The 122,665-nt window shown below is 39.5% G+C and overlaps 2 protein-coding genes across 2 annotated transcripts; one reads left to right on the top strand and one right to left on the bottom strand.

Moving 5' to 3' along the window:
- Nucleotides 1-14,472: 14,472 nt before the first annotated feature.
- GUCY2C (guanylate cyclase 2C) lies at nt 14,473-87,620 on the bottom strand. The gene is made up of 27 exons (XM_021690455.1): nt 87,410-87,620; nt 81,266-81,378; nt 79,534-79,598; nt 76,335-76,550; nt 75,143-75,264; nt 73,587-73,683; nt 71,077-71,194; nt 69,122-69,257; nt 63,189-63,274; nt 60,736-60,847; nt 51,553-51,634; nt 48,153-48,258; nt 45,022-45,084; nt 44,396-44,467; nt 43,832-43,936; nt 38,181-38,267; nt 36,916-37,048; nt 34,220-34,357; nt 33,342-33,430; nt 31,629-31,720; nt 28,415-28,573; nt 24,052-24,244; nt 22,188-22,362; nt 19,590-19,688; nt 18,257-18,351; nt 16,185-16,261; nt 14,473-15,066 (listed from the first exon to the last, which is right to left on the bottom strand). The coding sequence occupies exons 1-27, from the start codon at nt 87,618-87,620 to the stop codon at nt 14,889-14,891; spliced, it is 3,219 nt and encodes a 1,072-aa protein (XP_021546130.1). The 3' UTR covers nt 14,473-14,888.
- LOC110580825 (28S ribosomal protein S28, mitochondrial-like) lies at nt 59,635-60,399 on the top strand. The gene has a single exon (XM_044914919.1). The coding sequence runs from the start codon at nt 59,635-59,637 to the stop codon at nt 60,196-60,198; it is 564 nt and encodes a 187-aa protein (XP_044770854.1). The 3' UTR covers nt 60,199-60,399.
- Nucleotides 87,621-122,665: the final 35,045 nt, after the last annotated feature.

Here is a 122,665-nt window from a genome sequence, read left to right as displayed (position 1 = left end):
CTTTCTTTCTTTCTTTCTTTCTTTCTTTCTTTCTTTCTTTCTTTCTTCTTTTTTCTTTCTTTCTTCCTTTCCTTCTTTTTCTTTCTTCTTTCCTTCTTTCTTTCAAGATTTATTTATTTATTTATTTATTTATTTATTAAAGATTTTTATTTATTTGTTTGTCAGAGAGAGAGAGAGAGCGAGCACAAGCAGGGGGAGCAGCAGAGGGAGATGGAGAAGCAGACTCCCCGCTGAGCAGGGAGCCCGATGTGGGACTCGATCCCAGGACCCTGGGATCATGACCTGAGCCAAAGGCAGATGCTTAACGACTGAGCCACCCAGGCGTCCCGCAAGATTTATTTATTTTAAAGAGACAGCGAGTGCACAGAGGAAGGGCAGAGGGAGAGAATCTCAAACTGACTCCCTGCTAAGCACGGAGCCTGACATGGGGTCCGATCCCAGGACCTTGAGATCATGACCTGAGCTGAAACCAAGAGCTGGATACTTAACCGACTACGCCACTCAGGCTTTCCTCCCTGCTTAATTTTCTCGACAGTACTTAGCACCATCTGATAGATCATTTATGTAGGCATGTATGTATTTTTTGTCTCTTTCACCTTTCCCTCCAGCATATAAACTCCTACAGAGCAGAAGAGCTGTCTTGTTCATTTGTTTGTTTTGTGCTTTATTTCCTCTGCTATATCTCCAGAGCCTGTAACAGTGCTTTACTTGGAATGAGTGCTCAGCAAATAATGAATATACAAAAGAATGTATTTTTCTCTTTATTGTCAGGGGGGTCTGGCTGGAAAGTGCTAGTACAGGCAAATCAGTCAAAGAGATTACTAAAGGTGTGGGCATGGTGTAGGGCAAGTGCAAGGTAAAGGAACCCAGGATTAGTCATAGCAGAGGCTCCATGATCACCCCAGACCTGAAGGAGTGAGAGGAGAAAGCTGTGTGGAGAAGAGACAGAAGCTGCAGTCTTGGCACTCCAAACTCCTCCCTCTAGGACTGGCTACATAATTTCGGGACCTAATATGAAGTGAAAATGCAGGGCTCCTTAACCCACAATGGGATTGTATTTAGAAACAGAGCTTTTATGGGGCACCTGGGTGGCTCAGTCGTTAGGCGTCTGCCTTTGGCTCGGGTCATGGTCCCAGGGTCCTGGGATGGAGCCCCACGTCAGGCTCCCTGCTCCGCGGGAAGCCTGCTTCTCCCTCTCCCACTCCCCCTGCTTATGTTCCTGCTCTCACTGTCTCTCTCTCTCTGTCAAATAAATAAATAAAATCTTAAAAAAAAAATAAAGAGGGAAATTAAGGTTAAATGAGGTCATAAGCTCTTAAACTATATAGAACAAACTGATAGTTACCAGAGGGAAGGTGGGGGGGGATGGGTTAAATAGGTGATGGTGATTAAGGAGAGCACTTGCTGTGATGAGAATGGGGTGTTTTATGTAGGTGTTGAATCACTAAATTCCACACCCAAAACTAATATTACACTGTATGTTAACTAGCTGGAATTTAAGTAAGAATTTGGGGGAAAAAAAAAAAAGAAAGAAAGAAAGAAAGAAAATGCAGGGCTCCTTGTTCAAAAATTATTAAAGATTTCAAGATAGTAACAGTGGAACATTAAGCCAAGCATGAGGTCCTGCTAACAGGGGATCCTGTGTGGTAACACGGGTCACATGGCAATGAAGTTGCCTCTACTCTCCTCCTTCCTTCCAATCTTCCATTGGCCAAATCCGATTCCAAATCCAGAACTCAAAGAAGCCCATTTGCTGAATGCCTGATTCCTGGGGACACAGAGCTGAGTAAAGAAGGTGAAGTTTGGATCTGGGGAGCAGGAAAAAGATATTAAGCCCAGATAAGTGTAGAAAATATGTATCTCTATAACCTTCTATGTGTGTGCGACAGAGGGTGAAGAAGGTATAAGACACTTTGGGATTAGTCACTGATGATTAAGTATAGGCACATTTGCAATATGACTAAAGAATAAATACAAATACTAAATAAGTAGTATTGAGAAGGAAAAGTAAATAATAACCCCAAGGTTTCACATGCATCATTGGCTTTGGGGTCTGGCCAACCTCTGTCCCAATACTGGGCTTGACTTTTAGTAGCTGTGTAATGGTAAGAAAATCGCTCATTTTTATTGCTCCAGAGTCTGTAAAGCAGAGATAACAGTTACTTCAGAATTTGTTGTGGGCTAAATTAAAGGATGTCCCTAGCACCCAGTAGGTATTTAATAAACGTCGGAGAATAGAAGAATATTGAGGTCACAGACAGAAATGGATGAGTTGGGGAAAGGTCTTTCTAGTTCTGTGGATTTCTGGAAAAAGGGAAGAGTTTGAGAACTCTGATGGTTAAGAGGTTTTCTCTAAAGGCATCATAAATGGCCACTTCTGCAGAGTATAGCCATTTTTCAGAGAATGCTATTTTATTTCCCTGCTGGGCTTGACAGAAAGGATAGAGACTTTATAGACAGGCAGATGTGGTTTCAAATTCCGTCTCCACCAATGATTAGTGGCAAGTTGTGTTAAGTCCTCTGAGCCAGAGTTTTCTGTTACAAAATGCAGTATCACTGTAAGAATTTATGAGATAATGTTGATAGTGTGCCAAAGAAATGCTTAAATATCTATCTGATCTGCCACTCTTTTTTAGTTGAGCTAGACTTAGGAATCAATTTCTTTTTCCCTTCTTCCCTAAAGCTTAAAGCAGTCCCCATCTCTAGCAGCCAGCTCTGTGGTTCTTTTCTGTGGGTTTTACCCTTGTCCCCTGGGCCTTCCTCGTCACGGAAGTCTCAGCAGGAGAGTGGAGAGAGGAAGAAAAGAACAAGAACCTGCATTCACTTCTGCAGGAAAGCTCTAGTTCCTCATTGGCTTTCACTCAGACCTGTGTTTAAACTTCTCCACCTTGGGAATGAAGAAAGCAAAAGAGGAAGCTTTGTGCTTCCCTTCAGAGAGTGTATGAGGTGAGCAGAATGTGTCTAGTAGGTTGAATAATGCCCACCCCCCACCCAAGATATCCCCAAGGCCTGCAAATGTGATCTTATTTGGCAAATGAATCTTTGCAGAGATAATTAAATTAAAGATCTCCAGATCTAGAGCTCCTTCTAGATACTCTGGGTGAGCCCTAAATCCAATAGCAAGTGTTTTTATAAGAGACACAGAGAGGATAGACATGGAGAGAAGGCCATGGACATATGGAGGCAGGGATTAGAGCCATGGTGTCCACCAGCAGCTGGAAGAGATAAGGAAGGATTTGGAGGGGGCATGACCTGACACCACCTTGATTCCATACTTCTGGACTCCAGAACTGTGAGAGAACAGATTTCTATTATTTTAAGCCATCGAGTTTGTGGATATTTGTTACAAGCAGCTCTAGGTATCAATACAGTATCCAATCAACAGCAATCATTAAGAGTATACATACTACTAAGAACAATAGCTGCTCTGTGTTGAGCATGAATGGAAGTTTCTGGAAGCTGCAAGTGAGGAGCTGGCTTCTTATGCTATTCCCAACATGTCCGCCTGACTGTGGTATGATAAAACACATATTTGGTCTTTGGCCCTGTTCCCGGCCTGAGAATTTCCTGACGAAACCCTGAGAATTTCCTGAGTGGTAAGAGTATTTTTTTGTGCTAATGAGTTCGCCCCTAAATAGTGTTGGGATGAGGGCCAGATGCCAGAAAAACTGGCCATGGGATTAGGGGGTTAGAACTTTCAGACCTGCCACCCACCCACTGCTGAGAGATTGGTCCAATGGCTAAGGATTTAATCAACCATGTCTGTATAATGGAACTTCCACAAAAATCCCTAAACAAGGGGGCGGGGGTTGAGGAGTTTCTGAGTTGGTGAACTCATCAAAGTGCTGTGGGGGTGACACATCTGGAGATCCAGGGAAACTCTGCATGTGCACCACCCCCACCCCCACCCCCACCCCTTGCTCTATGCTTCTCTTCATGGGCTGTTCCTGAGTTGTAGCCTGTGCAATAAACTGGTAGTCATTCAGTAAAGTGTCTTCCTGAGTTCTGCAAGTTATTCTAGCAAATCATGGAACCTGAGGAAGGGTTTGTGGGAGCCCCGATTTATGGTGTGTCTGTCAGAAGGATGGGTGGTCCTCGGGGACATGTGACCGGTGCCCGGAGTGGGGACAGTCCTGTGGGACTGAGCCCTTACCCTCTTGGGTCCATGCTAACTCTGGGTAGCTAGGGCAAGAAGCTAGGGCAATTGAATTGTTGGTCACCTAGTCGGTGTCAGAGGGTTGGTTGTTGGTGTTGGAAAGGACATTACATATTTGGTGTGGGGAAGACCAAAGTCCCACACTGACTTTTGTTTTATTTTTCTTTTTTGCTTTTAACAAAAGCACTGCACCAATTTTTCAAAGATATAGATAACTGCTAGGTCATAGTTTTGTTGGCCTTTCCTAATTTACTAGAAGAGTGGGCATTCCTGCTTCACTTTAGCTGATCCCCAGGTTTGGACCCTTCTCTTAGGAATTTGTCATGGACGTATGTCAGCTCTCTGTGCCTCCCTTGGAAAACCCAGCTTTGCTGCCCCTTCTAGTTCATTGTTTCTGTGTTTTGGCCTTAATATTTAATATTGCGGAGGTCGGCTCCTGGTGAATCACCTATATGTGCTTTTTTTCAGGCCTGACCAGAGGCCATTACAAAGGCTCATGGGGAAAGCTGCCCTCTCCACACCAGCCTGGGTGCCCGGCCCGTGCACTGCGTCTCTGGAGGGAGGTATAGGCAAGGACCCGGGCAGTCCTGCTCTTTGCCTACTATCATTCCTAGCCCTGGTGCCTTTATTCCCAGGTCTCTCTATGTGAGGCCTTGGCCAGAGGTCCTCTTCCGGTGCCTCTGGAGGAGGCCTCCTTACCTGCAGGAGGAGGAGAAAGAAGCCCTCAAGATACTTTCCTCCACTCTAATTCAGTACCGAGTACTTTCCCACTCCTGGCCCTTCTCTCTCACCTCGTACTTTTCCACTCCTGGCCCTTCTCCCTCACCTCCACTTGACCCCAGAGTCCATAGGACGGCCAGAGCCTTTTGTCTGGGGCTCCTCCAGCAGTGAGAAACTCCACATCTGTGCTGATCCACCTGACTCTCAACTGGTGTGCTGTTCCATGGGGGGAAATGGACAGGGGGAGGCAGAGTTTTCTCTGGTTTGGGACTCTTGCTCATATCATCACTGTAAGTGGTCAGAGCCTTGATTCTTTCACTTTTGGCTTATTGCTTTAATCAGCCACCCTGGCAACAGGCAGCTCAGCTGTTTTTTTTCAGCCCAGCCCAGTTCCTGACAAATTTCAAGTCACTGTAAACCAAACGGTAGTTAAAAATGAAATCTACTAAACCATGGTTTCCTTTCATCAACATATGTGAAGTGCCTACTGTTTTCCAGGCACTGTGCTAGGCTCTGTGATGCAGAGATGATGGGACCAAAGTCTCTGCCTTTGAGGAGTTCATGGTCCAAAGGGGCCTAGAAGGTAAACAGTTCATTTCAACAGTGTGGTAAGTGCTTTAGGGGCACAGAGGATGGGCACTAAGGCAGATGTTGGGGGAGGGAATTTCCTTCTACCCCTAGTAATTAAATAGGCACAAATCAGGTTAACAGGAGAAAAAATAAATTTAATTTAATTTTGTATATATGGGGGTCTCAAAGATATGACACCCAAGGTGTTTATATACCTTTTAGACAAAGAAACACTAAATTTGTTAAGTCAGTCAGAGAAAGATGATTATCATATGATCTCACTCATATATGAAATTTAAGAAACAAAACAGATGAACATAGGGGAAGGGAGTGAAAAATAAAATAAGACAAAATTAGAGAGGGAGACAAACCATAAGAGACTCTTAAGCATAGGAAACAAACTAGGGTTGCTGGAGGGGAAGGGGTGGGGGGATGGAGTAACTGGGTGATGGGCATTAAGGAGGGCACGTGGGTGTTATATGCAACTGATGAATCACTGAACTCTACCTCCGAAACTAATAATACACTATATGTTAGCTAACTTGAATTTAAATTAAAAAAAAAAAAGAAAAAAGAAACAATAAATTTGTGAAGAACTGTAAGACAGAAACGTCAGCTTGGGTAATAATTAATGAAGAAACCAAGGAGATTTTGTTTACACAACCTTCTCCGCCCTCAACTCCCTATCTCTGGTGATAAAAAGGTCTCTTTACCTTCCCCGGGCAGGGAGGCTACCTTTCTCAGGAGAGATTTATTTCCTGCTTTTAGGGGGACAGAGGGGGAGTCAGAGTGTCCTTCTTGCACTGGCTGTTTCTCAAATAACTTTCATTCAAAAGAATCAATATGCCAAAGTGGCATATTCTGGGGTGGCCCGCCCTGAACCCCAAAACACGGAAGGGAAGGGCACGCTTCAAGGAGTCCTGCAAGAGAAGGTCGTATCTGAGGTGAATCTCAAAATGTAAGTGAAGAATGTGGGAGAGATGTGAGAACAGAAGACCCCACTGATTAGACAGCAACAGCTAACAGACCAGAGGGGTGCCCTCATGTCAAGAGAGAAAAACTAAAATTTTAATCAGACTGAATGACCGTGGGGAACAAAGCCAGTCAGCACAGCTTGAGATGACAAATTTCACCAAATTCAGCAAAATTCCTGGAAAGACCCCTACAACACATCTTATCACGCTCCCTAGTGGCTGCCACATCCTGAGACCGCCACCAGAGATAGTGGGCTGTATCCTGCTTGTCACTGCACACCTGCAGTTTGGCACCTGAGTCTGACCAACCCCGATAAAGGGCACAGACTTTGTGGATTTTTCCTGTTTAACCCCGACCCTAACCCTTCCCCTTTGGAGGGTACGTTTCAGTTTGTAGCCAAAGGCTGTGTCTCCCCACATTGGCAGACTCCGTGGCAAAAAAAACTTGCCTTTGCTTCTGACCCACTCTGCATTTCAGGAATCTTTGTTGACCGAGTCCTAGGCAGTGGAATCAGCACAAAAAAAGTCATTATCCATATCAGCAGTGAAATCATCAACCTATGTTATTGATTGCCTCCTACATATCATTCATGGGATGGGTTTTCTGCTTGGGTTTAGTTTTTTGTTTTTGTTCATTTTTCTCAGAACACCATAGCTTCCTTCTCACTGGGACGCTCACAGCCCAGTGGGTGGTGGCGTAGGGCACGTACACAGGAAAATGAAGCGGATCATCCTGGAGAACTTGGAGCAGTGTGAGGAGGCCGCCGTGTTTGTGAGGTGCACGCGACAGAGGCCTCTGGTGGGGCTTCTGGCAAACAGGGCACTGTTTTGCTGTGGTGTTTTGCTGAAACAGGTCTCTGTTGTGACAATCCAGGTATCATTCTGCAGTATCCTGGTTTTGTGGCCTGTAAGCCCATTTCTTGGGCTTTTCCAGAGACGGGGGAAGTCCATCACGTGAGGAACCCTGCTCTCTACCCGTTTTGTTCCCGAGCTGAACGGGTGACTGGGGAGTCTAGGGTCCCTCTAGAAGCTGCGGAAGCCTTTGTGCAATCCTACTCTTACAAAACATCCCTTTTTTCACAAACGACAAGATCTGATTTATTTGTTTTCAAAGAAATATAGAACTCACAGTGATAAATCATGTTTTTTGGTAACCAATGTAAATAGTGAAGTCATGCATCTGCCCAACAATAAGCCAGGAGCTCTATCTTAATACATCAAATAATTTGATATTGGAATAATCTCCACAAGGTTAAATTGCAATTATTTATAGGTATAGGATAAAATGTATTTTCACTGGGATTGCATTGTATGGTATATGTGTATGTGTAAGCACATGCATAAAGCCTTATATTCTGTAAAAGTACAGAAGAAAGATAATGGCATCTTTAGCAAACGTGAAAATGTGCCGTGACTGCAGATACAAAGTCTTTCTCCGTGGGTTCTAGACCGGAAATTCTTCTCTTTCTGGAATGGTTAACTTATCACCACTTGATGGAACAAGGTCATTTTCAGAACACATCATCCAACATCTGGCTTATCATCTGCGGGCTGGATAAAAATGCGTGGGAGTCAGGCACAAAGGGCACAATTTCCCACATTACTTTTGTTATTGTTCTTTTTTTTTTCAGTTACCAAAATAAAGCTATATGGTCATTAAGCAGATGCTCTCAGACAGGAATGTATTAGTACTATAACAGCTTTTTTCATAAAAGCGAAAATCCTCTTTGAATTTCCTTTGGTTGGTGAAAACAGGTATGAATATAGGAGGTCTTTTGTAAAAGCAAGCAGCATTAGCTCGAACTTTTGGAAAGCAGGGGATACTCTTGTTACTTGTTTTATCAACTCAGACGTTATCTGACTTCCTACTAAGACAGATGGAAAGTCAGCTCACCTGTAACACTGTCTTGTTCTCTTGCCTCCTTCTATTACCAAGGGGATCAGTGCCTGTATTGGTTACCACTGTAACTTCAAACAGATGTCACTTCTGAGTCCTTCAACTTATAAGCTAATTTTCTTAGGGTTTCACTCTTTCCTCTGACTTTCTTTCAAGAACTGATTAAATATTTTGTAAAATGCCCCTCGATTTGAATTTGTCTGATATTTTCTTATGATTAGATTGAGGTTATATTTTAGGGAAGAATATCACATGTGTGATGGGACCCTCTCTGTGCATCATATCATGGGGTATATAATGTTAATGTATCTTAATACTGGTGAAGTTAGTCTTAATCATCTGATTGAGGTGGTGTCTGAGTTCCGCTTTAGATCACTAGTTTTTCCTTTGTACCAAATATCTGAGGGGAGATAATTTGCAACTATGCAAGTACTGTTTTTCTTTAAATTTTCACCCATCAATTTTAGCAGTAATTTCAGATGTTGCCTGAAACAATTATTACTCTGGTGTTCTCCAGGTCATTCTCATTTTTCTTCATTTCTTTTTTTTTTTTTTTAAAGATTTTATTTATTTATTTGACAGAGAGAGACATAGCGAGAGAGGGAACACAAGCAGGGGGAGTGGGAGAGGGAGAAGCAGGCTTCCTGCTGAGCAGGGAGCCCGATGCGGGGCTCGATCCCAGGACCCTGGGATCATGACCTGAGCCGAAGGCAAACGCGTAACAACTGAGCCACCCAGGTGCCCCATTTTTCATTTCTTCTACATTTATTAATTGGATTCCCCTCTAAGGAAGAACTGTCTCTTCTCCATAGTTTATATATTTAATCAGCTATTTATAGCAGTATGGAATCATGGATATTTACTTTATTCTTTAAGTTATAATCGAAAACTTCACTATTTTTTAGTTGCTAAATTTCTTCCAGGTTTGACTCTTGGGAGTTCCTTCAGATTGGTTGCTGTGTCATTTTGACATGACCACAACTTCTTCTTTTTTTTGTCCTCTGAGCACTTCATTACAACACAAAATCCTCTAGGCTTACTTTGTATTTTTCCTGCCCTCACCTTGAAATCAATCACTTCTCCAAGGAGCTCCGATTGCTTTTGTGAATGGGGTTTACAACCCATAATCTGGACACTAGTTATGTTCATTGCTATTGGGTATCACCACTTCTAGGTCCTAGCAGTGGGTTAGTATATAGACACATATACATCTATCTATCTATCTATCATCTATCTATCTATCTATCTATCTATCTATCTATCTATCTATCTACCTATCTCTATCTTAAAAATCAACATGATTATTCATAGTGATACCTCTGATCCAGTCTAGCTCTTCAAGGTTAATTCTAACATTACCTCTTTATTTATAACTTCTTTCTCTGAATGTGAAACCGGTTGTTCATATCTAAAATCTATTTCCTTATATACCCAAATTTAGTATCTGTTCAAAGGAGTTTCAAAATTTCTAACCCATCCATGCTTTTCTAAAGAACAAACCAATCAACTAGACCACAGTGTTTTGTACAGTTGTTTTGTTTTTAGCCTTACAACATCTCAAAACACTGTTTTCCAAAGTTACTTCTGTTAGCTCCTTTCTTTACCACCTTCTTTAGTGAGATGATGCCATTCTGTAGAACACATTTGTTTGTCACAGTCTGCATTCCATCTTGGGTTCAATCTACATCTGGTTGCATTTTTAAAAAACTGCTCACAGTAAAAGTCTTTCCTTTGTGCAACACAGTCTTGGCGTTTTGACAAATGCACAGAATCATGTATTTACCATCACAGTATCAAATAGGACAGTTACAAGCCCGCCCACCTCACCCCAGTTCATTTGTTCTATCCTTTTGTAGTCAACCCCCCCCCCACACACAATTGGCAACCATTTTCCCTTTGCCAGAATATCATATGTATGAAATCATACAGTATAGAGTCTTTTGGGTCTGGCTTCTTTCACTTAAGATGTTGCATTTAAGATTCATCCATGTTGTCATGTGAAACAGTAGTTCATTATTTTTTATTACTGGGTAGTATTTCATTGAATGGCTTTCCTATTCCTTGATCAGTCCACCTATTGAAAAAAATCTCTGTTTCCAGTTTGGGTGGTTATGAATGAAGCTAATATGAACATTCAGAAACATGTATTTGTGTGAATGTAGTTCTCATTTCATTTGTATAATTACAGATTAGGAGTGGGATTGTTGGGCCCTATGGTAAATGTTTAACTTTATAAAACCTGCCAAACTATTTTCCAAAGTTTCTGTACCATTTTACATTGTTGCCAACAATGTGTGAGTTTCATTTGTTCTGCATCCTTGTCAGCACTTGATATTGTCAGATTTTTAATTTCAGCCATTTTAATATATGTGGTGTTATCTCATTGTGACTTTAATAAACTTTTACTAATGACTAATGATGTTTTACATCTTTTCATATACTTTTTTCATTTTTATATCTCCTTTGGTGCAAAGTCAAAAAGCAAATCAAAATAAAGCTGCAATTTTTCTAAATCTGTGCTGTCCAACAGGAAACTGAAATCAAGAAGGTAAACACAAGAGTGGTTTTAAAACAAAAATAGGAAAAAATTTTTTGACTTTTTTATATTGCATTTCCAGTACTCCTCGTTTCTTTTTAAAGAGCCAAGTTTCTATCTGGTATCATATTCATTTAACATGCATTGTAGAGTAGGTCTACTGGCAATAAATTCTCATATTCTTTTTTTGAGAAAGTATTTTTTATTCACTTTTGATTTTTTTTTTTTTTTTTGGCTGGGTATAGAATTCTATTTTTCTTTCTTCAGCCCTTTAAAGATGTCCTTTTATTGTCTTTTAGTTTGCATAGTTTCAGAAGAGAAGTTGGCTGTAATTTTTAACTTTGTTCTTCTGTGTGTAATGTGTGTCTCTCTCCTCATCCCCTCACCCCCACCAACCCCACACTACCTTTACAATTTTTTCTTTGTTCTCAGCAGTTTGAATGTAAGTGTAGTTTGGGGCATTTATCCTGTTTGGTGTTCTTTGTTATCTTGGATCTGTGATTTGGTGTCTGTCATTACATTTGGTCAATTTTCAGTCATTATTTTTTCAAATGTTTCTTCTGCATTGTTGTATATTTAGGATTCCATTTACACACCTGAGGCCATTTGATATTGTCCCACAGTTCTTAGTAGTTCTGTTTTGATTTATTTACTTTTTCTCTTTGGCTAGTTTGCAGAATTTCTTTAATGCTACATTCACGTACATAGATTCTTTCCTCAGCTAGTCTAGTAATGAGCCATTAAAGACATCCTTTCTCTCTGTCACTATGCTTCTTATTTGTAGTATTTCCATTTGATTCTTTCCTGTTGCTTCCAGCTGTGTGCTGAATTGCCCATCTGAACTTACATGTTGCTCATGTTTTCCTTCAGAGCTTTTTACATACTAATTATAGTTGTCTAAAATTCCCCATTAGATAGTTTCAACACCTATGTCATGTGTGTATCTGGGTATCTCTTGAGAGAGTGAATAAATCCTCTTGCTCTCTCACTTAATCTATAATTTCCTCTCGTTTCCCTGAAAAAGTATGTCCCCAAGTTTTTGGCATTCTAAAGTGATGCTGTTGAATTAGTAATGACTAGTGATATGTGATTATTAAGTACTCTAAATATGATTAGGTTGAATTGAGATGTTCTGTAACTAAAATATACACTGCTTTCAAAGGCTTACCACAAAAAAAGAAAAATATCTAAATAATTTTATATTGATTTCATGCAGAAATAACACTTTGAATATACTGACTTAATTAAAGATATTATTAAAGTAAGTTACCTGTTTCTTTTTTAAAATGTGACTATTAGAATATTTAAATTACATATGTAAAAGGAGATCTAAATAAATGGCAAGACATACCATGTTCATAGATTGGAAGACTCAACATAGCCTAGATGTCAGTTCTCCCGAAACTGACATATTGGTTTGATGCAAATGATATCAAAACCCTCACAAGTTTTATTAGAGCTGTATATAAGCTTATTCTAAAAGTTATATGCTAAGGCAAAAAAACTGTAATAGCTGAAACAATTTTGCAAAAGGATAAAGTGGGATGAAGTACTCCACCTGATTTTAAGATTTATTACACAGCTACAATAATCAAGACTATGTGGCATGGGATGAGGGATAAGATGAAGCATAGATCAATGGCATAAAATAGAAAACCCAGAAACAGAATCACCCAAGTATGGACAGTTGATTTTGACAAAGTTGCAAAGCAGTTTTGTTGACTGGTTCAAAGTTAAAAAATGCTGGGTCTGACTTGCCTTCTTTTGTTGAGTGGAGGAGAGTAAGACACTCTGTTGCAATGTTGTTCTGGCAGTCTTGGGGTCCCTAAAAAGTCTGTTTTCCTCTTCCCATCCTCCTTGGTTCTACTTTACTTGTGTCTTGCATTGTATCATGGATTTACAGTTGTACTGAGAGAGGAAGATCAGGGAGAAATGAGTCTATGCCATCTTATCTGGACCAGATGCTCTCTTGTTCTTTTTTTGCAACTTGCTATGAATGTGTTATTTTTTCAAAATAAAAAGCTAAGAAATGTCCATATGAGGCTGACATATTTCTATTGGGCTGCATTGAGTGGTTCCATTGAATGGTTAATGTAACTCATAGCTGAGCCCTTTAAAATTGCAATGGAAATTATTGGTTTCCTCTCTACTCCTTCCTCTGCTTTACTTCTGGCATCTCTTTTCAATGGGATATTATGTTGAAGACTTTATATCAACATAGTTTCTATTTTCTCTGCCATTCTGAGGCTTTCAAAATATTTACAAGGTCATTTCCTGCTTGATCATCGCCTCGATCTGGTCACCTAATCAGCAGCCAGGCTTTTAGGATATGATATTAACTTGGAGGGAAATCTCTTTCCTGCTTGAGGTCTGAGGAAGTAAGAGCTGCTCAAGGTTTCTCCTTTATTTTATCCCAGATATCAGTTTTAGAACAGGTATGCTGTTCTACATGTTGTATATTTAAAAATCACTCATCTTTAATTGAAATTGAAGTTTAAAATCTTGAGTATTTGTTTCTTTAGTTGTCTCCTCTATAATTTGTTATTTTCATTGTTTTCTAGGGGAATTATAAAAAAAGAATAAGGTAAAATTGCCTTTCTCATTTAAATTCTAATTCCTTTTTTGATACTGGATATCTGGGACTAAACAGACAAAACACATAGCTTTGATTTAGTTGTATTACTACTAAAATATTTTTAAGTCAGATCATGCATGTTTCAAGAGGAGTATATATCAAAGGTATAAAATAACTGATTCTAGGATTTCCTGTATTCCTCTTGAATTTATTTCTTGTTTCCACACAGTACTTCCTCTTGTACTTTTTTCACATAGAATTCATGGGTTACAAACTTTCTAAGCTATCTTGCATGTATGCAAATAATTCTTGCTTTATAAGCATATTTCTTTGGAATTGTGAAGCCATTGCCGCAGAGACGCTGAGGCACAAATTACAAACCTCCAGATTCCAGGTAAGGACTCTTGCTGCATATGAAGGCCTAAACCTATAAATCAGGAGAGACTTTATTATTTTTGATTTTACGCTTTTCCAGGTGATGGAAAAAACATAACGTGTTTTCTGATCTCTGGAGTGGTTTTTGTGGTGGGGTGGGGGTGGAGGGTGGGAAGAGTAATGTGGTCGAAGCAGTTTAGTTCAGATTAGTGCCAGGAGTGTTACATTCTTGCCTTTCTGATTCTAATCTACTCCACACTGCCTTTTGTCATTTCCCCCGAGATCTCAAGCAAATGATTTATTCTGGGGTACCATAAGAAGGGGGGCAGAAGATGACTGCTGGATGGCAGGAAGGGGATGTTTGCAGAGTTTCAAGTACTTTGTCTTTACCAGTAAATAAGATCTGACCTTTATCTCAGACTGGAGACAGATGTAGGCCCTGTCTCCCATGGTAGAAGGCTAGGCATAACATCCCCTCGGGCGTAGCTGGGGATACTGAACATCCAAGTTTGTAGCCCTGAACAACAATCCTGGCTTTGCCTTGCTTCCGTGCTGGGGACTGTAATCCTTTGTCCAGCAAGCACAAGATGGCCGCTAGTGCATTTCGGAAAATGGCTGGAGTCGCTGGAAACACATACACAGACTCAGGACATTTTTAACTTTTATTCCTGCCTCCCATATAGCATGTTTTCTGCAAAAATTATGAGTTAAATATAATTTAATGGAGATAGGGTATTTAAAATATAATCGTGACCATTCAAAAACTCTCATGAATACAGAAGGAAAAAGAGCCAGCAAACAAACCAAAACAAAACAAAAACAAAATAAATGAAATAAGAACACAATCTCTTCAACGTAGAGACAGTCCATCCATTCTTCTTTCCCAGGGGGAAGTTCCCTGGAGCCACTGCTGAGATCAGACTCCAGAGTAGAAGGTAATTTTTGCACCGAGAGTGCACATCTGATTCACAGAAGCAAGTCTATGTTCCAGCCAAGGCAGCCAAGGCTAAGCAGAGCGCAGCTAAGTCTTCGGTCGCTTTGAGGGCCCCGGGACACTTGAGGCCGCTGCCGGAGTGCAGCTCTACTTAATTCGCTTGTGTGTTCTCATTGTCGGTCGTGTTCAGCTGCAGGTATTCCAGAGTGCCCCTTTTGTAGCTGGCCACCCGTGTGGGTTTTTGGCATCTTATCCCCGCCACCTGCCTTTTCTGTAAAGAGTTGGCGAGCATGTCAGAAAATTCAGCTTGTAAGCGCTGCTGATTCTCCCTGGAAAGAGAGTGGGGAGGGAAAATGGAACTTCTCAGCAATTCATACAGAATATTCCGTCGCTCCAGAACAATCAGTTCTGTTTACCAAACACTTAATGAGTGCTTAGTCCGTGCTAAACACGGGAAGTCCAGAGAATACAGAATGAGCCTTGCTTTTGATGGGCTTACAAGAGCTGTCATCCCTGCTCTGTGCATTTGTGGAGAAAGCAGGATACATTTCAAGCAGAAAATTCTATTTCAACTTCAGAGTGGAATGGCATGCTGCTTGGATTTGGAAGCACGGTTAGGTTTCCACATGCCACTTCAGGGAGGGCAAACAAAGCTAGGACAACGCGAGGCCCCTGTGACCCAACCCTGAGGACTTGGGTCCCACACATTCTGGGGTGTGGATCTTGTTTGGGGAGGCCTCCAAAGGGATGGAGGGTTTCAAGAGTCTGGAATGGACCTGGGCGCTCCAATAATGGGCCGGCTCCCCTGTGGCCCAGGGAAGATCTTGCTTGTGTTGGCTTCTCTACAGGCTCACCATCTATCTGGGTCCAGCATCTGGGAGTCTGCAAGACAGGGTCTCTCTACCATAGCAAAAGCCACCCCAGCAGCCATGCGACTGATTGCAGCAACCAAATGTGCAACGGGGTGACCCTGTCGGTCACCATGAAGGGAACTGAAACCTGTTCGTTAGACCTGAAATCTGGCCTTCCTCATCTCTGGGAGAACACAGCCTCCATGTGAAAACCCAGAACCACAGTCCTGGGGTGGGCAGGGGGTCGGGGGGAGGTCCTGTTTCCATCAGCAGCCCCACAGAGAGCTGCGGGCAGGGTTCCGCGTCGCAGAGTGCCTCTTGGCCACCAGCAGGCCTTCCTCTGGTCTGAACCAGATCTGCCAGGAGGTGAGCTGTCAACTCTCCTCGGTTCTGAGCGTGCCTGGAACACCCAGCTTCTGGCATCCAAGAAGGGAGGTTTCTAGACTTCTCATGTATGTAGTCCCTGGCCGTGTATTCAATATTATCATTGCCATGGGTGGAGCACTTGCCAACTGTTACATTGGCTGTAGGTACCACAACTGATAAAGCCAAGCCTGCCCCTCCCCTGTCCCGCCCTGCCACACCCAGCGGCTTACACAGTAGGAGGGGTCGGCAGGTTGTACTCCTGGCCCTTCACCCCCGTCAGCCAGTAGGTGGTCTCAGTTCCTCTTCCCTGGGGAGACAAGAAATGTGGGCGCCACAGAGGCCAGTGAGACAGGTCAGCTCTAGCCCACGGTGCTGACAAACATCCATCTCCAAGAGACACCTCACTTCCATGTTTCTCATCAGTGTCCACACCTCAGTAGAGCCCATGTTCTGATGGGATTTGCATTCCCTCTAGACGTATCTTTCTTTCCAAGTGCCTTTTAAAAAATAAGTCTCTCATTCCCCAGACGTGTTTTTTTTCCAAAGTAGAGTTCTCTTTTTTCCCCAAAAGACATCTCAAAGTGTCGCTATAGCAACATCATAAGAACTCTAAATGAAAAAAGAAGAAAATTCGCGTCCAATCCTGCTACGCCAAGACATCCAACTGGTTTTCATCACGCACTTTTTCTTCTAGCCCTTTTCGCCACAAGATTTCGTCACAAACCTTTTGCCACAGTTTCCGCACCTTAAGCATGTAAATTACAAACACATGTACACCCTAAAAAATGCTTATTAAGTGACTGTTGCTGGGCACATCTGGAGGCTATAAAATGAATGGAAATGTACTGGAAATCCTATTTTCGCCAAACCTTGTATTTGAATAGGAGATGGGATGGCTACATATTTAAAAATCACTCATCTTTAAAGGTTTATTTATTTGAGAGAGAGAGCACACACGATAGGGAGAGGCAGAGGGAGAGGGAGAGAATCCCAAGCAGACTCCATGCTGAGTGTGAGTCCAATCTGGGGCTAGATCTCATGACCCTGAGATCATGACCTGAGCCGAAACCAAGAGTCAGATGTCAACAGATTGAGCCACCCGGGTGCCCTACAAATAACTCCTATTTAGTGAGTAGTTTGCTGGCTGTGTTTGGACTGCAGTCTTCCATACACCACTTCTATGCTGGGGGGAGTGCTCTGTGCAGAAAGTGTATTGATAATGCGTGTGATATTAGGGCACGTCTACAGGAAAGAAGGCTTTTCCAAGTTGCAGTCACAGTGTAAAGATTAGAAGCACTGTGGCTCCCGGAGACAGATCATCTTACGGTCAGTAGTTGGCTTCAGATCAGTTGTGAAAGGACTGGAATGACGTTTGAAAAACAGCCCGAGGGCCAACTGGAGACCCTTGGTACCTCTGGAAGGCAGCTGTTATGAATGTGAGGAACAGTCTGGAGAGGAGAGACTGGTGATTCTCCATCCTTGGCGTGCATCCTGATCACTTACACTCCTCCTCAAAAATATAGATTCCTGATCTACATCCACAGAGGGTCTTTCTCAGCAAGCCTGGTGGAGAGTCCAGGCATCTACATTTTCGAAAGCACCCAGATGATGCTGAATCAGATATCTGGGGCCACAGGTGGCAGGCAATTCACGGGTCCAGAGCTTCAGAATGGTAAAGCAACCCCTGGAGAGGTGGTTTTAGGGAGAAGCAGCATCTTGCAGTGAGGGCAAGGAAGTAAGGGAGGACATGGGGCCTTTGACTTAAGCTAAATAAGTCCCAGGGCACCTGGATGGCACAGTGGGTTGAGCATCTTGATTTCACCTCAGGTCATGATCTCAGGATCATGGGATCGAGCCCCATGTTGGGCTCTGTGCTTAATGCAGAGTCTGCTTGAGTTTCTCTTTCCCTCTCCCTCTGCTCCTCCCCCTCCCCCCGCTCTCTCGCTCTCTCTCAAATAAATAAATACACCTTAAATAAATAAATAAATAAGTTCTGTCCCAGACCTTAGCTCTCAGCTTTGCAGGGGGAAATGGACACAAAACTTGGAGGTATGTGGAAGAAATGGTGGTAGCATTTTATAACACATTGGTGTTAGTTCAAAATATGAAAAAGTCTCTGAGTTCGCATTCTTCAGGGGTGGCTTCTCCTACAGGGGGTAATGGGTGATCACCGCAGGGAGTGCAGAAAAGGATTCTTCATCTTTGTGCTCCTCAATATTATTGACCACTGGATGTCCTGTCTCCAAGGAGGTGACCCCCGAGTGAGTGCTTTTTCTGGGTCCTCTCTCTGTGGATCCCTTACCTTTAAGTACGTTTCCCCTCTCACTTCGTACAGGAACTGGCATTCAGTTCTCTTCAGGATGGCTATTGTGGAGCCGCTCACATGAATTCTCAAGGCTGGAAATGCAAAATGATCAATGAAAATCTCATCCATTTTGAAGTCTATTATACGAACACATTTGTTTCCACTTGATTCAGGACATTTGTTACAGGAGTTCTTGACAGCTGAGATGTTTTAGTGAAAGGACACTTGAAAATACAATCCGTGAGATAAATTCTATCACACGTGGGATGAAAGAGGGTCTGACATTGCTTTTGGGGGTCCTGAGTGAAGGGGCTCCCCACGTTGTGCTCTATGGATTCTCCCTCCTCCTCAGAGTGGTGGCCCCTGCGGTTCCCATCCTCAATTTATTCCTTCCACTTTCTGATGCCTAGAAAGATGAGGCAACTTTCCCCCCGTTTATATAGACAGTGATTTGTATAGTTATAACTGTAACCCAAATCCGCCCTTTCCTTTATACCATGATTTTTTAGTACAAACCAGTATCAGGTTGTCAGCAGACTGCCAAGATACCACTCTACCGCCTGTGTTCTTGTAAGCCCCACCCACACCTACCAAAGCTTGCTTTCTCTCTTATATAGATTTCTGTTACTATCACTGTTACCAGTATTTATTATCCACTACATGTATCTCCCAGCGCCTCTACCCTGTCAGGCAAATGCAATAGAGGCTTCTGCATATAATAAATACTTATGTTTTTCTTTACTAAAACCAATTCTCAGGAAAACAAAAGAGGAATAGGAAAGCGAGCCAGCGTATGCTCCATATCTAGCCCACTGAATTTTTTTTAAAAAGATTTTATTTATTTATTAGAGAGTGTGTGATAGAGAGCATGAGTAGGGGAGGGGGCAGAGGGAGAAGGAGAAGCAGACTCCCCGCTGAGCAGGGAGCCTGATGCGGGGCTCGATCCCAGGACCCTGGGACCATGACCTGAGCCAAAGGCAGTTGCTTATCCGACTGAACGACCCAGGAGCGCCTGAATTTTTTTTTTTAATTTCCATGCTAAATTTCATGACCATTCCAGGGAAAGCATGTCTGAATGCATAGCAAATGAACCCAAACAAATAGAAATAGTCTACTACTGAGCTAAAAAGGAAGAACACAGTAATTCCCAGGAAATGGCGGCGACAAAAGCAAATGTCGCAAGGACCGAATGGACTCAGGCTCACGTCCAGTCAATGTGAAAGGTCATTCTTTCATCTCACTAGCACTTTGTAGCTCCTTATTGTGCGTTTTGTTCTCTAGTTCCCCTCTGCTGGAAGACACACTCTTCCTCTAAGAAAAGTGATCTTACGGAGGCCCGTGGATTCCATCCTAGAGGCTGTGTTGACGGTGTCTCCAAATAGGCAGTAACGAGGCATCTTGATCCCCACGACTCCGGCAGCACAGGGACCTGGAATGCAGAGAAAGCAGGAAGTGGAGGCAGCAGCAATCACGGTGTGGAGTTAGGGTGGGTAGGGCTTTTCTCAGGGGCACAGTGCTGCATCCTTCATTTGATGTAGGTGCAAAAAAGGAGCCGTGACTTTTCTTAAATGGATGTATTCAATGAGGAAAGCATTGTTCTAGCAAGACAAACTTCCAGAAAATATTTTGCTATAGGACAGAAAAGTACATTTGCACAAAACAAGAAAGGTTTCCGGAGATCCAGGCTGCAGAGGTGGGAAGTCCTTCTTAATATGTTCAATAGAAGGTTCTCGGGGAGGATGAAGACTCCCCCACGGCTTGCTTACTGTGCCAGGCCACACAGCCCCGAGCTCTTAGCTCAAAGCCTCAGTGGCCAAATTGTGTTTTATTTTTATTTACTCAGAGTAGCATTGCTCGGACTGGCGACACAATGATGGAAGACCCAGAAGATGAGGGCTTGGCACACTTCATGCGCCGTGTGAACGCAGAGGGATGAAAGAGGCTGCGGCGCAAGGACATTCTCGCAAGAACACAGAAACCAAGGCAAGACTGGGCACAGCAGCATACTGGGTAGGGAAGAAGGGTTGTTAATCAAGTATCTGTGTGGAGTGACTGAACACAAGGAGTTACAGATTTTAGACGTTAAAGACTAACTCAGAAATTGCAAAACCAGTTTTGGATAAAGGGAACTTGATTCTCTAGTTGGCTTATTGGGTTTTGACCTACATGAGTTTCTTTGTAGGTTTATCCTATAGATTCTCTGTGATTATGAACATGGAAATAAAAAAATCAAAATACCGGATCTTCCTTTGAGTGCTGAGCCCTTCTTTGTTAGGTTCAAGGCAAAACAACACAAAATAACCAAACAACAGCAACAAGAAACAAACAGAAGCAGAAGCAGCCTACCCAAGGGAAGGAGCCAGAGAGGCCTCTATTGTATCAGAGGATCTCTCTGATCTGGGCCTGAGGTCCGCTAGGGCAAATTACAGGTGACTCTTCACTTCAACACTGGAGTGAAGCTGGGAAGGGCCGGGCAGTGAAAATTTCTGCAGATATGAAGTCTTGTTTTCAACTATCAATACTTAACTGCAACCTCTTAATTTCTGCAACCTCTAAACCCCTCCAGGTATGTGTGCCTAATATCTATGTTCACTCTAGCCCAATGTGGTGACACCTGGGGCCCTGGAGGTCGGCTCAGGCTTGAGCTGGTCACAGGGGGAAAGAGATGGGACCGGGACCCAGAGCCCTGACTCGGCTCAGTCAACCATGCCGCTGTCCCTCCCTCCAGGCCTGGCAATCTGTGATGGGTCAGAAAGGGGACAGCATGCTGTTGCTGGCTGGGGAAACGCCTGAGAAGTCTCCTCATGTGTATATGGAAACATCTCTGATATATGGCTGTGGTCATGATTGTGGCAGAAATTTTTAACTTCTATTTACTTTTCCTTTGAGAATCTCACCGGCTCATTACTAAATCAATAAATGTTTACTGCCAGGCTCTCTGCTAGGCATGATGGCTAGAGGATGACTCTTGCAAATGCAGTTGTCTGGTCCTCGTCACAAACCCTGTAGTGATCTTGGGTTTTCTGTATTTTGAGTCTTCTGTGAGCCATGGAGGGCAGAAAAAAGAGCAATGACAAGAAAGTATAGGAAGATGTGAGTTTTAACACAAGGAAAGACTGTCTAATAATTATAACTAGTAATGCAGTGAGTTGGCTTTGGAAACAGTGAGTTTTCAGGGAATCCTGGGATTATTCCAAAGGTAGCTATAGTATTACTTGTCTTGGAACCTATAAAAATAAGTTATGCCCTATAAAGGATTAATCTAGATGACTTCTGAGTTCCTCTCCAACTTCATTTTTCTATAACATTTGTAGCTCATCTTCTCAAATCTCTACATTCTAGGCTGAGTATCTTTCATGGTCTTTGAATGATCCATGTACTTTCTGTACCATAGAGGGGGGTGGGGTGGACATAAATGCCCTTTCATTATAGGAATTTTACCAGCTATTTTTTTCCCCTGTAGATAATCCAATCCATGAAAGATACTATAATAGTGTAGTGGGAAAACAAAACAAAACAAAACAAAACAAACAGACGTTGGGGGTGGGGGGAGAGGGAGGGAATGGGCAGGAAATAAATGAAACAGTAAATATGGGGACTTAAATAGGAGGAAGTCTGGAAGCTGTCATTTTAGTCTGTAGTTGGTGTTTATCATTCCAGGAGTCAAAGGTGCTGTAAAAGGTGTTGTTCCCTAGAACTCTCGAAGGAGGGTCGACTTATGTCAGGATATGTAATGGGACCTCATTAGGGTTTGGGATTGGGTCTAATTATGTCAGGATATGTAATGGGATGTCATATTTGCTAGGCAGACTCAAGAGTAAACTTCATGGGAAAATCGATCACATCTGGAGACCCTCTATCCTTTCTGATTTAGTTGGTGCACAGAGGTTCATATGGTTCCCATTTGCTACATTGCTTAACTCCGTACCAGAGTGAACTCCAATGCGAATCCATATGGGGAGGCCGGGAAGATGCTCCAGCTCGAAGGTCCCCATGAAGCTGAGGATGTCCAAGGCCATCTTGGCAATGTCGATTGCATGCCTGTTGCCATTCCTCTTGGGTAAACCGCTGGCCACCATGTAGGCATCGCCAATGGTTTCCACCTGTGGAAATAGTTGCTCATTAGCAGTCCTACCCCTTCAAAAGGCAGAAGACATAAAAAACAAGCAGTTGATGGCATGTCAAAACAAAAGCTTTTGAGAACTCAGTGTGAGCACAGCCCCATACTTCTTTTTCTGGGACTAGCTCAAGACCAGGTCTCTGCTAATTTCTTCATGGTTTTAGAGTCTACTTAAATGAATGATAAAACAGCTATAAAAGACTTTGACCATACGAAAGTACTTCATAATAATATAAACCATCCAGATGTGGTGACCCTTCTCTAATGTTTACATAGTCTGAATGGTTGTATATAATTTCAGGAACACCTGTAATTACCAGAAAAGTCACCTTTAGCACTTAACATTTTTTCTCCTGTCCTATTTGACAAAAAATAATTGTAGGCTCCTCCAAGATGTAATGCACATTCTTTTTTTTTTTTTTTTTTTAAGATTTTATTTATTTATTTGACAGAGAGAGACACAGCGAGAGAGGGAATACAAGCAGGGGGAGTGGGAGAGGGAGAAGCAGGCTTCCCGCCGAGCAGGGAGCCTGATGCGGGGCTCGATCCCAGGACCTGGAATCATGACCTGAGCCGAAGGCAGACGCTTAACGACTGAGCCACCCAGGCGCCCCTGTAATGCACATTCTTATAGTATGGTGATTCCAAACACTTTTCTTGTAATAAGTATATTTGTATCAACAGTATCCTATAAACATTATTCTCCCTTTTAATTTTATTTTCATAATCATATAGTTCACGTTTGTTGGGTAGTTAACTTCTCTTTGCCAACCATCTCTAAAACGCATAACCATTTCCTATCCAACAAGAACTATTGTTCATATGGCTTTACTGACCTACATAGAGTGAAGATAGGGCTAAGACAAACCCTAAAAGGAACATCTTCTCTGTGGGTAATAACCATTATGACAGACTGTTACATGAGTGACCTCTAAACTTTACTTGAGCATACAGTATTTTATCTCAATAACCTTCACAATAATCTACCGAGTTAGGTGTTATTATCATTCCATTTTACAGATAGGCAAACTGAAACTTGACAAAGTTAAATGTATTTTATGAGGTCACACAGGGAGGGCCAGTTGGGATTTGAACAAATAGCTCTAATTCTAAGTTACTTGCTCCATAAGCTCTGCTGCTTTTCCAACATGAAAATGTGGGAATTCAATTCTCCTTTACTCTTCTGACTCAGACATTATGAGCCCAAAATGGGCCCGCACTCTAATCAGATAGAGTGCTGAACTTACAGAATATTCTCCCTGTTCTTCTTTAGTCTTCTTTTAATGATGCTTGCTACTTCAACAGCAGATTCCTATTCTACTTATTATAACTCCAGTGTCTTCTCTGCTTCCTTTGCAATCAGTCCACACACTGTCCATTTTTTTAAAAGATGATTTGAGAGAATGCCATTTTCTCTCAATTTAGTACCCCAAATTCATTCCTGATGAGGTTTATGTTGTTTCTTTCAAACTGCTTCTTAAAGTCACATGGGCATTTTGACTTCTGACCCTTGTTACTCTTTTACTTCCCTTCATTTTGAGCTCAGATTCAATCATGAATTCATTAAATCTTAAATTAGGACAAGATCTGAGTAATAATAGGAACCAACCAACTTTGGCTCTGCTGACCAAGGGTAGTACAATCATTTCAGCCTGTTAGGTGAAGTGGTTACCTTGTACACATCATGGTGATCAAGAATGTGGTCAAAACTCTTGTAGATGTCATTGAGCATGTCCACTACTTCCATAGGGGTGCTGTATTTGCAGATGGTGGTGAAACCTACAATGTCACTGAAGTAGATTGTAACTTCCTCATAAAATTCAGGCTCCACAATGCCTTTCTCCTTCAGAGACTTTACCACTAGCCTAGATGAGAAAGGGGAAAAAATGACTTCGACTTCAGTAATTATTTTTTTTATCTTGCATAAATCTTAGAGACAGTAGTAATGATCCACAGGGAACTCTAGGATTTGGTGGGGTGACCAGGAAGCAAAGACTGGTCGCACATACTGACTGTAGGAATATATTACATACATACACATATGATACTTGCATTTGAACTCAGAGGAATATACGCAGGTTTAGCATTAACTTGGTACTTGATTATTAACCCTAATAAACATGTACATATAACTCTAGTACCTATATAACCCTCATATGGATACACACTTGCCCACTTTTTGCCACTGTATTGATAGTCAGCTTCTTCTAGCTATAGCTCTACATCAGGAAGCTGAGGCGGGTGTGTCATTAATGTAAGAGCTTGAATCACTACAGCTGTCACACCTGACTTTTTTCATCAGAGCCAACAGTTTTGCCTCCCAAGCATGGTTTACTTGGTATTGTTTAATATCACTATAAAGGAACAATACATTTAAAAATTAACTTTGATATTTTCTGAACAAGAACTTATTTGATATATTTTTGAACCAGATTTGGGTCTTTTAAAAAGCAAAGTCAGTCAGTCAAGTTAAAATTATGGTAAAACTGCAGAAGTCAAATAAAAGCAACTTAGAATATCTTTGTTGCAGAAATGGAGGGAGTAGTATATCGGACTCAGAATTAAGAGAGAACCACAAAGAAGGAATTCCACACCATACTTCCTTGATGCGCCAAGTTGCCTTTTCATTGAGAAAATGGGTGGGGCCAACATGAGACTAGCCTCTCCCTGTCTGCCCTTGGGATCCCTCTGTAAAGGATCCAAGTATGGAACCACTAGAATCAGAACATGGCCGCTGGGAGGTGCCGTGGAGGTCACTGAGAACACTGAAGCTTAAAAAGAAAGTACGACTTTCACAAGGTCCCACAGCCACTAAGGGGAGAGCCAGTACTCAGCAACATCCCACCTTTTGGTCTTTTTATTTCCGGGCATCTCCTCCACAACCCAGACCTTGGGTATTCATGGAGATGAGGAAGATCTGGAGGTAAGCTGATTGTATCGAAGGAGGAATATCTGCCATTCTCCCAGAAAATAGTTCATTAACCACAAGGACACGCAACACTCGTGAGAACCTCCAAAGCATCGAGGAAAGTCTTTTCAATTGGTGCAATGACAAAGCCTGGGGCCTTTGAGAAACACCCCTGTGATGTGGCTGGTTGGATTCTCAGGGCACTTCTGGGGTGGTTGTTCTTGACCGGCCCAGTGTAAGGGTGCAAATTTTTTAAAGGCTATATAAATGTAATGATAAAATTGGATATTTCACCATCTTTACCCTTCCTATTACTGCTTATAACTGTAAAGTCATATGAGCTTGGAAACTAGTGCATTATCCAGAGAGAGAAACTAATGTTGGTAGATAAATGAAGAGCTGTGACTTAGCCTGGCGAGCTTTGGTAACAGGCTATTGCCGACACAGACAAATTAGTGAACACAGTAGATGTCTTGGAAAGGCTTCCCACAAGAAGAAAAGCTTCTATTTTACTGTCTCAAAACCCAAGGGGCACTGTTTAAATAAGTGTTTAAGTAGTATCTGGTTCCTACATGCAGTCTGAGTTTATTCGCAATTTTGCCATTATGTTTCTTTTTGATCCTTGTAGTTATTGTTGGCGTATGTTTTAGTTTTCTTTTACAAATATACATACTTTTTACATAAATTATCAAAGTGAGTTGCACTGGAGGCCTGGTGTATTGCAGCTATTGAAGTGATTGGTGCCATATAACCTTTGGCAATCCAATAAAAACATCTACCCATGGAGATGAAAAGTAGAGCACAGGAAATATAGTCAATACTGTTGTAATAACATTGTATGGAGGCAGACGGTAACTAAACTTATTGTGGTGAGCATTGAGTAATGTACAGAATCATCCAATTACTACGTTGTACACCTGAAACTAATATAACACGGTCTGTCAACTATACTGAAAACAAACAAAACATCTACCATCTAGTGGTCAAAGTGGCACATTACACCAAGGGTAAGATAAAAATCTGAGGTGGTGAGCTAGCTGTTTCTCAAACTAATCGTTTGAGTAACATTATTGGTTAAAGCCACTGATGATGACACCCCAGGAAGGCAGCTGGATTATCTGGATGTTGTTTTTGTCACCACTCAGCAGTAAAGGCCAGGGAAGGAATTATGCATCGTATAACTAGCATTTCTGAAGCTCTGATAGAAATCGCCATCTCTGGGGCGCTTGGGTGGCTCAGTCATTAAGCGACTGCCTTCATCTCGGGTCATGATCCCAGGTCCTGGGATCGAGCCCCATATCAGGTTCCCTGCTCAGCGGGAAGCCTGCTTCTCCCTCTCCCACTCCCCCTGCTTCTGTTCCCTCTCTCGCTGTCTCTCTCTCTCTGTCAAATAAATAAATAAAATCTTAAAAATATATATATATATAAAAATCTCTGATGGGAATATTAAGGGCTCAAGGCTATCTCCAGGGTATCATTCCCAGGCTGTTCCTTGGCACTCTGAGGACACACAGATTCTGCAGTAGGCTCCCTTCGGGCACGGATGACTGAACAGAGCATGTGTGTCACTCCCACCTCTCCACCCAGGTTTGTCAAAGAGAAACTGTCTCTTTATTTAGAAGACAGCTCCCATGGTCTCAAAATCATTCCTTTAGTAATGTAGAACTGATATTCCAAATGAAGCATGGGTTCAAAACCATGGGCATTGCAGGCTCTGTGCTGACTACCTTATATCCTGGGCATTATTTCAGGAAATTCTTAGGGCCAGCCTATGAGGTAGATGAGAAACTGAGGCTTGGCTCATGTAGGTAACTTGTCCAAGTTGGTGGTGGAACCATGGCTTGAAGTCAGGCCTTGCTGACCTCAGTTTCCACGATTTCACCCAATGCTAGACTCCTAGCCTAGTCTTCAGCTCATAGAACAGTTTAGTCTACTTTAATGACAGGAGAACATTCCTGCTCCCTTTGGCCCAAGCCTATTTTCTAGCTCTTCACATTTTAATTTCTTGCTTCTCTTAACTTTGCTTAGTTATTTTCTGAGTACCAGCACTCAGAAAACTTTAAACTGTTTGGGGATTTCAACCTTACCTCCTTTCTCTTATGTCCATGGCTGTGATTCTGTTTCACAAAACAGAGGTCAGCTCATAGATGCCTCTGTGATGAGGCATCTGATACGTGGCTCCCACCTTCTCCACTCACGACTGCCCCTACTTCTTGTAATTTGGCTTCTACTTTGAGGTGGAAATGGGCATTTAGTGCCTGCAAGAGCCTCATGGCTCCTAGATTCAATAGGAAAACTTTGATTTCCATTTTGAGATTAAGGAGAGACAGCCAGTGACTTGCCAAAGGTCCCAGACTTCGTAAAAGTGGCAAAGAGGTGTTAGAACCCTAGTCATTCTAACTCCACCGCCCATGCTCCTTCTGGGGCACCACACAGCCACTTGAAAATAGCCTTTTTCCGGCTGCCTGGGTGGCTCAGTCATTAAGTGTCTGCCTTCGGCTCAGGTCATGATCCCGGGGTCCTGGGATCAAGCCCCGCATCGGGCTCCCTGCTCAGCGGGGAGCCTGCTTCTCCCACTCCCCCTGCTTGTGTTTCCTCTCTCGTTGTGTCTGTCTCTGTCAAATAAATAAATAAAATCTTTAAAAAAAAGAGAAGAAAATAGCCTTTTTCTTCTAGATATATATATATATATATTTATTTTTTAAATAAGATTTTCTTTTCTTTCTTTTTTTTTTTTAAGATTTTATTTATTTGACAGAGAGAGGGAGAGAGAGAGAGAGGACAGCATGAGAGAGCACAAGCAGAGGGAGAAGCAGACTCCCCACTGAGCAGGGAGCCCAACACGGGGCTCGATCCCAGGACCCTGAGATCATGACCTGACCTGCAATCAGACGCTTCACCAACTGAGCTGCCCAGGTGTCCCTCTTCTAGATATTTAGAGTACGAACCAGACCAAGTCTTAGCAAGGTATTTTTTTTTTTAACTCAATAATTTGCTGAAGAATGTGCAAAAGGGAGCGATCCCATATAGATGCAAAGGAAAAAAAAATACTAGACAAAAATGCTGACACTTTCAGCTGGAAGGAACAAGGCACAGCTGCGGAATCCTGCAGGAGGACTTGCCTTACCTTGGGAGCAACATGAAATTAAGTCTGTCGGCTCTGTCCCTCTCTGCCTTGTACAGCTGGGTCCTCTCCTCCACCAGGTGTTCCAGATTCCGAGAATACAGCTGTAGACGTCGGATCAAGGTGTCCATATAACTTTCACTTTTTTGGTCGTGAAATAGGCTGTACGTGGTAAAAGATAGAGAGCATAAACATCTAGTAACACAGTGGGCAAATATGACAGTTAATTAAAAAAATAAAAATGGCCAACACACATTTAAAAAAATTAACCTCAGGAAAAATTAAATAGAAATAAATAGATATAAGATTTTTTTTTTTTTTAAAGAAAACCGAATGTTAGAACAACGGTAATCAATGGAATTAAGGAGGAAAAACAGACACTATGACCTTCCTGGAGGGGCATCCTGGCAAAATGTGTCATAAACTTGAAAAGTACACACACTGTGATCAGTCCACCAGCACTACTTCTAGGAACTATCCAAAGGAAGCAATATGAATGTGCTGAAAAGTAACTACAAAAAAAGCTACAGCATTCTTTATAATAGCAAACATTCAAGAATAAGCCAAATGTGTAACAAAACATAATTAAAGTATTATGATACAATGGAATATTAATGTATCATTAAACACAAATTAGAATAGTTAAATGTACAGAAAGATGCTACCTCGATATTAAACAAAGAAGTTGATAAAATGGCAAAAATTATTATTATTATTTTTTTTAAAGATTTTATTTATTTATTCATGAGAGACCGAGAGAGAGAGAGAGGCAGAGGGAGAAGCAGGCTCCCAAGGAGCAGAGAGCCCGATGCGGGACTCAATCCCAGGACCCTGGGACCATGACCCGAGCCGAAGGCAGACGCCCAACCATCTGAGCCACCCAAGCGCCCCCAAAATTATTATTTTTAAGTTTTGAAAACCAGGTGGTCATCTACTGACAAATAGGTGGTTTTTTCTTTCTTGTTTGCTTATACCTGTTTCCTGAAATTTTAATAATAATTTACAATAAAGGGAGACATTTTTTTTTAAAGGCTCTAGCAGTGTGATAAATGCAACGATAAGAGAAGGATCAAGAAAAGCAAAGCTGAAGGGCGCCTGGGTGACTCAGTCGGTTAAGCCTCTGCCTTCAGCTCGGGTTGTGATCCTGGGGTCCTGGGATTGAGCCCTGCATTGGGCTCCCTGCTGGGTGGGGAGCCTGCTTCTCCATCTCCTTCTGCTGCTCCCCTTGCTCATGCTCTCTCTCCCTCTTTCTCTCTGTCAAATAAATAAATAAAATATTTAGGAAAAAAAAAAAAGCAAAGCTGAGCCTTCTATTATCTCCTTAGAACAGAGAGGCGAGCTCCTAAAGCAAAAAACCTAACTCCAGATGATTTGTTAGGCCAAGGAGACTTAGACAAGATGACAGCTTTTGGCAAGCCTTGGTGCAGAGTTTGGTCAGGGGATAAGCTGAGTGCCCGCTGGGTGGTTCAGGATCGAGATAATGTTTATAACGTAAATGGCGCCATTGAAGGGGCTGAATAAACCCTACCATTTATTACAACAATTGTAAGTTACCACTTCAGAGCTCAAGAAGAAGATGGCCTCCGTCATAGTCCCCTAGGGTGGGGAGGGAGGTTTGTTAAAAATTCGATACATTTCTGAGTCCTACCGCAGACCTAAATCCCTGGAAACCGCTAAGCTTGGGATTATGAAGCAGTATTTTTTAACAAGTTCCCCAGGGGGTTCTTCCTTGAAGCCACTAGTATAGAATCTAGTTGGGTGAGGGAGCAGGTGTAAGGGATGAAGATAGATTATCCTCCTTCGTGATGAATTGATTCAATTAAAACAGTTTCCTCAACCTTGACTGCCTATTTTAATCATCAGAGGAGCTGTTAAAACTCCTCATGCCAGCCTGCTCCCCAGAGCAATGGCATCAGACTCTCTGGGGCAGGACTGTGGCCCTGGTCTTTTTAACAACCCCCCCCCCCCCACCACCGCCAACCCGCACACCCAGGCGATCTCAGTGTTCAGCCAAGTTTGAGAACCACCCTATTCGAGGCTAAGTACTGGGGGCCCAGTTTATCTTCATGAGTTTACATTTCATCTGTCACATGTACAGTCTCAGCTGATCTTAGTCAAAGGTCTGTGAAGGAATGAAAAATGGGCAAGAATTACATTGTTCATTATTTTCTGCTCCTTTCACACAAATGATGGATTAGATGTACCAATCAATGACCACCCTCTCATGAATTCACTCAACCCCATCTCAGCCCTGGGCTTTTCGGCTCATTAAGTATCTGAATCTTTGACTTAATGACAACTATGGAAAATTAAGAGCTGGAAGGAATTGCTGAAATCGTCCTATTCAAATCCAGTTTTACAAAGAAGGAAATTGACATCCAGTTAGGGTAAGCATTTTGCCCAATGTCCCGCAGCAAGCTATTACTAGATCCTAGTCTAGAAATTGGATCTCCTAACTCTTACTTCACGGTTATTTTTCTCACTCTGCATTGTATGTAACTGAAACACAGAAAATATGGAATTCAATCTTACTGGGTAATTGTGTGCTTTTTTGTTTTTGTTTTTGTTTTGGACCCTGAATTATAATCCGATTTAGGGCACAAGTCTTAAGTACCAAAGGCTAACGTTGCTGGTTTTAAGATCTTAAGAAACTTCTTGATCTTAAGAATTATCCGGTGGCTTTGCAGATTCATAGGACCCATGCTAGACTTGTAAATCCTAATTACCTGCAGAATGGTCAGGGAACTATATATATATTTAAAGATTTTATTTATTTATGAGAGAGAGTGTGAGTGCATGAGTAGGGGGGAGAGGCAGAGGGAGAAGCAGACTCCCTTCTGAGCACAGAGCCAGACCGGCTTGGGGGCTGCTCTATCCCAGGACCCTGGGATCATGACCTGAGCCAAAGGCAGATGCCTAACTGACTGAGCCACCCAGGCGCCCCAGGGAACTATATTTTTAACAGACATATTTGTGATCAGTCAGAATTTATTTTTTAATCAGGCAAGTGTTGCCCTTGAGTATTTAACTTTTCAAGTGATTATTCCCTGAGAAAATGGTCTCTTGGTCTCCATCTCCTTGTAATTTTTTTGAGATAGATGTTGTGGTCTGGGGTTTTTCATTAGAACAGGCATTCCATTCTGAGGTGCTACTGAATGTCAACTGTCATTAGAAAAATCTGAAAATTTGTGAGGAAACGTAAACATTTCAACAATACCCAAATATCTTGGCCAGTGTAGACTCAATTTTCTTGAAATCTGGTCTCTTCTCTGGATCCTCCTCCCAGCAGTTTTTTACAAGTAAATAGACCTGAAAGAAAGCAGGGGTCGATTGGCTCAGGGGGCGGTTTCCAATCCTACTGTCTTCCCTCCATGAGTAGTTGAGGCAGGGAATATTTTTAAAACAACTCAACTCTGACAAAGAGGATGAGATTGCTGGGTTCCCTTCAGTCTGTCTCTGCCCCGCCCCCTGCACCATCTTGCCTCATCCTTCTAATGGAATGAATGCAAGGAAGCATTGCCCCCCTGAGAGGACATGTGACAAAAACTACAGATCTTCTCTCAGTAAGAACTACAAAATGTTTGTCGTCCCACTAGAGTGGTCTAGTTCAGGTGTTAAACAGACACACGTCCTAAGTTAATGAAAAATGTGATGCCAATTTGGACAAGGCTGGATTGTTGGGAGAGACAAAACACTCTACAGAAGTTTGCAGGGTTTCTGTTGCCGAGGACAATAAATCGTTGGGGTCAGTGGATATGAGGCAGTGACTGTAATGGGAGGCTCTTCCACAAGGGTTTCCAACCAGGGCTACTAGTGGAATCATGTGGGGAGGTTTCCAGTTTCTTATGCCCAGGCCCAACCTCAGGAGATTCTGACTTCAGCAGTCCCTCCTTGTCTGAGTCAACCACGGTCCGGAATCAGATGATCCTCTTTCTGACCTATCGGCAGGGTCAATAGTAACCTAACAATACTTCACAACGCCCGTGTCATTCACTTAGCTTTGTCTCATCACGTGGGCATTTTATCATCTCATGTCAATACAAGAAGGGTGAGTGCAGTATGGAAGGATATTTTTAAGAGACAGACCACAGTCACATACCTTCTATTACAGTATATATAGTTACAATTGTTCTATTATTATTGTTGTCAATCTCTTACTGTGCCTGATTTAGAAATTGAACTTTACCACAGGTATGTATTTATAGGAAAAAATCTAGTATATACAGGGCTTATCTGTGATCCACTGGGGGTCTTGGAATGTATCCTGTACATTTCTCGATTGTTTCTAGATGCTGACATATTCAATTGTAAATCAGTGGGTAGGATTTACAAGCCTAATAAGTGTATCGCATGAACACCTTGACCTTTTAGGTCCTAAAAATTGAGAATGGGATATGGGCTTCAGGAGCCAGCTTTTTCTTGAGCTGGGAGAGGTGAGAAAGGACGTAGGGAGTGTGGCAGGCTGATAATGGCACCCAAAGGGAATGGCCGAGGTCTGGCCTCTGGAGCCTGTGAATGTTACCTTATTTGGAACAAGGGTTTTTGCAGATGTGATGAAGTAAAGGACGTTGAGATGGGAAACTTATTGTGGAGTATCTTGGTAGGCGCATTCAGTCACATGAATCCTTATCCTGGGAGCAGGTGGAGGAAGATTAGACCAAAGAGGAGACAAGATTGTAACCATGGAGGCAGAGATCGGAGTGTTGTGGCCACACGCCAAGGAATGTCAGTAGCCCCCAGAAGCTCCTGGAAGAAGCAAGGAATGGATTCTCCCCTTGAGCTTCTGGAGGAAGTATGACCTTGCTGACAACTTATTTCAGACCTCTGGCCTCTGGAACCATTAGGCAATAAATTTCTGTTGTTTTAATCCACCAAGTTGCTGGGAATTTGTTAGAGCAGCCCAGAAACTCATGCAGGGAGATGCACTCACTTCCAGTTCTTTTTCCTCTGCTGTTTCTAGGAATAGATCTGGGCGGAAGGGTTTTACTCCATTGGCATTCTCCACTCTGAAAATCTTCTCTGATGGGATGAGAATAATTCAAATTACAAGAAAGAATGCAGCATGAAAACATTTTAGCAGCAGCAGACTCTGAATTGGTTCACCCTCCCCCTTCCTCCCGGATGGGTGCCCAGTGAGAATGTTGCAGAGCTGAGGCCAGCACTCAACAGGATGAATGAGCCACCAGGTGAAGGGGTGTGATACCCACTTATACCCAGGAGGTTAGCTTAAGTTAAGGTTCCTAAGCCTTTAAAACGTAACTCGGATACCACTACCTTTAGTAGGCTTCTTCTAAGACCCTAGCACGCCCTCCCTATACCCCTTAGACACCCACTCTCCAGAGAGTTGAGACCTGGGACATAATTGCTCAGTAAGCAAGGATTGGATGAAAGGAAGGAAGCGTTTGCCGCCCCCCCCAGACCCCCCCACCCCCGCCCCAGAGAGGACGTGTGACAAAATCTATAGATCTTCTCTCAGTAGGAGCTATAAAATGTATGTTGTCCCACTAGAGTGATCTAGTTCAGGGGTTAAACAGATACTCATCTTTTATTAGAATCAGAAGGGAAGGGGGAGATTGTAAGGAAAGAGTCTTTAACTGACAATGATGACAATGACAACATCTGGTATGTTATGCTCTTCAGAGCATTCTAACATTCATACTGTCAACCCCTCTAATACCCCTATGGGACATGCAGGGTGGATATGCCATTACTTTTTGCAGATGAGGGGACTGAGCTGTGGTCACAGACAGATGAAGTCAGCCTAGAACACAGGCTCCCAGAGAGGGCAGATGAATCGGTCTGACTTACCGTTCTGGTCCCGGCAGCTCAACGTGTAGAAGGTTTCTCTCCGCAGGATGATCTCCTGGGCAATGATCCCATAGCTGTACACATCGCCTTTCTGGGAGATGTTGGCTTGGCGGAGGTGCTCCGGGGCTGTCCACAGGTCTGCGCATTCAGCAGTGAGATTGCAAAATCGAGGGAGATGAGTGGCCCATAGGTCTCCAACCCGCTTTTGTTCTTTAAGTCTCTATGCCATGCACCCTTAATCCGAGTGGTCCTGAATTTGTATGTCCCAAACTTTGGAGGAGTTTATGTTAATGCTGGTGATTGGGGGAGAACACACCCTGGCCTTTTAAGCTGACTGTGTAATGCCAGGATTTGGGTGAGGTCACGTGGCAACGTCTTCCCTAAAACTTCTAGGATCATAGCGCTGAAAACCCTCAAGCCTACCTAGAATAGCACCTGGTGTATAGAAAGTACTCGGGAAATATTTGTAGAATGAGTGCAGTAGAATATGAGAGGCTGAGGATTTAATAGCTTTTGGGACATATGGCATACATCTATGAAAACCTTCATAATTAAAAAATATATAAATTTATATATTTTTATTATAAAATAAAAAATACATTTATATATTTTGTCACATAAAGGTATTATATTTAATATATATGCATACATGTTTAAAAGCATTTAAGTAAAGAGCCTATCACTGATATTTTGCAGGTGGGACGTATTGGCAGCCTCTAAATCCGCTATTGCTCACAGATGTGTTTTCTTGGGTTCCCACAGTATCCTTTAAAAAATAATGCATACAATTTGGGCGCCTGGGTATCTCAGTCGGTTAAGCGTCTGCCTTCAGCTCAGGTCATGATCCCAGGGTTCTGGGATTGAGCCCCGCATCGAGCCCGGTGCATCATGCTTCCTGCTTAGCGGGTAATCTGCTTCTCCCTCTGCCCACCCTCCCCCCACCTATTTCCAAACTCTCATTCATTTATCTGTGATAATGATAAGAAATTATAATGATTAAAAAAAACTCGTGCTCACTCTCACTCCTTCTCTCGCAAAAATAAATACATAAAATATTTTTTAACATTACTGCATACAGTAATTTTACTCTGTGCCTGCTACTTCCTAATGCTTTCCATGTAGTTCATTTCACACAAGTGAAGTGTTCCTGTGTTCCATGTTTGGTTCCTATAGACACTTGGGTTTTGAACCCTATCACGTAGCTTATTTAGTAACAATAAGGGCATACCATTAATTTTCCTCCATCCCATGTAAGTTTTCTAGGGTCACCTAGCTCCTTCTAAACTTTTTGTGATTTCTGTCTTCAGCAGTTTCAATGAAAAATCTATAGATTCACGTTGTGAGGTCCAGTGGCATGCTTATGTTGAGGCACGTTTTCCTCACGTTTGGTTTGCCATCCAAATGTTCATTACCTTTTTGAATTTATGTCTTATTCATTTATGTGACTTGTGATTCATATACATATGATTGATCCTAATGGTTTGGGGTAGTAAGAAAGGTAAGTAGATCCACATATGCTAACAATTCAGGTAACCAACAGCACAGATAGGTAGGTATAACTGAGTGATGTTCAAGAGGAAAGCATTTGAACAGCAATTCATCTAATTTTGTGTTGTGGTGAGTCATCTAATGAAGGAGGTTTGTTCCACCACATGATGAACCATGCTTGACACGTGCTAGATATTCATCAATATCTCAATATTGGATTGAGTCCAATGTCATCTTTTGCTTGATGTGACTGAAGAAGTAGGAACAGCATTGTAATTTTTCTTTCATTTATTTATTTTTAAAATGTATTTTTATTTACTTATTTATTTTAAGTAGGTTCCTCGCCCAGTGTGGAGCCCAACGTAGGGCTTGAACTCCCGACCCTGAGATCAAGACCTGAGCTGAGATCAAGAGTTGGACACTTAACCAACTGAGCCACCCAGGCGCCCCACCATTTTTCTTTTATTAAGGGAAAACTAAAGGATTGCCAAGTAGAATTAGAAATAGAATTTAGGTTTTTGGATCTAGGTGGTATTTTGAGGCATTACATGTGAGCACTAGATTTCTGAGGCTGTTTGACCCTGAGTTATAGTAAAAAATGGATAAATGTTCAACATGAAAAACCCTTTAAACACTGCACATCACTTTTCTTTCTGTTACTTTTTTTGACCCTTAGCACAATCTAGAAAGGGATAGATAGGTAAGAATATATTTTATTAAGAAGAGGGGTTTTTTTTAATCATTATAATTTCTTATCATTATCACAGATAAATGAATGAGAGTTTGGAAATAGGTCTTCGGCCTTGAATTCTATCTTCTTGGGCAAATCTCTTGGGCTTTTGGAACCTCAATTCTGTCTTCTATGAAGGATGAGGGTTAGAGCAGATGATTTTTATGTCTCTTACGACTCTAACCTTGTCTATTTTTTCACCCAGTTCTGCTTCCTCAGCCAATAAGTTCTTCATGATTTCCTCACTGATATCAAGAAACACAGGGATGAAGGAAACCCACAGAGGAGGTTTGTTGGACTCAAGAAGCACTTGTTAAAAACCGACAAGGGTGAAGTGCTGGAGAATGAGCCAACTGTTTCCTCTTGTGGCTCTAAGTCTTTATTGACTTAGCATCACCTACTCCCTGACCACCTTACATGGACTTGGGAGAATTTTTTTTTAAGTGGGAAACCAGTAAAAATGTCATTCATTACAGACCTTTTCTGGGAGGCAAAATGGAATTGCAGCCAAAATCAGTGATCTTCACCACCATTCTACTGTCTACCACACAGTTGGTGGATTTCAGGCGGCCATGGACTTCAGTCTTACTGGAGTGCAGGTATGACATTCCCTATAATTTTTCAGATGACAGGGAAACAGAGATAGGACACTCTTCAGCTGCTTGATTATTTTAAAGAAAGAAATGACATTCTGAAACCATTTCAGCACGCATATAGAATCACACTATCAGATTTTAAATTTAGTTCCGTTAATTTTACTTGAAAAGTATTGTTAATGCCCTAATATTTGCCTCAGCACGGCATCTTAAGAGGCAGTTGTCTAAAGACTGTAGTTAAATAATTACATCTAATATGAAACAAAGCGTTGATCCTAATTTTTTTTTTTAAGTGTTTCTGCTGACTAATTATTCAATCTGTTTGGGTATATCTCTGGTCTTCCACCTCAATTAAAAAAATATGAATAATATAGCCTTGCCTTTCTGAAAGGAGGAGCTAGCCTTATTATTTCCTAAAATATAATTGGTCTCATTCTATTTTGAAAGAGAATGTTTCCTTCAGTTATGAAAGGGGAAGCCCCCCAACCCCAACCTTAGGTTTTTGGGCTGCTGTGTTTCCCTTTGATGGCCAGAGGTGTCCTTGCAGAAATTGGTTTTCATCCTGGATCATAGGAGTGAATAGTGGCAAAGACAGTGGGGATCTTATAATATTTTTAAAAACTGATTCTGATTCTAGATGATTTTCAGGTGATTTAAGACTATCAAACAGCTCAATCTTGGGACTGACTTTTCCTCATTCTTGAACGAGGTCCTGGTCACTGGTATCCACTTCCTTTTTCATATCCTATCTGGGAATATTCATGTTCAAATTCATTATTGCCTCGTGCAAGAGGGTTGCCTGCCCTTGATAGTTTCTCATAAAAAGTTGAAGATTGTTGTCTTGCCTGCAGCTTTATATGATTTTGCTTTCCAGCAAGTCTATGAAAATGTGTGCCCCAAACTCAGAGTAGAAAAAATATTAATAATAAAAAGAATAGCTTGTATATTGAACATTTACTTGTACCAAGCATCCTATGAAGCACATGTATTATTTACAAAATCCTCACAACAATCCTCTGACACAGGTACTATTTTTATTATCATTTTACAGATGAAGAAACCAATGGTCAGAGAGGTTGAAAGTCTGCTAGATCTGTTTTCCTATGTTTCATTTTCATAAATGCCTTTGTGTTTGCAGGTCTCTTACCTTAGCAATATCATATAAGACCGAGATCTTAAACTCCCAATCCATGAATGTACCATCAGGGTAGGAGATGGTGTCATTTAAAACTTCCTGAATGGCAGAAAAAGAAAAGGAAGAAGTTGCAAGGAGGGGTACTGTGGAGAGACAACTACAGGCTAATCATGATCTTCTAATCACAGGACCTGGGGCTCAGAAACAAACTGAAAATCCATCGTCCTGATTTTCCTGAATATGTGTTTCTTTTCTTTCTTATGAACCATCAGGTGGCTGTCACTGCAATGAAATGAGCAGGAGATACCCCTAATATCCCAAATCCTGGTTCTTCCACCAGCCAGGAGTAAAGGAATGAGCAGACACCTGCCGGGAGCATGGGCTGTAAGCCTGACTCACAGGTGGATTGTAGGTTCTAGCTCACTGAAATTCCACTAGTGTGTTTCAACCAGGAATTGCTATTCAGGAATCCCTTCCTTAGGCTTATGTTTTATGATCATTTGCATCCATTAGCTTACAGCCCTAAGTTTTCTTTACATTTACCAAGTCCTCTGTCAATAAGAGCGAGTTCTTGTATTTTGTGTGAATTGTATCACCTAGAATTTTGAACTCAACATTTTAATATGATGATGGTTCTATTAAGATACAGGTTTTTTTTTTTAAAGATTTTATTTATTAATTTGACGGAGAGAGACACAGGGAGAGAGGGAACACAAGCAGGGGGAGTGGGAGAGGGAGAAAGCAGGCTTCCCGCTGAGCGGGGAGCCTGATGTGGGACTCGATCCCAGGACCCTGGGATCATGACCTGAGCTGAAGGCAGACGCTTAAAGACTGAGCCACCCAGGTGCCCCAAGATCCAGGGTTTTAGCGAAGTTAATAACTATTCTTCACAGTAAAACTCGAACAACCAACAATAGCCCGATCTGACCTTTAGTTTTAACTCAGGCACTGCGCCAATAATTTCCAAAGAAGGGTCCAAAGTCATTAATCATTTCAGATAAGGCTGCCTTGGCTGTGGGTACCAGGCCAGGTTAAGAGAGGGAAATTATGAGCAGACAGATTCTAAAGTAATTCTTTCCCTTAGCACCTGACATATTTTATATTTTTATTTATGATCTCTTCTCCCTATGAAAATGTAAACTCTGATAATTTTTGTTCTCTATCTGCAATATCTAGACCAATGTCTGGCACGTATAGATGGGCTCATAAATATTTGTTGCATAAATGGGTCAATTGTTCCTAATAAGGTTAGCCAATGTTGTATATTTATAAGATGGGAAGCATATTGTTTTTATTTAGGGAGAGACTGGTTCCTTTGTTTCCTTACAAAAGTAGGTTCCGATTGGATTTGCTATGGATTGAAGCCTAAAGGGGTGATGTCAGGGAGGGGACTATAAAGTTTGCGTTGGCACAGGCTTTGCTTTGAGATTCAAGACACAAAGGAGTGGTTTCCTGTAGAAGGGTCTGCTGTCTGCTCCCAACAGGAGTAAGCAATACCAGAAGGGGGCCCAGGACCACTCAGATAACAGAGGTTTCCTACCTTGGGGCAGAGAGCCAAAAACACTACCTAAATGTTGACTGGGCATTTTAGGGATTAAAAGGCCCTGTGAAACCCTCTGACTAGGCCCTGTTAATTGGTATTCTAAAATTTCATCTCACGGAAATCAAATGAATCAGCTTTGGTCTAGCCCTCTTATGAAAAACATTTCTATAGATGGTCCCTGACTTACTATGGTTCGACTGACAATTTTTTTTACTTTACAATGGTGTGAAAGTGATATGTATTCAGTAGAGACCATACTTCGAATTTTGAATCTGGATCTTTTCCCGGGCTGGCGATTCATGATGCTGGGCAATGAGCCTCAGACCCCCCAGCCAGCCACTCGATTACAGGGTAAATAACCAATATGCTTATAACTATTCTCTGCTCATACAGCCGTCCTGTTTTTCATTTTCAGTACAGTATTCAGTACATTACATGAGATATTCAACCCGTTATCATAAATAGGCTTGTGTTAGAAATTTTGCCCAACTGTAGGCTAATGTAAGTGTTCTGAGCACATTTAAGGTTGGCCAGGCTAAGCTACGCTGTTTGGTAGATTAGATGTATTAAATACATTTTTGACTTAGGATATTTTCAACTTATGATGGCTTTATGGGGATGTAACCCATTGTAAATCGAGGAAGCGCTGTAATTTTGAAAGACCTGAAATTGTTATTATTAGGAATGTGTGTTTATTTTAAATCAGCATTGATTAAAATGATCATATGAGTTTTCTATGACCTTTTGTTATGAGGTGTTATACTAATATTTTTTCCTTTCATAGAATTAACCATATCTGATTATATTATGCTTTTTACATGTAGCTGGCTTAGAGTTACTAGTATTTTATTTATAATTTTTCCTTCTAATTTCATAAATGTGGTTAGTCTTTAATCATATTTTACTATCAACTTTATGCTAGCCTTGTTGAATGTTAAATGAATTTAGAAGATGTTCATTTTTCATTTAACATTAGGATAGTATTTATGTGGACAATGAGAATTACTTTTTGAAGTTTTAAAGAATTAAGCTGAATCTGGTATTCTCTACAATGGAATTTATAATTTCTTGTATCATTATTGTCCTACTTAAGTTTTTAGTTTTTGAGTCAAACTTTCATGGTTGTATTGCTTCTGAAATTTATTTTTCCTTTTTTAAGACTTCGTAATTTAATAGTCATGAAGTATTCTTTCACAACTGAAAATATCTTTTCCATTGCCTTATTTTTTATTCCTATTTTTGTGTATTTTTGTTTTAAAAATTTTAATTAGAAGTATGAGAGGATGTATGGGTTTTTTTTTTCCAAGTTTTTATTTAAATTCCAGTTAGTTAACATACAGTGTAATATTAGTTTCAGGTGTAGAATTTACTGATTCAACATTTACAACACCCAGTGTTCATCAAAAAAAGTGCCCTCCTCAATCCCCATCACCCACTTAACCCATCCCCCACCCACCTCCCATCTGGTCACCATCAGTTGGTTCTCTACAGCTCAAAGTCTCTTGGTTTTCCTCTTTTTTTTTGCCCCCCCCCATGTTCATTTGTTTTGTTTCTTAAATTCCACATGAGAGAAATCATATGGTATTTGTCTTTCTCTAACTTACTTCACTTAGTGTAATACTCTCTAGCTCCATCCATGTTGTTGCAGATGGCAAGATTTCATTTTTTTATGGCTCAATAATATTCCATGGTATATATATATATACCACCTCTTATTTATCCATTCATCTGTCAATGGACATTTGGGCTCTTTCCACAATTTGGCTATTGTTGATAATGCTGCTATAAACATCAGGGTACATGTATCTCTTCAAATCAGTATTTTTTTGTATCCTTTGGGTAAATATCTAGTAGTGCAATTGCTGAATCATAGGGTAGTTCTATTTTTAGCTTTTTGAGGAAACTCCATACTGTTTTCCAGAGTGGCCGTACCAGTTTGCATTCCCACCAACAGTGCAAGAGGGTTCCCCTTTCTCTACATCCTCCCCAACACACTGCTGTTTCTTGTGTTGTTAATTTTAGCCATTCTGACAGGTGTGAAGTGATATCTCATTGTAGTTTTGCTTTGTATTTCCCTGATGATGAGTGATGTTGTCTGTTGACCATCTGGATGTCTTCTTTGGAAAAATGTCTATTCATGTCTTCTGCCTATTTTTAAACTGGATTATTTGGTTTTTGGGTGTTGAGTTTTCTAAGTTCTTTATAGGTTTTGATACTACCCCTTTATCAGAGATATCATTTGCAAATATCTTCTCCCATTCTGTAGGTTGCCTTTTAGTTTTGCTGCTTGTTTCCTTCGCTGTGCAGAAGCTTTTTATTTTGATGAAATCCCAACGGTTTATTTTTGCTTTTTTCCCCTTGCTTCAGGAGATGTGTCTATTAAGAAGTTGTTGGGGCCAATGTCAAAGCTTTTATGTTTTATATTTTAAAAAAACCTCGTAGGGCGCCTGGGTGGCTCAGTTGGTTAAGCGACTGCCTTCGGCTCAGGTCATGATCCTGGCGTCCCGGGATCGAGTCCCACATCGGGCTCCCTGCTCAGCAGGGAGTCTGCTTCTCCCTCTGACCCTCCTCCCTCTCGTGCTCTCTCTCTCGCAAAAAAACCCCCAAAAAACAAAAAACTCATAAAAGCACTTCAAAATTCTATCTTTTTAGTAATAATTAAACTTTGTAAGTTTCCTTTACTTAGGCCATAGTTATTCCTCTAAATTTTGCATTGAACAGATTATTCTTTTTTTTTTTTTTAAAGATTTTTATTTATTTATTCATGAGAGACAGAGAGAGAGAGAGAGGCAGAGGGAGAAGCAAGCTCCCAAGGAGCAGAGAGCCCGATGCGGGACTCGATCCCAGGACTCCGGGATCATGACCTGAGCCGAAGGCAGACGCTCAACCATCTGAGCCACCCAGGTGCCCCAGATTATTCTTTTAAGAGAAAATAGCATTTAGGGCTATTTTTTTTTTTCCTTGAAGCTAGATTTAAGTTTATGCCACACATTTTGAAAGCTACTCTTCTTTTTATAATTGAAGCTTATTTTAAAAAAATTCTAAGAGATTAATTTAAAAATTTTATTATTTAAAAATTTTATTGTATTGTGAATATTTGGACCTCTTTGAAGTTGCTGCTGCCCCGATTCTTCATATTTTGACTTCGTTGTAGGGAGGACAGTGCCGTTATTTTTAAGAAAATTAAGAAACTGGGTCTGAATGTAGCCCAAAGGCAGTGACCACACGTCGTTGTTTGCTTGGACCCAGTTGCAGTTTCTATCTGCTGTTCCAACATAATTGCTATAGTACCCCTTTCCTTCTCAAAGTATCCTGATAAATTATATGGTCACCTTACCCAAAGGTATTTAAAAGGCTGAAAGCTCTTGTAACAGATGCCCAGAAAGTGCTCAAGGTGAGGTGCAAATATTTCAATGCTCTTTGATGCAATTATCCTGGATTCCTTTCTGCTCCTGCCCATTTCCCCATTCTGGTCCTGTTTCTGCTTGAAACCTGACTTTGTTTCTTGTATGTAAATGGTTCTTGTGTATGCCTGCCTTCTGAACTACCCAGTGATTTGATATTCCTAGCTTGAAGCTTTGTTCTTCCCAGGAACTTGGTTCAGCCCTGTCTTACTTTCTCCTTCTGCTTTGGACTTGCTCAACCAGAATGCCTGACCACATCTGGCAACTCCTGGGCCATCCTCAGTCTCTCCCAAAGGAGAGAAGGGTAGGAATTTAGACTATAGCAGAACCAGGACTTATGGACAAGTCTCCAGTGCTTATTGGGTTAGGGTTGACTATCCATTTTTCTCTTAGTGCAAAAGCAAGTATGTAAGTAAAATAAAATGAATTTAGAGGTAATCACTCACTTTCCCACATCTGTTCTCTGGCTTTTCAAGTCTACACTCTTATTTTTGGCTTGGTTTTGTTTTTTGTTTTTGTTTTGTTTTTGTAAAGATGTAGTAAGACTGGTTGACAAAATCTACGTGATCTAGTTAGGAAGCATATGGACGTACCACTTTTTCCTGATAATTCTCTGATATTATTTCACTGGGTAAACATTTAACATTTCTACTAAATATTCTTTCTTCCCATATGGCTGGCCAGTTAGGAAATTGGAAATGATCATGGTTCCTTACCCGCAGGGATCCTCTCTCGCAGTATTCGATCACCCCGAAGATCATGGTGTCAAGCTTCACTGTGCCGTAGAACTTGGTGAGGTTGTAATAGTCAATCTGAAGCAACTAAGATAACATGTTTAGTTATAAAGCAAGTCAGCCAGAGAGCAGGGCCACAGTAAAAATTAATATGCTAATAAAACATGCCGTGCTTTGGGTCTTTGGGAAGATGTATTATTCCTGATACGTTGGAAAGTCAGTACATTTCTCACGGCCACTACATCTTCCTCAACAGTTTTTCTTTTATCAGCAAGGAGCCTGGAAGACGAACCTTTGACGACACGCAAATAATATCAGGGCCATTTTCTAGGACATGCTAATAGATGTCTAAAATTTTTTACACCATCAAACACCACTCTTCAACTTCTGTTGGTAGAATTTTCAACAAAGAAGTAGAGTTGAGGGCTGAGGGCTTTTTTTGGTCTCCATCCCCCATAACATCTGGCTCCACCAGGGACTTCAGCGCTCAGGGAAGATGGAGTGAAGCTATTTCTCCTTTAAGGATTTCAAGTAAGGGACACATACCTTGTTCAATTCTATCTTCTGTTTCTCAGTGAAATTGCCATCGTTGTGCTTGAGATCCTTTAGAATCACTTGCTGCAAAGATCATTTGAATTAAGGCGATAATGCTGTAGCACGACCACTTCTGTGCATATTATAATAATTTGTTGTGCGTCTATCTTCCCTGTATACTGTAAGCTCTTGAGAGCAGTGACACGATTTTATTGATATTTATATCCCGGGTGCCTAATACCTGCCATAGGCTCAGGTTTGAATGTTTCTTTGAGAATGACTAAATGAAAGGGGAGGGCCCAGGGAGGAAAGAAGATACAAAACCCCCATGTGCGATTGTTGTACTCTCACTGCAGCGAGCCACAGTATCATACTAGGGTAGTTTGGCCAGCTCTGAACTCTTTCATTTCTCCTTTTCCTTCCTATGCTCCACCCCCCTTAAAAATTCTATTTGTCCAGGCTTGTGAGTTTTCTAACCCTTGAAGCAGAGCCCTGCCCATCCCTGTGAAAAGCTCCAGGAACAACCCCTGGAGGCAGCCTGCACCATTGCATGGTCCACATCAGGAGCCAGGGCAAGGATGAGCAGAAGGCCCGGAACACAGCCCGACTGAGAGTTCAGAGAAGCAGAGACTAGTCACCTTTTTGTCGTATTTGCACTGCCGGAGTCTCTGAATTGTGTCTCGTCTCTTGTCATCGTCGATCTGGCACAAGAAAAAGCTAATTATTATAGACACTTCATATCTTGTCGCATCTACTGTGAAGGCAGAGACGGTCTGCCGGGTGGGTGTATCTGTTGGTTCACAGCATGCCGGGAAGGCTTCTGGCAAAACTGTGACAATTGCCTTGTGTTTCCCTGTCACTACTCATCTTCCCTCCCCACCAGGGTCTTCTTCCCAGGTATCTACCTCTCATCCTTACCTCTGGGTCTTCCTCCCTCTTCCTCCCTTCTTAAGGCCTGTCAGCCAGGGATTTCCTTTGCTTCCTTCTCTCCTGGCCCATTCTGCTGGGAATCATTGTCTGTAGCTAGAGACAGGTGCTCCTAGGGGAGCCTGTTGTGCTCTTGAGTTGCAAACTCACACCTCAGCGTTCAATTAGCAAAGCAAGTGAGGACACTGGGTGGGGTGCCTAAGGGGGGAGCCCCATCAGCTCTGGGTTCAGCGGAGAGTTGCCAGATCATCAGATTTGTCAAAAGAAGCTGGTAATATGGATTTTCCTATGCCATTCCAAAATTTTTATATTTGGCAATTAATTTTAGAAGATGTTAAATATTAAATGAAACCACACACACACACACACACACACACACCTGCAGGCTAGATAGGGCTCTTGGTCTGCCAGACTTCTGGTCTCAAGGCAGAAAAAAGATTGAGAAATAGTGCATCTTTTAATTTGGTTCTCATAGAAACCTGTGATGTATTATGATATTGGTTAAAACTTACCTCGTTAGGACCTTTTGAGATGTGAGCAAAATAAACTATATCAAATTCCAAGCATGATGCCTGGCACAATGCAGATTAACAAATGTCAGATGTCTTCTCTTCCTCTTCTCATTTTACTAATGGGCCACATACGGGTTAAATGACACTAAGTGTCACATATGGGCATGCCAAAATCTGAGCTTGCTGCCTTGTCTCATATTCTTTTTTCTGAGCCCTCGATTAGTTCATTTAAACTATTTGAACCTCAGTACTTCATCTGGGAAATTCTAACTGACAGGTTCCTGGGCATCAAATGCAATAAAGCTTGTGCAATTTTCTTGCAAATTTGAGTGTTTTATCCTCAAACGAGTTATCTTCATCTTTTTCATTGTTTTCATCTGTTATTCATCCCTTTGAACTTCCTGACTTCTCTCCTTGTCTGCTTTGGTTTTCTGCCCCTTTCTGTCCTCGTACAGGGATGTACTCTTTCTCATCCCATCCTGTGGTCTTGTTTCCTTATCTCTGCCTTCAGCACACATGCACATCCGGGACTTGAACCATTTCCTGTCTGGTGCTGCGGCATTTCCACCTCTGGCTGACTTTGGCTGACCTCCTTGGGCTTTCTCCCTGCTCCATCTGACTCACAGTGCTGGAAGACCTCTCTTGACAGTTAGTCCTTGGCCACCTGCTTCCCAGCCTGCCTGAAACTCAGTGTGACTGTGACGGTCCATGCCTCGAATCACCTCCCTGGTCCCTCTCTTAAACTTTTTGTCCCAAAGATTTAGTCCTTAGCCAGGTGAGTGGTTAATCTGATGAATTCATGCATAGAAATTGTGTAATGTCTGATGAGGGATGGATGGGTTATATTTCTAGGAATATCTATATTTGAAGAAAACAGAGACCTAGTATTTTAGGCTACATCAAAAAGAACAAATATGAAATGTGGGGTTTGAGGCAGTGGGGGAGGCTTGTGAGGAGTGGAGGCATGGCTGGATGTGCGCAGAGGTGGGCCACGTGGGAGCCCATCCTGGAGTCATACCAGAGGTGGAGGAGCACTCACTCCTTCTAGAGGTCTCCTCCCCCCTTCCTGGGGTACTGTCAATTAGTCATTTAGGTCCAAAAATTCTCTCTTGGGAAGTCTGATAGTCTTACGGTCATTTGCACCTTTCTGTGAATTACTGCAAGATGGATTTTATCCTGACGCTTGCCTGAGATAGAGTGGTCTTTGCAAATAGAAGTCTTATGTGTGAGGTTCCCAATGCAACAGGAGGGTCAGTCAGAGCAGGAGCATTACTGGGCGCAAGGGAGATCTAGTCCTTGTAGAGCGTGAGGGCATCCTAGCTCTTAGAGTGCGACATGCAGGAGATGGACATACCTGACCCAGCTGCAATTGTACTTTTGCTGGTTTTAGGCAGGGAGGCATCTCAAGCCACACTATCCTATTGACTTGGCCCTAGGCTGAGGAACCCCACCATGCCCTTCATGTGGAGGTTCTGGGTCTCCTTCTCTTAGTGTGCTTTGGTCTAAAAACTCTGTAAGAATATGGTGAATGGTAGGTTTTAGGATCTTAGACTTCACAGTTAGACAAGACTAGGTTCAAACTGTGACCATGTTCCCCAGGTTCTAGCCCTGTTACCTCCCAGGGTTTGTCGGGGGAAGATGAAATGGGTCAATGCCCCTGGCACGGGAGAAGTGCTCAGTAAGTGTCAACTCTTATTATTTGCAGTAATCCTACTCATTAGCTGTGCGTGACCCTGTACTGTTTCCTAACCCCACATCCTTTGGTTTCCTCATCAGCAAAGTTATGATAAAGTTTAACTCGTGCGCTCCTTCTGGCGAGCACTGCAGATGAGATGATTGGGATCCAGCACTGGCTGTGCCCAAGGGGAGTGATTATTCCTGGCTGCTGTGATGTGTCCTGGCAGAGGGAGAATGCAGGCAAATGTCAGCAGAGGCCTCTTTCTTCAGCAATGAGCAAGATAAGCATACATCCTTAGCATGGGCAGAGTAGTAGCCAAGGCTTAGGGGGGCTCAAATGCTCTACTTATTTCTACATCGCTACCATGACAAATGCACACCATATGCATTTCCCTTCTGGGTCAGAGGCAAAGAATGAGTAACACACCAAATCTCAGCCTCCACTGAAGTGTTCATTGGATCAACCAGCTGACATTTAGGACACTGGAGGATCAATGGAAAGACGGGAGCTGAGAATTAGAAAATGTCCACGTCTTAGATTCTCAAGCAGAGGATCCCTGCTTGGCCCATTTCTTACCGTGTTACCGGCCTTGTCAAATACCTGGCAAGTTGCACCAGCCCTAGCATTCTTCAACAGGTGAGGTTCATCTTACCTTCAGGCTAATATGGTTAGTCTCATTGGTCTCCAGAGGAAAGATATTTTCAGAAGGAATGTGGGACCATTTTTTCTGACGGAGTTCATATTCTTTTTTATATTTTCTGTGAAAGGAATAGAACCAGTCAGTAGGTTTTTATTAACATTCATGTCATTTAGCTTCTGAACACTAAGAGAAATTTAGAACCCTGACATTCTCAGGTAGATATGTGGTGAGAGATGTTAGCCCAGTGGTGTGATTCCATGTTCTGCAAACTGGTGAATGCTGGCCATTAGGTCAGCTGTAATGATTTCTGATGGTAGTTTAACTTTTTCTTTCTTTCTTTTCTTCCCTTCTTTCTTTCCATTTCATTTTCTCAGGTCCTTCACTAAGGCAGCCCTTCACTATTATAAAGAATCTGAACTGATGACATGGAAAGAGTAAGGAAAAAACAGAAACAATTCAAAACTGGTAAGCTTGAAAAGCAAATATGTTAATTTTTAAAGTCACCAGAGAATACACCAGATTCCTAAACAAGCCAGTTCTTCTTCTTCTTCTTTTTTTTTTTTTAAAGATTTTATTTATTTATTTGACAGAGAGAGACACATCGAGAGAGGGAACACAAGCAGGGGGAGTGGGAGAGGGAGAAGCAGGCTTCCCGTGGAGCAGGAAGCCCGATGCAGGGCTCGATCCCAGGACCCTGGCATCATGACCTGAGCCAAAGGCAGATGCTTAACGACTGAGCCACCCAGGCACCCCAACAAGCCAGTTCTTCTTATGCATTTGTGCCTTTAAGAATATGTGTATAGGGCGCCTGGGTGGCTCAGTTGGTTAAGTGACTGCCTTCGGCTCAGGTCATGATCCTGGAGTCCCAGGATCGAGTCCCACATCGGGCTCCCTGCTCAGCGGGGGGTCTGCTTCTCCCTCTGACCCTCTTCCCTCTCGTGCTCTCTGTCTCTCATTCTCTCTCTCAAATAAATAAACATATAAATCTAAAAAAAAAAAAGAATATGTGTATAAAGAAAATAGAAAAGCACAGAGAAAATGTAACATGTATTTCAGCATTCAAAATGTCAATTTTTTAAGTGTTTCCCCCAGATAGTACAGATAAAGCAGAATCCTTGGGTTATAGGAAACACTTACAACTTTACAGATATTGTCAAATTATTTTCCAAAGTGGTTATACTACTTACACCTTCCCAACATGAGAATTCCCGTTTCTTCCGGATTCTTAACATTTGGTATTATTAAACTATTTTTTTTTTTACCATTATGATGTACGTGAGATGGTGTTTATTGTTTTATGTTTCATTTTTCTATTACAGAGAGATCCAATATCTTTTCAAATACTTTCTAGATATTTTATAGAACATACAGTTATATATTCATTCACAATTTTGCCCATATATCATAATTTACATGAGTTCCTTATATATTCTGCAAAACAGATCTTTTGTCCTTTTGAGTTGCAAATACTTTCTTCTAGTTTATTGCTTATTTTAACTTTGTTGTAAGGAACATTTAGTTTTTATTATGGCCCCATTTATTTTGTTTCTTCTATGACGTTTCTATCTTAGAAATATTTTCCTACTTGAGATCATAAAGTCCTTTTCTATTAATTTCCTCTAAGTTTTGAAGTTTGAATTTCACATTTAAGTCTTTATTCCATTTATAATCCGTATGGAATGAACTCTATATTTGTGTATGGTTTCAGGTAGGATTTTAATTTCATTTTTTCCATGTTGCAAGCCTACCGTGCCATCATTTTCCAATTGACTTGTAATGTCACCTCTAGCATATTCCAAATTCTCATGCTTGCTGTGTCTGGTTCTAGAATCTGAATTTTTCCATTGACCTATTTGTCCTTGAGTTTATCTTTGCTTGTGGTTATTTGACAAACTTCTACTCACCTTCTTAGGTCATTCATGATGCCTTTCTTATTGGATTCTAAGCAGAAATGACTATTTTCTTCCTATGCTTCCATCTAACTCTGAGTATTCCTCTACTAAATACATATAAAATAGCATATTATTGACCAATGATTAACCAATGGGGCAAAGAAGGCTTGTAGCCTTAAAGGCTCTCATCTCTGCATTCGAAGAGACTCTTGGGACCCTACAGAGCCACGTGTCATTCATATTGAATCAGAGGATGCCATAAATCATTCACTATTTTCCTTATATAGGCAGTTGTAATGGAAAACTATAAGAATAACATCTGTCTACCAGATCTCCTTGTGGGCACACCATTGCTCCAGCCAGACAGGACACACCTGTCTCTTCCTGTTTCCATCTGTTACTGTCTTTTACCTTGTGATTCCCCCCGATCTGAAGCTGACACTCATTTGGACTCGGTTCCTGAAGGGCATCAGCCACATCTGTGACCTTGCTATTGACTGGCTTTATTCTCCTCAAATTTTGGTTTCTGGTTATCTTCAACTAAATGGCCAGCATACACTGTATATGTGTATATACAGCTCAAATTTGGGGTAATGCAGAGTTACAGGAGTCAAGTTCTGCCTTCAGACTGAACAGAACATTCTACTTCCTTTCTTGGAGAAACCTTTAACTGACATCCAATAGAGTGGACTCTCATGAGAAAGTACAGTGCCACACCGATAAAAGCATGTGATACGAAGAGAAAAACTGTTTTCTGGTTCAGTTGGGAAATGGGGGTGATCCTGACAATATAATAGGATGGAAAGTTTTATGTGTTTAACATAACAGATTAGCATAGTGTGGTATTCACTCATTCATTTATATATTCAACAAATATTTCTGAGCATATGGTATGCGTCTAACACTGTGCTGGGCACTTCATCTGTCCAAATTAAGTAGAACAACCATGGAACTGATGGTCAGAAGGCTTGAGTGCTAGTTTTGGCCTTACAACCACCTGGTGATGTGACTCCAGACAAGCCATTTGGTTTTCTGGGTCTCTTTCCCCAGGCTAAAATGGGAGGTGTGAAGTAGATGATTTCTAAAGACTCCTCCAGCCTGAACACTATATAATATAGAGATTGAAATGTCCCACAAAATACCAATAATACAGCAGAAGAGCTGTTTCCATCTATAGGATGCCTATTATATGGCAGTCACTATCCACACTTTATTTCAAGTTCTCACAACAGTTCAGATGAGGATACTGAAGTTAAGTAACCTGTAATAACACACTAAAAACTGCACAACTATTAAGTCACAGAACTGAGATAGATATGAGTTCAGGTGTCTCTAACTGATCCATTCAATACTGTTCTGCCCTCGATGTAGTCTTTGATGCAGAATGCCTTCATGATCTTAGATCTGTCTAGACACCTTCTTGTCGATGTATATTATCATTGATGACATCAGACTTCTCCCTCTCCCCTCCCCCGCTCTTTGGATGATGAGCACAGCGAGACAAAGGGGGTGGTAGGTACCTCAGCACCAGAAGAGCAATGAGCAGGAGCAGAACCACAGCTCCTGTGAGGGTGAAGACTGCAATCAACAGGACTTGAGGGCCTGTGGCAGAAAAGAGTGAAAAATGCATTAGTAAGGATCTTTGAAAAGAGAATAAAATCATTTCAAAGATTCTAGTTATATAATCTCATTTGAAGGAGGGAAAAGGAGAGATCTTTTAAAAAAAATTTTATCTTTTATTAATCCCTTCATTGGTAATATAGGTCCTGTATCTGTGGTCTCTTAGGAAAACTACCTGGAATGTGCCAGGGGAAGTGGTTTAATTTCAGTGGTCCTTATAGACTGCATACTGCGTTTCTATGGGAATCACCAAATATCACAAGAACATAAAATAGTGTCCAGTATGCAAATAATTTTGGTGGGAAACCCACCTGATGTCCTTGAAACCAATATACCTAAGGAGGATTCACAGAGGAAGAAAGTCAACTATTTTTTTAAAAGATTTTATTTATTATTTATTTATTTAAGAGAGAGAAAGAGAGAGAGACCATGCAAGCGGGGGAAAGGAGAAAGACAGTCTCCACTTGCTGAGCGTGGAGCCTGACGTGGGGCTTGATCTCAAAACACTGAATCATGACCTGAGCCAAAATCAAAAGTCGGACGCTTAACCGACTGAGCCACCCAGGGCTCCAGAGTCAACTATTTTTTAATACCAAGCACAATCAGAGGAAAAGCTAGTCATTGTGGAATATTAAATGACAGTATTGCCTGCTGGTCATTCCCAAGTGCTACAAAATCATTGATGGAAGTCAGTGAAGGATGTAAGTGATTTTATTTATTAGAGCACAAGTATGTAGGTGGAGTTGTAAAGATGAAGCAATTTAAGAGACTGACAGAAGGGTAAGTGGAATTCAGGACAATGTGGATCCAACCCAAGGAAGCTTTGAAACAGAAACTGAATATGCAGAGGAACAGGCCTCGACTGAGAAGGACAACAACAATAGTAAAACTGTACAAGAAAGTCACGTTTTGTATATGCCACGATGGATTCTGATTAGAATAGGAAGTTAGTGAGTTCAAGAAGGAAAAATGGAACGGATTCTAAGCAATAGAGTACTATTAGCTTTATATAAATAATAATGATGAAAATGTTACTAATTTTCAACTTATAGAATCAACTTATAGGTAAATGACAGAGGGTTTATATGACTGCCAAATAAATATTATCAGCTATGACAAATTAAAGAAAAATACAGAGAATCTGGGAGGTAGGAAGGAGGTAGTAGGAAGGATAGATAGGTAGTAGGAAGGTAGCAGGAAGGTAACATCTACATCTTACCAAGTTGGGAAGCAAGAAGTTTTTATTTTTATTTTTATTATTTTTTAAGATTTTATTTATTTATTTGAGAGAGAGAGAATGAGTGGAGGGAGAGGGAGAATCAGACTCCCCACTGAGCAGGGAGCCCAACGTGGGGTTCGATCCCAGAATTCCGGGATCATAACCTGAGCCAAAGAAAGATGCTTAAATGACTGAGCCACCCAGGCGCTCCATGAAGTTTTTTATATAGTTGGTAGAACAGTACTAGAAGCTTATGCATATTAATTAAAATTACAAAGGCACCCAATAAATGTATTGACAAAAAGATATAACTAATTTGAGAAAAGGTTAGAAAAAAGTAGGGCTAGTGAAGATGAACTAAATCTTTTATCAATACAAGAAATAAACAGATAACATCCAAAGCTTATGAATCAAGAAATATATGCATATTATTTAGAAATATGCAACAAACTAAAGGCAGAAGTGACTGAGAGACCAGAGCTGACAGAGGAGGGGCCAGGCATACTCACGTTCCATTATGAATATTTTTACTATTGGATTTTAACATCACGTGCACGAATTTTCTTCACTAAAAATGTCTCCATGCTTTCTATAAGGGGTGACTTTGAAGGATTTATGCTTTGCTAACATAGGACTTTACTTCTGCTTATCTTGTTTCCTGCTAAGGGAAATTTTTAACAGTGAAAATGTGAGCTCTGGATTTCTGTTCTCATCAGGGCAGAAACAGATTAGTATCTTGGATTTGGATGGGCATATCTGATGGTGTGAATTCTGTTTATTACTGTGATCATCACTCCTATCACCCCGCCACCATTGCCATTACCACCACTCTCAAAATCGGTATGAGAAATATAATTCACCCATCAACGATTCTACTCATCAGTCTACTGAAATGACACATCCCCTAGACTAGAGCACGAATTGGAGGGACTAGGGGGACCTCTGTCTGCTGGGTCCTCCCCATCTCAACTCCTGTCTACCCCCCACAGCATGAACATCTCACTGCACTAAATATACTTATGATATTTATTTATTTATTTATTAAAGATTTTATTTATATATTTGACAGAAAGAGAGCGAGCACAAGCAGGGGGAGCAGCAGGCAGAGGGAGAGGGAGAAGCAAGCTCCCCGCCGAGCAGGGAGCCCGACGTGGGACTCGATCCCAGGACCCTGGGATCATGACCTGAGCTGAAGGCAGTCGCTTAACCGACTGAGCCACCCAGGCGCCCATACTTATGATATTTAAATATGCTGTATACTATTTAAATATAGAGGTGGTTAATTCAACATACTTTTCAGTTTTGCTTGAGTTATCAAGTCCCAGTATTATATTAGTTCGAAGGTTAAGCTTCTGCTGCCTTCTGGTGGCTGCTGTGGTTATCACAGTCTATTTAATTAGATTCACAGTGATGGTGGAAAGAGTTTATAACCCCAGGTCATATGATATGATAGTTGGAAAGAATCTTGGAATCAGTTAACAAATCTCCTCATCTGAAGAAGGAAGAAACTCACACTTAGAGAAGTAAATTGACTAAAATTAACGCAGTGTGGATAAGTGCTGAGTAGAAACAGATTTATAGTTATCTCATTGTCCCTCCTTTCTTCTTTCATCCCTTCCAAGGTACTTTGTTGGGCAGAAGTGAATAAAGAATAGACCCAAAACCACAATGAGATACCACCTCACACCAGTCAGAATGGCTAAAATTAACAAGTCAGGAAACAACAAATGTTGGCGAGGATGCGGAGAAAGGGGGACCCTCCTACACTGTTGGTGGGAATGCAAGCTGGTGCAGCCACTCTGGAAAACAGTATGAAGGTTCATCAAGAAGTTAAAAATAGAGCTACCCTATAACTCAGCAATTGTACTACTAGGTATTTACCCTAAAGATACAAATGTAGTGATCTGAAGGGGCACCTGCACCCCTACATAGCAGCAATGTCCACAATAGCCAAACTATGGAAAGAGCCAAGGTGTCCATCAATAGATGAATGGATAAAGAAGGTGTGGTATATATATATGATGGAATATTACTCAGCAATCAAAAAGGGTGAAATCTTACCATTTACATCGATGTGGATGGAACTGGAGGGTATTATGCTGAGTGAAATAAGTCAATCAGAGAAAGACAATTGTCATATGGTTTCACTGATATGTGGAATGTAATAAACAGCAGAGAGGATCATTGGGGAAGGGAGGGAAAACTGAATGGGAAGAAATCAGAGAGGGAGACAAACCATGAGAGACTCTTAACTATAGGAAACAAACAAGGTTGTTGGAGGGGAGGTGGTGGGGGATGAGGTAACTGGATGATGGCATTAAAGAGGGCATGTGATGTGATGAGTACTGGGTGTTTTATGCAACTGATGAATCACTGAACTCTACATCTGAAACTAATGATGTAGTATATGTTGGCTAAGTGAATTTAAATAATAAAAAAAAAGAATAGACCATACACTTAAACAGTGTATGGTTTTAAAAAATGTGTAAACATATAAGCATCAAATAAATTCTAAGCTAGAAGTTGGGTGGGATGTAGGCAAGATCAATAGCCTCCTGGGGGGCTAAGGAAAAGCTTAGAAAAAGGAAATTCAAGTTAAATGTTGAAGATGAGTGGCTGCTTACCAGTCGTATGGGGGAGTGATACATTTTAATCAGAGGTAGTAGCATTACTAAGGACAGAGGGGCATGAAGTTGCAAGACCTCCCCCTCCTTTTTTTTTTTTAAGGAAGTAGGTGGAAATTGAGGGAATGGGGAAGGGATTTCAGGTAAGAAGAAAGATAAGGCTGGAGAAGTAGGAAGATCATGGACATTTTGTGCTATAATAAGTCATTTGGACTTTATGGGTAAAGGGGAGCTGCCAACTGAGTGTTAGCAATAGTGTGACAATATGACTGGATCCATGCTTTCATTCTGGTGGCAAAGTTGGTTGGACTGGAGGTGGGCAGGAAGCAGGACTGAAGCAGGAAGTCAGGTGGATGTCATTGTAACCCAGGAGGCAGATGATGTTGGCGTGGATGAGGAACAGGAACACATGTGCGTTGTCCATTGCTGTGTTCCAGGTGCTGAGAACACTGCCTGGCACTAGCAAACCTTTGTAGAATGAATGAAACGACAGTGATGGTGTTATCTCCAGATGAGACATTCTGTTAGTTAGGGGGCAGTGGTGTACCCAGATAAAAGACCAGATGAATATCTGATTTGTATACTATTTGACAGATTGAGTTACTTTATTTATAAAGATTAAAATTAAATGTAGGGACAGTCGAGTAATGAAAAGCTCTGGCTAACTGAATTTTCTGGTTAAATGAGGATGAAGTGAAGTTGCTCAGAATGATACAATGTCCCTGTAATACGAATAATATAACATGAATATTTAATGTGATCTCTTTTAGGTAAATAATGAGAGCTCTCTCAAAAATTACTTTTTGAAGGGTGCCTGGGTGTCTGCCTTCGGCTCAGGTGATCCCAGGGTCCTGAGATTGAGCCCCACTTCGGGCTCCCTGCTCAGTGAGGAGTCTGCTTCTCCCTCTCCCCACCCCTACTTGTGCTCTCTCTCGCTCAAATAAATACATAAAATCATTTAAAAATTGCTTTTTGAGAAGTTGAGCATTTTACAAAGAACAGATCCTTCTACTGAATAAAAAAATACCTACAAACTCTTAAGGAAATATATTAAAAATACAAACTAACATTGTCACTATAATTAAGGGAAAAGAAAAAATAATTGTAATTCAAAAAGTTGCAAAAGAAAGAAGTAGAGAGTTGCAGAAATCCACAAGAAAAGAGATATATTTCAAAAGTAAGTTTGGTTTAAACCTACAAAGCTTGCAGATGGTTCTAGAGATAATTAAAAAGTGTCTGCCTTCAGCTCAGGTCATGATCCCAGGGTCTGCTCCCTGCTCAGTGAGGAGTCTGCTTCTCCCTCTCTCTTCCCCCACTTGTGCTCTCTCTCTCTAGCTCAAATAAATACATAAAATCATTTAAAAATTGCTTAATTAAAAAAAAGCTTGCTAATGAAAAGAAATCAACTTTAAAAAGCAATGATAGCATTGCTTTTCTTTTTCAAGACTGCTTTGGATATTGGGGGTCTTTTGTGGTTCCATACAAATTTTAAGATTGTTTGGTCGAGCTCTGTGGAAAATGCTATTTGTATTTTGATAGGGATTGCATTAAATGTGTAGATTGCTTTGGGTAATATAGAAATTTTAACAATATTTGTTCTTCCAATACGTGAGCATGGAATGTCTTTTCATTTCTTTGTGTCATCTTCAATTTCTTTCAACAGTATTTTATAGTTTTCAGAGTACAGGTCTTTCACCTCTTCGGTTAGGTTTATTCCTAGGTACTTTATTATTTGGGGTAGGATTAAAGACCTAAATATGAGATCTGAAACCACAAAAATCCTTGAAGAGAGCACAGGCAGTAACTTCTTGGACATCAGTCATAGCAACTTCTATCTAGATATGTCTCCTCAGGCAAGGGAAACAAAAGCAAAAATAAACTATTGGGACTACATCTGCACAGCGAAGGAAACAATCAATAAAACTAAAAAGCAATCTCCAGAATGGGAGAAGATATTTGTCAATGACATATCCAATGAAAGGTTAGTATCCAAAATATATTGAGAACTTATAAAACACTGAAAAAACAATCCAATTAAACATGGGCAGAAGACACAAATAGATATTTTTCCATAGAAGACATATAGATGACCAAGAGACACATGAAAAGATGCTGCTCATAATCACTTATCATCAGGGAAATGCAAGCCAAAACTACAGGAGATACCACCTCACACCTGTCAGAATGACTAAAATCAGCAACACAAGAAACAAGCGTTGGCGAGGATGCAGAGAAAGGGGAACACTCACACACTGTTGGTGGGAATGCAAACTGGTGCAGCCACTCTGGAAAACAGTATGGAGGTGCCTCAAAAAGTTAAAAATAGAAATACCCTATGATCCAGCAATCGCACTACTGGGTATTTACCCAAAGAATACAAGAACACTAATTCAAAGGGATACATGCACCCCGATGTTTATAGCAGCATTATTTACAATAGCCAAGATATGGAAGCAGCCCAAGTGTCCATCGACTGAAGAATGGATAAAGATGATGTGATATATATATATATATATATATATTTATATTTATATATATTTATATACATCACATCTTTATATATTTAATGGAATATTATTCAGCCATAAAAAAGAATGAAATCTTGCCATTTGCAATGACATGGATGGAGCTAAAGAATATAATGCTAAGGGAAATAAGTTAGAGAAAAACAAATACCATATGATTTCACTCATACGTGGAATTTAAGAAACAAAATAAACAAGCCAAGGAGAAAAATAAGAGAGAAACAGAGAGAGAGAGAAAGCAAGAAACAAACTCTTAATTATAAAGAACAATCTGACGGTTATCAGAGGGGAGGGAGGTAGGGGGGATGGGTGAAATAGGTGATGGAGAGTAAGGAGGGCACTTGCTGTGATAAGCACAGGGGGATGTATGGAAGTGTTGAATCACCATATTGAACACCTCAAACTAATATAACATTGTATGTTAACTAACTGGAATTAAAATAAAAACTTAAAAAATGATAGCAGTAAATCTGAAATCAGTTCAGGATTGCTTATTGTTTAGAAGAATGGGAACCTCACTTCCCACTTCCCTCTTTGCTTCTTTGCTTTAGTCAACTGCTCATGGCTACTGAATAAAAATACAGGAGTCATTTTTAACCATATTTGACTCATGGAACACAAGAGGACTGAAAACATAGCAAGTGCATCCAACACATTAACACAAGGAAGTGCATCAAACCAGAACTTCTCTCTTTAAGTCATATCGACCTCAGTTTCTGGCTGTAGATCAGGGCTGGGAGAGAAATATTTCTAGTTTATTTTTTAATATTTAAAAGTGGTAAATTAATACAGTCATTATGGAAAATTCTGGAAAATTAGGAAAAGCATAAAATAGCAAATAAATAAATAAATAAATAAATAAATAAATAAATAAAATCTCAACCAACCAAACAAAAAAACCCACTCCTAGGATCCTATTACTCAGAAGCTACCACTGTTAACATTTTAGCATATTTCTTTACAATCTATTTCTAACATTGTTTTACAAAGTTTGAATCTCATTAAATTAAAAAGTTGTTTATTTTCCTGTTAATTTACCTTATAAGTTTTCCTATGTCATTTAAAATTCTTTGTAAATAATTATTTTAATTGGCTTACGATGCTCCATTTATGGATATATCATCATTTGCTAAATCATTTTATTAATGTTGCTTCTACATTTCTTTTTTGCATCTTTGGGCATAAATGCTTGTCCAAATTTAAACTTCTTTCTCTAGAAATAGATTAGTAACATGAAATTACTTACTATTCATTGTCATAAGCCTTGGCTAAGCCAGACTGTCCTGAGACCTTGTTGCCCAGGAGATACCTGGCTGGTCCTGTCCAGGGATGGCCAATGTTATATGGTTGTATGGGAAGTTGCATGGGTGAAGTCCTGGTCATGGTAGGGCTTTCCATGACATGATAGGACCTCATCTTAAGTAGGTGAGTAGCCATCATTATAACCCAAGTATGTGTCCGGTGAGGAAACGGGGGATACTTTTGAAGCCATGCTCACTGATGACTGATGGCTGATGGCATCTTGTGTTCCTTGCTGAAATATGTATACTTTGAGTTTATTGCAGTAAAATGTAATCAGTGGCATTAAGAATACATGTGTCTAGCGGAGCCGTCATGGCGGCGCTGTGTGGGACCCGTGCCGTAATTGCCGAGAGCCATCTCCTGCGAGTGTTTCTCTTCTCTCAGCCCTGTCGAGGCGCAGGCACTGAGAGTAGCTCCGGGAGCGGGAGTTCCGACTCCACAGAGCCTAAAATGGGCCAAGGTGGCTTCGCGAGCGCTTTGGAGCGGCATTCGAAGCTGTGGCGGAAGGCGGAGCTCGGGCAGAAGACAGGCTCTCCAAAAAATGTGGAATCCTTTGCATCTATGCTGAGACATTCTCCTCTTATACAAATGGGACCTGCCAAGGATAAACTAGTCATTGGACGAATCTTCCATATTGTAGAGAATGATCTTTATATAGATTTTGGTGGCAAGTTTCATTGTGTATGTAGAAGACCAGAAGTGGTTGGAGAGAAATACCAAAAGGGAACCAGAGTCCGACTGCGACTATTAGATCTTGAACTTACATCTAGGTTCCTGGGAGCAACTGCAGATACAACTATACTAGAAGCGGATGCAATTCTCTTAGGAGTCCAGGAGAGTAAAGACGCAAAATCAAAAGAGGAACATCGTGAATAAGAAACAAACTTTGTCTAAAACTAATGATGTAATGTATGGGGATAATATAAGAATAAAAAATTAAAAAAAAAAAAAGAAACAAACTTTGCTTAGTGCATTCACTCCTTTTTTGTTGAACCCAGATACTCATCAAGAATGCAATTAGAAAATTGTGAATAAATGATTGAAAGAAGACATAATAAATGAAAGCTATAATTATAAAAAAAAAATAATACATGTGTCTGTGTTCATTTTGCCAGTTGTCAAACCTAATTTTCTATAGGATAATTTTTGTCAGTGGTTAGGTAGGACACATATTAAAAAGAGGTATAGCTACATTAGAATAGGGATATTTTCAGTGTTTAATCAAAATTATAATATCATTCATTAGGCAGGGAAGTAAAGCCCACATTTTACAAACCTGGCAAATCTAATTCAGACAACAAACAAAACAAATGAAAACATAAAAACGCAGGCTAATTGCATAAACCATTGAATGTACTTACCTTACCAGAAAAGCAACTTCACAAAAACAAAATTCATTAAGGGATCTCTTACCCTGGCCTGGGATATCCCTTGGAAGTTTGTGGTTCATCCAGATGAACATGGGGTTCTTAATCTCTGGGGTAGTCTTATTTACATGGGTGTCATACCTCAAGAGAACCGTGTACTGTGTCAGGGCATGAAAAAGAAGAAGGATGAACAGAAAAAGACATTTTAGAATGACTTCTGATGAGATTGTCCTGCCCAATGACATCTGAATTTCATAGTAACAATTCTCAGTGAAACAGGTAATGTTTAGCAGGCAGGAGCTAGCTAGTTGGCATCCATTTATTGGTTCACAGCATGAAAGTAGATTTAAGCTCCAGCTGGGTCAATTATTTTTGTTTCTTTATGACCATAGGGTACTTTATGCTCATACCGGTAACTCCTACCCAACATAGATTCTTCGGGTCTTTAGAGAACCAGTTCAAGTCTCTCATATTACAAAAATGTTAAAATAGAGACCAAAAGAAATTAAATGGTTAGGTCCAAGTCACATGGCAAGTGAAGTACCAATGTTTTCCACAATATTAAGTTGCTATTGAAGATAATATCTTAAGAAAATGCACTACAGCTAAAATCCGTTCATTATCCATTTTGATACATGTCAAGGGGCTCTGAAATAATTCACATTTAAATTCGGTCAATTACATAATTTTCAAATCTCTTCTATCCTTTTGCTCTAATGTGCTGTCTTGTACATGATACTAATTAGGTTTCTAAGATAAAAGTTTTCTTTTTCAAGCAATCTGCTGATAGGATATATTAATATATCCTTATATTACTGCTGCATATAATGATCATCTTTCTAAATTCAACACCATTCCCTCAAAACTTTCTGGACAAAAGTTTTACATCTTTAGAAATATACTTTTAACTTGAAAGCATGATCTATAATTGCATATACTGAGGGTAGTAAATATCCTAATATTAGGAGACAGTACATTGAATCTCTATTGAAACTTCCTCCGGATATAGAATAACTTATTTATATCCCTGTGTTTTGAGAATTAATCCCTGGTTTCCCTATATGTACATATTATACAGCACAACTGATGGCATTAGATTATTGAAAAATTCAACTAGATTTGCCTTTACTGAAAAATTCAGCTAGATTTTCTTTCAGAGAGAATAAGTGCACAGAACATTTTTCATATTGAAGAGCAGTTATGAGGCTGATGTAGGATCTTCCCACATGTATTTGCTTCTCTCCAAGAGCATCATCCCAGTACAAATAACTTAGAGAGGAGTATAGTTCTCTTTATAATTACTATAATAACTGGAGCATTGATGACACTTCAAGGTTTTTATAGTAACTGAAAACTATGGAGTACTTTTCTGAAATGTTGCCCCCAAATTTCTGGTTTAACTTTCTCAGTCTGGGCATCTTTCCTCTAGCTTTCCACATTTTTATTACAGATATATTTTTAGAAAGTGGGTTAATATATACACTAAATATATGACTTAAAGATGTCATAATGATCACATTGGAAAATCACATGAAAAAATGAGAAAGAAAAGAAAAAGAGAACTTTTTCTCTTAGATTCCTAGTTATGTCAGGACAGGACATCTTAAAGAGAGAAACTTTCTACTGACCATTTGGTTGGCAGAACAGTGGCTTTCATAGTTTGTGATAGGCACTACTTTGGGTGACATAAAGACAGGTGATTTGTTTTTTGTTTTGTTTTGTTTTGTTTTAAAGATTTTATTTATTTATTTGACAGAGAGAGACACAGTGAGAGCAGGATCACAAGCAGGGGGAGAGGGAGAGGGAGAAACAGGCTTCCCGCGTAGCAGGGAGCCTGATGCGGGGCTCGATCCCAAGACCCTGGGATCATGACCTGAGCCGAAGGCAGACGCTTAACGACTGAGCCACCCAGGCGCCCCAGGTGATTTGTTTTTAAATTAAATGATGATCAGCCATCAACTATATGCCATATAAGAAGCTAAGCACTGGAGGCATAGAGAAGTAAGACCCACTCCCTTTCTTTAAAGAACCTATATGTAGGTGAGGAGAAAAGAGATACATAACATGAATAAGAGCATGACATTATAGGACTGTTTATATGTGTCAGAAAGATAGCACAATTAATGATTTTCATGAGTTCAGATGGAGAGAATAGAGAATGTTTCATTGAAATTTTTAGCTGTGGAAATGAATAAACAATTCTTAGGGAGAGCACTGTCATCCTCTCGTTAGTATCCCATCAATAGTCTGGTCTTTATATCAATGTATTCTGGGTGGGTATTTTATATATAGCCAATAGAGTGTGGACGTTCTAAATAAGGTATGTGTCAAAATGCTTAAAGAATACAGTCCTAAGTAGGTCATAATTGTGAATCTGAAATAAATAACTTGCAGATTTTAAACACAACTTCTCTAATTCCTTTGCTATCACTCGCCTTGTAGTTATCCTTCCTCACCTAGTCACTTAACCCCAAGTTCCTGATAAGAAGTCAGACATACTTTGTTGGTTTTCACAGAAGTATACAGAAGCACCATAGTGTTGTCAATATCCCCACTGTCGTCCAAAGTCACAGGACCTGCATGCCCTAGGGCAAAATCAGAAAGAGTTGGAGGTCATTTTTGACTTTTTGACTGAAAAACCAGTTAGATCCTTACAGACGGTATAAAATAGGTTCAAATTGCTCTATTTTACTGAAAAATTATCTTAATGAGCTAATCAGAGGGAATATCCATTGGCTCTTGGCCCTGAGATCTCTGATGGATATTTTTAAGAGAGATGCTATTTAGTATTTAGTTAGAAGAGAAAATTTTTGCATTGCAGTTAGGATGAAAATATAATCAGCCAATTGAATCTAATTATTAGTGAAAAGTTTTTGCTAAGAATATGTACTAAACTAGTAAAAATTCCCCATTTACCATGTGATTTATAGGATTATTAGATTCAAATTATTAGAATTCAAATATCTAGTTTTCAACAAAAATATCACAAGGCAGACAAGGAAACAGGAAAGTGTCACCCAATCAAAAGAAAAAAGGAATAAACCAACAGAAATTATCCCTGAAAAAGACCTGATGGTGGATCTAATAGACAAAGGCTTTAAAACAGCTGTCTTAAAGATGCTCAAAGAACTAAAAGAAGAGATAGATAAAGTAAGGAAAATGATGTATGAACAAAAGGGAAATATCAATAAAGAGAGGGAAAACCTAAAAAGGAAACCAAGAGGAAATTCTAGAACTGAAAAATACAATAGCTGAAATGAAAAATTCACTAGGGAGATTCAGAGGCAGATCTGAGCAGGCAGAAGAAAGAATCACTGAACTTGAAGATAGGACAATGGAAATTATCAAGTCTGAGGAACGGAAAAAAAGGTGAAGTGAACAGAGCCTCTGTAACACCATCAAGCAGACCACCATATGCACTATGGAAGTCCCGGAAGAAGAAGAAGAAGAGAGAAAGGGGTAGAGAGAATATCTGAAGAAATAATGGCCAAAAATTCTCAAATTTGATGAAATACATGAATATAAATATCCAAGAAGTTCAACAAACTCCAGTAGGATGAATTCAAAGAGATCCACACTGAGACACATTCTAATCAAACTGCCAAAAGCCAGACATCAAAAAGAATGAAATCTTGCCATTTGCAACAATGTGGATGGAGCTAGAATATTATGCTAAGTGAAATAAGTCAGTCAGAGAAAGAGAAATACCATATGATTTCACTCATATGTGGAATTTAAGAAACAAAACAGATGAACATTGGGGAAGGGAAGGAAAAATAAAATAAGATGAAAACTGAGAAGGGGTCAAACCATAAGAGACTCTTAACTATAGGAAACACACAGGGTTGCTGGAGGGGAGGTGGGTGGAGTGATGGGTAACTGGGTGATGGGCATTAAGGAGGGCATTTGAAGTAACTAGCACTGGGTGTTGTATGCAACTGACGAATCACCGAATTCCACCTCTGAAACTAATAATACACTATATGCTAATTAAATTGAATTTAAGTAAAAAAAAAAAAAGACAGAATTTTGAAAGCAGCAAGAGAGAAGTGATTTGTCACATGTAAAAGATACTCAATAAGATTTTTAGCGGGCTTCTCATTAGAAGTTTTTGAATCCAGAAGGCACTGGCCTGATATACCAAAATGCCAAAAGGAACACTTTCATCCAAGAATTCTTTATCCAGTGAACCTGTCTGTCAAAAGTGAGGGGGAAAGTAAGACATTCCAAGATAAACAAAAGCTGAGTTTGTAACCACCAGAACTTGCCCTGCAAGAAATGCTAAAGGTAGTCCTGTAGGTTGAAGTGAAAGGACACGGGACAATAACTTGAAGCCATATGAAGAAATAAAGATCTCAGTAAAGGCAAATACATGGGCAGTTATAACATCTAACATTAATATAACAATGGTGTGTAATTCCAATTTTTGTTTTCTACATGATTTAAGAGATGAATGTGTTTTTAAAAACTAGTCTAAAAACTAGTATTATTGTAACTTTGGTTTGTAACCTTACATTTTGTTTTTGGCATAATTTAAGAGACTAATGTTTAAAACATCATTAGTTTGTTTTTGGACACACACATATAAAGATGTAATTTTGCATCAATTTGCGTCAATGTCTGAAAGAGGTGTATATGGAAATATTAAAGGAGTACAGTTTTCAGATATTATTGAAGTTAAACTGGTATAAAGTCAAATTAGAATGTAATAACCTTAGGGTGTTAACTATAATATCCATAGTAACTACAAAGAAAATAGTTAAAGAATATAAACAAAAAATAAGACGGGAATTCAAACATTTCACTACAAAATAAATCAACTACACACAAAAGAAGACAATAATGTAGAAAATCAGAGACAAAAAGCTGTAAGACAATAGACAACAAAGAGCAAAATGATAAAAGTAAATCTCCCCTATCAGTAATTATTTTAAATATAAAATAGATTAAATTCTCCAATCAAGGATAGAGATTAGGAGATTGTATTTTAAAAAAAATGATTCTATATGATATCTATAAGAGATCCACTGTAGGTTCAAAAACACAAATAGGTTTAAAGAGAAAGGAGGGAAAAGGATATTCTATGCAAATAGCAACTAAAAGAGAGTGACTGAAAGACAATAGTATATTGCATACACTAATATCAAACAAAAGAGACTTTATTTTTTTTAAGATTTATTTATTTATTTTAGAGAGAGAGTGCGTATGCAAGTGGGGGGAGGGGCAGAGGGAAAGAATCTTCAAGTAGACCACCTGCTGAGCGTGGAGCCTGATGTGAGGCTCGATCTCACAACTCATGAGATCAGGACCTTAGCTGAAATCAAGAGTTGGATGCTTAACCGACTGAGCCACCCAGGCACCTCCAAAATAGATTTTAAATCAAAAAAGTTTACAAGAGACAAAAAAGGACACTATATATTAATAAAAGTTTCAATACAGCAAGAAGATATAACAATTATAAACATTTATGCACCTAATAACAGACTACCAAAATATATGAAGCAAAAATTGATAGAATTGAACAGAGAAATGGACAGTTCTACAATAATAGTTGAAAATTTCAATACTCCTGGTGCCTGGGTGGCTCAGTTCTTACGCATCTGCCTTCGGCTCAGGTCATGACCCCAGGGTCCTGGGATCGAGGCGAGCCCCACATTGGGCTCCCTGCTCCGCAGGAAGCCTGCTTCTCCCTCTCCCACTCCCCCTGCTTGTGTTCCTTCTCTCGCTGTGTCTCTGTCAAAGAAATAAATAAAATCTTAAAATAAAAAAAAGAAAATTTCAATACTCCACTTTCAATAATGGATAGAATAATAAGACAGAAGTAAGGAATAGAGGAATAGATCACAACCTGAGCTGAAACCAAGAGTTGGACACTCAACTGACTACAACACCCAGGCGCCCCTCTACAAATATTTAAAGAATAATTAACACCAATCCTTCTCAAACTTTTCAAAAAAACCTGAAGAGGAGGAAACATTCCCGAATTCATTCTATATGGCCAGAATTACTGATACCAAAGCCAGAAAATGACCCTAAGAAAACTACACATCAATATCCCTAATAAACACTGATATGAAAGTCTTCAACAAAATACTGGCAAACAGAATTTAGCAGCATATTAAAAGAAGTATTCATCATGACCAAGAGAGATTTATTCCTGGAATGCAAGAATAGTTCAACATATAAAAGTTGATAAATATAATATACCACATTAAAAGAATGAAGGAAAAAATGCATGATCTTTTCAATTTGATGAAGAGAAAGCTTTTTACAAAATTCAATATGCTTTCGTGATAAAACACAACAAACTAGGAACAGAAGAAAACTAGCTCAACATAATAAAATCCGTCTATGGATAACCCATAGCAAACATCATACTTAATGGTGAAAGACTAAAAGCTTTTCCTCTAAGATCAGGAACAAGGCAAGGAACTTTTATTAAACATAATACTGGAATACCTAGCCAGAGCACTTAGGCAAGAAAAAAATAAAAGGTATCCAAATTGGAAAGGAAGAAGTAAAATTCACAGCTGATATGATCTTACATGTTGAAAATTCTCAAGATTCCACCAAAAAAGAGGTCAGCAAAGTGGCAGGATACAAAGTCAACACTCAAATATCAGTTGCATTTCTATAGACTAACAATGAACATTCAGAAAAGGATGTTAAGAGTACAATTCCAGTGGTAGTTACAGGTCTCCATTTATGGAATGAATAAGTCATGGGGATAAAAGGTAGAGGAAATAGAATAAACGTATAGTCAAAGGTATAGGGAACATAGTCAATGGTACTGTAATAGGGTTTTATGGTGACAGATGCTAGGTACACTTGTGGTGGGCATAGGATAAAGTACAGACTGTGGAATCACTACGTTATATAGCTGAAACTAAGGTGACATTGTGTGTCAACTATATTTCAATAAGAAGAATACAATTCCATTTATGATAGCATCAAAAAGAATAAAAGATTTGAGAACTGACTTAGCCAAGATGAAAGACTTGTACAAAAAAAACTACAAAGCTTTTCTGCAGGAAATTGGAGAAGATATAAATAAATGGAAACCTCCCATGTTTATGTATTGGGACACTTAACATCATCAAGAAATCTATATTAGCCAAAGCAGTCCACAGATTTAACACAATCTCTGTCAAAAAAATTATTTTTTTTTGCAGAAATAGGAAAAGCCATCTTAAAATTCATATGGAATCTCAAAAAACCCCAAAATAACCAAGACAATCTTGAAAAAGAAGAACAAACTGAAGGACTCACTTCTTAATTTCAAAACTTGCTAAAAAGCTACAGTAATCAAAACAGTATGGTACTGGCATAAAGTCAGATGTATATGCAAATGGAATAAAATAGGATGTCCCGAAATCAACCCTTATATATTTGGTCAGACGATTTTCTCTAAGCCTGACAAGACCATTCACTGGGGGAAAAGAGAGTCTTTAACAAATGGTGCTGGAAAAATTCAATATCCACATAGCGCAAAATGCAATCATGACCTAAATGTAAACCTACAAGTATAAAACTTTTAGAAGAAAACACAGAGCAAAAGCTTTATGATATTGGATTTGGCAGTGATTTCTTGGATATGATACTAAAGGTAGAGGCAACCAGTGAAAAAATAGGCAAATTGGACTTCATGAAGATTTAAAAACTTTGTGCATGAAGACATTATCAGCAGAGTAAAAAGGCAACTCACAAAATAGGAGAAAATATTTGCAAATCATATATCTGATTAGCCAATAATATCCAGACAAAAACCCAAACAATTCAAAAAGGGGCAAAGGCTTGAAGAGACACTTTCTAAAGAACATACACAAATAGCCTATAGCACATGAAAAGGTGCTTGATATTGCTATTCATTAGGGAGAGGCAAATCAAAATTACAGTAAGATACCATACTTCACACTCAGGAACATGTGTTGGGAACCTTGGGATGATATTGTTATGAGAGGTTCTGGTAGTTTGAGGGGTAACACAGGGTCCCAGATCCCTAAAGGATAGAAAGGAGATATGGAAGGACCAAAACCAAACTGCAGAGATTTCTCTTCTTGCTAGTCTCCAAGCACAGTCAGGACATCGCCGCCCCAAATGCCCTGTGATGAGTTTGTTCAAAGTACAAAGTCCAAGCCATGTGCTCTTTCTTTGATATGGAAAGATTCTGAAATCCTAAAGCATAAACTGGGTATGCTCTACCCATAAACTGGGTAGCGATATCCAGATATCGCTAACAGCAACCCTCAAATGTATTCAATGGTATTTGCCTCCAAGTAAGTTTGAAGATATTTAGCTGTGGATCTATCTATGGCCAACCCCCCTCTTTGCTTCCCAAAGTCCATCCACAAAGCCCGAATGTCTTTAGCTTTCTGTAGAAAGTGTTAGTTAAGTTTTGTTGCTGTTGTTGTTTGCTCTTAGGAAACCAGTACCTTCAAAAGTGAGGTTCCTGAAGGCCTGAGCAAATTTGGGGGTGGTAATAGCTTCTCCATTTTCAAGAAATGTCTTCAGTATGTGTCCAAAGAGCAAGATTCCATCCAAGTAGGCAAGAGCAAAGTTATTTTTTGCCTGAATGAGAAAGAAAAATCTTAAAATGAGTTCCAAAAAGAGATTCTGGTCTTGAGCCTGGAGCAAAACATTCTTGGGGTCTGCAGAGTAACTGGAAAGGTAAAGGGATGTTAGGGGAATTGTAGGGATGGTATTAAAGAAGTCTTTTGGAAAATATGTCCTTGAGCCAGGGCTCTTTTATTAGCCTTGTGTCAAAATTCTGCCTTTCTGGGCGCCTGGGTGGCTCAGTTGGTTAAGCAACTGCCTTCGGCTCAGGTCATGATCCTGGAGTCCCGGGATCGAGTCCCACATCAGGTTCCCTGCTCAGCAGGGAGTCTGCTTCTCCCTCTGCCCCTCCCCCCTCTCATGTGCTCTCTCTCATTCTCTCTCTCAAATAAATAAATAAAATCTTTAAAAAAAAAAAATTCTGCCTTTCCTTGGCAATCAATAAACCTGGAACACTACCCTTAGGGAAGTAACTAAAAGCAATTATACTTTCTTCCCATGATGGCGAAATCTATTATTTCAATCAGGAAGAACAGCATGCAGCATTGTCATAATTCTTGTGAGATTTTATATAGAAAAAAATGTTTGCTTGTAGTGTAATGTTTTCACAAAGAGTAAAAGAGAACAACAGTAAAAACAACTCTCTTCCCTTCAGCACCCTGAATAGGGCAGGAAGAGAGTTGATTGGATGATACCATTGAACTTGCTTTGAAGACGGTTCTTGACCGTCTTGCATGGTGGTCTTCACAGAGTTGGGCTGTGGATTAAAAGTCTTATGCCCCCTGAGACCAAGTAAATTCTGTAGCTTGGGCATTTTAGAACGTCCACCTGTGAAGAATCACACTTTTGCCAGAGCCTAGCAGCTGGGTGAGTGATATCTGAATATTACATCCAGAAGTATATTTGCTAGAAATATAAAAAGAAAAAAGAAAACGCCTCTCATTGGTTTCAGTGTCTTTTGCTGAAATCATCATTTCATGAAACCAAAAGAATCCAGTTAAGTCCCAACCCCAAAAGTGGTTACAGCTCCTAATTTTGGCAGGGTTGTAAAACAGAGGGTTTAGAACTGCTAGTCTGGGAAAAAACTGTGATACTCCCCAAAGTACCCAACTTCCCTTATAGCTCTTTGGGCCTGGCTTGCCATCCCAAGGTTGTTCATGGTCTCAGGACTGCTCCTTCCCTCCTCTTCCCAGTCCAAACCTGCTCTCAACTGACTCTGAGGGCAGAATACATCTGATGAATTTAGTCACACTAAGGTGCAGTGACTGACAAAGCCCAAGGTGGTGTTAGGGTCAGGGGTCCCTGCATTATAATAAGGTGGCCAGGATTTAATGTCCAGTTAGAGGTTCTTTTTTCTGGGATAAATGCTAAACCAGATATGATGCTAAGACTCTCGTGGACAAATTTAAACAATGGTCAATTTAATTATAATAGGGGACAATTGTCTTAACCTAGGAATATATATCTTTAAAGGTAGAATTTTGATATCTGTGACAGCAGAAAGTTGCTTTAGGGTGTAAGGAACTTCATTTTTTTTACATTGTTTAGTTTCTACCCTCCCTAAATTAGCGGGGCTTCTTCCTGTCTTCCCCTATTGTCACTTCCATTCCGATGTAACAGAGCGTGCATTGCTGTGTTGGTCCAGAGCCCAGCACAGTGACCTATAGTAAGAATTTTAATATCAGTAACCTTGCACATAGTTGGTCTCAGTTAACATTTGTTTAGTGAATGGGAGTAAAAAAAACAATTGTTATTTTAGAATTTGGGTCCTACATAGGAGAATAATATCTTATCCTTGACAAAAAAAAGAGTAGTACATAACCATGAAACTTACCTCTGATAAACCCTTGGAGAAAGAGCTAATGGAGGTGGAATTCCCAGGAGGCAATGTCAGCACAAGGACATTTTTCATATAGTCAGGGGCTGTGACATTTTCCATGAAGTAGTGGTTACTGTAATAAAAGCACAAATTCCTCATGAAAATTTATTCCTCCAAAAATCATATGGAGCTTCTGTAATTCCCACAAACCTCACAGAGTGTGGGTGAAATGACTAGGCAAATATGGGAGATATCAGTGCAGTAACAGTATCCTGTCTAAGTACAGACGGGTAATGATTAATGATGTAGTCAGATAATTGAGGTCGTATGATCTAGCTGATGGGGCAAGGGGCACAGGTGCACCAGCGACACCTTCTAGGTGTTGAAATAGTTGAAAACATCTTTTTTTTTTTTTTTCCAGTAACCTGGAAAACCTTCTACTTCCCCAGATAGGTTTATTGTCATATAAGATGCTAAGTTGAGTAAGAGGGCTGTGGTTCACATCCATGAGCGGAAAGGAAGATCAGATCACAGAGACTTCTTTGAGGGAGGTTTTTTTGGGCTCTGGACATGTGAGCTAATGCTTGCTTTCAAGGCTTACTGACTTTTTGTTTATACGTGGAAACTTTCTTTTCTTTATGAGCTCATAATAGTTTGGATATATTGGGATAGGATACAGAGAAATTTTATGAATTAAATTTATGGTGAAACTAAGTATAAAAAGACTAAACATTTTCTCTAACACTGTAAGCTCCTTGACATTAGTGTATTCATTGTGTATCCTCAATCCTAGGTGATAGTTGGCCCATTGTGGACCTTCAATACCGTCTAAGATTGTGCTGCAAGTCATAGAGTTTCTAAACTTCCAAATCATTTGAGTGTTTTAATATGCAACGAATCTAACATGTTTGAACTGCTATCACTAGGATAACCATCATTTACTATTCAAACAGTAGGTGAACACATCTATGCCCTGAGGACTAGGTTGAATAGTTTGCTCATATTATCACATCTAATCCTAAAAGCACTCCTATGAAGTGGGCCTCTTTATTCTCATTTTACAAAAGAGAAGTTTTAATCTCAAGATTCTAAGTAACACCCAAGAGTCAAATGAACCCCAGATGAATAGCTTTTTAAAAAACTGTTTAACTGAGAAGGTGTGATTTGGGAAACCCAAGAAATAAAAGAAATTAATCAACTGTCAAAAAAAAAAAAAAAAAGTCAAATGAACCGAAGTGTCAGAACTAGAATTTGAAACCCAGTTAATGTCAACTTTCAAATGAATCTCATGATCTTCCCCAAACATAGCCAGGTGTCCTTTGAGAACAGTGACAAAGGAATGCTAACACTTTGGCAGTTGGTTGAGGATTTGCTAAAAGTAAGAGTACACCCACCTGGCTACACTGAGGACTCCTTCCAGAGAGCAAAGTAACTATTGAAAGCAGCTGTCAATGTGGTTGTAGGAATGAAATATTGAGAACTTTGTCCTCTTTCCTGTATTTTGCAGCTAAAAGGCTAAGTTGATTGATTAGATTATCTTCATGAAGGCCTAGTCAAATAGGCCTGCAGTTCCTGTGCTTTATTCCTCTTAACACTGTGACAAGTACATAGAGTGTGGGTGAAATGACTAGGCACATATGGGAGATATCAGTGCAGTAACAGTATCCCGTCCGAGTACAGACGGGTAATGATTAATGATGTAGTCAGATAATTGAGGTCATATGATCTAGCTGATGGGGCAAGGGGCACAGGTGCACCAGCGACACCTTCTATACACTTACTCTGACTCAGATACTAGCTTGGTATGGTTTGTGGGGTCTCCAACCATATTAGAAGATGAGTGGTAAAATTTAACACTGTTAATTATACTCTAATTTAAAAAAATAAAAATTGAATTATAAGGAAAGAAAGAGAGAGGAAGGAAGGAAGGAAGGAAGGAAGGAAGGAAGGAAGGGAGGGAGGGAGGGAGGGAAGGAGTTTGTATTCTCCAGAATTTTCTCTCCTTAGTTCCAGAGAATTACAGAGGATAAAATCACCACTGTGATTATACCACAGAGGGCCAAAAAACAAACTCATTTAACTAGAACTTTCTTCTTACCAAAGGTGGCAAAGGAAAAATCATCTTGGATCAAAGGCCATTAGCGATAGAAGGCACAGATATGGCCCACAGTCTCAAAAATAATGCTATTGGGTTGTTAGTTGATTTATCACTGCCTAGAAAAATACCTTAAAATCAGGCTGGAGACCAGGGTCCCTGTAGATGGATGGACATGTGGGTTTAATGGGTCATAACAATTCTGTTTTAGACCTGATAATGATGTCAAAGGTAGGCATGTCTGGTAAGGCTACAATTAATTAAATAAAAATGAGGGTGTGATGAAAGAATAAAACATTGATTAAAATATTATCATACTGAACCCTATGTGAGTCTGTGCGAAGCAAGAGAAAAGAGAATGCATTTTCTGGAAATCCTGGGAGTCTTTCTTTTCTGAAAAGAGGAGAGTTCTTTCAAATATTGTACATACTTGAATAGATCCACTAGAATAATCACAATGTCTTCAGCCACTGCCCTGTCCCCCTTGAGGTTGCCGATGACGCTTGGTGTACCACACATAACAATCACTGGAGGAGAGAGAACAAGACAAGGAGGGAAATACACAACGGTCTACATAAAAACAGGTGGGAACCAGGTACCTGAATATGAACCCAGTGTGTCCATGCTAGATTTATGTTTTAAGATGAATGTCAATTCTTCAATTACTCTGTCTTCTGCTTTTAGTTTAGTTTAGTTTTGTTTTGTTTACAGGTGTAGAGTCAGAGTAGAGCTGTATAGGATCTTAAAGAGAATCTTCTGGTCCATTCCCTTAATTTTATTGAGTTAAGGAGACCGGAAGCCAAGATGTCAAAGGTTAAAAACGAGTCGATGGCGGAGCCCTAATTTTCAAGTTTATGAATCCGGTTCGGTGTTTATTCCATTTTACCAGGTTGGAGTAGTTACAAAAACTATTTTCATTGATAAGTGAAGTGCACCTTACCAATTGTGAAGTGGTTGAAAAAGATATAGTCAAGTGAATGTGAGAATTTATGTAGTGTTCCTAAGCAACTTTCCTTTGGCTTTGTTTGTAGCCTCTTAACTCAGAACTCAGTCTTAGGGATTTCAGTGGCAGAGTCCAATCTGATTCTGTGAGCTTTACTACTCTTCACCACCAGATTTTTCAAATGCATGGCTATGAGAAAAAGGAGTTGGGGGACACTTCATTGGATCTTTTTATATACTATGTTGTTCAACTGAATTGTAAAAAGCAGCTTAGGGACATCAATACTTCTTTTAAGGGACACTTATACTTCTTTTTCTCCCCACATCTTGGCAATGTTTTGTACATGGAAGGTTCTTAATATGGGAAATGCTTAATAATGACAGATGATGATTTGAGTCATACTAGGAATTCCTGCCAAGCAAGCACCTTCCCTCGTAGGAAAGGTTCACTATTGATTCCTTTACTCCTGATATATTCTTATTTGTAAAGAGAATCCTTGGAAAGTGAAACAAATCACCTCATGACATAGTAAGGATGATTTTATCCCATACTTGACCTATAACTGGGAGATCACTGGGCCTGTGAGATACAGGGACAGAGGAAAGTGAGATGATCTGCTAACCTTGTAATTTTAATTGAGGCCAGATATCAATAAACATATCCTCTTGGTCATCATGGGACCAGGGCTCAGAATGTGTGAGGATTAGTCACAAATCCAATAACAGCTTGTGCTGAGGTCAACTTAAAAAGCAGTTTATGGATGGTGGGTCATGATATCATTTTGATTTATGAAGGCTAGGTTTTCATCATTACTTTCACATTATGTTTAATTACCTTTCTCCTTTCTCTCATAGGATAAGGTTTTAATCAACAGGAAGAACAATCTGATGGAGTTGCATGCAACTCTAGATCTCCCCAAGTGAACAAAATACACGGAGGCAATGATGACAGCTCTGTGGTGGTAGATCCGTCAAAACAACTCATAAAAAACATGGTAGTTGTGAGGAAGAAGTTGGCAAAAAATTATCTCCATGTCTCCTTACCGTTGCTTTTCCTGTTCTGGTTCATTAAGATATCCTGAAACTGGTCATTTCCCCTCAATGTTTCCTTGAAGCTAAGTTCCTGAGAAAAATAGGACACTCCAGCCTCCAGAGCATTGAGGTACCTAGAGCAGATAAAAGAGAAACTCTAAGAAACCAGCTTAGTTTCTTCATGGCCTTCCATGTTGTTTGCTCCTTGTTTACAGATCTTTTCCTGGAACTTGTTCATCTAAAATTCATTTCCACTATCAACACAACAGATGATACACACAATGGTATCAGTGGTCTGGATTGCGGACATCTAGTTTAGTAAAAGTATAGGAGAAGTTTTAGGGAATCTTCATGTATCTATACAAATGGTAGACATTTGGCAGGTCCCTTATAATGGCTTCCTGCTATATGCAGGAGGAAGGCCACTCTGCTCTATAAACCCCATTATCACAGATAAGTTGAAACCTTTGAGTCTATAGTAAAAAAATTCAGAGTTGATAGGAATCTTTTATCCTCCCAGTGAAATGGACTTCTGTGGGTTCTAAGTTCACCCCAAAGTTTCTAGGACAAGACCTTAGGGTTGATTCTTGCCATTCCCTAGATGTGTGTTCCAGTGGTACCCTGAGTCTTTTGCATACTTGGGTGGAAAGAGACTGCAGAGCTAAGCAGCATCCTGGTGGTGCAGGCGGTAACCCAACCAGAAGATTCTCTCTGCTACCTCTTCTGGAGTTGTGTGAACCTTGTAATTTTATTTTAGCCATGGTGACCAATGTCCCGTTCTCCTCCCACCCCACTTAGTCCTCTGAAAAACTGAGAGAGAAAAATTATTTCTAACTAGTGGTAGGTGTTGGCAGAATGCATATTCTCTGGTATTGTATCTTGCACAGTAATGTGAAAGCAGTAACCACTGGTTTTCATTGTCCTTATCTGCAAAATGGAGATCATAGTACTTGTTCTCTTTTCTTTAGAGGATTTACTGTAAGGAATCAATAAAAGTAACGTAAAAGTACTTTGAAAACCAGAGTGTTGCAACTATCATACATGCCGATTACATTTATACTGTTTCCTTTGGCCCCTTCGCTTTCATGTGTGTAAGAAAGTGGGCTGGTGTCCATTCCCAGTGCTTTTATAGATGGAAGGTGCGTCTGATTATAACCTGCCAGGATTCTGTGGCTTCTCTCTATGGCAAGTGCCTCCTGCTTACCAGAAACAGTCTTCAGTCTCGGTGCCGTTCTTGAAAACATATGCAGTGTTCCAGGAATAATCTTTGAATGGCAAGTTATTGACCTTCCAAAAGTTAACCAAGAAGTACATCAGCTTCCTAGCTGGAGACATTAGCCTGGTTAAAGTCTCTTTGTAGTCACATGACAATCCAAAACTCCCAGCTGAAATCATGGGGTAGTTCAAATCTGTGTCAAGGCTATGCCAAGAGGTGAGAAAGAAACCAATGTCAGGATTAATTTAAGTAGCACAAATACGATTCCTCTTTAACCTGCTTCAGCCTGTGGTTGGTAATAAATGGTAAGCATGAAATAGGGTCGTTCAAGCAGGTTTCTACCTTAAATAGGTGTCCCTTCCACACAGGTAAATTTTAAAACAATATTTATCGAGCATATGTTATGTTTTAAGATACTCTGGGTATTTTTATGTATACGTGGTGGCTTGGTTACTTCGATTTATTCTAAAATGAGTTGTCATAGCATCTAAGCTGGGACATATGCCTTTGGGGAGTAGGGCTAAGGAAACAGAGGATGGCCACCACAACTACCACAGATGTTGTAACGCCCAAAAGATGTCCTCCATACTTTTCCCTCAGTGCACTGCCTTACTTCTGACTCTTCTATGTACTACTTTGAGATACACATCACCTGACGATTTTACAATTTTCCTTCCCTGTTTAACACATGGATCTTCTTGTGGTTCCTTAAACATTTCAATTTTATTCTCCATCGGGGCCTTGACATATGCCAGAAATGCTTTTCCCCTTGCCTTTTTGCCAGGCCGGCTCTTACTCATCCATCGGATTCTGTATTAAATATTCCTTTATCCATGAGAACTTCTCATTGATACCTGAAGTGGGTATGTGTTTAATATCTGTCTCCTCCACTAGACTGCAAGCTCCATGAAGGCAGGGATCATGGCTCGCTTGTTCACCTCCATATCTCCAGTCCTTTGGGGTCATAGGTAGGCCCTCAACGCGCACTTGATAAAGGAAGCAAAGCAGCACCCCCTTTTCCATCTTGAGCTCTACACTGAAGGGTTTCACTAAGTGTCCTGCTTGCATCTCCGACTCCCCATGTTCATGGTCAAATGTATCTTTTATTTTTATTTCTCAAAATTGTTCCTTATCCTTATTTCCCTATTTCTTTTAGTGTTTTTTGTCTGCTTTCCATCCCTCACTCCAACATCCAGTTATCAAATGCTATTGATTCTACCCTTAAATATCTTTAAAGGCTATCCTTCTTTTCCACGTCGACTGCTTGCATGCTAGTTCAGCTCTCCTCCTCCCCTGATGATGTTCCCCATCTGTGTCTCCTGTGGGCTCCAGTCCTTCCTGTACAGTGTTGACACTTATTCTTCCCCAAGTTGAGCCGCTTCTCATGGCACTTTCTGCATAATCTTAATTGCTCCTGATACAAATCTAATTAAATACACTTCCCTCACCTGAACTCATGACCTCCCAAATACAGCCCTACTTCATATTTCCAGTTTTCTCTCTCTTATTCCCCTGCTCATCTCCTGCACTCCAGCTAATACAGACTTTCACAAAATTTCTACACTTCTCTGCTTCTTTGTTTTTTTTAATAAAGATTTTATTTATTTATTTGACAGAGAGAGACAAAGCGAGAGAAGGAACACAAGCAGGGGGAGTGGGAGAGGGAGAGGCAGGCTTCCCGAGGAGCAGGGAGCCCGATGTGGGGCTCGATCCCAGGACCCTGAGATCATGACCTGAGCCGAAGGCAGATGCTTAACGACTGAGCCACCCAGGCGCCCCTGCTTCTTTGCTTTTATACATGCTTCTCCCTCTGCCTGCTGGGATGCTTAAGCCCTCATCTCTACCCATTAACATTTCACCTGTTCTTCAACACTCAACTCATATACCATCTCCTGCATGGAGTCCTTCTTCCCCTCCTGAGCTCTACTCTCCCAACCAGTGGGGGCCCTTTCCTTCTGTGCACCCCACAGCAGCTTGTGTTTCTTCAACGGAGTGTGTTGTACTCTGTCTTGTACTGGTCCCCAGGGCTCTTGTCACCTCTATTTCACTGGGTAGGGGCTGTGTTTTACTTAATGCTCTCTACTCTGACAAAACCAAAATACTTCTCTGCACATGGAAGGTCCTCACAAATAGTGAATCAATTTTCCCGCTCCTCCTTTCCCTCCGAGCACCTTCCGATTCTACAGCAAATCAATAAGTGATCAAAAAAGACAACAATTGGGAATGAGTGCAAGGAGGAGTAAGAGTCTGATTTTGCCTGTATTTTGGTTTAGAAGATGAGCTGAGAAAGTGCTTCTGTGGTGTGTCCGTGCCACCTAGTGGGTCTGAACACCTGAGTGTATTTGTACAGCTGGGAGGAGGTGTCAGAAGCAGACTTTGCAACAGAAATTTCAGAAATCTAATTTTATCTTTTCCAAAATCTTTTGCAAGAGCAGCACAGTTTTCTCTGTGTAGTCAAAGGTGATCCTTGATTCAGGGGAAGACTGAGCAAGTGAAAGAAAGGCATGGAAGAGGGATTTTGATTTGGGGAAGGTGTGATCTGGCAGAACAAAATGTTTTGTGGTGATGAGAATTACAGAGTGAAATGAATGGAAGGGATGAGGGTGATTTTCCCAAAGGCAGAGAAATATTTTTACTGTGGAATATATTGGAAGCGTTTTTTTCCTAAGCTGATAAGGGCACTGGGCAAGGTACTTTCATATGTTAATTATATAATCCTCAATGCTGTGAAGTAAGTACCTTGCTACTTTGCTTATTCCTCGGACCTAAGGAATAGAACAGAGCCCTGCCTATCCCCTGAGTGCTGTAGCTTTCCTGTGTGTTTCCATATACTCTGCTCATACTTTAGTGAAGATTTCCTTTATTAAACTCCTCAGATTACCCAAGTTCATTGTCTTCTCTGTCTCCTGCCAGGACTCGAACTTTTTACCTACCCCGTGTTGCCTCTCAGGCTCAGATGTTAATAACCCCTGAACAGCTATGGTCATTCACCCCACGGTAAGCAAGGGTTGAGCTCCCTGGATATGAGAATGACACTTATGGAGAAGGAGCACAATACGAGGGCCCCAACACCCCTGACTGGGTTACCTTGACTAGACTGCTGTTCGGTAAATCATTTAAATAGTGGTATCATGCCCTGACTTCAACTTACGGTGGCATTAAAGCAACAACAAACCAAATTACTTACTACATCTGGAAGGTGGAGTATGTACACGAGGGTCCCACGAGGACACAGCCCATTTGTTTTTTTTTCTGTAGGAAAAAAAAAAGAAAGAAAAATGAATCTCTAAAATGAAAACAATGGGGGCGCCTGGATGGCTCAGTTGGTTAAGCATCTGCCTGCCTTTGGCTCAGGTCATGATCCCGGGGTTCTGGGATCAAGTCCCACATCAAGCTCCCTGCTCAGTGGGGGGCCTCTCTCACTCTCTCTCTCAAATAAATAGAAGCTTTAAAAAATTAAAAATAAAATGAAAACAATGAATAAATGGACAGGAAAGAAGTGGCAAGGGAAAAGGGTCCTAGAAAGTTTGAAGGTGGGCCTCTCAAGAAAGGAGCAAAACATGTTCCTTGGGCTGGGCAAGGGGCGCTAAGGGGTAAAGAAGTCTGAGAAAGTGACGATGTTGCGGGGGGAGAGAAGGAGATTCTGCTGAGGGTGAACTTGGATTCTTTGTCAAAAGGAGGATGCAGAGTGGGGGAAGAAGGACTGACAGACTGTAATGTGAGCAATACCTGTGGGCTAAACTGTGGGGAGACTAGACTTGGAGGTGCTTTGGGGGAGGAGGGCATGTTGCAGTTTTAAGGAGAGCTACAAAACAGGGCTAAAGAGAACGAAGTGCAATGTGACCATCCAGGTGATTATAGATGGTGTCTCGTACTGTTTCTCAAAAAGAACGTGATTAGGAACATCCCATCCCTGGCTTTAGAAAACCAGGGTATACCTCTGTCTGTAGAGGTGGAGGGACGAAGTTCACACTCCTGGCATCATAAAGTAGAGTCTGTTAAACTCCCCTTGCTCACTCTTGGCCCTCCCAAGACTGAGAATGACTGCAGTAATCAGTCACTCTTCCTGATATGAGCCGACTTGTCTGGTCCGGGTGATGCTATTGATTAAGGCTTTCAAGTCGTGGTTCTACACCTAGAATTATGCTTCTAGGAGAGCCTTTTCTTGGGTTTCGGTGGTAAAAAGGCTTCTTGCACATCTACCTGCCTCTAGAGAGCTTGGAACATTCTTTCACTCCAGAAAGCCCTGGCTGGGGTTGGGAGTTGGGAGGAGGGAGTAGGCAAGAAGCTCTCCCTTCCCATTTCTATCCTTTAACATTACAGTTACTACTTTAAAATTTAGGTTTCAGATTCAGCCCTGAAGCCATTAACCTGTGGTCCCATATAGGGTGACGACTTGAAACAGAGACCTCTGGTGTAGGGCTTTGGAATACCTCAGGTACTTCCCGAGGGGCACAAAAGAAAACCAGTTAATGCCAACATTTAAATTTTTAAAAGTTTTGAAGAAAAAGTTTTGAAGTCATGGAACACTACATCAAAAACTAATGATGTGCTGTATGGTGACTAACATAACATAATAAAAAAATAATAATAAAATAAATAAATCTTTTAAAAATAATAAAAAATAAAAATATTTTTTAAAAAAAGGTTTTGAAGACAATTTAAAACAAAAAGAATTCCCCTCTGTAACACTGAAAGTGTACAAATAGAACATAGAGGGTTCTCCTCACTTTCCTGGATTCCCAGAAGGCCCTCATCACTTGGGAAATATATGGGGCTGAAGTCAGATTACCCTCTCTGCAAAGCACTCAGCTATGTGACTAGAGGTGACATACGAGATGGTCATGGACAGGTCCTCAAGTTTCACACTGCGACCTTGCTAAGAAGTGTGAGCTCTACCTACAAAAGCATTTACTTACTGAAATTTCCCGGAGTAGGTCGAGGCCTTCACAAGTGCTACTCCGGCAGTCATTTGACTTATAAATCACACTCTCCGAAGCGATAAAGCTGGCATTCACAGTCACATTTATGCCTGTTTCCAGAAATGAGGGAAAAGAGAAAATGTGTTATTTTTCAGTAGTTTGTAGCCATGAGGTTTACTTTTTGCCAGTTGATCCTGGAAAAAAAATGGATATTCATCTTCAGGCCTACGAATATTTGAGTTCTGAGTTCTTATATTACTCCTCGTCACTTCTTTCCTCTGTCTCTGTCTCTTGTTTCTGTCTACTTGTCTCTCTCAACAGCTTTATTGAGGTATAATTTACCCTCCATAAATATCACCCATTTTAAGTGTACGATTCAATGATTTTTAGTAAGCATATATATTTGTGCAACCATCCCACAATCCAGTTTTACGACATTTTCATTCCATCCATGGCCCTCCTCTTTCATGCTTGTAGTCCCAGCAAGTTTCTTCTACTGTCTGGAGAGTTTTAGGAAAGCAGAGGTACAGACAGTATGATATCTGTTCTTTCACATTCCCAAGGTGCTGATTCTGTTTGCTGCCAATGTGCACACTGGTACCTCTGTGGTTGGATCCCAGAGCCAAAGTGAACTGTGTCCATCAGGGTCTAGGATCTTTGGATAATGGATCAGATAAGGGCAAGAGCATTGAGGATGATATCCCTGGGTATTGCTAGATACTATTTCTTGGAAGGGAATAAAAAGACAGCACAACCATTGGACCAAGCTCTTCCTCTTCCATTTTGTTTCCTTCCAATAAAAAATATTCAGGACAGATGTTTGATTCCTAAGCAGAGGCATCCTTCATTTGGCCAAGCCCTTACACAGAAAGTCTGGAAACTCAATTGCTAGTCACACTGCTGGTTACAGGATGAGTGACTTTCTGTGGGTTCTTGCACAAGCCATTTGAATTTCTCTAACCTGGTGCCTTCATAGATAAAATGGGATTAAAACCATAATTGTCAAATGTAATAATTTTAATACCTTTAAAAAAGTAAAGCACATCAACAACAGAAGTTGTTGTTCTTCTCAACGTCCAAATAAGAATGTTTTTCAAGGCAGAGAACAAAATAGTCTTTGTATTTCTATAGCCGCCTCAGAGATGTGTCTTTCGACTAGGGAGCATTTTATCCCTTGCCTTTCTTGGGGGAGGGAGGGTTGATTCAAGAACACTTATTCTGATACTTTGTTCAGTAAGAGATCTAAATAAGGTTGGCAGTAGGTCTAGTCAAATGGGAGAAGTCAATGCAATAAGACCAGTCAGAGAAAATTAATAGAAGAGGTGGGGCTGGTGATGGATTTAACAGCAATTAACACTGAATGTAGCCATGTGCCAGCTGTAATACCAAACACTTTATACCCCCCTTTTGTTACTTAATTCTCATAGCAATAGGGCGAATGTAGGGTATATAAAGCCAGGAGGATAGTATGAGTGAGGCTGTGGGGGCCCCAGAAGAAAAGGAGAGTGCAGATGGGGACCAGTGGAAAACAGTGCTGGAGATGGGTCTTAGAAGGCAGCAAGAGGAGTCAGGGAGTGGAGTGGAGACCAGGACACAGTCACCTTATGAAAACAGGGCTTTGGGAAGATGGCCACACCCCCGGCTGTTAATGTCTAGGATAGCTCTTCCTCCTCGCCTCGTATGAGGGCTCTGCTCCCTCCTGCCACCATGAGGGGACTGAAGATGACCCACTTAAAAATCCAATGGTCCAGGCAGCCCATGGCAGATGGGCACAGCAAAACCCAAGTATAAATCCTGCACAGGATCTGGAAGAAGGGGAGCCAACATCTATTGAGTGTGACCTCAGGCAAGTGACTTCATCTCTGGGGCCCCAGGTCCTCAGCCATTTATAGATAGACCAGAATTGGATGATCTCCGTTACTATATGCCTAGCATTGGGCTCTGGATTTTCACATGCATTATTTCAATCCTTAAGTCTCCCCTGAATCCTATGAGGTTAATTAATAGTTTATCTTCCTAATTTAAAAGTGGGAAAATGAAGGTCTAGAGAGGTAGATTAACTTGCTTAGGGTTACACAGCTGGGGTTTTGAACCTAGGACTGTCTGATTCTAGAATCTGATACGCTGTAGAACAGCAGTTCACAAAGTGTGGGCCATGGACTCCAGAGGTACCTCGAGACTCTTTCAGGAGGGCTAGGAGGTCAAAGCTATCCTTAGTATATTAAGACATTGTTTTTTCCACTCTCCTCTCATGAGCTTATAGTAGAATTTTGAGAGGCTACATAATATTAATTGTATTATTGCAACAGATTAAATGCAGAAGGAGATATGAGAATCCAGCCATTTTCTATGAAGCCTGACATTAAAGATGTACAAAAATATAAATGGATACCATTTTCCCCACCTATTTTTATTTTTTGGCTTGAGAAATATAGGTTTTCTTTAATAAGAAATTTTATTTATGTGAACAAAGTGTTTGTAATTATTTTAAATGAATCAATAAGCAAATATTCAAAACATTTCTGTCTTAATTTCCAATATAGTAAATATATTTACTATAAATGTAAAATATATTTATAGTAAGTTTACTATAAATATAAATGTAAATGTCGGTAAATGTAACTATAAGCAGAACTCTACAGAGCCTGCAATTATTTTTAAGAGTAAATAGGTCTTGAGACAAAAAAGTTTGAGAGCCACTTCTGTAGAACATACATAGTATGCTGCTGCCTCTCAACATTTTATGGTTATGTGAACTGTTTTTGCTTTTGTTTTTTAATTGGGCAAAGAAAGATGATGATCTCTTCCCTTTTATCTTCCCAAATCCTAAGTGATTTCTCAAGAAAATACTGAAAAATTTTCAGACAATGTAATGACTTCAAATCAAAGCTTAAATTTTAAAGTAAACAGTTCCCCCAAGTGCTGTTTCTCATCTTTATCCTGCCTGCACCTCTACCTCACCAGGATACCTCAGTCCTGGGAGGATGCGTGGAATGCTACAGAATATAGAGTAATCTCAGAGTCCTTTCTCTCCTACCTAGGACTCTGAGGATGGGGTTGGACCAAAGTGGATCGGAACATAGGTGCTGGAGTCTAGGAAAGGGACCCCCCTCAGCACATGAGATCATTTGGAGATCACTGGAGGGTATGTATATTCCATGCTGAGCCATGGAACATATATCTTTGAGGAGTTGATGTCCTTAGGTTGAAGGAATCTCTTTTTTCATGCTTTCCACCAAATCCTATCTAGTCTTCAAAACCCACAGAGCCTTCCTAAGTACTAGGAAAAAATACCGTTTTCTTCCATTTGGACATCAGCCACATTTGGACTCTTAATTTTCTTCAATTTAGCCCTTAAGTATATTGTCTTAGAATTTCCCCCAAATAATAATGCTCACAATGTTTAGAACATGAACCTATCTTTCCATCACAACCTGTACTTCTTGAGTTTCCTATGCACAAACACCCATCTAACAAAATGCATCATCACATGCAAAAATCTGGGCATCATTCTTTACTCTTTCACCCCCCACAAAATTCTCCACTCATTTAATCTGCTCAACCACTTCGCCATGCCTAATTCTATTTTGTAAATGAGATGAGTAGAACTTAGAAGAAACAACCCAATAAAGCGTTTATAATTACTAGTGACAGATGGATCAGGAATTCAAATTCAGGTTATATGAGTCCAGAGATCAGATCTTAACACTATGCTCCTCTGTTTATTTTATATCCTGGTAACTTGGTCAAGTAACAGCACCACAGCAATAACACAACATCCTCAACAAAAACACAACAGTGACAACAATGAAACAACCAGTCTTCGAGTTCTTACTATGTTTCAGTCTGTGTATGAGGTACTTTATATGAATTTCCTCATTTGATACAGACCATATTCACACGAGGTAACTACTCCCTATTGTGATTTTATAAAGTAAAGGGATTGAGGCTCGGAAAACTTAAGTAATTGCTCCAGGTCACTGGTGATAAATGGTTGGATAAAAAGCTCGAATATGAGCCAAGATCTGATTCCAAATCTCTGCTTCTAACCACAATGTTCCACTGTCTTATTTTAATGAGAAAGTTAGTTCATGGTGGGTAAAGATCTTACAGTGGCAATATGATGCGCTCTTTGGAACCAGACAGTTATGGGTTGGAATCTCATTTCCAAATAGGCAACCTGTATGACTTCAGCAAAGTTATTAAACCTCCACTGTGAAACTGTGTCAGTAATGCCAATCTTACAGAGCTGTGATGACTAAAGAGATTATATATTTTACCTAAGACATGACAAGTACTCAAACAAGGAAACCAAGGCTCAGAGAGACTAAGGGAAATTGCTCATCCAGGGTCACAAAGAGAGAAAGCTCTGGGACAGTGACGCCAATCCACATCCTTAGATTTCAAAATCAAATGTTCTTTCCATGATGCCACAGTCTTGGTAAATAAGGGGATTTTATGAAATGACCTTATAGTTCCATTATAGTTCTAGATCAGATCCATCTGTTTACGTCTGAATTGGTCTCAGGCAAGGTTGAAAGAAATGTATATTGCACAGCAGAAATTTATTACACATATGTGATGTGTGATACCTCTTGCTATTATTACCATAGAATTTTATTGTATTTTTAGTGGTTATTCAAATTTTATTTATGATAACTTCTTAGAACACACACATCCAGTCCAGGAACAGAAATGTACAGCATGAGGCTAAATACCTTCCATTCACTATGTACAGCCATTAGCAGAGGTACCCGAATAACATATAGCATATACCTGTGCTAGCCACATGGCACGGAGAGCATGAGCCTGATGAAACCACGCAGCGTGGGCACTAGAAAAGAGCTGATTACCACGGAGTTTTAAATACAGAAAATTAAGACATACCCTCTTTAGAACCGTAAGTAAACATTAAGATGTATGATATAGTCATTGACTCAGTAATTATACTTTTGGCTATCTAGTCTCAAGAATGGAAAAAAAATATATACATATGTATGTGTATATATACATATAAATAGATGTATATGTATATATGAAAATGCTTATTGTAGTATTTTAAAATAATCATGAAAATTTAAAAACAATAGGAAATCATACAGCAGGGAATAATTAGATGGCTTGGGAAGACATCTACTCCAAGGAATAGTATATATCCACTCACGTGATGTGAAGATTCACGTGAGGATTACGCAGCTATAGGAAAGTCACTTGCAGAATAATGTGAAGTAAAATCAGAAGGATAGAAAATTGTTTCTGTACCATAGTGATCCCAACCATGTTCTTAAAAACAAGAAACTGAGAGGCATGTTAACAGACACTGGAAATATCCAGGTGGCTGAAAATGATCAGGTGTGGTATTTTCTCTTTATATATTTTATCTAAAGTTATAAAGTTTATTGTAATAATTAATAGATACAATAAAAAACTGCAACACTGAATTTGGTTGCAAACTTATTTGATTATGTCTTATAATAATAGCCAACAGAGGGACGCCCCGGGTGGCTTAGTCAGTTAAGCGTCTGCCTTCGGCTCAGGTTGTGATCTCAGGGTCCTGGGATCGAGCCCCGTATCGGGCTCCCTGCTCAGTGGGGAGTCTGCTTTTCCCTCTCTGCCTGCCACTCCCCCTGCTTGTGCTCTCCCTCTCTCTCTCTCTGACAAATAAATAAATAAAATCTTGAAAAAAAATAGCCAACAGAGATGTAAAAAGTGAACAGATAGATGAAAAATCCCAGAAAAAGTCAGCATCTGTATGAATTTAACTCTCCTAATTCATCTTCTTGACTGGTAACCCTGCAAAATCTCAGGCCCAGACCAAATACTGCCTCTGAGCAGCTGCAGAAAGGAACATGATGCCTCCTTGAAACTGAGCCATCAATCCAGTTTTGTCTGGGGCAGTTCACTGCTGTGAACATCTGGCATTCCCTCGGTTAGGGCCAGGGTGAATTATGATGGAGCACATTGTGGTAGGACTTAAATCCTTCTCTTTGAACCTACTGCCTTGAAATAGAAAGGGATTGTCAGACAAGCCCTTAGAGGAGAGTGGGTGATCAGGCAAAGAATGGAAGGTCTTGGCTAAGCAACCCTTTGACCCCAGAGGCGATAACAGGGAGGAGGTGGACCCTGTGACTACATTCTTACCAGCATTAAGCAGACGCTGTCTCACTATTTCCACTCCCTCATTCACCACTTCTTTCAAGTTATCCAAGGACTCTGGGAAGGCTGAGTTGTTCATCATCAGGACGCTGATCTCGTAGCTGCCATTGTTGCAGTTCTGACTGATCTCGGAGGTCCAGAACGTCAGCCCTGGACAGAGGAGCAGTGACCACAAAGCTAAGCCCAATACTGTCATCTTTGTGACCTTGCTTACCTCAGAACCATACTCCTTGTGCTCACTTGTTTTACTCTGTGCCTTTATGGAGGCAGGAACTCCAGCTGGGCAGCCTCTAGCTGGGTCCTTTGGTCCACTCTTCCCCACGCTCCTTTCTGGTCATGCCCCACTGGTCACGTGGACCATGGAATACAGCCTGCCTGCCAGCAATTAACAGCTACATTATGATAGGAGATAAACCAAAGTTCATTTTGTGTGTTTGCTCACAGAAAGGCCAGAGTTATAAACAGCGAGATTACCTGGGCCTCACCCAATAAAAATACATCAGTTCGTGACACATCACTGGGAAGAGGAAAAAGGGGAAGAGAAAAGTATAGTACATACATAAAAAGATTTGTAAAATGAAAAATAAAGGTCAAAGGGCTTAAGGAAAGCACAAATATCATGGACTATTGGTGTTTAGGTTGTAACTGCACACCGGAACTGAATCCTTGGAAGAACTGTGTTTCAATCACCTGGTCAGCAACTATTTATTGAGACTTGACTAGGTTCTGGGCATTAGCAAGGCACTAGGTACCCAGCTATAGGTGGTGTGGATATATTAATGTCTTTATGGAACATGCATTCTGGTGGTGAAGACACACATTAAATAAATAATTATGTATAACTCAACTGTGAAAAAAAGTGCAGAGTGCTGCGGGGCACATGGCAGATTAACAATCTATTCTAGAAAGTCAAGGAAGTTTCCCTGAGAAACTGTCCTTTAAGCTAGACCCTGAAGGATGAACAGGAGTTAACTGAATGGAAAGAGAAGGAGCATATGGAAGGCAGGGGGACAGCGTGTATAAAGGCCCAGAAGTGGGAAGTGATATGGATGTTTGAGGAACTGAAAGAAACACAGCATGGTTGGAGTAGAGAGAGCTAGGAGTCTAGTGGCAATAAAGGCTCTCAGTGGAGTAGACAGGGGTAGGCCATAGGGTTTTCTATTAGCCATTAAGGATTTGGAACTTCATGCTAAAGGTCAAGAAAGTAACATGATCAGATGAATTTTGTAAAGACCTCTTAGGCCGCCATGGAAAAAATGACCTAGAGTGGGGACATGGAACAAATTAAGACAGTGTTTCTGTGGTCCAAATGAGAGGTAAAGGAGACCTGGATGAGGGCAGTGGCAGTGGAGATGGGTTCAAGAGATATCTAAGAGGTAAAATAGATGGGACTTGATATTTTTTGGATTTGGGGCATTAGAAAGAGGAAGGAGTCAAGAGTGGCCCTGATAAGTCCAGTTGGGTAGATGGGAAAGCGCTTACTCAGCTCTAGGATTCTGGAAGAAGAGTAGGTGAAGAAGATCATGACTTCTGTTTTTGGACATGTTGATTTTAAGGAACCCATGCCGATGTGGGAGTAGCCTGGAGTTTTGGGAAGGGGACGTGGATCTAAATGGAGGTTTGGAAATATAGTCAGAGATGTAGTATGATTGACCAAATAATGTCATTGTTTACATCATTGTCTTGATGTAAGGCAAAATTTATGTTTTAAACTTAAAGCAAGTGACATCAACAGATGGAGGGCTAGAAGCCCCAGCTTTCATCCCTCCACGAAAACAAATTAACAACTGCCCACTGATGAAAATAGCTCTGGGAGAGCTTTGGAGTACAATGAAGAAGCTGTGGCAACCCAGTGGAACACAAAAACCAAGATGGCCCCATAAGAAAACTATAAGCATTATATGTCATTCCATCCTCCAGTCTGGCACTGCTCCATACCAAGAGGGATCCCCTTGGCCATGACCTCCCACTGCAGGGAAAGGAGAGCAAGAGGACCCCAGCAGCCCTTACCACCGGTATGAAAACCTGCAGTTTTTGCCACCAAGGACCTCTACAGTCTTTGCTGACACTAACTCCAGCTGACAGAGCTGCCTGGGGGTACATGCTGTTGTGTCTCCTTCGAGAAGGAGCTGCTGGTACACCCTCCTTGGGACAGGAGCCACTGCACCACCCTCCCCAGTGCCTTGGTGCCTACACCCCACACCCCAGCACCAAGAGGGATCTCACTGGCCAGGACTTCTGCTGTGGGGGTAGAAAGAGAGCAGGAGAAGGCTAGCAGAACTTGCTGCTGTAGTTTTGATGTCAAGGATGCTTGCAGTCTTCACCAGTGCTGACCTCAGCTGACAGAACTGCCTGTTTTTAATGAGTTCATGATATAAAAAGAAGCACTCTGATGATAAGAACACAAAATGTAGGGATAGGAGAATAAAAGTATAAGATTTTGTATGCAATTAAAATTAATAAATACAAAAAAAGAAAAAAAATAAAAGCAAATCACTACAAAAAATCATCAAATAGCAAAGAAGAAAAAAGAGTGGAAGAGAGGCAGAAATCAGGAGCAAAACAACAGAAAACAATGAACAAAATGGCAATAAAAAATCCTCTCATATCAGTAATTACCTTCTTTCTTTATTTTGTTTGTTTCAGGTTTTTATTTAAATTCTAGTTAGTTAACATTAGTGTAATATTGGTTGAAGAAGTAGAATTTAGTGATTAGCTTACATATAACACCCAGTGCTCATCACAACAGGTGTCCTCCTTAATGCCCATCACCCATTTAGCCCATCCCCCATCCACCTCCCCTCCAGCCACCCTCAGTTTATTCTTAATAGTTAAGAGTCTCTTATGGTTTGCCTCCCTCTCTTAATAATTACTTTAAATGTAAATACATTAAACTCACCAATCAAAAGGCATGGAGCGGCTGGCTGAACAGATCAAAAAACCCCACCAATACTCATCAATATGCTATGTACAAGAGATTCACTTTAGATTTAAAGACACAGATAGGCTGAAAATGAAGAAATAGGAAAAGATATTCCATGCAAATGGTAACCAAGAAAAAGAAGGGGGCTATACTTACATCAAACAAATTAGACAAAGAAGGACATTATATAATGATAAAAGGGTCAATTCAACAGGAAAATAGGACAATTATAAACATATATGCACTCAATACATGAGCACTTACCTATATACAGCAAATACCAACACATCTGAAGGAAAAATTTGACAACTGACAAGTTGACAATACAATAACAGTAAAAGACTTCAATATTCCACTTACAATAATGGGTAGAATACCAAGACAAAAAAATCAATGAAAAAACAGCTGATTTGAACAATACTACAGATCACATAGATCTAACAGACATATACAGAACTTTCCATCCAATAGCAAAGAATACATGTTTCTTAAGAGCACAAGGTCCATTTTCTAGGATATATCAGTGTTACATCAGAAAACAAGTCTTAACAATTTCAAGAAGATTAAATCCATTCCAAGAATTTTTTCTGACTACAGTGGAATAAAACTAGATGTCAATAACAGCAAAAAAAATTAAAAATAAATAAATAAATAAAGGAAAATTCATGAATCTGTGGAAATGGAACAACACACTCTTAAACAACTCTTGGGTAAAAGTGGAAATCAAAAGAGAACTTAAAGAGTATCTTGAGACAAATAAAAAAGAAAAGCGAACCCATACCAAAACTTATGGGATGGAGTAGAAGGAGTGTTAAGGGGGGAATTTATAACAATAAACATTTACATTAAGAAAGATCTCAAATAAACAATCTAATTTTATACATCAAGAAACTAGAAGAAAAAACTAAACCCAAAGTTAGCAGACAGAAGGAAGTAATAAAGATTAGAGGAGAAATAAGTCAAATAGGGAATAGAAAAAAATCAACAAAACTAATAATTGGTTTTTTGAAAAGATAAAACTGACAAACCCTTAACTAAAGGGAAAAAGAGAGAAAACTCATATAAATAAAATAAGAAGTGAAAGAGTGGACATTACAATGGATGTCTCAGAAATAAAGAGAATCAGAAGGGACAACTATAAGCAATTATAAACACTAATAAACTGGGTAACCTAGAAGAGTTGCATAAATTTCTAGAAACATACAACCTACCAAAACTGAATGAAGAAAAAATGAAAAGTCTGAAACAAATAACAAATAAGGACATTGAATCAGTAATTGAAAACCTCAACAAAGAAGTCCAGGACCAGGTGTTTTCGTGCATAAACTCCACCGAGAATTCAAAGGAGAATACCAATCCTTCTTAAACTCTTTCAAATACAGAAAAAGAGGGAACACTTCCAAACCCATTTTACGAAGTCAGCCTCATCCTAATACCAAAATCAGATAAAGAGATCAGAAAAGAAAATTATAGGCCAACATTCCTGATGAACACAGATGAAAAATCCTCAATAAAATACTAGCAAACTGAATTCAATAACACAGTGAAAGGATCATATACCATGATCAAGTGAAATTTATCTCTGAGATGCAGGGATAGTTCAATATATTCAAATCAATGTGATATACCACATTACCAAACGAAAGAAAAAAAAAAACAAACATGATCATCTCACTAGATTTAGAAAAAGCATATGACAATGTCCATTGATTCATGATTACAATTCTTAGGGCTCCTGGGCGGCTCAGTCAGTAGAACATGTGACTCTTGATCTCAGGGTCCCGAATTCAAGCCCCACAGCTCCATAGTCCCACACTGGGTGTAGAGCTTACTTTAAAAAAAGTACATGATTAAAATTCTCAATAAAATAGGTATAAAGGAAACTTACCTCAGCACAATAAAGGCCATCTATGAAAATCTCACAGCTAAAATAATTAATAGGGAAAACCTGAAACCTTTCCCTTGAAGATCTGGTACAAGGCAAGGATGGCCACTCTTGCCACTTCTTTTCAAAATAGCACTGGAAGTCCTAGCCAGAGCAATTAGGCAAGAAAAAGAAAGAAAAGGCACCTATTAAAGAAATTATCTATTTCTCCTTTACTCTCACCCTACACCCATATTCTGACATCAGATGTGTGGGTTTTCCACACATCAAGCAATCCTCTGATATCAGATGGGTGACCTAAAATTTAACTCAATTCTGGCACTATCTACCTGGAGATAGCACTAGATTTCACAGCTTAAGAGCTCAGCCCAGCAAGACTGCTGCCCCAACTTTAGATACCAATCATAAGCCCCAAGATATCATTTGTAATCCTGACCAACTATCTATAAATTGGGGTTCTCACAAACATTTCCTTGGGTTTGATAACTTGCTAGAATGACTCATAGTACTCAAGGAAACACATTTACTGATTTATTATATAATAAAGAATATGATAAAGGATGCAGATGAACAGCCAGATGAAGAGGTACATAGGAGAGGTCTGGAAGTGTCCTGAGTGCAAAAGCTCCTGTCCCCTTGGAGTTGGGTTGCACCACCCTGTTGGCATGTAGATCTATTTACCAACACAAGCACTCTCCTAACACTGTACTTTGGGATTTTTATGGAAGCTTCTGTGCGAGTGCATTTACTCAATCTCTAGTCCCTCTCCCTTTCCCAGAGGATGGGGATTGGGGAAAAAAGTTCCAAGCTTCTAATAATGGCTTTGCTTGGTCTGTCTGGTGATCAGACCCCATCCTGAAGCTATGCACAAGCCCACAAAGAATTGCCTCATTAGAACAAAAGCCACTCTTACCACCCAGGAAATTCTAAAGGATTTAGGAGCTCTGTGTCAGGAACCAGGGGGTAAAGATCTATCAATCTCTCTCTCTCTCTCTCTCTCTGTGTGTGTGTGTGTGTATTATTATTATGATTACACAGCATCCAAATCAGAAAAGAAGAAGTAAAATGATCTATTTGTAGATGACATGACTATATTTCTAGAAAACTCTAAAGACTCAAAAAACAAACCCAACATTGAAACCAAGAAATAAATTCAGTAAAGTTGCAGAATTCAAAATCAACATACAAAAATCAGATGCATTTTTATACACAAACAAGAAATTATCTGAAAAGAAAATTAAGAAACAACCCCACTCATAATAACAACCAAAAGAATGAAATACTTAGGAATAAACATAAAGAGGTAAAAGATTTGTACACTGAAATTATAAAACATTGATGAAGGAAATTACAGAGGCACAGATAAATGGAAAGACAACCCATGTTCATGAATTAAAAGAATTAATATTGTTAAAATGTCCATACTACCCAATGTGATCTACAGATTCAATGCAAATGCAATCCCTACCAAAATCCCAATGGCATTCTTTAAAGAAATAGAAAAACAATCCTAAAATTTGTATGAAACCACATAAGACTCTGAATAGCTAAAGAAATCTTGAGAAAGAACAAAACTGGAGGCATACATCCTGAATTAAAAATATATTACAAAGTCATAGTAATCAAAACAGTGTGGTACTGGCATAAAACCATATTTATAGACCAATGGGACAGAACAGACAACCCATAAATAAATTCACACACTATGATCAATTGGTCATTGACAAGGGTGCCAAGAGCATACAATGGGGAAAGGATATGTCTTCAATAAGTGGTGTTGGGAAAACTGGATTTCTACATGCAAAGAATGAAATTGGACCCTTACCTCACATCATCTCCAAAAATCATCCATCAAATGCATGAATGGATAAGTAAAATGTGTTAAATATATATTATATTATAATAATTATAACATATAATTACATTATATATTTATATATAAATAAATGTATAAAATGTGTGTGTCTATATATGTATAGATATGGATAGATATTCCACACAATGGAATATTTTTCAGCCATGAGAAAGAAAGAAATCCTGCCATTTGCAACAGTGTGGAGGAACTTAAAGGACATTATGCTGAATGAAATAAGACAGACACAGAAAGACAAATACATGAACTCACTTATATGTGGAATCTAAAAGAGTCAAACTCATAGAAGCGGAGAGTAGAATGGTATCTGCCAAGGACTGAGGGGAGAGGGAAATGAGGAGCTCTTGGTCAGGGAATACAAAGTTCCAGTTATGGGACATGAGCAAGTTTTGAAGATCTAATGTATAGCAATGTAACTATAGTTAACAATATTGTATTGTATACTTGAAATGTGCTAAGAGGATAAATTTTTAAGTGTTTTCACCGCCCCCCCCACACACACACGAAAGAAAATGGTAATTATATGTGGTGATGGATATGTTAACTAGCTTGATTGTAGTGCTTATTTCAAAATGTATACATATATCAAAACATCAAGCTGGAAATCTTAAATACATACAATTTTTATTTGTTAATTATACCTCAATAAAGTTGGGGAAAAAACTTAAAAGTTTTGAAAAATAAGTGTTAACTAGCAGTATAACTTTTCTCCAGAGGTAACACTATTTACATTGTAAAAGTCACCAAATATAATATGTGTTTGCTGATAAATTCAATCAATCAAAGTGATGGTGACCTTCCAAATATTTTTTTAGATAAAATCTGAAGTGTAGCCATTCTTCAGGTCACTTGACTGGTCCTCTAGTCCAGCTGATGACACCTTGCCACTGGGAGTTACATCCCCCATTGCAGGACTTGCTCAGGACATGACTTGAGAGAGATCCTGTGAGTGATTATAAGAAGTCTGTCTTCAGACCTCCTGGGATAGGACAGTGATTGCCTGGTGTAACTCTCTGGTTCCCTTGACTTAGCCTAGCTGGTTCTACTGTTCATCCCAGGTAGAATAAGAAATGCATTTTGGGTACTCAATAAACTAAACCTCAAGAGAAGGGATTAGTAAAATTGAATGGTACTAGTTGTGATTCTCATCATTTTATAGTAGACGGGAACCTGAAGGATAGGCTGGTTCTAGAAATGTACTGTTACTGAAAACAAGTGGAAGTTATGCTTCTCTTACCAGAAGCAGAGGGGAGAAATCGAGTGGTAACCAGAAAGAGTAGAATTATGGGAAGATCTATTCATGTAACAATAAATTAGGGAGAACAACCAGTCCTTTAGCACTCAACAGGGGTTGAGCAAAAGGGATGGAGAGTATCATGGCTGGATGGTGTCTGCCTCAAAGAAACACAGGCTGGTTTTTTAAAAAAATTGTTAAATTATGAAGTAGATAATTCATATAAAGGCATAGTCTGAAATGAATATATACAAATTAAAAGAATCCTAAAATGAACCCTCATCTACATACATTATAGTTTAAGATACAAAATATCACCAGGGCCTTTGCACCTGTGTGTACCCCATCCCTAAGATATCACTCCTCCTAATCCCAGCACAGCCAGGAGGTATAGGGAAGAGCCCACGAAGAGATCAAAGATACTGAGGCATTTGTTGAGTGTGGCATATCAGTTTGGGAATGAAACATGCTGGAGAAGATGGGACACTAAAGGCCCATGTCGGTGGGATGGTTGATGTGGAAGAGGGCGGGTTCAATCGTGGTGTCTCCTGCAGGGAGGATAGTGGGTACTCTGACTTCACAGAATTTAGCTTTGATTTAGAAGGAAGATGCTGGGATTATTCTATGGGGTGGGGTGGGTGGTGGTGGGTGACTGATAGAGGTCAGGAGGTCAGGAGTGGGTGTTCCCTGGGGAGTGATGTCAGGAAGACTGGAACACCAGGTCGCAAGAGAGGCACATGGCCATCCCAAGGCTGATTAACCTCTGCGGGTAATGGTTTTATATGTTGCACATCTGGCAGCCAAGCTGGGACTCAAGCAGTGGTTTTCTAACTTAATTTGTTGCTCTTGCCACTTCCTATTGTAGGAGAGAGTCGACTTTTTGCTTTTGTTCATTTGGTCTGGAAATTGCAAATGTGAACGAAAGCCATGTCGGGGGGTGGTGGTGGTGGTGGGGAAAATGAGGTAGAAAACTGCCAGATGCTTTTTTTTTTTTTTTTAAGATTTTATTTATTTATCAGAGAGAGAGACAGAGGCAGGCAGAGGGAGAAGCAGGCTCCTTGCTGAGCAAGGAGCCCGATGTGAGACTCAATCCCAGGACCCTGGGATCATGACCTGAGCCGAAGGCAGACGCTTAACCAACTGAGCCACTCAGGCGTCCCATGCTGGGTGCTTTTAATTCAGATATGAAAACAGAAGGTACATGCAGTTCTGGGAATCCTCTGATTAGGGCACGTAGCCAGGAAAAGATTTCCGAATGGGAAGACCCAAGATAACAGCCCTTCCCGGATCCTAAAACTACTAGTACGTAGATCATAATTAAAGGGAGGCAGGTTTGCTGGGAGAGTTTCAAGGGTCAAAAGCAAATAATAAAACACCGGAGCTGGCAGAGTTAAAGACACACTCCTCAACAGGACACAAATCCTCTCAAAGACAGGAGAAAAGAAGAGAAATGACTTCATATGGGAAGGGGTAACTGAGTAAGCTGCTTGCACGTGCCACCCTTTTGCTTCTAGCAACACTTTGGGTCTCTCTTGCAGGCTTCCTGCTAAGCTCTCCTTCTCACCTTCGGGACTGGAGGGGCCCTGCATCTCTGCCTCCACAGCAGCCCGAGGCTTCCTCTGTCTTGTGATCTCAGTGGCGATGCAACAATGAGTTTTTCAAAAGGAATTTTACCAGCTAAGGGAACTAAAACATGACATTTTTTTTTAGTAAGTACAAAGTTAGAAATTCTGATCTGAATTTATTGAGAAGAAATGGCAACAGTAACACCTTTTTTTTTTTTAAAGATTTTATTTATTGATTTGACAGAGAGAGAGAGAGCACAAGCAGAGGGAGAAGCAGGCTCCCCGCCGAGCAGACGCCCGCTGTGGGGCTCATGATCTGGGATCATGCCCTGAGCTGAAGGCAGATGCTTAACCGACTGAGCCACCCACACACCCCAGTGACATGTTTCTTAACTGATGACTGAATAGACTCAAACTGAAACAAACACTGGATGCTGGGAGCCAGCAGTCATGTGCACTTCTGCTCCCTGTAGTGAAGTTGTTTGCTTACCAAGGGTCCCTTGTGTTTGTGTCCAAATTTGCCAAATTTACTTACGAAGCTATGTCCCCAATTAAATGTTATGTAATCTGATAAGAATACATATGAAAAATTTTGGAAATCTTAAAGGCAAATTACTAAGAAAAGTGCTGTGGGAAGACTGCTATAAAACACTGGGGAATAACATAAAAAACCTAAAAATAATCTGCCTTTATAGAATTTGTCAATTGTCTGCAAACAGCAAACACTGAAAATCATAGAAAATACTCCAGGGGTTTGGTTTACTTCAGAAAGCTGATTCAGAGCTCCGATCAGGGGGACTCCTGCACAAAGAAAACCACTTGGCCTAACGTCAACCAACTGGCAAATAAGTGAACATGTATATGCTTTGACATAAAATTAAAAATTTAAGGTATAAAGATACACTTTTAAATGATTCCTGCCTTCACTGATTTTTTTTTCCCCTGCAAAGCAAATACTTTCCAGCCTTACATAGGATAACATAATGCCAGAAGGTTTCAGGTAGCAAAAAGGCTATGAGGTTTTGCTGAGTACTCAAGTGGTTTTGGATATGTAAACCTTGGGAATTAGGCATAGGGAAATACAAATTGTTTTACATAATAAAATGAGGAAAATCTGAAGTTCCCAGGGCCAATCCAGGAAGAAGGGAGTAAGGAGGAGAGATGGAAAGAGGAACTAGCAAGGTGGAGAGAGGCTGGAAGTGATATAGAAAAAAAATGGCCAGTGAAAAAGGCCTAGTGGGATGGGCTGAAGACTTTTAAGAACAAAGATGTATAAAATAAATAGAGGTTGCTTGTATTTTCCTTGAGGAAAAGATGCCTCACTTTATGCCTACAGCTGATATTCACTGAGCATTCTCATTGTTTTCAGCACTGGAGCTATTGTATGCATGATCAAATGTCTGCCTTTGTGAGAACTGTATTCTAGTGGGAATTTAAAACTGGTAAAACTGGTTAATTCTTGGGGGCGCCTGGGTGGCTCAGTCATTAAGCATCTGCCTTCGGCTCAGGTCGTGGTCCCAGGGTTCCGGGATCAAGCCCCGCATCGGGCTCCCTGCTCCGCAGGAAGCCTGCTTCTCCCTCTCCCACCCCCCCTGCTTGTGTTCCCTCTCTCGCTGTGTCTCTCTCTGTCAAATAAATAAATAAAATCTTCAAAAAAAAAAACTGGTTAACTCTTCCCAAACCTTCAGTCAAATCTGTGCCATATTGGTGGGAATTACAGAAAGGTGCTTGGATGCATCCAGAATGATAGGGTAAGAACAGAAACAGGATGGCTAGGTGATTTGCAGATGCAGGAGTCTGAAGTCAGAGATGATCATGATAACTCAAGACTTCAGGATTTAACAAAATATTGGGGAGGACTTTTAGACTTTCTACTAGTATGGAATGAGATTCAAAGTAATCTTATCTAGATCACAAGGAAGGGTGACCCTCCTGATCCCCGCATCACTATCGCAGACAAGGGCTATGTATCCCAAGCTAGCACCAGCGCCTGAGATGTGTCAGGCTGCAAATTTGTTTCTTTCCCTCATCATAGTCCTTTCCTGGAGTCTTCCCCCTTACCCATTCTAAGAAAAACTCTGTTTAATCCTTGAGCAGTGTCTTCCTCTCCCACCTTCCCAAGCCCATTTTGTACAGTATTCCTCTGTGCTCAGGAAGGGCTGGAGTAGGGGATTGTTATACACTTGCCAGGGGTAGTTAGAAATCTGTTAAGTTTCCTAGTGACTCTCGGGTTAGCTCCTCCGTCCAGGTAGCTGTGTTTGTATACTGCAGGAAGTAAGTGTTGGAGTCCCTAGTAGTGTGGCTCAGCTGTAACAATGTTGTCTACGTTCCAGCAATAGCTTGATTTGTCTTCTCTTACCTCAAACACAACAGACAAAAAAAGGCACAGTCCATTTCCTAAGCTGCCAAAGAGGGGTTAGTTGGGCTGATGTTTCAGTCCTGAAAAAGGAGCTCTGTATTTCCCTATAGAGAAGTCAAGTATTACTCTTGCTTTTCCTCCCTGGGGTGGCTGAAGGATTACTTCCTCATTGTTATATGGGTTAAAATAATAGCTTGGGAAAGGAGGAAAGAAGACAGTGATCAGTTCCCTGAAGTGTAAACTCCTCATGAACAGAGATTGCTGGTTTTATTTATGGATGCCTCCTTAGCAGGTGGTTGGAAAGGCAGGAAAAGCATTTAAAGAACAGAATGGTATATCTGAGGTAAAGAAGAGCTTCTCTGAGTTCCAGGAAGTAGTTTGATATTCTTAAACAAAACCCCCAAAACCCACAAAACTTGGAGCCGGATTTTGAATCTTGTTTTGGCTATTTCCTAAGCATATGAACTTGGGCAGATTACCTAAATTTGCTGATCTTTGTTTTTCTCATTTCTAAAATAAATTAAAATAAATTTCTCTTCTAGCCAATAAGCCTGAGTGGCAACCTTTGTTGGAATTTGGCCATGGATCGATGTGCCAGATGATTGATGGGGTTTGCCCAAACAATATCCACTTACCTGGTGTTGAAGAGCCACACTGGAGGTAACTCATTCTCAGGGACACTGCCAATCATCGAACCGTAGAGCTTAGTGGCCATATTACTCAAATCTGTTTCTGGACCAGCCCATAAATGCATGTTTTAGTTCAGGGGAGAAAAAAGGCCTGGGATGAAAAAGTGAAAGAGCAATGTGATACTTAGAATATTCAGTCACAGATGTCATTTCCTAGCGGCCCCGTAATAAATTCCATCACATAATGGAGAGGGAGGCTCTTTTCCACTTGGTCAAAGGTGGGCACACTGCTCTGGCACTCTGAGGATCCTGCATGGTTGTGTCAGGGCCTGTTGGAGCTGTGGCAGCACCGAGATGGGGACTTCTGTGTATTAGCAAATTGCACCTGCCAGAGGGCAGGACCCGCGGGGGCCCTCATGCACTGTGGGCCTGTAGCAATACACAGCACAAGAAGGCTTACTGGACAATATGCAAGATGTGCCAAGCAATTTTTAGAAACACGGGAGCAACAACAAGTAAAAATTAAGTTACTACTGTTGCTGTGAGCTTTGCAGATTCCAGTGTGGAGAAGTTTGGGTTAATTAAATTAGAAAATGGCATTAGAAAGTGCTTATCACACACTCGGTCCTCAACATGCTAGTTATTGTTATTCCAAATGCCGTTCTCTAAATAGCAGAATTGATTAATCCTTCCTTTGTGCCACTTCTGTGCACAGTAGGTATTTCTTTTCTCACTTCAATTAAAATTGTATTTAATTGAAGTTAATTGAAAACTTTAAGCATATGCCAGCTTTACTATATTAGGAAAAAATGACAGTGGGAAGAAATTTCAATTGTATCCAAGAAATGATGATATGGCTAGATGTGGTTTAGAAATTATCCCTAAAACAAATTTTTAGAAATCCACTACATTTATTTAGATATATTTCTTTATTGCCTGAAGTATATTTACAGTGAGCCAGGATATATTTGAAAGAAAGAAACAGAAGTTCCGAAATGTAGAGTGGTAGATATTCCTTTTCATGTTATATATATGAGGAAAAATTAATTTGTCAAATGTTTAAAATTTGTCAAAATTATTTGAAGGATGAACAAATGCCTGATGAAATAGGACTGGATTTAAAGTGATAAGATCAAGGGGATAAAAAAGTCTTCTTAATCCTTCAAGATTGCAAAAATTGGTTGCCCAAAGACACAACATATCAAGTGTATTAAATGTAACCACATTGCACACATATCATTTTTCTTTTAAAACTTGAAAGACCTTTTATAGTTTTGCTATTGGAATAAAATATAAAGTATCAGTTTTGACTTTACAGTTATTTTATTTTATTTTTGTATTTCAGAGCCAAGATTCTTTTCTCTCAAGTCTCAAACATCTTTATAGGCTTTTAAATTCTCAGAGATCTAGACGGTGATTAAATGACCCTGATAAGTGAGACATGAGAAAGAAGCCAAGCCCATTTACAGCAAGCACCCACAACATCCCAGTGAAATAAAAAGAAAGAGTGTCTAAGGTGTTTGCCAGAGAAGCAGAAGCTGAGTCAACAAAACAAAGTACAAAGCTGTAGATTTGTCTGGAAAGAAAATACAGTCCCACTGATGATGGGAATGTGGGAGCTAGTGAGAATTCTTGGCAAAATTTTAGAGAGAAAGCTATAAGGGTTGACTGAAACATAAACATGAAATTAGCAGGAATGGTAACAATGATGCAAGTGGTTTGGATTTTATTATGAGAAAATGGAAGTCGATCAAGTTTCTGGTATCAGTCTTCTTGGTGTTATTTATTGCTATATAATGTGTGTGGTGCTGCTGATGGAAACTTGAGTTTAACTTTAAAAAGGGAGTCAGAGATGACAGCAGTTGAGATACAAGTTTCAAATTCTCCCTGTTCAAGTTGAAGGATTCCTGAAATGGTATACTCAGATGAAGAACAAGAAATTCCCCAAATGAAACATGTGAAAAGCATGGTGAAGGATGGAGAGGGTTGAGGACCTAGGTTAGAAGCTCAGGAAAGATGAATAGCAGATAAGGATGAAAATATGGAGGTCTAAACAGGGGACAGAGTTGGACTTCATCAAACCGGCTTTGCCTCCTTTGCTGATAACTGTTCACTTAAAAGATTTCTATATGTGAGGCAGACAACAAACAAATAGCATATCTATATTTAACATAGAAATTATTGGGCTTGAAGAAAAGAGCCTGAAAAATCATGGAAGGGTCAGTGAAGTATAAGAGGGAGGAAACTTAAATGGCATAAGGATTAACATCTGCCTTTCATTGAGCACCTAATGGGCACTTGCTATTCCAGTGGTCCTTTTTATAGTCATTATTTAATTAACTTCCCAACCGTACTTTGGAGAGTTTTTTAATCTCTATTTTACAGAGGAAGGAAGCTCTCTGGGCCCAAGATCACATGTGTGCTAACTGATAGAGCCAGAATTTGGATGGATTTTGCCACAGTCCAGAGATAAGCTCTTTCTTCTCTGTGCCTATTAACAGAGACTGGGGGTTGGGAGTTGGCTGCAAGACAAGAAATTAGACCAACTTAAATAACCAGGAAAGAATTTAGAATTTAGCCAAATTATGGAAGCAGCCAAAGTATCCATTGATAGATAAATGAATAAATATGATGTGATAAATAATATATATAATAGAGTATTATTTAGCCATAAAAAAGAATGAAATCTTGGCATTTGCAGCAACATGGATGGATCTAGAGAGTAAAATGTTAAGTGAAATAGGTCAGAAGGACAAATACCATATGATTTCACTCATATATGGAATTAAAATATTTATTTATTTATTTTAGAAGTGGGGGGAAGGGGCAGAGGGAGAGGGAGAGAGAGAAGCTCAAGCAGACTCTGTGCTGTGCATGGAGCCTGACTCAGGGCTCAATCTCACGACCCTGAGATCATGACGTGAACTGAAACCAAGAGTTGGACACTTAACCGACTGAGCCACCCAGGAGCCCCGCATATGTGGAATTTAAGAAACAAAACAAGCAAAGAAAAATAAGACACACCAAAAAACAGACTCCTGAATATAAAGAACAAACTGGTGGTTGCCAGACGGGAGGTGGTTGGGGGGATGGGTGAAATAGGTAAAGGGGATTAAGAGTACACTTATCTTGATGAGCGCTGAGTAATGTATAGAATTGTTGAATCACTACACTGTATACCTGAAACTAATATAACACTATATGTTAATTATACTAGAATTAAAATAAAATTTAAAAAAGAAAAAAGGAAGAAAACATTAACAAGTTTGTTATTTAATTATAAATAATAACATTAAGCCCATTATGTGTTAACATCAATATATATTTTTATGGAAAAAACTGTATTTTCTAAAACAACAACAAAAAAAGTTGGGATGCCTAGGTGGCTCAGTCGGTTAAGCATCTGCCTTTGGCTCAGGTCATGATCCTGGGGTCCTGGGATCCAGTCCTGCATCGGGTTCCTTGCTCAGCGGAGAGCCTGCTTCTCCCTCTGCTTGCCACTCCCCCTGCTTATGCTCTCTCTCTCTCTCACAAATAAATAATAAAAATAATTGAAAAAAAAAGTTGATGGAAATTATGGCATTATTTTACATTTTTTGCAAATCTTTTAATAGAAGACAGCTAGAATTTTTTTTTTATAAACAACAGAAATTTATTTCTTGGGGTGCCTGGGTGGCTCAGTCAGTTCAGCATTCGACTCTATTTATTTATTTAAATTCAATTAATTAACATATAATGTATTGCTAGATTCAGAGGTAGAGTTTAGTGATTCATTAGTTGCATATAACACTCAGTGCTCATTACATCAAGTACCCTCCTTAATGCCCATCACCCAGTTATCCCATACCCCCACCTACCTCCCCTCCAGCAACCCTCTGTTTGTTTTCTATAGTTAAAAGTTTCTTATGGTTGGCCTCTCTCTGATTTTGTCTTAGGCAGTTGGATTCTTGTATCTACTTCTGCACTCAATCTTTTTGTTGTTTTTGATTGACGCATATGAAGAAAACCTGGCCTCACATAGATACATAGCTAAAAATGGGAGGAGTTATATTTTATAGCCTTTATTTTATTATTTATTTTATTATTTTATAGCCTACATTTTAATAGCCTTTTCAGATATTTGAAGATAGTCTGTTTCTATATTCAAACTTAACAAGTGGTAGTTTCTTTTCTATTTTTTTTTTAAGATTTATTTATTTATTTGAGAGAGAGAGAGAGAGATCATGACCTAAGCTGAAACCAAGAGATGGACACTCAACCGACTGAGCCACCCAGGCGCCCCTGACAAGTGGTAGTTTGTTAAATGTTTGTTGCAATCTGAAATCTGGAACTATATCAAGGAACTTTCATACTCTGATATATTAAAATCTATTGGGCTATCTTGTATACATCATGCATTGGCTAATCTGGAAAATATTGTTTACAGTTATGCAGATCTTTCAAATGTTAACACATTTCATTATACAATACCAAAATATCACATTTGTTATATCATCCTTGATCTCATTAGAAAAGTCTTTCCGTATCAGGAAGATGTTAAGCTCATAGTAGCTGATCCAAGTTTTCTGAAATTTTAATTTTCACTTGTGTGCTCAAATTTCAACATTGGTAACAAATACTGTCAGTGCGTTCTTGAGGTGACTAGCTTGCAACTCAATCATACAAATATGTGGTGAGTGAAGAATATAACAACTACTAGTATCATTCGGGGATTTGTGCTGAGGTTACAGCAGTCTTACCTACCATTGCTTTTGAGCTATTAACACTAATGTCAACAAAAGAGAAAAGAAGAAAAGGCAAATGTTATCTTAGTATTCTTATGAAAGGAAAATAGTTTTGCCTTTGCTGACCTCTTAAAATGTCTTGTGGACACTTACCAAGATGCACCAGACTTGGAGAACCACTACTCTACATGATAATCCTCTTGCTACATTGCTGATCTCATCTCCTGTCACTCTCTGCCTTGGTTAGAAAGTTCCACGACTTATGGGTGTTTGCATTTGCTGTTCCTTCCACAGGCAGCTGGCCCCAAGACAGTGTCCTTCCTGTTACCAGATTTCAGCTCAAATGGCACCTCCTAGAGGCATTTCTTTTGATTACTCAGTTTAAAAAATACCTCTTTCCCCTAGCCATTCTCTATTATATTACTTTGCCTTATTTTCTTTATAGGAGGGATCATCATTTAACACTATCTTGTTAATTAATGAATTAATTTGCCTCCCCCATTTAAGCTCTACTAATTCAAGGAATTAAGCTGTCTTACTCATTTCTGTATCTCCATCTCCTCAAACAATGTAGTTTAAGCTCTATTAATTCAAGGAATTAAACTGTCTTACTCATTTCTGTATCTCTATCTCCTCAAACAATGTAGTCAAAATTCAATAAATATTCATTGAATAAATAGATTTTTTAAAGGACCTTGAGGAATTAAAAAAGGTGGATTTGGCAGTAATGTGAAAAGTACAAAGCCTTATAAAGGTGGTTTATTATAGTTTTCAATATTAATTTCCTGATGACCATAATCTCCTGGCAATTATTTCCCATTTTTAAATATGAGTACAATCAGACTTCAATATTGTCTCCAAACAAATATAGAACTTGTATTCTTCTATTTTCCCTTTTTCATTATTACACTTGGGTGAAGTGCAAAATACTTTAGGATATAGATGAAGAAGCCAGAAAGACAATATAAACCTCCTTACTTGTAAAAAAAAAAAAAAAAATTATTCCATAGTGTCTTTAGGGGGTAGTGTAAAGGTTAAAAACTATGAGCATAATCCACTTGGGGATATTTGAAATCTTTAATGAGACTTCTTATTCAAGAACATGGTAAGTCTGTCCTTTCACTTACATCTTTATTGATGTATCTAAATGAAGTTTTACAATTATATACATAAGAATATTGTACATTATTTATAAGAATTATTCATAACTCCTATATATTTGTTATTGTAAGTGAATTGCAAGTCATATTTAAATCTGTAATTGTGGATAGAAATTAAAAGTTTTTATTTTGGGGTGCCTGGGTGGCTCAGTTGGTTAAGCAACTGCCTTCGGCTCAGGTCATGATCCTGGAGTCCCAGGATCGAGTCCCACATTGGGCTCCCTGCTTAGCGGGGAGTCTGCTTCTCCCTCTGACCCTCCCCCCTCTCGTGCTCTCTCTCTCTCATTCTTTCTCTCTCTCTCAAATAAATAAATAAAATCTTAAAAAAAAAGTTTTTATTTTGATCTTATATCTGACAACCTTGCTAAACTTTTATTACATACTAATTAATGTAGTAGATAAAATAAGTTTTCTGTATATGAAAACATTGCTTACTAAATGATATTTTTCTCTTTTTTCTTTTTTTAGTATGTTGTTTTAAACAGGAGTAGGGAGATTGTGCATTTTAGTTTGCCTATGTGGGAAGGTAAGTTTTTATATGATTTCCCCTCCTTTCTTATTTCTTGTTTTCACCTAACAGTATATGTCTTGCTATGTTTATTTTAAAGATAATGCTTTTTAACATTTCACCATTAAGTGTGATGTTCACTCTAATAGTTTTTACGTTATTTAGATTCTTTTATCATGTTAATGATATTTTCTTCTATTTCAAGTTTTCCAAGTTTTTAATCATAAAGCAATGCTTTGGGTGTCTGCATCTATTGAGATGATCAAATGCTTTTTCTACTTTCATTTTTTAATGAGAGTTATATCAGCATATTTTATCATGTTGAACGATTCCTGCAATATATCCCACTTGGTCATAATATATTTATTTTCTTATTTATACATTGCGAGATTTGGTTTGCTAATATTTTACTTGTATTTTTGCAGCTATGTCTTGAGTGATATTGGTCTGTAATTTACATTCATACTATGAGAAAGGACTATTTTTGTTTGGTTTGGAGTGTCAAGGTTGTATGAATCTCATGAGTTCAAATATATTATTTCTCTTTTTATTCTTTGAAAGAGTTTATATAAGACGGGAATGATCTGTTTTTAAATGTTTATGGAGGGTATATTTTGTAAAACAAACACAAAAATGTAAAAATCACAAAGGGAAAGCTAGTTTTTTCCTCCTGCATTAGAATTAAGAACTTCTACTCATCAAGTGCACTTTAAAGAAAGTGAAAATACAATTCAGAGAAATAACTGTACTATGTGTAATTGCCAAAAGATTAATATGTGCAGATTACCTTAAAACATCTACAAATAGGGGCACCTGGGTGGCTCAGTCAGTTAAGCATCTGCCTTCGGCTCAGGTCATGTTCCCAGGGTTCTGGGATTGAGCCCCATGTTGAGCCCCATGTCGGGCTCCCTGCTCAGCGGGGAGCCTGCTTCTCCCTCTCCTTCTGCTGTTCTGCCTGCTTGTGCACACTCTCTCTCTCTCAAATAAATAAATAAAATCTTTCAAAAACCAAACATCTACAAATCAATAAGAAACAAGCAATGAAATATAAAAAGTGATCTATATAACTTCATTCTAATCATTGTCCCCCTCTATTCTGTTCCATCTACCTTACATAGGTAACAATTCTTATTAGTTTTACTTTAATTATTCCAGCTTTTTAAATAAATAGATGAATATATATATATATATATATATGTTCCTTTTAAGCTACTTTCTTATCCACTGACATCACTTAATGGTAAAAATCCTAGAAGTATTTCTACATCTGTACATAGAGATCTTCTTCATTCTTATTTTTTAAATAGCTGCACAATATTTCATCCTGTAGATTTTTCATTTTTATTGTAAGAGGCAGTCTCTTATGTTATGAACATGGATTTTCCCCTATCTTTGGCTATTAGAAATACTGCTACAAGGAATAACCTTGTGCACGTGTTATTGTACAGTTGTATAAGTGCTTATGAGAAATAGATTCCCAGAAGGGAGATATTTGGGTCAAAGAGTAAATGCAAGCTATAGTTTTAATGGACATTGCTAGATTACCTACCTTGGCCTTAGGTCCTGTGAGGCAATCCCCACGTGGAATGTGTGAGAGTACCTGGTTCTTCACAGCCCCTCATACAGAATCTGTTCTTCAACTTTTAGACTTTGGGTTATTTAATAGATGAGAAATTATATTTTGGTAGAGTTCTAACCACATTGCTCTTATTAAGAGTTATGTTAAGGGGTGCCTGGGTGGCTCAGTCAGTTAAGCATCTGCCTTTGGCTCAGGTCATGATCCCAGGGTCCTGGGATAGAGCCCCATGGCAGGCTCCCCCTCCTTCTGCCCCTCCCCCTGCTTGTGCTCTCTCTCTCTCTCTCTCTTGCTCTCTTTCAAATAAATAAATAAATAAATAAATAAATAAATAAATAAAAACTTTAAAAAAGAGAGTTGTGTTAAGAATCTTTTTAGAAGTTATTATGCTGAGTGAAATAAGTCAATTAGAGAAAGACATGTATCATATGATCTCACTGGTATGAGGAATTCTTAATCTCAGGAAACAAACGAGGGTTGCTGGAGTGGTGGGGGGTGGGAGGGATGGGGTGGCTGGGTGATAGACATTGGGGAGGGTATGTGAATTGTGTAAGACTGTTGAATCACAGACCTGTACCTCTGAAACAATAATACATTATATGTTGGAAAAAAAAAGAAGAAGATAGCAGGAGGGGAAGAATGAAGGGGGGAAATCGGAGGGGGAGACGAACCATGAGAGACTATGGACTCTGAGAAACAAACTGAGGGTTCTAGAGGGGAGGAGAGTGGGGGGATGGGTTAGCCTGGTGATGGGTATTAAAGAGGGTACGTCCTGAATGGAGCACTGGGTGTTATACGCAAACAATGAATCATGGAACACTACATCAAAAACTAATGATGTAATGTATGGTGATTAACATAACATAATAAAAAAAAAACGGAGAGAATTTTCAAAATGGCATAAAATTGTATATCCAGCCAAGACAGTGCTTGCTATATTTGACTCATCAAATCACCCTCTGAACCAAATAGAGAAATATAGAGCAATAATAGAAAAAGTATTAAAATATAAACCTGTGAAAAAATTTTTAAAAAATTTTTAAAAATTAAAAAAAAAAGAATCTTTTTAGAAGTTTAAAGACAATTTTCACTAGGTACAATTTTAGGGTGACAGGATTCTGAAGACATAGTCTCCTATCTGACTTCCATTGATCTTGTCAAGAAGTCATCTGTCTAATCATGATTTTTTTTTCTTTTACATTTTATTTATTTATTTATTTAAGAGAGAGAGAGAGTGAGCACAAGCAGAGAAGCAGTGGTAGGGGGAGACGGAGAGGGAAAGAATCCAGCAGACTCTATGCTGAGTCCCGCGTGGGGCTCAATCCCAGATCCCACCACCCTGAGATCATGACCTGAGCCGAAACCAAGAGTCAGATGCCCAACCAACTGGCCACCCAAGCATCCCTAATCATGATTCTTTTTTATTTTCTGTCTAAAGGTTTTTAAAAATCATCTTTTTGTCTTTTGGGTTCTACAGTTCTACCACAAAGTTCCAGGTTATTTTTTATTTTTCTAGTTGGGATTCACTGATAATCCTGTTTATGAGCATTGGTTTCTTTGATCATTCCTGGATAGTGCCAACTAGTAGCTCTTCAAATATTCTCATTCTCTCTATTCTTTCCTTTTTAAAGTTCTATTAGAGGTATACCTTCTTATCTTAGTTTCTATAGTTCTTAATACTGCTCTCATATTGTTTTATTTTTCCATATCTGTGCTGCATTCTGGTTAATTTCTTCAAATTCATGTTCTAGCTCTCCAAATCTTGTTTCAGCTATGCCAAAGACATGCCTAACCTGTACATTAAGAGTTTAAATTTAGGAGCTGTTACTTTAATTTCTCTAAGTTTTAGCTTTTTCCCCCTTTTAAAGATTTTATTTATTTATTTGACAGAGAGAGACATAGCGAGAGAGGGAACATAAGCAGGGGGAGTGGGAGAGGGAGAGAGAGAAGCAGGCTTCTGGCGGAGCAGGAAGCCCGACATGGGGCTCGATCCCAGGACCCTGGGATCATGACCCAAGCCGAAGGCAACCCAAGGCAGACGCTTAACGACTGAGCCACCCGGGCATCCCGTTAGTTTATTTTATCTTTATCATGTCTTTAAACCCCTCTTTTATTATAAAAATAAAACTTATTATTCTTGTAGTGTGTGTGCAGAATCTGGAGTGATATCCCCTATTTCATTATTGATACTAGTATTCTGTCTTTTCTCTTTTTTTCTTTATAAGTCTTGCTATAGGTTTATCAGTTTTATTGATATTTTCAATAATCATTGTTACCTTGATTTCTGTACCATTCTGTTTTTAATTTCATTCATTTCTTGCTCTTATTCTTAATTGTTTTTTTTTTTTTTTTCCATCCTCCTGCTTTGAATTTACTTTGCTCTTCTTTTTCTAGGTGAAAGCTTTTTGGTTTGAGACTTTCCCTCTTTTCTAATGCATTCAATTTAATGTTAAAAGTTTCCCTTTTAGCAATGCTTTCACTATATCCCATAAATTGATATATTTCCATTTTCTTTCAATTCAATGCATTTTTAAATTCCCTTGAGGTTTCCATTTTGAAGGAGAACCATGTAGAAGTGTATTGTTTAGTTTTCAAGTGTTTGGAGATTTTCTTGTTTTCTTTCTGCTGTTGATTTTTAGCTTGATTCCATAATGGTCAGAAAACATACTCTGTATGATTTAAATTTTAAAACATATTTTGAAGTTGGTTTAATGGCCTAGGATATGACTTATCTTGGTACATATTCCATGAGCACTTGAAAATAATGTGGGTTTTTTTGTTGTTGGGTGGAGTGTTCAATAAATGTTGATAAGACCTTGTTGTTTGATGGTGCTATTGACTTCCATATCTTTGCTGATTTTCTGTCTAGTTGCTCTATCAATTATTGAAGGAGCGATGTTGAAGTTTCTAGCTATGACTGGAGATTTGTCTGTTTTTCCTCTCCTTTCCATTTGCTTTTGCTGCACATATTTTTCAGCTCTGTTATGTGGTGCATATACATTTAGGATTAATATGTCTTTTGGTGGATTAGCATTTTTATCATTATATTATGTTCTCTGGCTCTGGTGGGGTTTCTTTTTTTTTTGGCTCTGAAGTTCACTTTATCTGATATTAATATAGTCCTTTATGCTTTCTTTTAATTAATGTTTGTGTGATAGAAATGTTTGCATCCTTTTACTTTCAACCTGCTTATACCTTTATATTTGAAATGAGTTTCTTTTAAAATATCATAGTCCTATTTTCAAGTCTACTCTGCCAATATTACTTTTAATTTATTTGGACCATTTACATTTGATGTCATTATTGATATGTTAGGGCTTACGTCTGCCATTTTTTGTGTTTGTTTTCTATTTGTTCTCTCTGTTTTTATTTTTTGTGTTTTGTTTTTCTTGTCTTCTTGTGGGTTTCTTGTAAGTTTTGTAGAATTCTATTTTGTCTCATCTATAGTGTTTTTGAGAGTATCTCTATGTATAACTCTTTTTAAGGTTGCTCTAGGTATTACATACACATAACTTATCATACTAATGTCACTGTTTGACCAGTTCAAGTGAGTAACAAAATCTTACTCCCATTTACATTCTTTTATCCTCCTCCATTCATAATATAATTGTCTTAAATATTTACTCTACATATATATTTGGAACCACATTACATAGTGTTAAAATTTTTGTTTCAACCATCAAACATATTTTAGGAAACCCAAGAGAAAAAAGTCTATTGTAATTATTCATATTTTTGCTTACATGTTCTTTCTTCCCATGTGATATTTCATGATTCCTTCTATAGTTTTAAGTTTAGAGAACTTCTTGAGTCATTATTTTAGAGTGGGTCTGCTGGTGACAAATTCTACTAGTGTTCCTTAATTGGAGAATGTCTTACGTTCCCCTTCATTCCTAAGTGTATTTTTGCTATATCTAGAATTCTGGGTTGTCAGTTCTTTTCTTTCAGCACTTGAAAATTGTGCCACTTTCGCCTGGCTTTCATAGTTTCTGATGTGAAATGTGCTGTCTTTGGAATTTTCTCCTAAATATAAGGTGTCATTTCGCCCCACTGCTTTAAAGATTTTTTTATCTTGAGTGTTCAGAAGTTTGACTTTAATGTGCCTTGGTAGAAATTTTTTTTTGTTTATCCTCTTTCAATGTTAATAATAGTGGGTTAACAGAAGAGTTATTGAATTTATTTAACTTGGATGGAAGAAGTTTTGAAACTGATATGCTTTTACTTTAAAGTTATATCAATTTTTTAAAAAGATGAACAAGTTTTGTCAATATATATGTGCATAATAAAGGAAGAATTTTTGGTACTTGATTCAGTTATTGAAAAGCTTTTAAGTGTATTTGGAACTTGGATATGTGGAATTATTTTTGAACTATAAATTTTATGGAATCTACATACAGATCAAGTAAATTGTAAAGTTAGCTTCCTGGCTGAGATGTGTTGAATGTATAAAATACACATGAAATTTCAAACACTAAGGTCAAAAAAAGAATGTGAAACATCGTGGTAATTTTTCTATTGGGTAAGTGTTGAAATGATAAAATTTTGACATACTGGTTAAACAAGATATATTCTTAAAATAACTCACCTGTTTCTTTTTACTTCTTAACATGGCTACTAGAAAGTTTTAAGTTACATACGTGGTTCACATGATAGCATTATATTCTATTGAGTAGCTCTGCTTGTGGCTGGCTCTGCACACACAGAAACTGATTTGAAGACAATTAGTTAAATGAATGTAACAACTGGTTATTTTGAAAGCCACATTTTCTCCTGTTACAAAAAAGAGCTAATTGAATTGAGAAATAAAAATAATTTGAATTCAAACTGAGGTTCTTCTACTTCCTAGTTTTATGTTCTTTGACAAGATTATTAACATCTTGAAAATAATCTAAGTCTATTTTGTAGGGCTGTTGTGAGGATCAAATAAAATGGAATAGATAATGTGCTTAACACAATGCTGGGCACATAGTTACCCCTAAATCTGTGGTTAATGATTAAAACTCGAAATCAAAAAGAAGCTAAAGTAAGGGGGCACCTGGGTGGGTCAGTCAGTTATGCATCTGACTCCTGATTTTGGCTTAGGTCATGATCTTAGGGTCCTGGAATTGAGCCCCACCTCGGCTTTTGCTCAGCCTGGAGTAGGCTTCTCCCTCTGCCCCACCCCCTGCTCATGTGCACACACTCTCTCTCTCAAATAAATGAATAAAATCTTAAAAAAAAAAAGAAGAAGCTGGGGCACCTGGGTGGTTCAGTTGGTTAAGTGTCTGCCTTCAGCTCAGGTCGTGATCTCAGGGTCCTGGGATTGAGCCCCGCATTGGGCTCCCTGCTCAGCGGGGAGTCTGCTTCTCCCACTCCCTCTCCCCCTGCTTGTGCTCTCTCTCTCTCTCTCTCTCTCTCACTGTCAAATAAATAAATAATCTTAAAAAAAAAAAAGAAGCTAAAGTAGAAAGTGACTGGAGGAATAAAGAGGAGGGGATGTATTCTTAGAAAGTTCAACATGGAGAGGAGACATGAAGGTGGAGAAAAGAGGGAGGAATGAGGATGAGATAACTCTCAAATTTCTGCCCTGTGGGGAACAAGGAGGAAGATGAAGTCTGTGGTGAAAATTATGAGTTCAGTTTTAAACATGTCGAGGATTGGGTGACTGTGGAAATTTAACAGGAGACGGTGATTAGGTAAGAAATCTAGTTTTGTAGCTACAATTGGTCTGAAGTGTCAACAGAGACAGAATCCACGGTGAGGGGTGGTGGGTGGAGCCATGAAAAGGTATGAGATTACTCAGGGACATTGTTGAGGGGGAAACAAAATGAAAAGACAGCTAGCTGTGGAAGGAAATCTGGAATCCTGACATCTAAAAAGGAGGGCTGAGGAAGAGGAGCAAGCCTGGAGAAAAGACTGAATAGGAATAGAAGGGCAAATAGAAAAAAGATACACAATAAAAACTGAGGAAGAATGAATTCCCCTGCATGCTTCCAAATTTGTGGAAGAAAAGGAAACACAAGAAATATACTCACCAAGGCTTCCCTGCCCAAATCCGATGGCAGAAGGAGTGTCTAACAACGTACCACCTGGTGACGTTTCAGCAAAGACTAAACCCCACAGAGTTAAAAATTCTGGACCTGTGGGGATGGTGATGGTCTCATATCTCCCTTTCATTCCTTGGCCTGGGAAAGTCTGTGTTCTTCTGGATCTTAGGGTAGAGACTGTAACACATGTCATAGAAACAGATTATTAGTTAGGAGAATAAAATGAGGTGATCACAGAGTTCACAGTGAGGAATCAGGGTGTACACTTTTTTTTTAAGGCTATTTCTTCTAGAGAAACATTTTAACCAAGGAAAGTGCTGAAGTTTCATTACTATCTACTGTTTTATTTCTCTTGGGAAAAAAGCTAATAAATATTATAGGTGGTTCCATGGGAAAAAATGTCCAGTTATTTTGCAATAATATTATTAATAATCCTCCCCTCATTATTGAAAATGGTACAAATGTCTCCTTGTCCCTCTTATTCTTTTTTTTTTTTTAATTCCAGTATAGTTAACATAGAGTGTTATATTAGTTTCAGGGTGTACAATATAGTGATTTAACAATTCTATACATCACTCAGTGCTTATCATAACAAGTGTACTCTTAATCCCATCACCTATTTCACCCATCCCCCCACCTACCCCTCCTCCTGTAACCATCAGTTTGTTCTCTAGTTAAGAGTCTGTTTCTTTGGTTTGTCTCTTCTGTTCTTTTGTTTTGTTTCCCAAATTCCACATATGAGTGAAGTCATATGATGTTTGTCCTTCTCCCTGACTGACTCACTCCCCCTCTGCTGTCTTCCCCAGAAGTCTATTCCTCTTATTCTTTAACACATCTATTTGTTCTGCTTTTTGATATCTCTCATCAATAGTTTTTCTCCACACGCCATCTTAGTTCAAATCTTTGTCACCTCATGTCACCTCAGCAGCATTTGAACTGGTTTGCTAAAGTCCCCTAACCTCAGTTTGATTTGTACACAGCTACTTGTACCACTTTCCAAAAACATAATTAGATTAAATAATCAAATCAAAATGTAAGTTTTTACTAAAAACTTACAGACGACTGACCAAAAAACCTGTCTCGTGTGGTATATATTAGAAGTTATAAAATTATTCAGCAAATACACTGCAACACTTCAGAATATATACAAAAGTTACAACTGCTCTTTGAGAATAAGTCTCCTTAGATGATATTTAAAATTTGGATAGTTATCAGGCCATTTCAGTTTAAAGTTATTCATGAGAAAAGCAATGAAATGAATGTCCCCAAATACATACATATATTGTAGTCCCTGCTTTTACTTTTCAGCCCCTCGTTGGTACATCAGGAATCTGAGAGTGTCACGTTATCAAGTGAACTCATCATGGAGGCTCTCAGTCCTTGTCAAATCTGCTCACCCTGCTCTTGCCCCACACAGTTCTCCACCTTGTGAATGGTACCACTGGGGGTGCCCTGCCAAAAGTGAGGAGCTCTCTGCTGCCTCTTCTTCACCAGCTTTATCTGACTATCGCCATTTCCAGGCAAATCTGCCTCGTTAATGTAGCATTAATTCACTTTCTCATCCATCTTCCACTCTTCCTTCCCTGGTTTCTACCTTTCTTCTGGAGAAAAAGGGTGCAAGGGTGAGGAGATCATAATGCCTGCAGGAACCTCCCATCCTGACACTCTCAAATTCACTTGTGACTGTTTTCCAAAGGATCTTTTAAAATACACATTTGATTAAAAGACCCTCTGATTATTTTTAAATAACTTGCAAATTCTTTCAGCTGAAAACCCGAATTCCTCAATGGTCACGATACAGAATTTTTCTGTGCCTCTAGTCCAGTCCCTCAGCTCCCACCATTAGAGACTAGGTTGGAGACAGAGTACGTATCCTCTAGAATACTTTTCCTCACTCCTCCCAGCAAAATTTATCATTTTTTGTGCTTCTGAATACCTGTGCTTTTTTCTTATTTCTGCTGTCACATTTATAAAACAGTTTTGTAAGTACTTGTTTTTACAGTATGTAATGTTACAGACCCTGAGACTTGTGACTTCGTTTCCCTGGAGTCTAAGATAATACTTGCGGAATATGAGATGTACAATCACACTGTGTAAATTATAATGCATTGCAAGAATGATAGCCCCACCCCCTCACCCCACTTCTCTTCCTGTGAGTCAGTACCTGGGATTTTCCCAGACCTGAAAACTGCATTGCCTTTCCCAGCAATGGCATATACCGATAAAGCAATATAACAATGATGTTATTTCAATATCAAGAACTACTTTCCTTTCCCAAGCAGTGAATACAACAAAAGAGAAATAATAAAAATGATGAGATCCAAACTATAATCACAATTTCCCCCACAATTTTCTAAATAATTTATTTCTAGATGGAGAGACATATATTAAAGATTTATTTTTGAATATTCTATCAGTTCTGTCTTTAAATATTCCAAAAGATTAAGTACTTAGATGTGTTGAGAATGGCAGGGATGAATTGTCCTAGTGAAATATAAATTTGGTAAATTATAGAGTGGTCATATAACCTTTATCATCATGCTTTCAGGTTTGCTTTTTTCTTTTTCTTAAGAGAAAGAGGAAGCACGAGCGAGTGCACAGGGGGAGGGGGAGGAAGGGGCAGAGGGAAAGGGAGAGAGAGAATGTTAAGCAGGCTCTACGCCCAGCATGAAGCCAGACACAGGGCTTGATCTCACAATCCCGAGATCATGACCTGAGCCAAAATCAAGAGTTGGTAGCTTAACATACTGAGCCACCTAGCCACCTCTGCTTTTTGACTTTTCAGTAAGCCTCTGATAATAAGCTTTTTTTTTTTTTTAAAGAATTTCATGAGACTATGTTTTATAGGGGAGAAAAAAAACCCCAACTGTACTGTATCGAGCACCCTCATCCCAGACCTGTGCAGATTTCATGGCATTACTTCTAACCACCTCCACCAACTGCAAGGCCATAGTACCTCCACTGACTCTACTGATAAGCAACAAGTCATCTTTTAAGATTTCTTGACACCTACTTGTTTTATAGGAAATTTCCTGTATCAGTATGCATCAGTAGGATTCTTCATTATTAAGCAATGCCACATTAAGTTCTGTTTTACTTAGGTGAGAAGATGGATCAGTGTTAAAGAACACTTTTGATTTTCATATAGCTTCACCTGAGTAAAAGTGAAGCATACATACATACACACCTAAATCAAATCAGGAAAGAATGCTATCTTCTGACCATGAATACCTGTCCTCATTGGACTATCATAGTAGTAAGACATTATTTTGTATTGCATTAAGCCTCTGAATGTTTGGGATTTGTTCAGTGTCAACATTTGTAATAGAAAATGTTATTCACAGTTAGGATTTTTCATAAGGGTTAGTTTGGAGGAAGAAGATATTTGCTAACTTAGAAAGTGCATTTGTGAATAATATTACCCAGGTAAACCAGATAAAAGACAAGGAGAAGATGGATAGAATGCTGAAAAACACTAGCATTTTAAAAGGATGAGCAAGGAAATAGAGATAGCGAAGGAGATGGCCCAAAAGTAGAGATTACAAACATGGTTGTGAAAGACAAAAGATTAAAGTTCCCAGAAAAAGACAACTGTTAACTGTGCAAAATGCTATAGAGAGAGCAAACCAAAATATTCTGTTCCTCTGCCTCTCAGGCACATACAATTACATAGCCAGATAGAAAAATAAGATTTTTGATGTGACCCCCTGAAATGTTCCACCTCTCCCTCTATTTTTAAAGATTCAATGTTTACTATGAAACTTGAAGTCAACTACAAGAAAAAATTTGGAAAGGCCACAAATACAAGGAGGTTAAAGAACATCCTATTAAAGAACAAATGGGCTAACCCGGTAATTAAAGAAGAATTAAAAAAAAATATATGGAAGCAAATGAAAATGAAAAAATAACAGTACAAAATCTTTGGGATACAGCAAAGGCGGTCCTAAGAGGGAAGTATATAGCAATACAGGCCTACCTCAAGAAGCAAGAAAAGTCTCAAGTACACAACCTAAATTTACACCCATAGGAGATAGAAAAAGAACTGCAAGTAAAGCCTAAATCCAGTAGGAGAAGGGAAATAATAAAGATTAGAGCGGCAATAAATGATAAAGAAATAAAAAAAAGGAAACAACAACAGTAGAGCAGATCAATGAAACTAGGAGCTGGTTCTTTAAAAGAATTAACAAAATTGATAAACCTCTAGCTAGACTTATCAAAAAGAAAAGAGAAAGGACTCCAAAAAATAAAATCATGAATGAAAACAGAGAGATCACAACCAACACCACAGAAATACAATCAATTATAAGAGAATTTTGTGAGAAATTATATGCCAACAGATTAGGCAATCTGGAAGAAATGGATAAATTCCTAGAAACATATAAACTACCAAAACCGAATCAGGAAGCAATTAAAAATCCGAACAGACCCATAACCAGCAAAGAAATTGAATCAGTAATCAAAAATCTCCCAAGAAACAAGAGTCCAGGGCTGGATGGCTTCCCAGGGGAATTCTACCAAACATTTAAAGAAGAATTAATACCTATTCTTCTGAAACTGTCCCATAAAACATAAATGGAAGGAAAACTTCAAACTCATTCTATGAGGCTAGCATTACCTTGATTCCAAAACCAGACAAAGATCCCACTAAAAAGGAGAATTACAGACCAATATCCCTGGTGAACATGGATGCAAAAATTCTCAACTAACTGAATCCAACAGTACATTAAAAGAATTATTCACCACAGGAGTGCCTGGGTGGCTCAGTCGTTAAACATCTGCCTTCGGCTCAGGTCAGGATCCCAGGGTCCTGGGATCGAGCCCCACATCGGGCTCCCTGCTCCGCGGGAAGCCTGCTTCTCCCTCTCCCACTCCCCCTGCTTGTGTTCCCTCTCTCGCTGTGTCTCTCTCTAAATAAATAAAATCTTTAAAAAAAAAAGAAAGAATTATTCACCACAACCAAGTGGGATTTATTCCTGGGCTGCAGGGGTGGTTCAACAGTCACAAATCAATCAACGTGATACAGCACAGTAATAAAAGAAAGGATAAGAACCATATGATCCTCTCAATAGATGCAGAAAAAGAATTTGACAAAATACAGCATCCTTTCTTGATAAAAACCCTCAAGAGGGGTGCCTGGGTGACACAGTTGGTTAAGCATCTGACTCTTGGTTTCAGCTCAGGTCCTGATCTCAGGGTCGTGAGACAGCCCTGCATCAGGCTCTGCACTCAGTGTGGAGTCTGCCTGGAGTTTCTCTCTCCCTCTGTCCCTCCACCCACTTAAATAAATAAATAAATCTTAAAACAACAACTACAAAAACCCTCGAGAAAGTAGGGGTAGAAGGAAAATACCTCAATATCATAAAGGTCATATACAAATTATCAGCTAATATCATCCTTAATGGGGAAAAACTGAGAGCTTTTCCCCTATGGTCAGGAACAAGACAGGGATCTCCACTCTCACCACTGTTGGTCAACACAATACTGGGAGTCCTAGCCTTAGCAGTCAGACAATGAAAAGGAATAAAAGGCATCCAAATCAGCAAGGAAGAAAAACATTCATTCTTTGCAGATGACATGATACTCTATGTAGAAAATCTGAAAGACTACACCAAGAAATTGGTAGAACTGATACAGGAATTCGACAAAGTTGCAGGATATAAAATCAATGCCCAGAAGTCTGTTGCGTTTCTATACACCAATAATGAAGCAGCAGAAAGAGAAATCAAGACATTGATCTCATTTACAGTTGCACCAAAAACCATAAGATACCTAGGAATAAACCTAACCAAGGAAGTAAAAGACCTGTACACTCTGAAAACTATAGAACACTTACGAAAGAAATTGAGGAAGACACAAAGAAATGGAAAAAGAGTCCATGCTCATGGATTGGAAGAACAAATATTGTTAAAATGTCTATGCTACCCAGAGCCATCTTCACATTCAATGCAATCCCTATCAAAATAACACCAGCATTTTTCACAGAGCTAGAACAAATAATTCTAAAATTTGTATGGAACCAGAAAAGACCCAAATAGCCAAAGTAGTGTTGAAAAAGAAAACCAGGGGCACCTGGGTAGCTCAGTTGTTAAGCATCTACCTTCAGCTCAGGTCATGATCCCAGGGTCCTGGGATCGAGCCCCGCGTCGGGCTCCCTGCTCCACGGGAAGCCTGCTTCTCCCTCTCCCACTCCCCCTGCTTGTGTTCCCTCTCTCGCTGTCTCTCTCTGTCAAATAAATAAATAAAATCTTAAAAAAAAGAAAAAAAAAAGAAAACCAAAGCTGGAGGCATCACAATTCTGGACTTCAAGCTGTATTGCAAAGCTGTAATCATCAAGACAGTATAGTGCTTGCACAAAAACAGACACATAGATCAATGGGACAGAACAGAGAACCCAGAAATGGACCCACAACTATATGGTTAACTAATCTTCAACAAAGCAGGAAAGAATATCCAATGGAAAAAAACCCATCTCTTCAACAAATGGTGTTGGAAAAATTGGATAGCCACATGCAGAAGAATGAAACTGGAAAACTGGACCACTTTCTTACACCATACACAAAAATAAATTCAAAATGGATGAAAGACCTAAATGTGAGACAGGAATCCATCAAAATCCTAGAGGAGAACACAGGCAGTAACCTCTCTGACCTTGGCCCCAGCAACTTCGTACTAGACACGTCTCTAGAGGCAAGGGAAACAAAAGGAAAAATAAACCATTGGGACTTCATCAGGATAAAAAGCTTCTGAACAGCAATGGAAACAATCAACAAAACTTAAAAGGCAACCAATGGAATGAGAGAAGATATTTGCAAACAACATATTGGATAAAGGGCTAGTATCTATAAAGAACTTACCAAACACCCCAAAATTTAAAAATCCAGTTAAGCAAAGGGCAGAAGACATGAACAGACATTTCTCCAAAGAAGACATACAAACGGCCAACAGACACATGAAAAAATGCTCAACATCACTCATCATCAGGGAAATACAAATCTAAGCACGATGAGATACCACCTCACACCAGTCAGAATTGCTAAAATTAACTCAGGAAACAACAGATGTTGGCGAGGATGTGGAGAAAGGGGAACCCTTTTTCTGTTGGTGGGAATGCAAACTGGTCCAGCCACTCTGGAAAACAGTATGAAGTTCCTCAAAAAGTTAAAAATAGAACTACCCTATGACTCAGCAATTGCACTATTAGGTATTTATCCAAAGGATACAAAAATAGTAATTAGAAGGGGCACATGCACCCCGATGTTTATAGCAGCACTATCCCCAATAGCCAAAGTATGGAAAAAGCCCAAATGTCCATTGAGTGATGAATGAATAAAGAAGATGTGGTACATATATACACTGGAATATTACTCAACCATCAAAAAGAATGAAATCTTGTCATTTGCAAGGATGTGGATAGAACTAGAGTATGTTATGCTAAGTGAAATAAGTCAGAGAAAGACAAATGCCATATGATTTTACTCATATGTGGAATTTAAGAAACAAAACAGATGAATATAGGAGAAGGGAAGGAAAAATAAGGTAAAAACAGAGAGAGAGGCAAAGCATAAGAGACTCAACTATAGGGAACAAACTGAGGGTTGCTGGAGGGGAAGTGGGTGGGGGGATGGGGTAACTGAGTGATGGGCATTAAGGACGGCACTTGTGATGAGCACTGGGTGTTATATGCAAATGATGAATCACTAAATTCTACCCCTGAAACTAACACTACACTATATGTTAACTAACTTGAATTTAAATAAAATCTTGAAAGAAAAAAAATAAAGATAAATGTTCAAAGATCCCACATCTACATAAATCAAACACATAATTTGCTATTTGGAGGGGCAAATATTATTATTGAATTCTCCCAATATTTATAATGTTCACATAACTCAATATCATGTCTCAGGTTTTAACGCTAATTTTTAGTTAAAACCTGTGTAATTTTTAAATGTTTTTTCATTAATCAGGAGAACTTCCAAATCATTCTATAAGTATGTTCAAGTTTTGGTTTTGTTGAAAACTAAAATAAAAAGGAAAAGGAGAAATTGGGAAAATATAGCTGAAAAAATTGACATACCAGTGTATTTCTAATATATGAAATGATTCTTTAAAGCAATTTCAAAAACACTAACATTCCTATTGGAAATAAAAAATAAACAACAAAACCCCACAATTCACACACACAAAAATCCAAATGACCTATCAATATATGAGAGTAATCAATCTTTTCAAAATAATTCATTTATTAATCCAACAAATACTTATTGAGACATATTTTGCATCTTTTTCAGATGAAAAAGCAAAATACCATTTTCAGGTAAAAAAATGGTAGTTTTAAAAATATGATACTCTTCAGGGTTGATACGAGTGTGGAGAAATGAGCACTCCATTATCTAAATGGGAGAATTTCAAAAGGGTGTAATATTTCTCCATGGCAGGTTAGCCACATATTTCAAAAGTCGTGCATTTTCCTTCACCTAGAAATTCTACCTCTAGGAATATATATTCAAGTAAATAATCAGAGATGTTCACAGGATTTATGTGTAATAATATTTATTGTGGCATTATTTATAATAGCTCCCAAGGAAACAAGCAAAATGTCAAACAATGAGAAATTGGTTAAATAAATTATCATATGTTTATATGACAACTAATAAAAGTCATGTTGTGGGAAAATAGTTAATGACATGGAAAATATTCTTGGCATGCTGACAAGTTTAAAAGCAAGTATTAAAATAATATATATACTATCATCCTGATTTTCTGACTGCTTATAAAT

This window comes from Neomonachus schauinslandi, chromosome 5 (assembly GCF_002201575.2).
Source record: "Neomonachus schauinslandi chromosome 5, ASM220157v2, whole genome shotgun sequence".
NCBI classification, from domain to species: Eukaryota; Metazoa; Chordata; class Mammalia; order Carnivora; family Phocidae; genus Neomonachus; species Neomonachus schauinslandi.
Note: the sequence above shows the minus strand (reverse complement) of the source record. Positions and strands in the feature narration are given on the sequence as shown.

Coding starts and splice junctions, on each gene's coding strand:
- GUCY2C (XM_021690455.1), bottom strand. CDS start 87,620: ATGACAGTATTGGGCTTAGCTTTGTGGTCACTGCTCCTCTGTCCAGGG. Junction 71,195..73,586: donor ATTCTAGTGGATCTATTCAA/GTATGTACAATA, acceptor CTTTTATTACAG/TAACCACTACTTCATGGAAA. Junction 19,689..22,187: donor TCGCATTGGAGTTCACTCTG/GTACGGAGTTAA, acceptor TCTGCATTCCAG/GTCCCTGTGCTGCCGGAGTC.
- LOC110580825 (XM_044914919.1), top strand. CDS start 59,635: ATGGCGGCGCTGTGTGGGACCCGTGCCGTAATTGCCGAGAGCCATCTC.